The sequence below is a fragment of the Vulpes vulpes genome, chromosome 13 (assembly GCF_048418805.1).
Source record: "Vulpes vulpes isolate BD-2025 chromosome 13, VulVul3, whole genome shotgun sequence".
Lineage (NCBI taxonomy): Eukaryota > Metazoa > Chordata > Mammalia > Carnivora > Canidae > Vulpes > Vulpes vulpes.
This window is the reverse complement of record NC_132792.1, coordinates 34524511-34668689: the sequence shown is the minus strand read 5'-3', so window position 1 is coordinate 34668689 and position 144179 is coordinate 34524511. Positions and strand designations below refer to the sequence as shown.

Here is a 144179-nt window from a genome sequence, read left to right as displayed (position 1 = left end):
CCTCTATAGTACCTCCTCCTTAGAGAAGGCTTCCTGACTACCTCAGCTAAAATAATAATCCTCCCTTTTCCCTCCTGGCATTCTATTCTCTCACTCCTATCTCTTCTATCCCCTAACCCAGTTGTATTTCAGGATTTCTTTGCCTTTAGTGCCCACAGTTCTTGGTCATTAAGCTTTGAAGAATGAAGATGTAGACCAGATGAAGAGTGGTGGGCAGCAAAGCAAAGTTTATTGAGTGATAGTACAAAGGTCCCCAAGAGGGAGGGGACCCCTAAGAGTTGCCTTCAGACTTTCTAAGAGACTGTTGGCGGGCTGTTTTCATCTGATTAGCCCTCCACCTGCCTTTTACCCAGGTTCTTTGCCCACATGCTCATCTACCAATCAGGGAGTTGTTCACATGGGAAAGGGAGGAGGGCTCCTTTCAGGGTGCTGTAGAACTGGCTGGGGTCTTTTTCCTTTTAAGGGTAGTTCCTTCTTAGGGACAGGGTGGGTCCCTGTCCTGCTTTCTTTCAACTGCTTTCTTTCAACTACCTTCCATTAGTTGGTTTTGTCTTCATAATATTACCAGTATCTGATGTTAAATAAGAGTTAACTTTCATTAAATAGTTTATGTTCATCTGATATTGGTCTAAGCATTTCATGTAAGTTATCTCTTTTTATCCTAACCTATGATTTGGTATTGAATTTGCTATTATCATTCCCTTTTTATTTTTTTTTTAATTATTTAAAAATTTTTTTTAATTTTTAAATTTTTATTTATTGATGATAGTCACAGAGAGAGAGAGGTAGAGACACAGGCGGAGGGAGAAGCAGGCTCCATGCACCGGGAGCCTGATGTGGGATTCGATCCCGGGTCTCCAGGATCACGCCCTGGGCCAAAGGCAGGCACCAAACTGCTGTGCCACCCAGGGATCCCTCATTCCCTTTTTATACATGAGTAAACTGAGGCAAGAGAGGTCAGGTAACCTGCCCAAAGTGACATAGAGCTAGGATTTAGACTCCAGCCAGCTCAAGACCCCACTCTTAACCACTCTATTGTATGGCTGCTCTCCACATTGTTGTTGATCTATTTTCTTCGATTATCAACTGTCCCTCTTCTGGAATGTAAACTTGAACAGGGCAGATTTTTCTGACCTGCCACTATATCTGCAGGGCCTAGAGCAATGACTTGCATAAGGTAAGCATCCAACAAACACTAGAAGAATGAATGATGATGCTGAGTTTTCTCTCCCTAGTTCCCAAGCACTGAAAGAATTTAAAGAGTTTTTGAATCATCACAAGATTAGAAGGACTTGGGAAGTTGTGGCCAATACCCCCATATTTGATAAAAGTCACACTTTCCAGGAACAGATCTCCATGTTGGCTGCACAGGGCATCACCTGGGAGCTATTAAAATTTGGATGCCTGGGCCTTACATCAGACCAGTTAAACCAGGTCACTGGCCTTTGGTCACTGGCCTCAGTGCTGATAAAGCTCTACCGTTGATTCCCCTGTGCAGCCAAGTTTGAGAACCACATCCATGGTTGAATCTGATCAAGTGGTGAAGTAACCAGGATGGAGATTCTAAGATACTGTCTCATCAAATCTGGGAATACAAAAGGATTCAGAATGAGTAATTTGAGCCTAGGAGATGTGGGGCATTAGGCTCAAGCCCTCCCACAACCTACTGGGAGGGCCAGGATCCTTCTGTGTAAGTTCAACATGCTCGTCCTCATGAAACACACATGCAGTTCTCCCTGGATCTCTGCATCTTCCGAATTCGTGTCCTGACCAATACTGTCTAAGTGATTCGCAGCCTCAGCCCAGTTGGTGAGGAGGTATCCCCTCCCCAGTTCCCTTGGGGTTATAACTGTCTTCTTACTGAGTGTGTGACTTTTTTCTTGCAAAGTCTTAGGCTTAATTTTAGAAAAGATGAGTTTATCATTGTATCAATATTTTGTGTTACATTTAAAAATGGCTTGTGTAGGGATCCCTGGGTGGTGCAGTGGTTTGGCGCCTGCCTTTGGCCAGGGGCGCGATCCTGGAGACCCAGGATGGAATCCCACGTCGGGCTCCCTGCGTGGAGCCTGCTTCTCCCTCTGCCTGTGTCTCTGCCTCTCTCTCTGTGCGTGTGACTATCATGAATAAATAAATAGAATCATTAAAAAAATAAAAATAAAAAAATAAAAATGGCTTGTGTAGTATTTATCAGCTTGTACCCACCATGTTCGCGATGTTTGAAAGGACCTGGCATTGTGGGGTAGCCAACATATTAACCTTGTGGATTCTAATGTAAAATGTGTAATTGAATAATCTATTGTAGTCTTTAGATTTTAAGTTGAAGAGTAGGATGGGGGGCTCCTGGGGGCTCAGTCAGTTAAGCATCTGCTTTCAGCTTGGGTTGTGATCCTAGGGTCCTGCTTAGCAGGACGTCTGCTTCTCCCTCCTCCTCCTCATGTGCGCGCCCTATCTCTCTCTCTTTCTCTTTCTCCTCCTTTCTCGATCTCTCCCTCTCTCTCCCTGTCCCTCTCAAGTCTTAAAAAAAAAAAAAAGTGTGATAGAATTTACCCAAGTTTATTAACAATATTGCAATGCTTAAGATAACTGGTGAATCACTGTCATTACTCATTTATTAGATTTTCTATGGTTGTTTACATGTTAGGGAAAGTTATGTGCATTAGTTCAGCTTGTGAAATGCTTAAAATTGATTACATGAAACGTATATGCGAAGCTTAAGACATTTACAGGAACTGAACTAAGTTGTAGAAGGGGCTGGCATGTACTTTGGAGATAACCTTGATTCTCCTCTCTCTCTCTCTCTCTCACATCCCATTTCTTATCCAGTGACAAAAGCCTGTTGGCACTTCCTTTAAAATATATCCAGGATCCCACTCTTTCTTGCCTTCTCTACTCCTTACACCCTGGTCTGACCCCCTTCCTCTCTCACCTGGATTTTATTTTATTTTATCTTATCTATTTTATTTTATTTATTTTTATTTTTTTATTTTTTTATTTTATTTTTCTATTTATTTTTATTTATTTTATTTTATTTTATTTTATTTTTTATTTTTATTTTATTTTATTTATTTATTTATTTATTTTTATATTTATTTTATTTATTTTTTATTTTATTTTATTCTATTATTTCCTATTATTTTCTATTCTTTTCTTTTCTATTCTTTCTTTTCTATTCTATTCTTTTCTATTTATTTATTCTTTTATTTATTCTATTCTTTTCTATTCTATTCTATTCTATTTTCTATTCTATTTTATTCTTTTCTATTCTATTCTTTTCTATTCTATTCTATTCTATTTTCTATTCTATTTTATTCTATTCTTTTCTATTCTATTCTTTTCTAGTCTTTTCTATTCTATTCTATTCTATTCTATTCTTTTCTATTCTATTCTTTTCTATTCTATTCTATTTTATTCTATTCTTTTCTATTCTATTCTTTTCTATTCTGTTCTATTTTCTATTTTATTCTATTTTATTCTATTCTATTCATCTATTCTATTCATCTATTTTTTATTTTATTATCTTTTATTTTATGAGACACACAGAGAGAGGCAACAGAGACATAGCCAGAGCGAGAAGCAGGTGCCAAGCAGGAAGTCCGATGTGCAACTCGATCCCAGGTCTCCAGGATTACACCCTGGGCTGAAGGTAGAGCTAAACCACTGAGCCACCCAGGGTGCCCCTCACCTGGATTTTAAAAATGGAGACTCCAAACCAGTGTCCCTGCTGTAAGCCAGGTCTGTGGTCCACTCCATGCCTCCTCCACAGCTCCCATTCACTGCTCTCTCCTCTGCGCACTCTGGGCTCCTGGCTGAGCCAAGTACCCTAGTCCAGGCCTCTGTGTTTGCTGTTCCTTCTGCCAGAAAGCCTCTTTTCCCAGATGGCCACCTGGCTCGTCCCTCACATTCTTCTGCTAACATATCACCTTTTCCGAGATGCCTTCCCTGACCCTCCTGTGCAGAAGCCTCCATGCCCTCCTCCCACCCTTACCTTCCCTGTCCTACTTGCCCTGCTTCATTTTTCTTCATAGCGCTTAACACCATCTGACAGTTTAGATCTGAAGATACACTGAATACATTTTTAAAAATTTGGGGCGCAAAAAGTACCTTCAAAGGCAGTTAAAAAAAAACCCTCACACTGACTTGTAAGAGGGAGATTATGTACATTTAGAATGGTTTCAGCTGTTGATTATTTACATTTTTTTTAACATTGATTACTCCTAATAAATAGGGAGCAGCACTCAGAAACCACAAATACTGAGTGCTTACTCCCCGCTGGGCAGCATTCTGAGCAATTTAACCATTTAATCCTTATCCTGCATGTTGATTGCCACAACTGCCTATATTTTTCAGATAAGAAAGTTTTCAGCACAAAAAAAAGGCTGTGTCTTCCCAAAGATTTTACAACCCAAGTTTACAAGTAGGGATTCCAGGTCAGGCCACCTGGCTCCAAGGCCCGTGCTCTTAACCACTTTGCTAGACTATTTTATTGAAGCCTCTTTCCTTGAGAGGTGCAGAAAGACGAAAGGCTCGAGCCTTTGTCTCTGCCACCAGTTGACAGTGATCTTGAACCAACAGTTTACCCTCCATCGTATCTGCACAGAAGCTCCTGTCCTTCTCTCAGGACATTAGATAACAGAATTTTCTGCCTTTGAGGTGTATTGCTCCAGAGAACTGATTAGGAGGAAACTGGTTTAGAAGACATGTTAAGATCTGCCTCTTGGGCCCACTTAGAATGAAACCCTCTATTCAGATAAATAAACCTACACATACAATTTTGTAGACCATTTTAGGTGGCTCATGAATTCTCCAAAGTCCCAGATCCCAGGGTAAGCTCCCCTGGTATAAACCAGAAATCTGACTATTCTGAAGGAACGTGAGTCCTCTTTATTTTTATTTTTTTTATTTTTAAGATTTGATTTAAATCAATTTGTCAACATATAGTATAACAGCCAGTGCTCATCTTATCACATGCCTTCCTCAGTGCCCGTCACCCAGTCACCCCATCCCCCCCACCTCCCCTTCTGCAACCCTCAATTTGTTTCCCAGAGTTAGGAGTCTCTCATGGTTTGTCTTCCCCTCTAATTTTCCCCACTCAGTTTCACTCCTTTCCCTTATAATCCCTTTCACTATTTGTTAATAGTCCCCATATGAGTGAGACAATATGATTGTCCTTCTCTGACTTACTTCACTCAGCATAATATCCTCCAGTTCCATCCACATTGAAGCAAATGGTAGATATTCATCTTTTCTGATGGCTGAGTAATATTCCATTGTATATACAGACCACATCTTCTATATCCATTCATCTCTTGAAGGACATTGAGGCTCCTTCCACAGTTTGGCTCTTGTGGACATTGCTGCTATGAACATTGGGATGCAGGTGTCCTGGCATTTCACTGTATCTGTATCTTTGGGGTAAATACCCAGTAGAGCAATTGCTGGGTCATAAGATAGCTCTATTTTTAACTTCTTGAGGAACTTCCACGCTGTTTTCCAGAGTGATCCCTCTTTCTTTTAAAAATAAAGTTGGGGGCAGCCTGAGTGGCTCAGTGGTTTAGTGCTGCCTTTGGTTCAGGCTGTGATCCTGGAGGCCTAGGATTGAGTTCTACTTCGGGCTCCCTGCATGGAGCCTGACACTCCCTCTGCTTGTGTCTCTGCCTCTCTCTCTCTCTGTCTGTGTCTCTCATGAATAAATAAAATCTTTAAAAAAATAAAATAAGGTTGGGCTTTAGAAATTTGAAATGGTCCAGATGTGGTTCAATTGAAAGAAAGGATGAGAATCCTCAGTGCTTCACCAACTTCCTCACTGGTCACCTCAAGGGAGTTCTCAACTTGGTCTCTATTAACATTTTCAAGGGGATAATTCTCTGTTATGGAGCTGCCCTGTACATTGTAGGATGTTTAGTAGCATCCCTGGACTCTTTCCAGTTGATGCCAGAAGCACCCTTTCTCCAGATGTGACAACAAAAACTGTCTCCTCACATTGCCAAATTTCCCCTAGGGGGCAAAATCACCCCTGTTTGAGAACCACTGATCTGGTTCAGTTTAAACTTAAGTCTTGTCCATATAAACACTTGAACATGCACAGCATTATTCATAATAGCCTAACATTGGAAACAACCCAAACATCCATCAATTGATGAATTGATAAATAAAATGTGGACTATCCAGACAATTGAATATTTGGCCATAAAAACAAATAGAACATTGACACATATACTCCAATATAAATAAACCCTACAGACTCTATACTAAGTGAAAGAAAACAGTCACAAAAATGCAAATTAGTATTCCAGTTTTATTTTTTATTTAAAAATTTGGAGGGGGGGGACCCCTGGGTGGCTCAATGGTTTGGCGCCTGCCTGACCCAGGGCCCGATCCTGGAGTCCCGGGATCGAGTCCCGCGACAGGCTCCTGGCATGGAGCCTGCTTCTCCCTCCTCCTGTGTCTCTGCCTCTCTCTCTCTCTCTCTATCATAAATAAATAAATAAATAAATAAATAAATAAATAAATAAATAAAAAATCTTTAAAAGACAATTTTTTAAACATTTTATTTGAAGGAGAAAGAGAAGGAGAACACAAGCAGTGGGGAGGGAGAGCTAGGATGAAGGAAAAGCTGATTCCCCACTAAGCAGGGAGCCTGACTCAAATCCAGGACCCTGGGATCACAACCTGAGCCAAAGACAGATGCTTAACTGACTGAGCCACCCAGGTGGCTATGACTCCATTTTTATAAAATGTCCAGGATACGTAAATCCGTAGACACAGAAAGTAGATTAGTGGTTGACTAGGGCTGGTTGATTAGATTGGGGAGTAATGGGCACAGGATTTTTTGAGGGGAGCGATGAAAAATATTCTAAAATTAATCATGTGTATGGTTGCATAACTATGAATATACTAAAAACTATTGGATTGTATACTTTAAATGGGTGAACTATATCTTGATAAAGCTATTAACAAAAAGAAAAACAGTCTTTACCACTCCTTTTCCCTCACCTCCTACCCTAGACCTATTGATTGAATGAGGTTCTCCACGGGGAAGAGAATTGGGTGTGTCAGATTCTCCCCAGGTGATCCTAGTGCAACTGCCTAGCTGGCCAGTGTTTGAGAATCTCCACCAACCTTATGGTTCTCTCCAAACCTCAGGCTGAGTGACTTTTTTTTTTTCTTTTAAATTAATATATTTTTTATTGAGCTACAGTTGGCATATGATGTTTTATATTAGTTTCAGTTGTACAACCTAAGGATTCCATATTTGTGTATGTTGTGAAACGATCACCACCCTAAGTCTAGTTAATATCTATTATGATACATAATTATAATTTTTTTCCTATAAAAGAAATTTTAGGATCTACTCTCTTAGCAGCTTTGAAATATACAATACAGTATTATTAACTATAGTCACCATGCTGTACGCTACATCCCCAGGACTTATTTTATAGTTGGAAGTTTGTACTTTTTAACCGTCTTCACTCATTTTGCCCAACCCCACAAATCCACATTTTTGGCAACCACCAGTCTGTTCTCTGTACCTATAGGCTCAGCTTTTTTGTTTTATTTTGTTTTTTTAGATTCTACAAAATCTAAGTTGTGATTGCTCACTATGAATCTGTGACTGGGAACCTCACTCAGGTTTTGATCTGCATTTCCCTGATGATTAGGGGTGTTGAACACTTTTTCATGTATCTATTGTCTTCTTTGGAAAAATGTCTATACAGATCCTCTGCATACATATTTTTAAATTCAAAGTGTTTGGGGTTTCTCCCATTCAGTTGTAGAAATTCTTTATATGTTTTGAGTATTAACCCCTTATCATATGTGATTTCAAGTATTTTCTCCCATTTGGTAGATTGCCTTTTTATTTTGTTGTTGATTTCCTTTGTTGTACAGAAAATTTTTAGTTTGATGGAGTCCCACTTGTTTTTGCTTCTGTTGCCTTTGACTTAAAAAAAAAAAAAAAAAAACCTCTTGCATTCTAGTCAGAGGGGGAATATTAATTCATAAAGACCAGAAAAGATCCCCAGTAAGAGAATAACAGAGTTGTCATTTGTGTGTAGAAATTGTTTGTCTTCAAATGTCTAGTAATGGAAGAGGAAACATCACAATTTATGGATTAGCATGCAGTCACCCCTGGGGACTATTGCAACAAAAAGTCTTAATGTTTACATTGCTTTTCTATCTTTTAACCAAATAACTTCATTCTTTCCTATCTGCATCATTTTATTGTCAGTTCACTTGTTTTAGAACATTAGACAAAGCACACCTTAGGCCTTGGAAAGTATAAGAAGAAAGAACACACCTTAAGAGTTGGTATTTATGGAATTGGTGGAAGTTCAGGAGCAAACTTCCTCAAGGTGAGCAAGATCTGATCACCCATTTTTCTTTTGAGTGGCCACCATGAAAGCATCCAGCTCTGTCACTAGTTCATCCTCCCTTCATGGACCATTTTGAGGTGGTGGTAACATGCTGGTCATGATGGGGAGAAAAGGGAATCCCTATACACTCTTGATGGGAATGTAAATTGGTACAGCCATTATGGAAAATAACATGGATGTTCCTCAAAAAATTAAAAATAGAACTATATTAGAACCAGTAACCCCATTCCTGGTTATACATCCAAAGGAAATGAAATCCGTTGCTGAAACAATATAATGTGGTCAAGTTACCACAGCATCCTTAACTGCTCTCTGGGTGACAGAAGAATCTCAGTACTCCTCCTTTTGCTGCCTCCTCCTTAGTAGATGGATTGTGGCTCTAAGTGCTTCCTCACCACTCAGATAGGCCTGGGCTCTAATTCTGGCTTGCCCAGGCCTCCTGGCTTGCGCTTTTCCTGCATTTATCATAATAATCAGAACAGTCCTATGAGAGAGGTACCGTTCTCATTAGGGTCTTCAGATGAGGAGATAGAGCACCCAGAGCTTAGGTCAATTGTCTGAGCATGAAGACCATTTGACCATAGTGCCTGGCAATGTAACTAGATCATATTACCATTTGCCTTATTCTCCCAAGTCCTATTCTGTCTGTAATCAATTTAACCCCTCCTTGATAAATGTTCACATCTTCTAAGGACTTACTGTGCTCTTTCAAGTAACAAACACACTTGTGTTTTAACAGGACCCATCTAGCAATCAACCCATAAACACCAAACATTAATCCCTAATGCAGGGATTTCCAGTGCTCTGGCTGATGGGTAAGGGGATAATTTGGGGCAGGGGCTCTTTCCAGGTGGCTCTGGGAATATAATAACATTAACTCCAATTTGCTAAAAGAAAGACTTCCTGCTTTGCACTTCATATATTTTATCTGTTTTACTTCTCATAACCTGCAAGGGTGTTATAAGCCCTATTAACAGCAGAGGAGACTACTTAAGCCTCAGTGTCAGTGAGCAGAAGAGCCAAAATTCACAGCCAGGTCTTTCTGGCTCTTTGTGGCATGCTGCCCTTTCCCTCATACAGCTTCAGAAGTTAGCTACCTGAGAGGAATTCTGAGCACTTTCTATCTTGTTACTTAGGTATATGTAAAAACCCCTAGTAAAGCATACTGCCAACCTCTCAGGGGGTACATAGTAGGTGTGCAGCACATCTGTCCTCTGGAAGAATGAGTCCAGCTGCAGTAGGCTGGACAGAGGCCACCTGGGCAGGCTTGGGAATGCCAGTTTTGAAGGCCGTGCGGTGGTTCAGGACAGAGATGGTTCCAGCCAGGATTAGGGTGATAGGAAAGATGGATGGGAAAGAAAGCCAGAGGGTAAAACTGGCCGGTCTCAACAGCTTAGGTATGGCAGATAGAGGGGAGATTGGTGTCGAGGATGACCTCTAACTTCCTAGCTCACTCAACATTGCCCGAAGGAGTGCGGGGTGCAAGATGAAGACTGGCCCAGTTGTATCATAATCTCAGCCCTAAAGAGGATCAAGCACTGTGGCTTGTGAAATCCACTATTCACCTGGAGTGGGGGAGAAAGTTCCTGAAGAAGGATACTGATACCAGGAAAAGCAGAATGGGAAAACTGACCTACAGACCCCAGCCGTGGCCACCACGGCCCACTGCAGAGACTCCGTGGAGAGGCCAGTCTCTGGCCTCCAGGAGATACTGGCAATAAGTGGCATGCTTGCAGTCACCATTAATCACCAGTGTGCCACCATCAAGCCAGATACCAAGATACCTGGGGCTTTAGGAGGACCCTGAGTGAGCATTCCACAGTCAAGTTCACTGTCCCGGCACACACCTGGAGGGGGCACTGTTACTCTTCCCACTTACTTCCCTGGTCCCTGAGCTGGCCAACCAGGTGTTCTTTTGGCCCCAGCTTAAATCAGAGGTCAGGAAAGCAGAGAAACTAGTTCCAACACTTCCAGCCAGACGGGGGAGTGGCAAAGGAGCTAAAGTGTGCTACACCAGAACACAGAGTCCTTGTTTTGCATAAATACACTTACTCACGTGCACCAGGATGTTCCATAAATCTTTTCTTATCATGTCATGGAAACATGAATCTTCAGAAGAAAATAATGCTCTTTATATTCGGTATTTCTCTCCGTGGTACCTGGAAGCTGCTGGCTAATGTGTTAGAATTATAAACCAAGATGATAAACCAGCAAGGAGATTAAAAATAACAAGAACTGGTCTTCAAGATCCCCTAAAGTATCCCACAAAACTGGTCATTTTAATGACAAAGTGGAAAAAGCCAAATTGCCCAGGATGTTTGTCTAAGAAAAATGATAGTGTGGCTTTTTGTGTATCCAACAACAGATGTAGATCTGCCAACGTTAGCTAAGTCCTTGTGAAGGGTCAGTGGTGGCTGCAGGCTTTATTGTAGAAAGGTTGTGTGCAAAGCCAGACCCTGTATCTAGTATGGAGGGGTTTTTTTTTTTTTTTCAGTATTATTAAAAAACCTGTTGGAAGTAGTTCAAGTAGTCAAGAGGGGAAAACCAAACTCAAGGAAAAAGATGCTGTATCATAAAACAACAAACAGGAGAATCCTGGGTACTTGTCACAAAGTGACAAGGTGTATTACCTTGTATGGGTATTACATGGTAAAGGGAGATGGCTGAAATCTTTTCTAAATAGATGGGAATGCTGAGCTTGAAAGTAGGAAGCAACTTCCAAGCTGGTGGTTTCTGTCTTTCCCGTGAGGCAGAACTCTGGGCCCAAGCCCCCCACCAGGGTTGGTGGCTGTCTCCAAGGAGGCTATTATCTTTGCTCATGGCAGTAATGATGACTACCATTTGTGGAAGCTCCACAGGTGCTCCAGGAGCTTCGCATGGCTTATTTCCTTCACAACAACCTATGAGGTAGTCCTGTTCTCGTCCCCATTTTAACAGCAGGATATTGAGGCCTGGGAGGAGACATAAAGCCCTACAGCTGGGAAGTGATGGTGCTGGGGGTCTGTTTCTAGAGTTGGCCAGCTGAGCCACTGTATGGCACAAAGTATGTGCCTTCCATACTTTCTGCCTTACCTTGTTGCTCCTTGAATTCTGGCCCTCATTACAGTCTGGGGCTAGGCAGAAGGTGTGATGGGTGGGCATGATGGTAATGGAGTCTCTCTGAAAGGCAGATTTTACCTTTGTGCTTCAATACTGGGTTGACCGTGGTGACTCCTTGCTGCCTACATCTGGGTGATTGGTAGCTATGCCCAGTGTGGCTGCTCTGCCAACAACTTTCCAGTACACTAAGAGGACAGAGAAGGATGACCAAGCAAGGCCAAAGGGGATCCCATAACCTACCCTCTATCCATCATGCCCTTTCATCCTTAGAAACAGAACCCCAATTCGACTCCAAGTGGCAATGAGCCCAATTGGAAGATTAGATTTCCCTGTTTCCTTTGCATACAGCCACATGACTAAATTCTAAGGAGGGAAGTGTTGGTAGAATTGTTGAGTCTTCTGGGATTAAAGGACGCTGACTCAACAGGGAGATACTCCTTTTATCTCCTTCCTGATGCCTTAGATGCAAACGTGTGATGGCTGGTGCTACAACAGCTGGTATGGACATTAAGGCTATTTAGTCTGTAGGTGGGCAATACTTCTCAAACTTTAATGTGCATGTGAATCATCTGGGAATTTTGTTTAAAATTCAGACTCTAATTCAGTAGGTCTTGTGCATATACTCCTTAGCACTTTTCGTTGAGAGAACTTGAGTTCAATGACCCTCTTAATATATACGAGCATATCTGACACCCAGATACTGGCTTATAAATACTATTTTCCACTAAGAGAAAACTTTTTGGAGATAAGGCTGATTGTAAGGGCTGGGGAAAGAAAAATATAAGAAAAGCCTAGAACATCTTGGACCCAAAACCAAGAAAGGGCTAAAAAAAATAACGGAAACATGTCAAAAGAACATAGAAGCCAGCCTGAAGGGATTGCCGCTACTCACATGGACAATGTGAGCACTGGCAACTCATAATGGTGGCAACAGATTATAACCCTTTGAATAAAGTAAAAAACTGTGAATTCATACAGATCTAAAATAATCAATAAATGAAATGTTTGGGGAGGAACCTGGATATTTACATACAGGCATACCTTGGAGATATCATGGCCCTGGAATAAAGTAAATAGTGTAATAAAGTAAGTCGAAGGAATTTTTTCCCAGTGCATATAAGATGCATGTTTATACTGTAGTCTATGAAGTATGTAATAGCTTGTATCTAAAAGATAATATGCATACTTTAAAAATACTTTATTGCTAAAAAATGCTAATCATCATCTGAGCTTTCAATGAGTTGTAATTCTACAACTTACAATTTTTGCTGGTGAAGGGTCTTGCCTTGATGTTGATGACTGCTGACTGACTGGGGTGGTGGTTGCAGAAGATTGGGGTTATGGCAGTTTCTTAAAATAAGACAGCAGTGCAATTTGTCACATTGTTTAACTCTTCCTTTCACAAACAATTTCTCTATAACATGTAATGCTGTTTGATAGCATTTTACCCATAGAAGAACTTCTTTCAAAATTGGAGTCAGTCTTGTTGAACTGTGCTGCTGCATTACCAACTAAGTTTATATAATATTCTAAGTCCTTTGTTCTCATTTCAGTAATCTTCACAGCATCATCATGAGGAGTAGATTCCATCTTCAGAAACCACTTTCTTTGTTCATCTATGAAGAGCAGCTCGTCATCTGTTCAGGTTCATCATGACATTGCCGCAATCCAGTACCATCTTCTGGCTCCAGTTCTTATTCTAGTTCTCTTGCTGTTTCTGCTACATCTGCAGTTACTTCCTTCAGTAACATCTTCAACTCCTCAAAGTCCTCTCTGAGAAGGTTGGAATCAACTTCTAACCTCCTGCTGATGTTGATATTTTGACCTTTTCCCAAGAATCATGAAGGTTCTTAATGGCATCTAAAATGGTGAGTCCTTTCTGAAAGGTTTTCAGTTTACCCAGATCCATCAGAGGAATCACTTACATATGGCACCTATAGCCTTATGAATGTGTTTCTTAAATAATTAAAGTTGAAATTACTCTTCGATCCATGGGATGCAGGATGTATGTTGTATTAACTGAAAATACCATTAATCTTGTTGAGCATCACCATCAGAACTCTTGGGTGACAGTGTATTGTCATTGAGCAGTAATATTTTGAAAGAAAATTTTTTTCTGAGCAGGAAGTCTCAACAGTGGGCTTGAAATATTCAGTAAGCTATGTTGTCAGCAGGTGTGCTGTCATCCATGCTTTGTTGTTGCATTTATAGAGCACAGGCAGAGTAGATTTAGCATAATTCTTAAGGACCCTAGGATTTTCAGTAATGGTAAACGACATTGGCTTCAACTTAAAGTCACCAGCAGCATTAGCCCCTAACATGAGTGTCAGCCTGTCCTTTGAAGCTTTGAAGCCAGACATTGACTTCTCCTCTCCAGCTTTGAAAGTTCTAGATGGCATCATATTCCAATAGAAAGCTGGGTTTTTTTCTACATTGAAAATCTTTTGTTTAGTGTAGCCACGATTATTATTTATCTTCATCTTCTAGAGAATTTGCTGTAATTTCTACATCAGCACTTGCTGCTTCACCTTGCACTTTTATTCTGTGGAGATGGCTTCTTTCCTTAAAATTCATGAATCAACCTCTGCTAGCTTCAAACTTTTCTTCAGCTACGTCACCTCTGTCAGCTTTCATAGAATTGAGAGTTAGGGCCTTGCTTGGATTAGGCTTAAACTAATTTCACTTGACATAATGCACTCAAGGTCCATCCATGTTGGCAAAAGTGGCAGGATATCATTTTTTATGACTGAATATTATAGTGTATACGTGTGTGTGTGTGTGTGAGAGAGAGATCACATTCCTTTATCCCTTCATCCACTGATAAACATCTAGGTTGTTTCCATATCTTGGCTATTGTAAATAATGCCGCAAAAACATGGAGGTGCAAATATCTCTGAGATATTTCATTACCTTATCCCCAGAAATAGTTGTGCTGGATTACATGGTAGGTCTATTTTTAGTTTGTTTTTTGTTTTGTTTTGTTTTTGAATTTTTATTTCTTCATGAGAGACAGAGAGAGGCAGAGGCACAGGCAAGAGGGAGAGAAGCAGGCTCCATGCAGGGAGCCCGACGTGGGACTCAAACCCAGGTCTCCAGGATCACGCCCTGGGCGGAAGACGGTGCTAAACCGCTGAACCACCCGGGCTGCCCTATTTTTAGTTTTTTGAGGAAACTCCAAGCTGTTTTCCATAGTGGTTACACCAATTTAAACCCCAACCAACAGTGTACAAAGGTTCCATTTTCTCTGCATTCTCACCACCGTTTGCTTGTTTTTCTTTTAATAATAGCCATTCAAACAGTTGTTAGGTGAAAATCTCACTGGTTTTGATTTGCATTTCCCTGATAGTTATTGGTGTTGAGCATCTTTTCGTGTACCTGTTGGCCATCAGTATGCCTTCTTCAGGAAAATGGCTATTCAGATTCTCTGCCCATTTTTGAATTTGATTAGTTGGGGGTGGGGGAGGCACTTGTTTTTTGCTTTGCCATTGAGTTCTTTATATATTTTAGATATTAACCCCTTGTCAGATATGTGGTTTGCAAATATTTTCTCCCATTTCATAGGTTGCCTTTTCATTCCATTGATGGTTTCCTTTGCTGAAAGCTTTTTAATTTGATGTAGTCCCAGTTGTTCATTTTCACTTTTGTTGCCTTTGGTGGTGGTGTCAAATCCAAAAAATAATTGCCAAGACTGATGTCCAGACGCTTACTGCCTATGTTTTCTTCTAAGAGTTTTATGGTTTCAGGTCTTGCATTAAAATCTTTAATCTATTTTGAATTTATTTTAGTTTATGATGTAAGCCAGGGGTGCACTTTCATTCTTTTGCATCTGGCTGTCCAGTTACCACACCACTCCTTAAAGAGACTATCCTTTTTCCACTATATATTCTTAATTCCTTTGTCATTAATTGATTGACCATGTTTGCCTGGGTTTATTTCTGTTCTGATTCATTTATCTAGGAGTCATTTTTATGACAAAACCATACTATTTTTATTCTAGAGCTTTGTAATATACAGCTGACTTTTAAACCACATAGGATTGAACTGCATGGGTCCACTTAAATGTAGATTTTTAAAAATAAATACAGAAGACTATTATAAAAATATTTTCTTTATGATTTTCTTAAGATTTTCTTTTCCCTAGCTTTATTGTAAGAATAGAGTTTATAATACACATAACATAAAAATATGTGTTAATCAAATGTTTATGTTAATAGATTTCCAGTCAATAGTTAGCTATTAGTAATTATGTTTTGGGGGAGTCACAGTTATATACAGATTTTTACAGCAAGGGTGGCTCCAAGTCCCTGTCCTCCATGCTGTTCAGGATCAACTGAGGTTTGAAATCAGAGTGTGATGCCTCTGGCTTTGTTCTTTCTCAAGACTGCCTTGGTCATTTGGGGTTACTTATGGTTCCATACAAATTTTAGGAATATTTATTCTATTGCTGTGAAAACTGCCACTGGAATTGTGATATAGGGATTGGTTTAAATTTATAGATGGCTTGGAGTAGTATAAATATTTTAATGACCTAGATTCTCCCAATACATGAGTACAGAATATCTTTCCATTTATTTGTTTCTTCATTTTCTTTCATCAGTATCTTATAGTTTTTAGTGTACATATCTTTAACCTCCTTGGTAAAATTTACTCCTAGGTATTTTCTTCTCTTTTTATTATGTTTTTTTTTTTTAATTCCAGTATAGTTTACATACAATATTATATTGGTTTCAGATGTATATTAGTGTTTCAACAATTCTATACATTACTCTGTGCTCATCATGATAAATATACTCTTTACTTCCCATCACAAATTTCACTCATCCTCCCACCCACCTCCCCTCTGGTAGCCATCAGTTTGTTCTCTATAGTTATGAGTCTGTTTCTTGGTTTGTCTCTTTTTTTTTTCCTTGCTAGTTTGCTTTCTTTCTTAAGTTCCTCATATGAGTGAAATCATATGGTATTTGCCTTTCTCTGACTGACTTACTTTGCTTAGCATTATACTTTCTAGCTCCAGACATATTGTTGCAAATGGCAGGATTTCATTCTTTTTTGTGGCTGAATAATATTCCATATCATATATACTACATCTTCTTTATCCATTCATCTATCAGTGAATGTTGGGGCTGCTTCCATAGTTTGGCTATTATTGATAATGCTGTATTGAACACAGAGGTACATGCATCCCCTCGAATTAGTGTTTTTGTATTTTGGGGTAAATACCCAATAGTGCAATTATTAGATTTTAGAGTAGTTCCATTTTAACTTTTTGAGTAACCTCCATACTGTTTCCTAGAGTGGCTGCACCAGTTTGTATTCCCACCACCAGGGAAAGTGGGTTACCAATTCCCCACATCCTCTCAAAACTTCTTGTTTGTTGTTGATTTTAGCCATTCTGACAGGTGTGAGGTGTTATCCCATTGTCTTTTTGATTTGCATTTCCCTGATGATCAGTATGATGTTGAACATCTTTTCATGTGTCTGTTGGCCATCTGACTGTCTTTGAAGAAATGTCTGTTTCTGTCTTCTGCCCATTTCTAAGTTGGATTATTTGTTTTTTAGGTATTATATCAATTCTTTATATATTTTGGATAGTGACCCTTTATTGGATATGTCATTTGCAAATATATTCTCCCATTCTGTAGGTTACCTTTTAGTTTTGTTGACTGTTTGCTTTGACAAGCAGAAACTTTTTATTTTGATGTAGTCCCAATAGTTTATTTTTTCCCCCTTGCTTCAAGAAACCTATCTAGAAAAATTTGCTACAGCTGATGTCAGAGAAATTACTGCCTGTGCTTTCTTCTAGGATTTTTATGGCTTCAGGTCTCACATTTAGATCTTTAATCCATTTTGAGTTTACCTGTGTATATGATGTAAGAAAGGGATCTGGTTTCATTCTTTTGCATGTAGCCATCTAGTTCTCACAATACTATTTTTTGGGAAAGCTATCTTTTTCCCATTGCATGGTCTTTCCTCCTTTGTCAAGGATTAGTTGTCCATATAAACATGGCTTTATTTCTGGGATTTCCATTCTATTTCATTGATATATATGCTTATTTTTGTGCCAAAACCATACTGTTTTCATTACTACGTTTTTCATTACTGCGTTTTTGTTTTTTTGTTTTTTTTTTAAGCCCTGAATCGGTATAGGTGGAATAGGTTTAGTCTTAAATAAATCATTGCACGTAACACACTGATGAGACGATGGGGGGTGGGGGCTGGAACTGCTGGATAGTACATATGCACCCCTGTCTGTGTAGGCATGCTCAACCCAAATCCAGAAACACCTGAGAGCCCCACCTCGTGCTGACTTAAGAATCTGGACCCAGCTCCATTTACTGGTCTCTCCAGCTGCACAGAGAAAGGACTGCTCTCTGAGGAGTGAAGATGGAGATGAGATTCCCCTAGTCATTCCCGTAAACCCCAGCTGCCACCACAGCCCCCTCCCACTCTTTCAGGGATGCAGCTGTGATGGAGAGGTTGGCTATTTAAATTAAAAGGAAAAAGACAGCAGGCACTGAGAAGAGAAAGCCCTCAACCCAGGGGGTGGGGGGGTGGTGGTGGTAGAGAATTGCTGTTCCTGCCCCATCCCCTGACTCTTCCCCATGGACCCAGCAACCTAGAGTGTCCCATCAGGCCATCTGTCCATTGTCCCTGAGCAGGGGCCTGAGATGGAGGTCAGCTTGCTGGCTCCATGCAGTGCCAAGCCACCTGCCACTGCCCACAGTGGCCCAAGGTAGAAGCCAAGAGTGTGGCATTCTGGAGGCAGAAGGAGCAAAAAGTTCTCTTTTCGAAAACTCCTCTCCTCCCCCCCTCCCCCACCTCTTCCATGTGGAGACATCAGACACCCACAGCTTGAAAAGCCCCCTGACCCAACGGGGCTGGGTGTTTCCCATGCAGATCAGCAGTCAGGTGGGGGAGACCTGTGCCCCGCCGTTTCCTGGGAGAGGCGCCGTGGCTGCAGTAGCCATTGGGTGCAAGGGGTACAGACCACTCCCCTGGGCTATGCGTTGGTCTCTGTTGGTTTGGCCTCTGTGTCGCTGTCACTCAGATAGTTATGGGAGTATCGCAGCCTGGAGGTGTTGTCCAGAGGGTCGTGCTCATCATCTGACCGGTCAGGGGCAAGGGACTTCCAGTAGCTGGTAGGGCTGGAACTCTTCAAGCTGCCATCATCGGAAGCTGCCTTGGAAGGCCCCTTGTTTTTTGACAACCATGACTTGACTCCGTCGACGCGGTCCTCCAGCTCTGAGTCCACATCCGAGTCCCCCTCGGGTTTATTCTTTCTTTTCTGATACTTTGTCACCATGTCCTGCAAACTGGTGATGAGGTCCTCATTCTCATCGCTCTCCATTTCATCCTCGATGGCAGCCTGCAGGTCCCCAATGCGCTTGAATGCCAGTTTTAGATCGGCCTGTAGGCTCTGGTTAGCAGCCTCCAGGCTTTCCAGATCCATCTCCAGTTCATGCTTCTTGCGGCTTGCCTCAGCCTCCTTCCTGGCAAGCTCGCCCATCTCCTCCTTGGTGTCCCGAAGCTGCCGCTGTAGCCTCTTGTTCTGCTCCTTCTCCCGGTTCTCAGCTGCAGTGCGCTGATCCCGCTCCTCCGTCAGCTTCTCCATGTTTTCCTTGAGCCGGCTGGCCAGGCTCTCCAGCCTCTTCACTTGGGTCCTTTCGAACTCCAGGCGGGTCTCCAGCTCCCGGATCTTAGCTTCCTGCCTGCTCACCAGGGACTTGTCCACCATGGACTGCTCCAGGAACTCCACTTGGCTCTGGAGGGCTTGGAGCTTCTCCTGCAGCTCTTGCTTCTCCTTATTGGCTTCTAGCTGAGCCTGGAGATCATTCATCTGCGCTAAGTCCCGCGAGGCCTGAGCCACAGCTGCCTTGTGCTTCTTCATCAGCTCATTCATGTCCTCCTGATCCTCTTCCAGCCGGCTTTGGATCTCATTCTTCTCACGCTGAAGACGGCTCAGCTGCTCCTCCAGCGCTGTCTTGGCTTTGGCAATGTCATCAATCTGCAGGTGCAGGTCTTCCATCTCCACCTCCATTGCTTTCCGTGCTTTCACGGCTGCTGCACAGGTGAACTCTGACTCCTCCAGCTGGTTCTTCAGCTGGGCGATCTCCCTCTTGCTGGGTGCATTGTTCTTCAGGTGATCCAGCATGATCTGGGCGTCTGCCAGCAGGGCCTTGGTACGCTTCAGGTCTTTCCGGAGCCGCTTCTCAGACTCCAGGTCCCGCTGGCTCACCTGTTCACTCAGCGTGGTGAGTTTGCTTTCCAGTTCCCGCTTCTCTCGCAGCACCTTCTGCTTATCCTCGTACTCCTCCTCAAGCTGCACTTCCATTTGTTTCAACTTCTTCTGACATGACTGCCGAGCCTCCTCCACCTCCTCATCCCGACTTTCCACCTCCTTGGAATGGGTCTGCCTCATCCTCTCCATCTCCATCTTTCATTACTACAGCTTTGTAGTATAACTTGAAGTCTAGAATTGTGATACTTCTAGGGTTTTTTTTTCTTTTTAAATATTGCTTTGGCTATCTGGTGTCTTCTGTGTTCCATACAGATTTTACGACTGTTTGTTCTAGTTCTATGAAAAATGTCACTGGTATTTTGATAGGGATTGTGTTAAATCTATAGATTGTTTCAGATAGTATGAGTATTTTAACAGTATTTGTTCTTCCAATCCATAAGCATAGACTATCCTTCCACTTGTTTATGTCATCTTCAATATCTTTCATCAGTGCTTTGTACTTTTCAGAGTACAGGTCTTTCATCCTTGGTTAAGTTTATTCCTAGGTATTTTATTATTTTTGGTAAATTGTAAATAGAATTGCTTTCTTAATTTCTCTTTCTGTTGCTTCATTTTAGTATATAAAACTGCAACATATTTCTGTATGTTGATTTTTGTATCCTGTAACCCTATCAAATTCATTTATCAGTTCTAGTAGATTTCTGGTGGAGTCTTTAGGATTTACTATACATAGTATCATGTTATCTGTAAATAGCGAAAGTTTTACTTCTTTACCAAAGTGGATACCTTTTATTCCTTCCTCTTGCCTGATTGCTGAGGCTAGGACTTCTGGTACTATATTAAATAATAGCAGTAAGAGTGGACACCCTGACTTAGCAGATAAGGTTCCTGACCTTAGCAGATAATGCTCTCAGTTTTTCACCTTTGAGTATGGTATGAGCTTTTCATATAAGGCCCTTATTATGTGGAAGTATGTTTACTCTAATCCTAGTTTGTTGAGGGTTTTTATCATGAATGGATGTTATACTTTGCCAAATACTTCTTCTGCATCTATTACACTGATCATATGGTTCCTAGACTTTCTCTAATTGTTGTGATCTATCACATTGGTTTAATATTCACAAGTCAATCATTCTTGCATCCCAGGGGTAAATCCCACTTGATCATGGTTAGTGATCTTTTTAACGTATCTTTGAATTTGGTTTGCTAATATTTTATTGAGGATTTTTGCATCTATGTTTCCCAAAGGTATTGGCCTGTAGTTTTGTTTTTTGTTTTTGTTTTTGTTTTGTAGTGACTTTATCTAATTTTGGCATCCGGGTAATGCTACCTTCATAGAATGAATCAGGAAGTTTTCCTTCCTCTTTTTTTTATAGGTTGGGAGGAATGGGTATTAACTCTCCTTTAAATGGTAGAATTCACTTGTGAAGCCATATGGCTCTGAATTTTTGTTTCCTGAAAGTTTTTTTTGTTTTGTTTTTTACTGATTACCAGCAATGAAGTCGAATCAGTCTGTTCAAATTTTCTATTTCTTCCTAGTTCAGTTTGGGAGATTCTATGTTTCCAGGAATTTATATATTTTTTAGGTTACAATTTGTTGGCATATAATTTTTCTTAATTCTTTTTCATATTCTCTTACAATCTTTTGTAGCTCTGATATTAGTTGTTATTTCTCCCCTTTTGTTTCTGATTTTATTTTTATTTTATTTTTTTATTTTATTCTCTCTTTCTGTTCTTTAGTGAGTCTGGATAAAAGTATATTGACTTGTTGATCTTTTCAGAGAACAAGCTCTTGGTTTCATTGATCTATTATTTTTTTAGTTTCTATTTTGTTTATTTCTGCCCTAATCTTTGACTTCCTTCCTTCTACTGGTTTTGGGTTTTATTGTTCTTTTGCTAGTTCCTTAGATTTAAGGTTAGGTTGTTTATTTGAAATTTTTCTTCTTGAGTTAGGCCTCTATTGCTATAAATGTCCCACACAAAATAGCTTTGCTATATCCCAAAGATTTTGGACAGTTGTGGTTTCATTTTCATTTGTCTACCTGTATCTTTTTATTTCATCTTGATTTCTTAGTTGACCCATTCACTGTTTAGTAGCATGTCCTTTAACCTTCATGTGTTTGTGTGCTTTTCAGGTTTTTTCTTTTGGTTGATTTCTAGTTTCATGGCATTCTGGTCAGGAAAAGTGCATGGTATAACCTCAATCTTTTTTTTAATTTTTTGAGATTTGTTTTGTGGTCTATAATATGATCTATGGTAGAGAATTTCCATGTGCACTTGAAAACAATGTGTATTCTGCTATCTTAGGATGGAATGTTCTGAATATATCTGTTGGATTCATCTGTTCCAATGTGTCATTCAAAGCCTCTGTTTCCTTATTGATTTTCTGTTTGGATGATCTATCCACTGATATAAGTGGGATGTTAAAGCCTCCTACTATTATTGTATTACATTAGGTTATTCCCTTTATGTTTGTTATGCTCTATGTATTTGTGTACTACCATGTTGGGTACATAACTATTTATAATTGTTATATCTTCTTTATAGTGTCCTTCCTTGTCCCTTGTTGTAACCTTTGGGTTTTTTAAATTCTTTTTTTATTACAGATTTTATTTATTTATTTGAGAGAGAGCAAGAGCATGCACGCACAACCAGGGGGAGCAGCAGGCAGGAGGAAAAGGAGAAGCAGTCACCCCATTGAACAAGAATACTGATGCAGGGCTTGATCCCAGGACCCTGGAGTCATGACTTGAGCTGAAGGTAGATGTTTAACTGACTGAGCCACCTAGGCACCTTTCTCCATCTTCTCTTTCCGGGATCCCTATTATGCAAATATTGTTATGCTTGATGGTGTCACTGAGTTTTCTAAGTCTATTCTCATTATATATTATTTTCTTCCACCAGCTCAGCTTGATTGCTTTCCATTTATCTATCATCCAGGTCACTGATACATTCCTCTGCTTTCTGTAGCCATCTATTTATTCCATCTATTGTATTTTAAATTTCATTTATTGAGTTTTTCATCTCTGATATGTTATTTTTTATCTCTTAAGGGTCTCACTGAGGTCCTCCCCTCTTTTCTCAAGTTCAGTGAGTATCTTTATGGTCACTACTTTAAATTCTCTATCAGGCATATTACTTATCTCTATTTCATTTAGATCTTTCACAGTATGACTAGGTTCTTCAGTCTGCTGTCTCTTGTTGTGCCCTTGGATGATAGTCTGTTAAGAACACGTTCTCCATTATTCACAGTCTTGTAGGACCCAGGAACATAAGCCTTGCCAGCCAACAAAGCCAGGCAATCTGAAGGTGTCCCCTGATAGCAGCCACAAAAATCAGAGCATTAAGAAAGGTATAACTTTTTTTTTTTTTTTCTGGAGACACCAGCAAACTGAAGCAAGGCAGAGGGAGAATGCAAAGATAGCATTCATCAGCCCCCATCCCTGAAGAGTACCCCAGCAAGATCCCAGATATGTGTTAAATTAGATCCTACTTCTTAGGCCAATGCTTTAAGGTAAGCAGATAAGCCTCATTTACAGGATATCTGGATACTTCTCACCTGCTGCATCCCTGGGACAGATAAGTCCTGTGTGAGCACTTTAGGAATCCTTTCTCACTTTGCTACGGACACAAACCCTGTTGGTTTTCACAGCTAGATGTTTTGGGGGGCTTATCTCTCAGGTACAGGTCTTGAAAGTTGGGATGCTAGATGTGAGGTTCAAATTTCACTCCTCAGAGAGAAACTCTGAATTTAAGTTCCCTCCTGATTCAGGGTCTTTGCAGCAGGGGTGGGGTTTGTGGTAATATTGTGTTTCAGCATCCTAACCTGTTTTGATGTAGGTTACTTTCTTCATTTACTGATGTGTAGGACTCACTCAGACAGTTTTGTGGGGTTTTTTCCAGAGGAAAATGATCCATATGTAGCTGTAGATTTGGTATGTCATGGGAGGAGAAGAGTTTAGGATCTTCCTATGTCACCATCTTGAACTGGAACCCCATGAGTTTCTCTTTTGTAGATTCCACATATAAGTTATTATCATCTAGTATTTGTCTTTCCCTGTCTGACTTTTCTCACTTAATGTCCTCAAGGTTCATATATGTTGTCACATATGGCAAAATGTCCTTGCTCAAAGCTAAATAATATTCCAGTTTGTGTGTGTGTACATAAACATATACACACACACAGAGCACCTTTATCCATTTATCTGTTGATGGGTATTTAGGTTGTTTCCATATCTTGGCTATTGTGAATAATACTGCAATAAACATGAACTGCATATATCTTTTTGATACCAAATTTTCACTTCCTTTGGGTATATACCCAGAAGTGGAAATGCTGAACCAGATAGATCTATTTTTAATTTTTTGAGGAAACTCCATTTTGTTTTCCATAGTAGCTGAAGTAATTTCATTCCCACCACCAGTGCACAATCGTTCCCTTTTCTCCATCTCCTCACCAACATTTATTATATCCTGTCTTCTTGAAAACAGTATAAAGTGTGAGGTGATGATCTCATTGTGGTTTGTATTTGCATTTCCCTGATAATTAGTAATGTTGAGCAACTTTTCGTGGACCTGTTGGCCATCTAGATATCTTCTTTGGGAAAATATGTTTAGTTCCTCTGCTCATTTTTAATTGGATTGCTTGTTTTGTTGTTATGAATTCCTTATGTAGTTTGGATATTAACCCCTTATCTAACATGTGGTTTGCAAATACTTTCTCCCATTTTGTAGGTTGGCTTTTCATTTTGATTGTGTCTTTTGCTGTGCAGAAGATTTTAAGATTCATGTAGTCCTGTTTGTTGATTTTTGCTATTGATCCTATCAAAAAATCATTGCCAAAAACAGTGTTGAAGAGTTCTTCCTTGTTTTCTTCTAAGAAGTTTGTTATTAAGACTAATGTTTGGGATGCCTGGGTGGCTCGGCAGTTGAGCCTCTGCCTTTGGCTCAGGGCATGATCCTTAAATCTGGGATCGAGTTCCCAGATCAGGCTCTTTGCAGGGAGCCTGCTTCTCCCTCTGCCTGTATCTCTAACTCTGTGTGTGTGTGTCTCTCATGAATAAATAAAATCTTTAAAAAAATAGACATGTTTAATTTGAACCATTTCAAGTTAATTTTTGTGAGTGGTGTAAGATAGGTCCAGTTTCATTTTTCTGCATGTATTATCCAGTTTTCCCAGCACCATTTATTGAAGAGACTGTCCTTTCTCTATTGAGTGTTCAATAACCCACTTGGCTCCCTTATCAAATATCATTTGACTGTATATGCAGGGGTTAATTCTAGGCTCACTATTTTGTTCCATGGTCTAATTTTATACTGATACTATTTGATTATGATAGGTTTGTGGTATAGTTCAAAATCAGGAAATGTTCACTCCAGATTTCTTCTTCTCGAGGCTACTTTGGCTATTTAGGGTTTTTTGCAGTTTTATACAAATTTTAGCATTGTTCTATTTCAGTGAAAAATGCCTTTGGAATTTTGATAGGGTTTGAATTGAATCTATAGATAGCTTTGGGTAATATGGACGTTTTAGCAATATTAATTCTTTTGATCCATAAACACAGGATGTGTATTTGTGTCTTTTTCTTTTAGGAAGTCTTGTAATTATACAAATCTTTCATTCCTGGATTAAATTTATTACTAGATATTTTATTGGTTTTTATTCTATTGTTAATGGGACAGTTTTCTTTTTCAAATATTTCATTGTTAGCATATAGAAATGCAATTTATTTCTGTAGGTTGACTTTGTATCTGCAATTTTACTGAATTCATCAATTACTTCCACCTATTTTTTGGTTGAGTTTTTTGGATTTTTCTTCTTTAAAAAAAAAAAAAAAAAAGATTATTCATGAGAGACCGAGAGACAGAGAGAGAGAGAGAGAGAGACATAGGCGATGGGAGAAGCAGTTTCCATTCAGGGAGCCCAATGTGGGACTCAATCCCAGGACCCTGGAATCACAATGTGAGCCAAAGTCAGACGCTCAACCACTGAGCCACCCAGGTGCCCCAAGTCTTTTGGATTTTCTATATATAATTATGTTATCTGAAAATAATGACCATTTTACTTCTTCCTTTCCTTTTTAAAACAAATTTATTTAAGTAATCTCTGCACCCAACATGGAGTTCAAACCCATGACCCTATATGATCAAGTGTTGCATGTTCTTTGAATGAGCCAGCCAGGTACTACTTACCTTCTTTCTAATCTGGAGGACTTTGTTTTTTTTGTTTTTTTTTTTTTAATTTTTATTTATTTATGATAGTCACAGAGAGATAGAGAGAGAGGCAGAGACACAGGCAGAGGGAGAAGCAGGCTCCATGCACCGGGAGCCCGACGTGGGATTCGATCCCGGGTCTCCAGGATCGTGCCCTGGGCCAAAGGCAGGCGCCAAACCGCTGCGCCACCCAGAGATCCCTGGAGGACTTTGTTTTGCCTAATTGCTCCAGCTAGGACTTCAGAATTATATTGAATAAGTGTGGGGAGAGTGGGCATATTTGTATTATTTCTGATCTTAGAGAAGTTCTCAATTTTTCACTGTTGAATATAATGTTAGCTGTGGGCTTTTCATTTATGGCCTTATTATGTTGAGGTATGTTCCTTCTATACTTAACCTATTGAGAGTTTTTATCATGGGGATATTGTATTTTGTCCAGTGCTTTCTCTGCATCTGTTTTCATAACCACATAATTTTCATCTTTCATTATATTAATGTAATGCAGTCTTTTATTGATTTCCATATGTTGACCCATCTTTTCATCTCCAAGATTAATCCCACTTGTTCATGTTTTATTTAAATTTTAGCATAATTGTTATATTAGTTTTAGTGTGCAACAGTTATTTAACAATTCTACACATTTCTCAGTGCTTATGAAAATAAGTATACTCTTAATCTCCTTTATCTATTTTACCTATGCCCCCACCTATCTCCTCTCTAGTAACAACCAGTTTGTTCTCTATATTTAAGAGTCTGGAGCAGGTTTTTGGTTGTTTTGTTTTGTCTTTTTTCTTTGTTCATTTGTTTCTAAAATTCCACATGTGAGTAAAGTCATATGGTGTTTGTCTTTCTCTGATTTATTCCATTTAACATACCCTCTAGGTTCCTCCATTTGTTGCAAATGGCAAGATTTCATTCTTTTTTATGGGTTATTGATATTCCATTACACAAACACACACACACACACACACACACACATACACACACACACACACAAACACACCCCAACCTTCTTTATCCATTCATCTATAGTGAACACGTGGGTTGCTTGCATATCATGGCTATTGTAAATAATGCTGTAATAAACACAGGGGTGCACATATTTTTCAAAATTGTGTTTTTATTTTATTGGTAAATACCCAGTAATGGAGTTACTAGGTCATATGATAATTGTATTTTTAATTTTTTGTGGAACTTCCGTATTCTTTTCCTTCTATTAACTTTGGGCTTAATATGTTCTTTTTCTAGTTGCTTAAGGCTTAAAGTTAGGCTGCTTATTGGAGATCTAATTTCTTTAAATATTCATTGCTTTAAACTTCTCTAAGCACCATTCCATAGAATTTGATATGTTGTGTTTCCGTTTTCATTTGTTTTAAAGTAATGTACTTCTTCTGATTTTTTTTTTTTAATTAAAGGTTTTATTTGACAGAATGAGAAAGTACAAGTAGGGGGAGCAGCTGAGGCAGAGGAAGAAGCAGGTTCCCCACCACGCAGGAAACCCAATGAGGGGCTCTATCCCAGAATCCTGGGATCGTGACCTGAACTGAAGGCAAATGCTTAGCCAACTGAATCACCTAAAATCTTCTCTTTCAATTTTATGTCTTTTGATATAAAAGCTTTATCTTTTGATCTTTATCTCTCTTGATTTTATCTTTGACCCACTTGTTGTTCAGAAGTGTCTTGTTGGGTTTCCATGTTTGATTTTCTAGCTTTGTTCCTGTTTATCTCTCATTCCATACTATTATGGTCCCAAAAGATAGTTGGTATGATTTGCACCTTCTTAAATTTGCTAAGACTTGTTTTGTGTCCTATCATATGATCCCTCCTGGAGAATGTACCATGCATACTTGAGAAGAATGTATATTCTGCTGCTGTTGGATGGAAAGTTCCATATATCTGTTAAGTCAATTTGGTCTAAAGTATGGTCAAATTCCAACATTTCCCTGTTAATTTCTTTTTGTCTGGATGACCTACCAATGGCTGATAGTCCCCATCTATTGAAGTACCCCATTATTATGGTATTATCTATTTCTCCCTTCAGATCTGCTAATATTTGCTTAATACATTTAGGTGCTCAAATGTTGAGTGCATATATACTTATAATTGTTTTATCTTCTTGATGAAGAAGACCCCTTCTTGACCCCTTTATCATTACATAATGATTTTGTCTCATTACCATTTTTTGGCTTACAGTTTAGCTGTCTGAAATAAATATGGCTATCTGCTTTCTTTTGGTTTCCACTTGCCTAGAATATCTTTTTCCATCCCTTCAGTTTGAACCTGTGTCTCTTTAGGATTGAGATGCCCTCCTTTAGGCAGCATATTTTTGAGGCTTGTTTTATCTATCCAAGCATTGTGCCTCTTGATTTGTTTCTTTTTCCTTTTGGTTCTGTTTCTCTGTGAATTGCTGGTTTTCCATAGTGGAAAGAGGAGGCTCGTTTCCTCCTCCTTCTTTTTTTTTTTTTTTTTTTTTTTTTTGTTTGTTTGTTTCATAAATCTACTCTCAACTTTTGCTTTGTGGTTACCACAAGGCTTACATACAACATATCATAGATAAAACAGTTCATTTTATGCTGATAGCAACTTACCTTCATCTGCCTGTAAGGCTCCACACTTTTACTCCTCCCCTTTTATATTTTTGGTGTCACAATGTACTCCTTTTTGTGCTGTGTATTCATTAGCAAATCATATTAGTTTTACTTTATACTTTTTTCCTTTAACTTGTATTCTGTAGTTAGGTGGTTAACACACCATTCTAATGTAGAGTTACAGTTTTTGAATTCTATTTTTCCCCTCTACCAGAATGCTATGTATTTTCATATGTTTTCATGTCCCTGATTAGCATATTTTCATTTCAGCTTAAAGAATTCAGTTCCAGCGTTTATTAAAAGGCAGTTGTAGGGATCCCTGGGTGGCACAGCGGTTTGGCGCCTGCCTTTGGCCCAGGGCGCGATCCTGGAGACCCGGGATCTAATCCCACATCAGGCTCCCGGTGCATGGAGCCTGCTTCTCCCTCTGCCTGTGTCTCTGCCTCTCTCTCTCTTTCTCTATGACTATCATAAATTAAAAAAAAAAAAAAAAAATTTAAAAGGCAGTTGTAGTGGTGGTGAAATCTTTCAACCTTTGGGCGAGAAAGCCTTTATTTCTCCTTTGTATCTGAAGAATAATTTTGCCTGATAAAGTATTCTTGGCTGGCATTTCTTGTCTTTAAACACTTGGAATATGTCCTTCTACTCTGCCCTGGCTTGTAGAGTTTCTGTTAAGAAATATGCTGATAGCCTATGTGGTTGCTTTGTAGGTTACTTTTTTTCCCTGGCTGCCTTTAATATTCTTTATCATTGATTTTTGAGTTTCACTATCTGTCTTGGGGAAGATCTTTTTGCACTGAAATGATAGGGTGGTGGTGGCTTTGCATACGTGTATGTCCAAGCCCTTTCCTGGGTTTGGAAAATTCTCAGCTGTTTTTTCCTTAAATAATCTCTGCCTTCTTTTCCCTCTCTTCTCCTTCTGGTACACCAGTTTTTCTGACATTTGCCCTCCTGATTGAATCCAATAGCTCTTGTAGCATTTCTTCACTCCTTTTAGATCCTAGTTCTCTCTCCTCTTGAATTATTTCTATGTTCCTGTTCAAGTCATTTACTCTTTCTTCCATCTGGTCTGCCTCATCTGGTCTGATGCTCCCTTAGTGCACTCTTCCATTCATTCATTAAATTCTTGAGCTCTAGAATTTATTGGTTTTTTTAAAAAATAATTTTCATCTCTTTGGTAAAGAACTCGTTCTGTTCATTGATTTGATTACTGAGTTCATGGAGGTTTTTTGTAGCTTGTTGAATTTCCTCATAAAAACTATTGTGAATTCTTTATCAATTAGGTTATACTATTCTGTTCCTTTGTATTTGCTGGTGGAGAAATATCATTTTCTTATTGTGATACTGTATTTCCTTGATAGTGTTTGTAGGTATGCATTTCTGCCTTCACTTTTGAAGTAGCAAGCGCCTTAACTAATTATTATCTCCTCTTTGATTCTTACATTTCAACAGGCTGGCTATTAGAAAACTTTCTTCTTCCAGACTGTGGAAGCTCAATTTTGTGGTTTCTCCCTTGCCCACTGAGCTTGGCGTAGTATCTGGGCATCCTTTGGATCTGCTGGAGCTGGCTCTTGTGATGCACTTGGGAGTGCACACAAGGCGCCAACAGCAGAGTTGGGTGAGGTATGGGTTTGGTAGAGTACTGAAGGTGCCTACAGCCTGGGTGGAAGAGGACCCTGGAGAGGGGTATTCCCAGAGGTTTGTGGGGAGACTTCCTGCTGAAGTCCTGACAAACATACCAGATAATGTTAATGCCCTTTGATATCCTTATCTGGCTCCTTCCCTTTCTCCCTCCTCTCAAGTCATAGAGGGCCTTCCTCAGAAACCTGGGTGCCTTCTGGGAGAGACACAGGATTGTATTGCAGAACTGTGGTAGCTAGGCATTCTCACTCACTATTTTTACTTTCTATCTCCTCAAAGTCCAGTCCACTGCAGTGTCACCCTGCAGTGGTGGGGCTGCCCTGGCTGAGTTCCTCCCTCTCCTCTGCATCTAAACCTGTCTCTACCCATCCCTGCTCCATTCAGATGGCAGGCTGGCCTTCCACAAATTCTGTTTGTATCTCCCAGTGATACACCCAGGCTCTTTATCCCCCATCACAGAGGATGGAACAGGTTCACCAAATTTCTTGGATCTGTAGCCCATACTAAGGGTCTATATATTTTTGGGCGCACAGATGCATTGGTGTGTCCCTTGGGGTAACCTGCAGAGGCACTTTTGCCCAGTTATGGATTATCTAGCTGTCATAAAAGGGGAGAGGAAAGAGGAATGACTTACATTACCATGATTCTGATATCACCGTGAGACTGTAGTCTCTGAGATAAGACAAAGGCTAAGTTGAAATGGCAAGAGAAAAAAAATTCTTTTAAAAAGTTATTATTCATATTAGTAAAGGAAAAACACAATTCCTATCTGTTGAATTTTTTTCAGCATAAAGGATTAACAAGAGAAATAAAAGCTAATTTAAAGTAAAAGCTAATAATAGCACAAACTCAAAGCCTAGAGTTCTAGATTTCGCTTTGCCACTTACTAGCAGTATGTGTTACTTAAAACCTACCTAATTTGTTGGAAATTTCTTCTTTAGCATCATTTGGCATTATATCAAACACATTTCTTAGAAACTGTTGCAAAAATGTTGATGCCTTCCTAATTGGCACAGAAATGCAATACAGGGTTCAGAAGGTTAATTTCACAGGTTTTATAAAAACCCGTGATAATTAAAAGGTTTTGATTAAATCCATTTACCAATTCCAAGAGAACCTAGAATGGAAATATGAACAAGCTCATAAAAACCATCAAAGGATTGCTAGAATACGTTTGACACTTCCAGGCAGTCCAAGATTCTTAGAAGGAAAATATTCTGATTTGGAATTTTAAGCTCAGCCTCAAGACTTTTTCTTGTAAATAATGACTCTTAGGTTTTTTTAGCTGCCCAAAGTGTATCAAAAGCACCTTTATGTTTTGGCTTACTACCACGTGCTTTGATACACCTGTCATGCCACCTCTCGCTCCCCAGCCTGAAGGTAAGCCCAAATACCTGTTTTGGAACTTCACTTTTTTGGGGGGGGGACTTTATAGGCAGTTTACACAGAGCCTTGGCATGAACTGTAGAGCCAGTAAGTGTGAATTCAAATTCCAGCTTCACCATCACTTACTATATACTTTTGGGCAAATCACTAAGCTTCTCAAAGCTTGTTTTCTCTACTGTAAGATAGAAATATATACCCAATCTCACAAGAGTGCTTTTAAGAATAGTAGTGCATGAGACGCCAGAGTGGCTCAGCGATTGAGCATCTGCCTTCGGCTCAGGGTGTGATCCTGGTCCCGGGATAGAGTTCCACATCGGGCTCCCCACAGGGAGCCTGCTTCTCCCTCTGCCTGTCTCTTTCAATCTGTCTCTCATGAATAAATAAAATCTTTACACGCACTACATGCACTATTACTTGTTTTTTTTTTTTAAGAATTCACTTGGTAAACATGCTGTACATGCTCATATTAGCAGCTAGCTACACTTATTGGCTCAAAAGCAGGTGTCTTTATTAAAAAAGATTCCATGATCTTTCATGCCCCTGCCTGAGGGACTTACCTTTTTTTTTTTTTTTAAATGTTTGATTTTATTTTATTCATGACAGAGAGAGGCAGAGACCTAAGGCAGAGAGAGAAGCAGGGAGCCTGACGTATGAGACTCAATCCCGGGACCCCAGGATCACGCCCTGAGCCAAAGGCAGACACACTTAACCGCTGAGCCACCCAAGTATCCTGGGACTCACTCTTCTATACAGTGCCCAGCACGGCTCCCTCTCAGTACACGAGCTCCATTCCTCATTAGTTCAGTTTTCACTGTCTGCCATAATTACAGCACCACCAGATTACCAATTCATCACACTCAATATTGTAAATTAAGTCACCAACATTACTCACAAAAAATAAAATCTACTCAAATTTAAAAATTGAAAGGATAGGGAAGCCTAGGTGACTCAGTAGTTGAGCCTCTGACTTCAGCTCAGGTTGTGATCCTGGGGTTCCTGGGATGGAGTCCTGCACCCAGCTCCCTGCAGGGAGCCTGCTTCTCCCTCTATGTCTCTGCCTGTGTCTGTCATGAATAAAATAAAATCTTAAAAAAATGGAAAGGACATGCATTTAGCATACAATTTAACATCAACTCATTCTATATTATCTATGTATGTTTTTACTGGGGCGGGGGGGGGTGGTTTGGGGGAAAAAAAACATCATCAACCATAAATTTATCTGCTCACATATACCTTACCAAATTATGATTTGTAGGACCGTTCCCCCAAAATACAAATACTCTTGATATCTAATGCGAAAGGTTTTCTCTACAGAGGGAATGTTAGGCTAATAAATATCCCATGTTGTTTCAAGTTTTCTGGGAATAATGTCAGTAACGAAGTAAATTGTATGCTTTCCTACCTTTTGTGGATAAGACCATTTTACTCCCCCTCAAATTTGCCATGATTGTGATGGATTAGGTAAAAAAATTAGGATAACACCCAGAATTTGAAATTGGATTACCCTCTCATTCTGCCATACATGCGTAACATTTACAATTAGGTGGCTGAAAAGACTCGGCAACATTTAAAAGTTATCAAAGTGGTAACTAAGAACCCTTAAATCTGACCAACTGGATTATCTCACTGAAGATTAATATTTACAGAAGAGTCAGTATGAAGCCTATACAGAGGGCAACAGAAATTCAGTGTAGCTTTGGCATCCAAAGATGTGGCTGTCCTGACCAGGAGACTCAGATGTCCTCATGACCATTTGGTCTCCTAGGAGATTGGTGTGCACTAGACCATTACAGCTTAATGATATTTGCTAGTGTACTGACCCAACTCCACCCATTTTGCTTCGTACTTCAACCAAACTTCTGATTCATTTTATTCCTAGAACTGTTCTACTGGGAGAATGTACTCCTTAAACTCAAGTATCCAGGTCTTCCTCCCAGTCATTTACTCACTGTAATCTGGCACCATGGTTTTACCTCAAAATATTAAGAAAATTTTAAAGTACCCTCCATGATGTCACTCATTTAGGATCCATTAGTTTGAAGGGAAGAAGTATAATCAAAGATGGCATACTGTAAAACAAGATACTTTAGCTTATTTTACCCACGCAAGTCTTCTTGTGCATGTTGAAATGAAGTTAGATTCTAGGCTAAGAAATTTTCAGTTAGCCTAGATTATACACCTAGTATCCACAGAAAAAAATCGCCTATCAATTTGTCTGAAAACTTCCAAAGCAGCCACAAGAGGCTTTAGAAAGTTGTACAGCATGTTAACCATCTTATTCTGCTTCACTTCAAATCCCACATGGAAGTAGGTGCTCTAAAATACTCTATTGTAGATTATGAGCTATATATACCTTTATGAGCTACAACTAGCCTTCATTAATTGTGAGTGTTATGTTCTATGAAAAGTCTTGCTAACAATGTATTAGCAAATATTGAATCATTGTTCCTAGGAGGAATAGGTACCTATAAGTCAGCTACATTTTCATCCATATATCCTTGCTTTATTTGTTCCTGTTTAAACATACATTAACCTTGAACTCATAGTCAATAGCTTGTAGCTTAGGCCTAAATGAAGCTTATCTACCTTCCTGAATTTAGGGATACCAGACTACAAGCACCTAAGCACTATGCTTCGTCACCCACAAGCACAAAAATGTCAAGAATATGGCAGAAGACAGACTTCAAAAAGGATACCTGTTTGTGGTATGAAAGTTGAAAAAATGGTTAGCTTATTCGACTTCAACTGGGAATTTCAGAGAACTCAAATTTTAAGCGCCATGTCGGCAAAATGACTGTCAAAGTACATGAATAGATTTTTGGGTTAGAAGTAACTTTTTTAAGTAGATGAATTTACAAATAGATAATCAGATACTGACCAACTATGTATTTTTTCCCCCTAATTCCTACAAGCAGATCACAAGGTCTACTTTACACTTCTGTTGGTTCCTCTAAACAGTCATGAAAGTTTGCTACATCTAATAAAGACCTTTCAAGAACAGATGGGGGTAATAAATCTTCACACAAGAAATCCCAACTATGCAGTGTATACAGAAAACTGCAAATCCTGTTACTTTAGATTTTGGAATTTTATAGATACAAGTTCTAAGGTGTCTCAAACATCTCTAACATCTCAAAGCTTAAACCATTTTGTATTCAAGTTTAACAAAAATGGTATATACTTTTCATCTACGTGTACTGTCAGCCTCTGTGGTCAGACAAAATATATATAATGCTACTATGGTTAAATAATTATAAATTACGAAATATAATACCTGTTGGGTATATGTATTCAAGCCATGGGAGTTATGTGGGGGTTAACGTGTACATCTTGAAGGTCAAGAAAAGCTGAGGTGAAAAGCACTCAAAGCTTCATCAGGAAGAGAAGGGGGACACTGTCCTAGCCATGGTTTTATTTGGATTCATTTATTTGCTCCTAAAGAGCTGGTGCTGAAATAATTTTAGCATGATCTTAGATAATCAGATGTGTAACTCAAGAAGCTATCTTTGGCAATGTGAAGAATGGTCTAGTTTTAATTTCTATTCCATTCTCAAAAGCGTATTCAAACTGCTAAGGATATTTTTTATGTACATGACTGGGCCCTGGCCCCCCATCTTCTAAATCTATTCTTGATAGAACCCCCAAATACTGATTTTTCACAACTACTTTAAGTGATGAGGTATTGAGGATTGGGACTTCATCTCTTATCAAATTAAAAGATTTCTTTTAAGAATAAGGCTTAGGGGGCACCTGGGTGGCTCAGTTGGTTAAGGGCCTGCCTTCGACTCAGGTCATGATCCCAGGGTCCTGGGATCAAGCCCTGAGGCAGGCTCCCTCTGCCCCTCTCCCTGCTCATATGCTCACTCCTTTACACACTCAAATCTTTAAAAAAAAAAAAAAAAGGCGGCTTAAACTAATCCCAACTTTAGGAGTCACTGCTGTTATGGTTTCACACCATAAAAAATGAGGACTTAAGCTAATTACCTTCCAGCTTGGAAACCTTACTATAGGCAAACTGGCATTCATCTCAAAGAATGTTAAAAGAATTCACATGGAAATCTAAATTCATCAAACACAATGGATAAATTCTTGTGCCTCTTTTCCATAAAAAGATGACACCCTTGAACTTAACAGCACTTTCCTCATGAAAGAGGTTCTTTTGCCAATTCCAGCTTATCCCCTATCTGTACAAAACCAATTGCAAAGAGAAATAAAATAACATCACCGTGCACTGTTTAAGGAATTTTTATTAAAGCAAGAATTTTATAATCCAAATTACGTTTCCTTGCTCAGTTATCAATTCTGTTATTTAAAACAGAAGTGACATTCTGAGCTATTCCACAGTAAAGAATTACAAAATTAAAGAAAGGAATGCTTTAAATTTTTGTACTTTGCTGAAAATTCTTTTTCCCAGGGTCTATAAAACATTAATTTGTTTTTATATTTTACTATTTTTTTGTAGTTTTTTTGTTGTTTTTAAATCAGTAAGTAATCTAGGACTAGCATTGTTTGCTAGACCTGGCATTTGCTCGGTACATAAGGTTCAAAGTTTCCTTTCCTTTTTTTATTTATTTTATATTTTGCAATGTTTTTTTTCCATAATGTTTAAGTTTTTCGATGTTTAGATATTTTTCTTCGGTGAAGCACGAGTTTCTTTTCGTGGTCCCTGATCAATCTGTGAATGTGGGGAGAAAAAAACGTAATCATCAAACTTGCTAAGAGGCTAGAGTTTAATGATTCTAACTGCTAAAAGTAATTACATAGAGCTATTAGTTATTGCAACGCTGGCAATCATTACAATATAAAATGTATCAAGGTGCATAGCATTCAAGTGGCAAGTACCTAACAAAATAAGATGATCAATACTAGCACTGGTCAGTAGCAAATTTAAAGCCCATGGCCAAATTCAGTCTGCAGCCTATTGCTATCAAGTTTTGCTGGCACACAGACACCCCTATTAGTTTACATAATATGCCTATGAGCTCTTTCACACTGAAACTGTAGTAATTACACAAACATGGCCCACAAATCCTAAAATATTTCATATCTGGTCCTTTACAGAAAAAGCCTTGCCAATCTCTAGTTTGGGCCCCACAGTCTATGGTACCCCATTTCTTGAAAGTAATGCAGGGCAAGAAGAGTACAGACTCTGGGCAACTGTCAGTGCTGCAACCCAATGAAAGGTTTAATCTATCAAAGTCCTCTGAAAGGAAGTACACAAAAAGCCAAGCCCATTTAACACAAATCAGTATACAAATGAAGGTGCTTGGATTTAAAAATTCAAGTCAATACCAGGCTAACAGGTAAACTTTCCTTTGTTTCTATTTCTACTTCTCTTTGAATAATTAGCAATACATTTGGATTAATGGTAAGACGAATGTCTTCAATGTTCCAAAATATGCTCAAATTGATAAAAACAAGCTTAAAACCCAGGGAAGAATGCTCACTTTAAACAGTTGGAACACCAGTGGCACTGTTAACTGCTTTCTGGGCAGCCTCTTTAGCTTGGTGGGCTTGTAGTACAGCTACAGCTTCATCAACCTAAAAAAAGAAACAAACTGACTCTGAAAAGGAGTAACTAGAAGAATTTCAAATTCATGACATGTTAAGTGTTCAAAGAAACCAAACTCCTCTCCTCTGACGCAAGTGGAAGGAACGGATTCCAAAAAATTTCAACTGTATCCATATCCTTTTGGGTTCCATTCCACCACTATTCTAGAATTATGAACCCTCTTGCACTTACTTCTTTACTCTCTCACCAACCCACCCACCCCCCACCCAAAGTTGAGAAATAATGGCAAACATCTTTCTTCACTAAAGCAGCAGCACAGCTAAGAGGGCATGGATACAGCTAAGAGTGGCTACAGTTAAACTGACTGGATGTGAAACCAAGCTCTGCCCTTGACTGTGAACACAGGCAAATTTCCAACCTCTACTGCTTGTTTCCCCATGTATATTATAAAATGGAAATAATGGCATCATAGGTGGTAGATGTTAGAATTTATAATTAAGACTTATAAAACTTAGAACTGCACGATTTATATAAAGCACTTATTATTAATATTCCAGTTTCTACAAAAAGCCCCAAAATACATAGTATAAGAAGCTGTTAGATAAATGACAAATTTAAATTACTTTAGAACGGAGAGACTCTGGAGACTCAAGCATATGAAGAAGTTCTGAATTATCAATCTCCAACAACATGCCAGTGATTTTACCAGCAAGAGTAGGGTGCATGGCTTGAATTAGAGGAAAGAGCCGTTCACCTAGGGGAAGAAAAAAATTCCTTCAATTTGAAGAATTTTAAAGGACTCCACCATAATTAAAACTGGGTTTAAGAACCTGACTTTTGTATACAGCAAACAGACGCTAACCCAAAACCCACCATCTTGATAGTTATAAAACAGATGAACTTCATTGCCTTGCGGTAGATCTTAATTCTGTGTGCAGTTCCTTTTTCATATACTTCAAACTCCCTCCTCCAAAACTGTAGTAGGATCTGTGGTGCATAATGCCCTATTATTCTATTCACCAGAAGCAAAGTATTTCATTAATGGTATTAAAAAGTTTAGCAGACCTGCCAATTCAGACCGATCCTGCAACCTTAGCTATCGTTTTTAGGTGCAAAGCAGGTCTAAGCATCTCCCTGTTTTCTAGTCAGTCTCTGACTAGGTGGAATAAAGGCACTTACCCAACATTTGCTTTTGCTCTTGAGGTGGGGCAGATGCCAACATGGAAGCAGTCAAAGGCTCCTGACCTTGTACATGAACAGCAGGCTATAAAAAAAAAAAAAAAAAAAAAAAAAAAGAGAGGAATTTTCCTAAGTTTAAAATACAGAAGCAGGGATGGCCTGGGTGGCTCAGGTTAGGCATCCAACTCTGATTTTGGCTCAGGACACGATCTCAGGGCCGTGACACTGAGCCCAGCATCAGCTTCCATGCTCAAGATGGAGTCTATTTGGGATTCGCTCTTTCCCTCTGCCCCTCCCCACTCAAATAAAAGTTGAAGTACAGAAGTATTGAAACCTACTCACTAGAAAAATTACTAAATGATGAAGATTGCACTCTAAACATGAATAGGGGAAGCTGAGTCCATCAGAAATACAGCCCAAGATACAACACCTATACGCTTGAGTATTATAACCATAAAGAATATTTCATTTTCTTTTCTACCTGGAGTATTTAGTGCTTTATTTCTATTATGTTCATGACAATTTTGGTCTTAGGTTAAAAAAAACCCAGGATGGGCTAAATCTCAAAACTATCTATCACTCTTTCTTCCTTACAAATATGCTTAGCAAAGCTCTCAAAGCACAAATAATTCAGGATAAGGAATGCTGAGGTGTTGGGGTAGTCAGTTAAGCATCTGCCTTTGGCTCAGGTCACAATCCCAGGGTTGGAGATTGAGTCCCTGTACTGGGTTCCCTTGCTCTGTCAGAAGTGTGCTTCTCCCACTCCCTGTCAAATAAATTTAAGAAGAAGAAGAAGAAAAAAAAAAAAAAAAAGGAATGCTGAATGCTTGCCTAATCCCCATAAGACATTTTTATAGACTATTAATGGGACATCAAATAAAATGTTCTAGATAAGACAGCTTAAGTTCTCATAACCTAGTTGTCTTTAGTGTCTGTAACTGCAACCAAGGCCTCACACATTGTTCTAAAGGAATCAAAGTCCTACCTGCTGCATGGTGACTTGTGGCTGTGCATTAAGATGCTGTTGAGGATTGCGAACTCCTGCAGCGTACTTATACTGTGGAACGGTGCGAACGGCAGGAGTGGCTGCGGCAGCAGCAGCTGCGGGACGTGGACCCATTGTCTGTGTTGATGTGTTAGCTAAAAAATAAATACGTGGTTTTGTACTTTTTACCTTGTTCTTTCAAATTGGAAATCAAATTTTACAGAAAGCATTAAGACCTACCAACACGCTGTGTTGACATGACTCGTGGAACCTGTGAAGAAGCTGGTCTCATAGTACTAAATGGTGGTCTAGGAGCGGCTGGGCGGATAGCACCGGGCATATTTTGGAATGCTACATTTAAAGATATGAACACACATTAACTGGAAAAAAACTCACTGGAAGTGTTCAATGCTGTTGAGCTGAGGTTTGAACAAAAGGATGAAAGTGACTAAATATAAGTACCATGGTTTTTTTGTTTTTATTTTTATTTTTTTCTTAGTACCGTGTTTTAAAGCTTAGTTTCTCACCTGTCATTTCCCCAGACTTCCCAGCTCAGAGAATGAATACATTAAACCATTCATTAAGAACAAGTACTTGTTAGTATCTGAACATGCTACACAAACCTGGCTCCAAGTGCTCCTGCAATATAGCACTGGGCCACAGGGCAAGGCTAAAAATACCAGGGCTCTGGTCCTTAACCACAGAACTAGATTTTTAGAAATTACTGCCTAACTAAATATGAAGAGTTGGATCCATTCCCAAACTTGTCATAAAGGAAAAATTAAGCCAGCATGGAAATTATTGGTCTCGAGACTGCATTATAGGATTCTTAAAAAAAAAAATAAAAAATAAAAAAAATCCCCAAAACGAATACCCGTAACCCTATATTATAAAAAAAAAAGAAACAAAAGAAAATATATTGCTGAAATATAACAGCTAATTTGTCTCACATAGATTTTTAGTACAAATAATTCATAACCTTAATTAAAAACAAAAGGCTTACGATGAGGTCTGGCACCCTGAGCAGTCCAGCGAGGACTTGGTCTTAGTTGAGCAATTTGGCTAGGAGGATAGTATGCAGCACGGTTCTGAGTCTGTAGAAAGCAAGCAAACATCAGGTAAGAAAAACAAATAATGCAGCTAGCTATATAAGTCTCAAAACATTCCACAAGTCTTTACATTCTTATCATTTTTTCAAACTTAATCACAATTCATGTTTCAATCTTAGGCCTTTATTTAGGGCACAAACACTAAAAGCGACCAAATATGAAAACCTGCATAAGGTTTTTATTTCTCTTCTGAAACATACCTGTGGGATAGCTGCCATGAAGTAACCTGAAGGAGGTGCTGGCTGGTAGGGGTTGATTACAGGATTGGGCACAGCTCTTACACTTGCCATTCTCTGCATATACTGGTTAGTGAGGTGAGCCTGGCGCTCTTCTTTGCGCTGAGCTAAAGCTACATACAATGGTTTGGTGGCCACAATTCTACCATTCATTTCTGTAACTGCTTTTGTGGCTTCTTCCGGGGAGGAGAAACATACAAAACCAAAGCCTTTGCTGCGACCACCCTCCATCATAACCTATTAAAAAAAAAAGTTCACTTAGAATGAGGCTGAGAGGAAAGCATTACTATTACAATTATAGCTACTGACTCAAGTAAACACTGTTAATGCTTTCATCTTTCCTACAATTTTTCCTTAATACCTAAATATTAAGGGTAAGCTACATACATGCAACATCTGAACCAAGAAAAGAGGTGGAGGTTAAGACAGCAAATGTGCTAAGATTTCAGACTGTCAACAGATAGAATATGAAAGTTTAAATATCTGAATGATACATTCAAGGCCTACAAAATTTGACTCTTTAGTACCATTAAATTTGACTTAGCAATTCAAGTTGACAAGATGCTTTACTATTCTTTTTTTGCAGGGCATGGGGGAGATAGGAGCAGCTGAATCTTAGAATATCCACATTTTAAAATAAAAATTTCACATTCAAGACCAGAAGGGCCATAAATATTTGCCAGGAAGAATCTTCCAAACACTGAGATCTTTTAAAGGAGCCAAGAGGAAATGCAAAGAACTCTTCACTAGCCCTGCAATGTACAATCTACAACGACATTCAACAGTATGTGGTGGCAAAGGAACAGGACCATCCTAAGGATCTCACTTACACGTGGCACCAAAACAAAACACCAAAAACCAACCAAACAACAAAAACAAAACTGAGCTCATGGTTGCTGGGAATGGGTAGGGGAAAGAATGAAGAGGTTTTAAAAAGCACAGTCTTAGCTGTAAATTAAGTCTTAGGGATGTGACTGATGTACAGTAAGGCGACTACACTACTGTATTACAAATGTGAAAGTTCCTGAGAGTAGATCTTAGAAGTTTTCATCACAAGAAAAAAATTTTTTTAACTGTGTATAGTGGTAGGTTATTAACTAGATTAGCATTACACAGCATATGCAACACAAACATCAAATCAGGTGTTGTACACCTGAATATGTCAACTATACCTAAAACAAGACCTAAAACATTTAATGTGCTAAAGTTAACATTTTAAAATAACGAAGAAAAAATGGACTTTACATTATTAAGTACATGGTACATTGAGACAATTGAGAAAAATTAAGTCTCTTATTCACATCACACTGAAAAATCAAATTGCCAAACAGATCTCAACCTGAACATAAAATACAAAAATATGGGGAAAGTAAGATGACAAAAAAAACCCAAGTCCTAAGTTAAAGACTGGAGAGAATATTTACAATGTAAAACAAAATTCTAATCAATAAAAAGACAACCAATCCGATATAAAAATATGCAAATTGGCGCAACTAGTCAGCATAAGACATGTCCACCACTGGAAAAGATGTATATTACTTTCCACTAAATTGGCAAGACTGCAGGAACTTGTCTAGGAACTTGGGACAATTTGGGACTATCAATTTTAAATATACCCACTAACCAGCAATTTTAACTCTAGAACTTTGGAAATCCTGGCATTTTTTGCAGATATGTAAGAATGTTTATTAGAATGGTGGGTCTAAAAATGGAAAGACAGATGTTTACCAGTATAGGTATAATAAAGTTATGATACGCCTACCTATACAATGAATATTCAACCTTCGGCAAAAAAAGTAAAATGAAAAAGCACCAAGCCTGAAATGAATATACAAATATGTATCTAGACCTTATGTTAAGTAAAATAAAACCACAAGTCACAGATTCTGTACAGTATGATCCTGATCTTCTAGAAAAAAAAAAAATTTTTTTTAAATTTTAAAGACCTTATGTACTCATGAGAGACACAGAGAGGCAGAGACAGAGGGAGATGCAGGCACCCCACACAAGAGCCCAATGTGGGACTCGATCCTAGGACCCCGGAATCATGCCCCAAGCAGAAGGCAAATGTTCAACCGCTGAGCCACTCAGGCGTCCCTTCTAAAAACTTTTTATACAAATACATAAAGTGTTTGGACAAACAGAAAATTATCCACCCAAATGGGGGACAGGGGGAAAATCACCTTTCATTCTTTACCTTTCTGCTTTGAAAAGTATTTTTTTCCAGCTAGCATTAACACATGACCTTCTCCTCCAGAATACACTCGCCAAATTTTCACATCCTTGCCACCAAAGAGTGATATTATGATCCATAAAGAACTTTAAAAACTTTATATACAGATGAATTCTTGGACCATGGACATCAGAAAAAAACATCTAGAGCAGAGGTTCTTATATCAAAATCCCAGAATTCAGGCTAGAATCATAATACCATAATTCTTCATTCCTGATTTCAAGTGAAAGAAAAAAAATCTATCTCTACGGCTATACGGTTTAGAGTTTGACTCCCCAGAATGAACTGCATAAGTGAATACAAATTTGCCTAATAACAATAATAGTTCCCTAATAAACTGCCACCTTTAACCAGGAAAGTAATTAAGTAAAGTAGAACAATGCATGTTACGTGAGGATCAATCACTAACTATGGTCAACAAATGCAGCCTTCCCCTCAGGAAGAATTCAGAACTCATCACCTGCAAAAAACAAATCAATAAGGCTACAGCATCTACTTCAAATTTAAAGGTTTGTCAAACAATGAAGCAAAAACTAACTGGATTTCCGGGGGGGGGGGGGGGAAAGGTTTTTGGAAGAAGGAAAAAAAAACAAAAAAACAAAAACCCTGTGTGACTATTCATTTACAAGATAAGAAAAACACTCCACGCATTACTGTGAAATTTATACAGGAATATCCATGTGCATGGATTTTCCCCAATCTTAAAGTATCACATGTTACCTTTGCACTAGTGATTGTACCAAAAGGAGAAAACTCTTTCCGGAGGCGTTCGTCATCAATACCATCATCAAGATTTTTCACATAAAGGTTAACACCCTAAAAAAAGAAAAGAAACTGTAGAAAAAGGAGAAAGAAAACTACAGTGGTACTTAAAGACGCTTCCTAGTATTTTATCCCATGTTTCTTCTCCTTTCCCCCTCACAAACCCTCCAGTTACCTGGCAGTAACTGAAATGAACGCAAAATAGGTTTCCTCATCCCTGTCTTATTTTGCTTGTCAATTAAAAATGAACCTGGTATCTGGTGATCCTATCTTGCTTCATCTGTTCAAATTTGCGCTTAAGTTCCGTCTGCCGTTCCACTTTTTTCTGAGCTCGACCAACGTAAATTTGTTTTCCATTGAGCTCCTTTCCATTCATCTCATCCACAGCCTTATAGAAATCACAGAAATTTTAATTACTAACTTGCAACAGAGAAGTTCCTTTCTCTAACAAGAAAATTTGTTAGGTTATGAATGCTAAAGATGGACCCATCAGAAAAACTTAGCTTCGATGTTTTGGGAAAATACAGGTTCCCGATTTATACCCTCAAAACTAATACATAAAATGCAAGTAATTCAAAACAATATATGTAAGATAGCCAATGTACATTTCAGTATGAGAGCAAAGAAACCTTCTATCATCTCCCTTCTCATTATAAACACAGGAAATCCATACTGTCTGTAGTTAGTATATTTGAGTCTTACTTTCTGTGCATCTTCATGCCTTTCGAAGCTTACAAATCCAAAACCTTTGGATTTTCCACTTTCATCAGTCATTACTTTCACACTTAAGGCAGGTCCTAAAAAAATTTTTTTAAATGATTCAAACGTATTCCACACAACATTTAGTTTATACATTTCAAATTTCAACACACAAGAACAATGCCATGAAAAAAATAGAAATTAAAAGTCTCTTCAAAGACCTTATATTTCTACTAAGAAGCTAAATACTTTATTTCCTTAAACACTCCTTCCATTTAAGGAGGCATGTTTTATACAATTGTTAAAGATGAAATTTTATTCTTTGTTTAAAAGAGATTTACTTTTTTTAGCCAACAATTTTATTTCTTGATAAGAGAATTAAGAAATAAGATTCTCTTAACCTTGGTCCACTTGACTTCCAATTTAGAGTGGAGGGAATATGGGGTTTGACCCTTGGAAAGACAGTGTCACTTGGAGGAGGCAGCACATATTTGAAGACACATGGCCCCAGTCCTCCCAAATGAAAAAGACACTTGACTGAGGTGGGTGTTATCTGAGGTAGGCGGGGCCAGAAAATATTAAAAATCACATTTGATTACAAAAAATATGAAAGATGTATGGGCACAGGTAAACTGTTTCTTTTCAGTGTACCTCTGGTCCTAATGCTGTACTTCCAATCTCTAGGAGAAACAGCCAAGAAAATACTTGACAAATTTACATATTGGTGGTCACTTCACATAGCATTATTCATTTGGGATAAATGGTTATCAATATCCAACTTTAGAAATAGCTTCTAATTAAAAGACAGAGGAAATATACAAAACCAGTCACTAAAGAGAATTTGGGAGGAAGATGCGAGACACAATTTATCTTTGTGCAAAAGGACAGGTTTTTTTGCTCAAAGGAGCAGAGTTCCATGTCGCATGCTAAATCGCAATAAAAAAGTGTTAATTTCCTATTTCTGTATCATTTGAGGTGCTCAAAAACAAAAGCGCCACCTATTTAATAAGTTCAACAAATGACAAGGAACAAGCAAATCACCTGCAAAAGCGTTCAATTTAAAGTTCATCTTCTGACCAGTTATTGCTATCTAAAGTGAGGCTGGTTACACTTCACAGATTTAAAATTTAATGAAGTTAATTTGAAATCCAAGGAACAAATTAAGATCCCATGGACTCAGAAGGCCATCCCAAGGAGATATCACGGGAAAAATCAGGATCTCTGGCTTTGTCTTTGAATGTCATGATTTCAAATTGCTCAAACATGAGGCTCTTAAGACTGGCCAAATATCCTAAAGCTGCCCTGCTTTCCTGTCCCATAACTAAAGACTACATTCCAACCTAAGTAGGCTGTGTCATGTGCATGCCTCTGATGAGTTGGGATCTGTAAGTGCATAAATCCAGCACAATTTCTTATTGTAGCATAACCTTTTAAAATATGTTCCAATTAGGCAGTCACACCTCACTGTGCTAAGACAACACTATTAAACCTTTATATACTACCTAGTAGTATAATGGATTATCAGTTTAATCCAGATAAATGACAGTTATTTCTAAGTATCATGTTAAGTTTCATTTCATTCACTTTAGTATAAAGTATTAGCCAAAACTAATGTTGAGCAATTACTCAGAACTTTGAGTGTAAAAATTTAATTCAGACACATTACCAAACTTGCCAAAGAGATCCTTAAGGCGCTCATCATCCATATCTTCTCCAAAATTCTTGATGTAAACATTGGTGAACTCTTTTGCCCTAGCTCCGAGTTCTGCTTCTCGTTCTTTACGAGACTTAAATCGTCCAACAAATCTAATAAAATATGTAAGGACTATAAAATTAGGTTCTATTTTATTAAGTCAGATTAATTAAGCCTGATGGTTGATTTTGCAATTGTTACTGATAATTTCAGAATCTTGAATTAAGAGCACACTATAAAACAAGTGCCTTACGTGAAAAAAAAATGGAAGCATAAAATATGAACAAACCTCCTAACTACAAGAAAAAAGGAAGCATTTTTCTTAACACACATTCCCCCCCTTCTTTCTAGCTAACCCAGGGTTAAAGAGATCATGCCTATCAATGCAAATGAGTGGGAGTTAACACTCCAACCACGCCAAGGAAAAGACATAAAAGCTTTCATCATTGCTATTTCAAAGTGGCCCTTGCACATTGTAATCTGCTAAAAATATGAATTTAAACTTCTGAATTCTGTACTCCAACACATAACAGCTTGGCAAATTTTCTTTGCAGTATTATCAACTAAATGTTTTAAAATTTTAGTTTTTCCCTAATATAAAAGGAATACGTGTCATTTGAAAATATAATAGACGCCAAAGTAAAAAACCATCTTTCACGATACCATCCCAATCATGACTGACTTTCCTTAGGTCTTTCTGTTTTACTGGAGATTTTTTATTCTTTAACCTTCCCCACCCCACCCAAACTGCAGTGCTTCTCCATGCTCTCAGTTTTACAAATGTTCTCAAGATGAACATAATATTCCATTGTGGATATCACAACTTTCTGCTTTTGTTAATAATGCTGGAATTCATTAACGAGCCCTTCTGTTATATGTTCTTAGGATAGAGCTGCAGAAACGGTAGTTCAAAAGGCATTTAAGTGACCTTAAGTTTATATATAGATGTCAAGCTGTTTTCCAAAAGGGTTACATCATGTTTTACTCAAAACAGCAATAAACTGTCTTTATTTAACCTAGACCTCCACCAATAACGGACATTCTTCCCTCGCTCCCAAGCGTGCTGACAGGTAAACTATAAGATATTTTCATCTCCTAATACCCATGATGCTAAATATTTCTCTCATTTAAGGATATACTATTTCAAAAAAAATAAGGATGTACCACTTCTAACAATTAGTCTTTGTAAACATTGTTCATATTGAAGAACTGCTGGTTTCTTAGATTATAAGGGCTCTTTACACATTACAAAACCTTTCCTTAATCATGCAGTGACACAAAATTCAAACAGGCAACACTGTGTGCATAATGATCCCTTCAGGTACAGACTGACCACAGCACTTGATCGAAGTTGATTTTTAAGAACCACTTAAAAGTGATGCAGTGGAGTTGTTAGAACTAAGCCCAATCTGTATGTCCTCACAGCAGTTTACACAGCAACATGAACTCAGATCATTTATAAGATGACCTTACAACTGAATTTGCCCAGATAATTAAGCGAAATCCACTGGCACTAGGGATACAAAATTTAAAATGTTATTTCTTTGGGCTCATAAAACCTGTAATTTTATAACCTGCAGCAAATATAGTCTCCCTGCCATTATATAAAAAGCCTACCACTTTTTTAGAAACAAGTTTATCTCAGAAAGATTAATTATGAAGATTTCTGGTTTAATTCTACTGTAAGTGGATGAAAGGAGGTGAAAAGTTAAAACAACAAAATGTCTTTAAACTCCATCAATAAGTTGTAGTAGTATGGCCAAGTAAAGATCCAACTTAGACTCTGAATTCAGACCACTGGGTTTGTATCCCAGCTCACCTGTTGAACCAGCATATAAATACAAGCAAATTATTTTAGCCTCAGTTTCCTCAAAATGTAAAATGGGTCAATGACTACCTCAGGAATTATGATTAAGTTTCTGTCTGGATTCCTACTTTTTCAACCATGAACTTATTTTCAAAAAACTTTATCTAAGTATACCTATCTTCTTTTTCTTGTTGACCTGAATGTTGGCCAATTACATTAATTCACTATCCTTCGTATGTTACAATAAACAAGGAGAAAATGATAAAATCTACCAGGATGTGGCTTATTAATTTTCACTCCAGCTGAATCTCTTTAAGAGAACATATTAACTTGTAAAATGAATGGATTTGGACTATTAAAAACAGATCTGAAACACAATTAACTATATATACTTACACTTTGCGATCATTTAGAAGCATCCCATTCATTTTTTCAATAGCTCTTTCAGCTGCTTCCTGTGTCTCAAAATGTACAAATCCATAACCTTTGGAACCATTTTCATCACAAACCACCTAGGGAAAATCAGATACCAATTGTTCATTACTTGCTATTGATTTAGCATCTTTTCCAGTGTTCAAAGATAACTTGTCAGTCTCCTAGCCCGAGTTTTTGGAAAATAAAGATACCCATTAAGATAGCATGGTTGCTCTTTTAAGGAATAAACTCCAAGAAGCTAAAACACTGTTAAGCGTTTACCTGTCACACTTTTGCTTACCTTACATGAAAGGATGTTACCAAAAGCAGAAAATGTATCATACAGTGCTTTATTATCAATGGATTTGTCCAAATTTTTAATGAATATGTTGCCCACTCCACTTTTGCGAAGTGATGGATCACGCTGAGACCACATGATGCGTACTGGCTTGCCCTTTATTACATCAAAATTCATGGTGTCCAAAGCACGCTCCGCTGCAAGAAAGACATGTTCAGGGTATTACTTCAAAACATGTACAGGCCACTAAAAATTATATAAATTAACATGGGGGAAGTGGTTGGACACACTTTAAACTTAAGACTGCTGGACCTTACCCCACTAGACTAGACTAGATTTAAATTGTATAATGCAAAAAAAGAACACGATTATCAAAAAACCCCAAATTCCCCATGTTAAGAGATGATCTATCACCAATGTACTTCTGAAACAATCTTTTCCTTTAACTGCCGTAAATTTAAAATCCTCTTTTGGTTCCTACTCAACGTAAAACCAAGATACCCCTTCACATAAAATCGACTTAATGAGAAATATAAAAGATATTAGGTAATTCTAAATTATCCAGACTTAATAGTTTTTAGATTTTTCAAGCATTTTAACTCCCCTTATTACTTGTCAGAATCAATCTTACTGCTTACCACAGCACTATACAAATATTAGCCCATTTAAGCCAAAAAAAAAACAAAAAAAAAACAAGAAGTCCCTGGATTATGGGGTCAGGGGGATTTCAGTGACTCCTGGCACAACTTCCTATTATTATGTTAGAAAAATAAAAAAAGAAAGAAAGGTTATATCCATTCAGGTCAAGATCTGAATCAGGCCCTCAAAAACTAAAGTGAGGTTGGGCATACTTAACTGTATAATGAATACAGAATTTTTGCAACAGCAGATCTATAATACTCACTATTCACTCATTAGAGCTTTCTTGACATATAAAACCAATTTTATCTTCAGTCATTGATTTACTAAGTAACTGATCATTTAATCAATTATTTCTGAATAGTGCTACAAAATTTCAAAATCTACCCTATGGATTCCAAGGTCTATGAAGGACTGAATTATGTGTCCCTCTATCATGAAGCACTTATTAAATAAATTGAGACTTTCCACAAAAAATATACTAAGTAAAAAACAATAGTCCAAAAGAGGGAAAAAATAGTCCACTTTAAGCCCCGAAACACTAATTTCCACGAATTTCATGTCAGTATAACTCTAAAGTTATTGAGAGGACAAATTTTCCGGCCACTTCTTTTTATAAATAAAAGCTCCAGTTTCTAGAAGATAGTGACAATCAGCTGTCAGCTCATTATCAACTGACCACACCTACTCAGCTCCCCTAGTTTTTTAGCTGACTTTGCTTGAGTGTCTTTTGAATGAGTCACCTCTTCCTGCTAAATTGGAAAATGGTCACTTTCAGAAGCTATTCTACAAGTCCATGAATGTTGCAGTAAATAGGAAAACAGAAAACCACTGAAAAAACTACTTGGAAAGACGGTACATATAGAAATCAAACAAATGGAGGATGAAAAAATGCTATCTTTTTTTGAGCAGTTACAGAACTGGTCTACTGGTATAGACTGAGAAAACATTACAGTGTACTGTAACCATGGTAACCTGAAGTTCAACTTTTCAAAATCACAAGAAATTTTAAAAAATGGGTTTTTTGGTTTTAACATTAAGCTTGGAATGAACAGCCACTTCCAAAAGTTACATTTTATGGTCTTTACGATTTGTTCAAGTTTTCTCTGTCAACTCTCGACTGGGATTACAAGCCCCAAAATTATCTTATCTTTTAGCTTTCATTTAGTGGTAAATCTTGTCCAGAGTTGGGAAAAATTGTTAAGGAGTGACATTTGGAGCCACTGCTTACAGAGCAAAAGGGCAGGAAACCTGCAGTGCAGCTTTACAACTTCTGGCTCTGTGTCACTGAATAGTATGCCTACCCAAAATCTTGATATTATACTTTACCTAGTGAAAGAAAAACTGATCATTACGTAACTTCAGTTTTACTGAACTTAATAAAAATTTTTAAAGTAAACTCCCTGTACTCTCTATTTGACATGTATTCAAGCATGAATTCAAGCGGGAAGCAAAATTGGGCCATAAAATCAAGGGAAGCTGACTTTTGGAAGTCAACTGATCCAAATATAAAAGAAAACCCTGGCAACACATCATGCCACATATCTATCTGCCAAATTTTGTTTTTGTGAACTATTTGTCTTCAAAATAAAAAGAGAAGGTTGGCCACATTTTTTTCTCCATAAATTTCAATCTTACTCTTATTTTGTTCAATTCTCCATGATGTACAGATATTCTGGACCACTTTAAAAAAAACAAACCTTTACGACTTGAGTGCCATTGAATACAATGGTCCAGTCCACACTACACTCAAAGTTTATAACAAAACTGGTGAATACATTTTTTTAAGGAAAAACCTCTCAAAAGGACATAACTACTTCAGAAGGGAAAATATTCTAAACCAATTACCATTGGGTAAAAAATTAAAATGATCTACACTGCCGGAAAGGAAACAGTGAATTCCAAAAGGGTCATCCTCCACATCCTCTGCTCCCACTACCCTGCTGTTTACAATATGAGAGTGAGAAATGCCTGAACTCGGGGAAAACCTCAAATGCGCGTCTCGTTGGCAATTTACATTTCTAGGGCCACGGGTTACTGACAAGTTCTCAAGAATGGAATCGGAAACCCGAGGACCACAACATCACCAAATTAACTTTATTCTAAGGCCCTGTGGCTCCCCCAGGCGATTGGGCCGGCAGCAGAAGCAGGCCTCGGGCCTGTGAGGTTACAGGGTTCAACACGTGGTGTTTTTCGAGCACCGAGACGCACTTCCTCTGGGTCCTGGGGCGCCGGCGAGAGCCCCGGGTGGTGGGGCGAGCCTCCGCCTAAGCCCGGAGAAGGGCGCTCGGCTCCCGACGCCCCAGAACCCCGCGTCTACTGGCGGGAGCGCGGTGGGAGAAGCCAACCTCACCCACCCTCCCGGCGCGTCATCACCCTAAAGTTTGAGAGCGGCAGAGGCCGAGAAAATGGTCGCAGAGGAGGAAGTAGCCAGGCGCGCGGCTACCGGCGGCGCGGGTCCCCGCGGGCACCGGGAGCCGGGGTCCCGGCGCCCGCGCCTCTCCCCGCCGGCCCTCGGGGGTGACATGCCCTCCCGCCCCCTCCCCCGGGCCCGCCGGCCTAGCCCGCCCGCCGCCGCCTGCGCCTCATGGCCGCCCGCCCGCCCGCCCGCCCGCCGGGCCCGGCTCTCACCGTCCGCCGGCTGCTGGAAGTTCACATACGCGTAGCCCAAGGAGCGGCGGGTGATCATGTCCCTGCAGACCCGGATGGAGAGGATGGGCCCGGCCGGGCTGAACTTCTCGTAGAGCATCGCCTCGGTCACGTCGGGGTGTAGGTCCCCCACGTAGAGCGAGGCCATGGGGTAGCTGGGGGCGCTGGGGTTCATCTCGGCACGGCTGCCCGCAGGGCCACAGGCCGCGACCTTTCCGTGAGAGGAGGAGAGCGAGTGCTGGGGCCGGGGGCCGGAGCCGGGGGGAGGGGAGCGGGGGCAAGCGCAGAGGGACAAAAATCAACCGGAATCGAAAACTACTCAACGGCCGCAGAACGGGGTCGATCGGCTGCCGCTGGCGGCTGGCTGCGGGCTGCTGGCTGCCGGCTGGGAAGCGAGGGTGGCGGTGTCGGGTCCGGGAAGCGGGAAGGCCTCGGTCTCTTGGTTCCTTCTTGGAGCTGCTGCGGGGCCGCGGGCGGGCGGGCGGGTCGGTCTCGGCTGCTTCACCGGGTTATTTTATAAAAGAGGAAGAAAAAAAAATAAAAGTCTCCGGCGGAGGAGACGCGGATTTTTTGTAAATTTTTTTTGGGTTTTTTAAAAGGTTTTTTTAGATTTTTTTTGGATTTTTTTAATAATAAATGTGTGTTCCGAGCCCGGAGCACACACTCCGCACTCTCAGCACTAACCGCCGGGGAGAAGGGGAAGCACCGCCTCCTGCACCCTCTACTTATACCCCCCGCCGCACTCGCCCCGCCCCCGCGCGTCTGACGCCAGGGCCCTACGCGAGCGTCAGCGCCGGAGGAGGAGGGGAAAGGAGGCGAGGGGGAGGAGGGAAGAGAGAACAGGAGGAGGAAGAGCAGAGAGGAAGGGAGCGGTGGCGGCGGCGGCGGCGGCGGCGACTGCCGTGCGTGTGCGTGTGCGTGCGGGGGTGGGGCGGGGCGGAGCTCCTGCGCACGCGCCGCGGCCGGGGGCGGGGCCTGCGGCGCGTAGAGCCCGTGGGGGAGGGGAGGGCCGGCTCGCGGGGCTCTCGGAGGAGCCGGGTGGGCCGGCCTCTCCTGCCACACACCCGCCCCCACCCCCACCCCGAAGAAGCGTTAACCCGTCACCGCGGCGGTGGGCGGTGCGCGGCGCTTCCGGGTTCCTCGGCGCTAACCACCCCCCACGTGCGCGGCTGTCCGGGCCTCTTCCCGCCCCGGCCCGCCCTGCTCCAGCTCGGCCCGGCCCCGGAGGGACGCCGGGCACAGGGGGGCCGGCGTGGCCCCTTCCGGGCCCAGTGTCCCAAACGCGCGTGAAAAGGAGCCGGGGCCGGCTCCCCTTTCTCCTACCCGGACCGCACTACGAGTCCCAGCGGGCAGCGCCGCCGCGCGCGTCGGCCGCAGGAGCGGTGCCTGCCGGGAGCTGGAGTCCCCAACGGCCGCGGCGCTCGCTGACCCCAACCGGCCGCGGGCCCCGGCCGCCGCCCGCTCGGGGACCCGCAACCGTCCGGGCGCCGGGGCCGGGCCGCCCGTGGGCTTCCAGCGGGGGGAGGGGTCCCCGGTGTCCGCCGCACGCTGTGCTTTGCTCAGAGCGGCTTTAGCTTGGGAAAGCGGCTTCGGGGTCTTTGTCCGCCTCCCTTTTAAGTATCGTGATCGCTGTGAACTTGAGCCGCGAGGTGGGAATCTTTGATTCTGCTATTTCTGCTTTGAGATTTCCTTGAGGCAGCACACAGGACTCAAGGAAAATTGATGTTTTTCCCCAGAGTATGAGTCTCAGTCGGAATAGCACCGCAGACCTGCAGGCAGGCAAGGTCAGCAACAGTTTCAGTGTCGTATGACAAGTGTGTAGCACAGGGCCATGCACTTCGTTGCGGACTTCCATAGAAACGACGAATTTAATAAATTGATGGCCACTAAAAAAACGCCATTATGTAATCCCATTATACTGTCGTTACAGGAATGACATTAAGTCAACATAGAAACTCCCACTTTAAAGTTTTTTACTTTACAGTTTTTAGACCACTTGCATAAACATCATTTGTTCCCTACAGCAGTCTTGTGTGGGTGGTGGGGCACTTAGTAGTAATTTTATTTTACTGTTAAGAGAACAGTCTCAAACCAAACGATTGCCCAATTCATTCTTTAATTCAATAAACTTTAATGCATGCCAGATACTTTACCAGGTGTGGACTGGGTGCTTTATTGTCATTTAATTAAAATTTAAACCAGCAGAATCCCACATAAGTGCTATTTTGCCCCCACCTTGGTAGGAAGATAATATTTTTTAAAAACATACTGCCTCATGTGCAAAAGAGCAAAACTTTGGATGGTGTAGTAGGAAGACATGTCTATTAGGAAATGTTAAATCACCGTTCACTCTATTAGAACTCTGGTTAAAAATCAGTCCATCAATATATTTATGGAATGCCTGCCAGGTGGAGAGTACTGTGTAAGTAAGAAAGACAAGAGACGGAAACAAAACCCTGTCCTCACGAAGCTTATGATGAGCTCTCTGGTATAAGTATCAGCATAAAAATTAATATAGTCAACATGCAATCCCAGCATTTTATCTGGCTGTGACAATTTTCTGTTAGATTCTGTATTTTCTTTAAAAAACAAAGGGTGGGGATCCCTGGGTGGCTCAGCAGTTTAGCGCCTGCCTTTGGCCCAGGGCGTGATCCTGGAGTCCTGGGATCGAGTTCCACATCCGGCTCCCGGCAGGGAGCCTGCTTCTCCCTCTGCTTGTGTCTCTCCTCTCTCTCTCTCTTTCTGCATCTCTCATGAATAAATAAATAAAATCTTTAAAAATAAATTAAAAAATAAAAAACAAAGGGTGGAAATTCCATTATTGTACTTTGGAAGAAACCATGACTTCGTTTTAATATTTTTATTAAGTGACCAAAACAGGTTAATATGAGAAAACAGGTCAAAGAAGAAGTGTACTCAAGAAAGAAAGGTAAAGGGAGATCACCTCCAATAACGTGAACATTAGACTACAGCAAGGATTAAAACTATCCAAACCCATACATAATTACTAAGATTATCCAGAGGCTCTTACATATATTTCTGGTAGAGGAAGATGAGAGTACAGTGTGGTAGACCTCATGAAAACGTAATTGTAAATAACAAAGATGAGAAAAATGGTCTCCTTGGAGTCTAAAAAATTTTGTCAGAGAGCAAGAGTTCAACAAGAGCGGAGTTTGTCTAGGTTAGGTTTGAGTACCTCGCTCATTAGAAAGGGCTCACTCTCCGGTTTCACTAGAGTCTGGATTAAATAACTCTCCAAAGACTTGTTATAAAGCCATTTTGAACAAGCAACTTCCTAATTTACAGTTGAGCCTCCGGGGCACAGGAAATGGATGCCCTAGATGGTTGACAGAAGTATTCTAGTCACTGGAAAAATATATCAATTCTTTGTGGATTAATAAATACTTTGGGAAGGAAGCTGGTCAATCAGGACTTCTGTGCAGCTGTGGTTCTTGACATCCAGTGAATGCCATTGTCTTCTTTTAGGGAGGTAGAATTGAGAGTAAGCTAGGGAGACTAGAAGCAAAGCCCATCCCTTAAGGGAGGGAACTAGTAGAATCAGGAGAGGGTATCAGATCCTATCTCAGGAGGAACCAGGAATGGGATGTGGAACTGGAACCAAGAACCTGTTCCCTCGATCCATTGATCACCTCTTTATTTCCAACCAGCTCCTTTCTCTCAGATTAGAAACCTGTTTTTCTGATCAAAAAACAAACTTTCCCTTAATCACCTATGCCTCTAATTTGCTCTTTTCACAGCCAAATTTACTATTCCCACTTCTTGTCTCTCCTTAATTCCTCAACCTCCACCTCTACTCAAACTGCCCTGACAGTGAGCCCTCCTCTATTTTTTTTTTAATTTTTTATTTATTTATGATAGTCAGAGAGAGAGAGAGAGGCAGAGACACAGGCAGAGGGAGAAGCAGGCTCCATGCACCGGGAGCCCGATGTGGGACTCGATTCCGGGTCTCCAGGATCGCGCCCTGGGCCAAAGGCAGGCGCCAAACCGCTGCGCCACCCAGGGATCCCGAGCCCTCCTCTATTTGACAAATCCAGTGGATTCTCTTCAAGTCCATTTTGCTCAACATCTGCAAAATCTGACCCTGTTTACCTCCCCCTCTTTTTTGAAGCACACTCTCTTGTCTTCTGGACTACAAGTCTCCTGATTCTGCCAAGCTCTCAGACTATCTCTTATCTCATCATCACTCCTCCCTGACCACCAGACTGGGTTGGGTGCTCTTCCTTTGGGCTTTAGCCTGACTACCCCTCTGCCACATTTACCACGTTCCATTAAAAGTTTTTTTTTTAATGAGCTATCTTCACAAATAAGTTGTAAACTCCAAAATAAGTTGTAAACTCCAAAAGAGAGCCTATGTCCTATTTGTCTGTATTCCTATCAGGGAGCATGAAGCCAGGCACACTGGAGGTGCTTTTTTGTTTTGGGGGCGGGGAGGATTGTATCCCAAACTCAGGGAGATGGCCAGACAGGCTTGTGGACAGAGCACATAGAAGGGAAGTTTAATAGGGAGATCTCAACCTGAAGTTCACATGGCATGAGTATGTAGAGCTGTGTTCAAGTCCAGATCACTTGTCTCACTGCAGTGTGCCACTTTCCAACTCCATAGGCTCCTAGAAGGAATATTTCCTAACATACTGGCTGGGCACTCATTTCCAGGGCTGAGCTTGAAGATAGTGGAATTTCAGTACCCAGAGTCAGGCAAGCAGGGACAAACAATGACTGCTGGATGAAAGAACTTTCTGGACCTCCAAAGCTGAGAACATTATACAGCATGACTGACTTTTAACAGTCTGACTGCTTCTGACAGAGGAAATTAAGTCTATGAGTGAAAGGCAGAAGATAGAATATTTGTCAATTCCCTTTGACTTTTTGATTCACTACTCTCATTTTTCTCTCCCATCATTTCTTTTTGGTCTCAAAAAAATGTGCTATGTTTATCTGGCTTGCCTGTGTATATCTAATTTTAGATTGCAAGCTGTGGGACAGAATAATGTCTTTATATGTGCAGCATCTCACTGTGGATGCCTGAGAATGTCCAATGACATCAACATCATTCAATTAACCTGTACAAAGTAAAAAAAAAAAAAAAAAAAGAAAGAAAAAAAAAAAAGAAATGTAAAGTACTCTGTAGAACTTGCTCACTTGAACTTCACCAGAGATTCATAAGTAATTTTCACCTATGTCCAGGATACATTCAGAATATATCTAGAATAATTTATAGTATTCCATGTAATATATGACAAATTAAAGTTGACCAGCCTTATAAGGTCTTTAGATACTATTCAGAGATGTAGTTGAGATGAATAATAAGGAGGTATAGCAGTGTTCTTCCAACTGAAGGGATAAACTTTCTGTAGATCCTTGAAATAGAAAAATATTTTAAAAATGTCTATGATAAGACCCAAACTATATAATGTTTAAGAAGATTAGCCATCTGCTTCTTTGGTTTGCTGGGTTGGTGAGGAGCATGACACCTATTCAGATTTGTAAATTGTTACGCCCATGATCAGAAGGATTTTCTATGGTAAGAGTCTTGTTCAGATTTTATGTTTTATTCCACATGCATTACATATTTTCCTCATGCCAATCAAGAACAAAGAAATGATTTATAAAAGAGTTTGAGATTGGTTCTGACATTGTGTGTCAGATGAGGCACATGAAGTTAATTGTGAGGAAATGGCTGCCACATAAGTAGATCCAGAAGCAGAGACCCACTTAGAGTCATAAACACAGGCTCAGAAACACAGAAACAATATTGGGAGAAAAAAGGCAATCGCTTTGTTATAGGAAAGAATAAGAAACTCAGAGAAATCTAGAATATTTAGGTTTCCTTACAAAGTGCTCTTCTAATGGCATAGCCGTCTGTGTTAAGCCAACACGAACAGCAGGGATGCTACTACAACAGAAATACCACTACCTACCTAATAGGATTATGGTGAGACCTGAATAAGATATTAATTGTAAGTCCATACTACATAATGTACAGTACTACCATTTATTGAGCAACTCCTATTTCTATAAATATAACTATTAGAAAGAGACAGACACATGTAAACAGACATACATAAGTTACAACTGTCACTGTCCTAAACTAATGTGGTGAACAGAAAAATACAACGGCTACATGGAAACAATAAGTATTAGATGAGCAACCAAAAATATTATCTACTTCCTATCCAGGTTGTGGATTATGTGGGGAGGGTCAATGTGAGAACTTTGAAATGGATTATATTCTAGGACCTGAGGCACAAATAACGTAAGTACATAAGTTCAGGTATGAAGTATGAGAAAAGTACACTTTAGGAAAATAGAAGAAATTATGTTAATTTAATTTAACTTATGTTAATACTAAGCACTATTATTTATTGACCACTTATATCCCTCCTTACAATAACCCTATAGGGTATAAAGCTACAGAATTGCCAATGAAGAAACTAAAGCTTAAAGAACAACTTTGATTCAAACACAGGCAGTGCAAGTTCAAAGGGCAAGATCTCTGATCGGGGAATTAATGGTGCCAGTACTTGGAATAATGACAGGAAGGGGCATTGCCAGGTGGAGGAAATAACATCAGGAATGCCATGAGGCAGAATAAGCAAGAGGTGTTGAGGATATGACAACATCAAATGGCTGAAACATGGCCGATAGGGGAGGGTAAAGGCAAGTGAGAGTGTGAGAGAGGGGAGCAGATACAAGGAAAAAGGGATTGGGGCTTAAATGGAAAGGGAGCATAGGATCCAATCTTATCAGAAGGCAATTCTGGTGGGGGAGTAAAGATATTAATTTTTTTTTTAAAGATTTCATTTATTTATTTGACACAGAGAGAACACAAACAGAAGAGCAGCAGAGAGAGGGAGAAGCAGGCTCCCAGCTGAGCAGGGAGCCTGACGGGGACTGGATCCCAGGACCCTGGCATCAGGACCCTCAAAGGCAGATGTTTAACTGACTGAGCCACCCAGGCTCCCCAAGATGTTAAGTTTGAAAGAAGACAGACAGAGGATATTCTTCGAAGGGTCCTGCTTTAATCTTCCCTGAAGGAAGTAAAAGAAAACACCTTCTTACTGTCTAACGAAAACGCCACACCAATTTATTCAGGAAGACAAACTTCCTCCCTGTAGTCAATCTTAGAAAATAATTCATTGTATAGCTCTTTATTTAAAAGACATCAAATTATAGAATTCACTCATTCATTCACTACAAGCCATGTACTCATTCAGGCCTATAGCATGCCCTGCCCAAGGCACTGCATGTAAAATATTAAAACCAGTAAAGTCTCTGGCTTCATGAAACTTACTTTCTAGAAAACAGGGCAACTGTTTTAGTGATTTTACAAAAACTGCAGGAATAATTTTCATGTGGATGTTTTTCCTTTGTTGACTCTTAATATAGCTAATTATAATCTGGCAGCGGTATTTCTGTTGAGAGCTAAATTTGACATTAAGTTTACCAAATCTATAGAAACTGAGGGTGGGATAGCCTTTAGGCAACATATCTCAAATATAAGAACCTTGAAACACTGCAGGTATAGAAGTGGGCAAGAGAATCTCTACCTTAAAGAATATGTAATGACATTAACACCATTGACTTCACTTCTGTGTATGGATGCATTTTTAATCTTAGTGAATGGATTGCAAGGTTCTCTAGAAAACTTGACCATTTGAACTTTCTTAGAGATTTTATAAATAATTTCAACATTCTGCTCTCCAGGATATACCTAGAATAACTTATATCTTGTTATGATAGATAAATTAGAGTTGACTGGTTTCATGAGGTTTTTAAGTCTAAAGTTAAGAGGCCTATTTGATGTCAATCACGAGAGACTAAAGCAATCCCCAATTGAAGACTTATTCTTTCTGGAGATGTACATCTACATCTGAGAGTCTAACTACAGAAAAGTCTATCTGAAAAATGTAGATAGACTAATGGGGTGACAGACATGATGGCCAAAAATTACAATGCAACACAATACTTGGTATACTAGCAGAGTGAGCACAGGGTATTCCAGTTACACAAGGCAGGTGAATTGAACTCAGCTTTGGATGCTTGAGGTGAATTGAACTCAGCTTTGGATGCTTGAGGCTGGATGCTTGAGAGGAGCAATCAGGCTGAGTTTCCCTAATTTAATAACAGCCACCATGTAGCAAGCCTACTAACTCAACATGCAGCTCAAAGGAAGAGAAACGTGAGGCCCAGGGCCCACAGTTAAACCCTATAAGCAATGCATTTGGTGATAGTGCCACTTCCTCTGGGTTAGGCCCTGATAGAGCTCTGTGACAACTCTCCTGAGTCATAACTCACCTACCTGTCCAACTAAATGAAGAAATTCAATTCTAGTTTTGTATTGTTAATCATTAGGCAGCTCCTATAACTATGGTTCACTGGTTTATTTTGCTTTTTCTTCAAGGATACCAATCAGGTGTGAACAGCTTCCTTCTAGAAATCTTTCTTCGGGCTCATTCGTGGGCTGAGCAAGAAAATATACTGGTGAATAACTGCTTATGTCTTCACAAGTGGACTCTGAATGATAGTAGTTACAGAATTATGAATGTAGGTACCTGTCCAGTTGTCTCTGACTTGGAAACCTATAGTAGTAAGTCTGCATTTTAATCAGTTAGATTAAAATCTAACTTGTGACTTCAGGTTTACCAAGTGATACCATTTCCTTTCTCTAATAATTTTGGAACATTGTCCATTTCTTTTTATACAAAAACCTATTTTTAAAAGATAACATGAAGATGGCCTACCTGTCATTTAACTATTGATAAGCTAATTTGCATTTCAAAACAAAAATTCTAGCTTCCCAAGAGGAAAAAGTAGGAAACTGGAGGCCACTGTCTCCAAGAACTCAAAAATGTTAGTTGTCTGCTTGCTCATGGACAAAGACACAAGGACCAAACAATACTCATAAGTATTATCCAAGGAAGCAAAATGAAGTCTTGAGTGGCAGAGTAATTGGTCTGGATGCATTCAAAGAGAAAAGCAAGAAAAAAATTGAACATTATAGAGTAGTTTCACTTTTAGTACTAATATTTATATTACTATTCAATCCTTTTATCATCAGATAAATGAAATGTGTGATTATGTTAACTTTGCCAAGAATCCAACAGTTTTATTTAAAGTGATAATTGAATGTTTCATTGAATTGTAAAAAAGAGAAATATAATTTATTTGAAGAATTTTTAAAAATTGAAATGGACATATGCTAATGTGAGAACTAAGGTGGAAATATTAATAAAAACTAATAACATATAATAAATTGCGTCTTTTCTAGCTCTGTTCAATGAAATGGCCAAGGAATAATACTACTCCACCACATGAGCCTGATGACATGCACTCCTAATGCCTACATTTTTGGGTCTAGTACTATTTTTCACTTAAAGGAAACGCAATATGCCTTAGAAAAATGGCTGATTCATGTCTGGGTCTGGGAAGATACAGGTAAATCTTGGAATATTTTATTCCGACAGGAAGTAAGAATGCTTAAAAAAATAATGGTGTTGCATAGAAGAACACAGGGACACTCATGGGCTAAATTCTGTCACTCTGAGTATCAAAAGGAAAATGATGACTAAGGTTACTTAAAATGTGTTAATTTGTGAAAAGCTGAGTTCATAATGATAGCGAAGATGACAAAAGTTGACAAGTTGTACTAAAGAAGTTGAATATGATTGAATCTCATTACTCACTCTTATTGTGCTAGTATTATTGACTCATTTACTGAATCAATGCAGAATATCAAATTCAGTAAATATTAACTATGTTAGTTTTATTTAATCGAAGTTTACATATACAAAAACAATTCTTAACTCTTACACAATAACTGCTAGTGCTATACTAGTGTAGACTGATGTTTTGTAATGACAAATTATATACCAGTCTGCCTTAGAAATCTAAAGCTGGGAGTTTTGATTGCACCTCTAAGTGCCTTTCTAGTGAGTCATCTTGGGGAAATTAGCATAGGAATGTATTGGTATTATTGTACTCCTGAGTCTCTTTGTCTTGATCAGCTAAGTTTTAAGAGTTAGTTCATAGCCCTGATGGTATTTTTGCATAAGTGTATAGCAGTCTGTTTGATAGAACTTTCCATGATGTGGAAATGTTCTCTGTTTTGTCCACATGATAACCATTAGTCACGTGTAGCTAATGGCTACTGAGCACTTGAAATGTAGTTAGTGTGACCAAGGTACTGAATTTAAAATTTGATATTGTTTAAATTAAGTTTAAAGTTAAATAGCCATGTGACTTGTAACTACTGTACTGGAGAGCATAAGTCTAGATTTTAAATATTCTTGTGATTATATAGACTAACTTTAGGTTTACCCAGTGATGCAAACTTTCTCACCAATTCTGGAACATTGCCTGTTTTCTGTAAGATAAGTATCTATATGGAAAAAATGTAGGATTTTAATTTTTTTGAATAAGTAATAATACATTCATGTTGGTTAAAACATTTAAAAATATAAAAAAGTGTACAGTAAGAATTCTCCCCCGTTCTATTCCCCAGCTACCAGGGTCCCTTCACCATAGGCAAGTCAGTTTCTTATATATCCCAGAGATACTTTATATATACACAAATAATGATAGCACCCTTTTGTTGTATACAAGGCTTTTTCCTTTTAACATATTTTAGGGGTCACTCTGTATAGGTATATCAACAGTCTCCTTTATCCTTATGGCATAGTCTTAACAATGTATTTTAAAAGATCCCAGAAGGTGGCCTGTCTGCTATCTTGACAACTGATCAGATAGCTAGCAGTTAGAATGTGAAGAATCTTAATTTCATAAGACAGGTGAGGATAACAGCAGGTAGAACCTATGGCAGCCCCTACTCAGTGCACCCCACCCATATAGAGAAGGTCCAAATTTGAAAATGCATAGTCCTTCTTTTTAAATTTATATTTTGAGCCAAATCATGCTAAACTTTGTGAGATGACCAAAGATGTTATATTATGATGACATGGCCTATGATTTTTTTTTAAAAGTAGTACAATTACAATTTTAATAACATGTGAGTTTCTTTAGTGGCTTTCCAATGCACATAGAAAAAATCCAAACTTCACATCAAGGCCTGCCAAGCGTTGTGTGATCTGACTCCAGACTTCTCCATCACTAGGCTCCAACCACACAGGCCTCTGAATAGAGCTAGCCCTTTCCTGCCTCAGGGCCTTTGCATTCACACTTCTCTCAGTCTAACATGCTCTTTTCTGGGCTCTTTCTGTGGCTTTCTACTTCATTCTCCAACCTCAGCTTAAATGTCACTGTCTTCTTGATGTCTTTTCTCAAAAAGCCATCTATAGCAGTCTTTCACTCCCAACCCACATTACTTTCTTCATAGCACTTACTATAATCTATAGTTATTTTATTTGCATATTTAAATCTCTACCATTGGAATGTTAAGATCCCTGAGAACAGGAACTTGAACTCTCTTCATGGATATATCTCCAGGACCTAGAATAGTGTGTGGCATACTATTAGTATACAATTAATATCTGCTAAAACAAAATATGTTGAGTGAGCAAATACTGAATACACTTCAAACATAGTGTCCAGAACTTGAGAGCATTTGGACAAATGACATGTCTTTCAAATAGTCCCTTATAATTGAATAAACATAGTAAATTACTCTAAAAGAAATACTATTTTTATATGTTTTTGATTCCATTAACATCTATCTGTAGTCCTATTTACTTCTTTTGTAAGTCAGAGATGTTTACTATGTTTGACTCACTAAAGCTACTTGCATCGCTATGATATGTCATCTATGAAGTGTTGCTACTTAGGCCATAATGGTATGTGCTCCTCATCTTACAATCTTTACAAGTCACTACATCAACATGTATTGGTTATTATATCAACATTTATTAATGTTACCTTGTCATTACTGAAAAATATACCTCTGTACAATGCTTTAAAATATGTAAAAAGTTTTTTATTGATGTCACTTTATTTTTCTTAAAGACTTATTTATTTATTCATGAGAGACACAGAGAGAGAGGCAGAGACACAGGCAAAGGGAGAAGCAGGCTCCTCGCAGGGAGCCAATGCAGGACTCGATCCCGGATCCCAGGATAACCACTGGAGCCAAAGGCAGGTGCTCAACTGTTGAGCCACCCAGGCGTCCCATCTTTTTTTTAAGTTTTTATTTATTTATTTATTTATTTATTTATTTATTTATTTATTCATGAGAGACACAGAAAGAGAGAGAGAGAGAGAGAGAGAGAGAGTGAGGCAGAGATCCCGGCAGAGGGAGAAGCAGGCTCCATGCAAGAAGCCCGATGTGGGACTCGATCTCAGATCCTGGGATCATGTCCCAAGCCGAAGGCAGATACTCAACCGCTGAGTCAACCAGGCATCCCGATGTCACTTTATTTGATCTTTACAACTACCTCTACCCTGTAAGATATCCTATGGCCATTTTACTGGTGAGGTTACTGGAACTCAGTAAAGATTAAGTTTTGCTTAAAATAACACAAGTGGTAAAACATAGAGCTAGTAAGTGAGCTCAACTCTTCCAAGTTCGAATCCTTGGCTTTTTCAGCCACACCACAGCTACTCTAACACTATATTTGATAAAACTTGATAGTTTACAAAGTACTTCCACATAAGCTCATTTAATCCTCTGTGGTTGACAAGGCTAGTAAAATTCCTTCCCTGAAGAACTTATATAGTCTCTTTAAGAGAATTATATGCCTGCAAAACTGAAGACATTGTTATGGAATAATATAAAGACATGGAAATTATTATGGAAATGCATACAGATGTCAAGGATATTGTAAATTGTATATAGGTGAGTGGTAACAGGATTTGGAGGGAAAGGAAGAAATCAGATTCATAGTGTGAGAAAACAATAGGGGTTTGTGCCTCCCATACCGAGGCAATGAGCTATGTATGCAAAGATGTGCATGTAGACATGGTGCTGTGTGGGCAACGTGGAAAGCAAATTAGCTTGATGAAAATAAAAAAAAGAAAGAAAAAAAAAGAAAAAATAAGAAACCGTGAAAGCTGAGGACGCTAAGAGGAGCAGTATTCCTAGTGGTTAAAAGACGTTAGATGTCAAGGAGAACTTGGATTTTATTTGGCAGATATTAAGAAGCTGGCAAATGCTTCTACAAATAAAATATTAGAGGTGAAAACAAAGCTTGATGGCTCTTCTGGCAGCTCTGTGTAGAATGAATTGCAGCAGAGGAAACTGACCCAAGGCCCCACAGTGATCCTGGCGTGGGGTGACAGAGTCAGAGACTGCAGTGGTGACTGAGGAAATGGAAGAAAAGTGGACTTTGTGGAGAAAGGCTCATCAGGACTGAACGATGGATTAGAGAAGCGGAGAAGGAGAGGAAAGAGTGAGCACCACTATGCGGTTTCCAGCCTGCTGAACTGGGCTGATGGTGGTGCAATAAACACGTTATTTCTGAAGGGAAGCCTTTTGGCAGAGGCCAAGAGTAGGCAAGGGAGGATAAAGAATGGGTGAGCTAACTTTGTAAAACGCAAAGTTGAAGGTGGTGCAAAGATGTTTAACTGAAGGTCTGTTGGCAGCCCGAGAAACAAGTCTGGAAAGAAGGTGAGAAGTCAGGATTATGTTGTGTCATTTTTGCTAACCCCTGGCCCTTTCCCAAACTGCACACTGGCTGCCTACTCATATAGCCTCAAGGGCTCTTTTCTTGGCAACTCACTATTGAGAAGAGTTCACATTTATAGACTGGAATATTTATTTGTGAACTTTCTCCATGGTATCAAAAGGAAAGGAAAGGACTTTAAAAATGAATTAAGACTTTTTACCCTGAGATGATTATTTAGAAGTTACTTTGGTTTTTAAAATTTAATATTCATTACTTTCAAATTCAAAATTTGGGCTTAAGCCTTTACATTAAACATATCCATTTATTATTCAATTTATAAAGCCAGTAAATTGATGTCTGCTTCACTTGGTTAAACATTTTCAACTGCATTTATTAATTTAATAAGTTGAATATTTTTTCCAAACACATCAATTTTCAGATAAACAAAGCCTCCCAAATTCTTAGGTAATTCTCATAAAACTAATAAACACAAAGCGGTAAGTGGTAAGTCTTCTTAAAAGTTCCAGTACAGTGTATAAACTTTAAAAGGGTTTTTGACTTAAAATCAAAAGTCTTAATAATTAGTCAGTTACACACTTTAAATCAGCATTGCAAAGTTAATTTTCAGACACTTTATTAAACATTAAAAAGTATTTCTGTTAAATACTATTAAATATGAAGAGTATTTAAAACATGAAACATTAGGGGCATTTGAAATACCAAATATGTAGATTCTTTAAATACAAAAATATGGGACGCCTGGGTGGCTCAATGGTTGAGCATCTGCCTTCGGCTCGGGGCATCATCGGGGTCCTGGGATTGAGTCCACATTGGGCTTCTGGCGGGGAGCCTGCTTCTCCCTCTGCTGATGTCTCTGCCTCTCACCCTGTGTCTCTCACGGGTAGATAAATAAAATCTTAAAAAAAAAAAAAAAAGGCAAAACAAAAGTATAACACCATGATGTTTGATTTCCTTCATTCTATCTCTATTTAATTCTAAATCTTCCCAGGACTGAGAGATATGTATTCACTAAGAAAACAATTATGTCATCCCAAGCAAATCTAGGAACACCTTCCCAAGAAATGTCTGGGTTTGCCTTCTTAGCTAGGGGGTTTCTGTATGATCAGAGTGTCTCTTGGCATCTGGGTCTTCAATTCTTGCCTTTTCTCTAGTGGTGCTCAAAAGGCAGGGTTCGACTTTGTCTCTGGGATGGTAGCCAGCCAGATTTCCAGTTCTATGCTTTCTTCTTGCCACCTGCCTAAAAGCTGGTGCCTTCCCTCTCTCAAGATTCCTGTGTACTCAGGGAGCCTCTGGAGGCCCTAATCTCCTGCCTATAGGCCTGGACCAGGCCGGGTCTCCTTGATAGCCCACTGCAGTCCGAACCTCTTTGATCCTTCATCATCCTGCAGTGGGAAGAAAAAAATACATAGTTAAGATTAAAAGCAGTCAACAAAACATCTTCTAGGAGGAAAAAAAAAAAAAAAAAAACATGTCTAGCTAAAGAACTAGACCTAGCACAGCACTTTCTCAGGCCGCTTTGTTTGTCAAAAGGTAGTCCCGAGGGGATGGCCAGAATGAGTTGGGAGTCAAATGGCTTGACGTGGCTGACGAAGAATAAACTTTTGAGTTCCAGAGAGCAGCCTGAGAGGGAAGAGGAGGAAAATCAGAGCAAATGGGGAGAGAGGAGCTGAGCTCAAGGGTAAGGACAAGGTGGGTGGGTGGACCCTGCGCGGAGGGGCCGGGAAAACCTCCTGTTGTTGGGAGTGGCGCCTGGATCAGCGGAGCGGGAGACGGGATGTTCGGGGGAGTTGGTCCTGCAGTGCTCCCCTCTCTCAGCACCATCGTGCCGTCCTAGGAAAATGGACCCGAGCTGTGGTTTAGGTCCTGCCTGAGGTGGGAGGGACTGAGGGAGGGAAGAGTTGGGCGCCAGGCACAACTGCCCAGGAATTGAGCCGTTCAAAGCGAGTGAGGTGTTGACTGGAACCGAGAGGAGGCAACAGGTTCAAGAGGGACTCGGGCATCAGGGCCTGTCGGAGTGCGAGCCCAGTCCAGGGAGGGGGAGACCTGCACGGGAGGAGCGAGGTCAGACAGCTGGGGAGGCGCTGGGCAGGAGGGAGTGAGGGGGTGCAGAGAATGAGATGCTGGAGCTTCCTTCAGGGTGAGTACCACAGCCCGAGGTGGAGGTGCGGGTGGGGGTGGGGGTGGGGGTGGGGGTGGGGGCGGGGGCGGGGGTGGGGGCGGGGGTGGGGGTGGGGGTGGAGGTGGGGGTGGAGGTGGGGGCGGGGGTGGGGGCGGGGGTGGGGCTGGGGGTGGAGGTGGGGGTGGAGGTGGGGGCGGGGGTGGGGGTGGGGGCGGCAGTGGGCGAGGGCGAGGCGGCGGGAACGCTTCTGACGGCCTAGCCTCCAGGGGAGAGAGCAGACTGTCCCACAGGACTTCGCTCGCAGAAGAGCGGGACTGCGAGGGAGAAGGAACCTCTGGGGAGAACGGAGAGGATTGCTTGGAAGGGAGAGGAGATCTTGGCCGTTGCTAGACCGCAGAGACCTGAGAAGAAATGAAGTGGTCCTGGCGCACCCGCTCCGCGTATGCAGTTCAGGTCAGCCCACCGCCCGTAGCAAGCATCCTTGGTGTGCTAGACCCGCAGCACACGGGCCGCCCGGGCTGTCCCAGGCATAAAGCTACTTCCTAGTGTTTGGGAATCCATCCGGGAACGAGCAGATGGGGTGGGGAGTGGCTGCTGGCGAGAGGGCCGCAGGGCCATATTCTCAGATTCTGAGGGCTTGTCCCGCCCCTTGAATTTGATTTAGCAGGTCAGGGCCGGGCCTGAGAATCCCCATTTCTGAGGAGCTCCAGGAGCTGTTGATGCTGCTGGTTCCGGGCCTGCAGCGAGAACTGCCTGAGGCGATGCTGTGGGGCCGGAGTGTGAGACCACGGGAGAGCCCGGGCTCCGCTCCGCCTTCCTGCTCCGTGAGTCTCCAGGTCTGACCGTGGGGCTTCGTCAGTTGCTCTCCGGTCTTCTGACCATAACGTTAACCACCCCTTGCAGCTTCTGACTCTTAAGGCAGGGTCTGAAAGGCTGCTGCTTCTGAAGGGAGGTAGAGGAGGGGAGCCCTCTTCCACCTGTTCCCAGTCTCCCTGTCCCCTCAGCCTGCCTCCTGTGCCAGGCCCTGGGTCCCTGCTTCTCATAATAACAGAAAAAGGTTCCTAGTTTCTACTTGGCTGCTACAGAGAGGCCTCCCTCAAGTACCTGGAGATAGGGTCGAGTTCTGAAACTCTGAAATCCACCCTTAAAGGATCAACTCGGAAGCTGAAAGGGTGGCCTTTGCTAACAGGCCTCTTCAGTAACTTCATTAAAAGATTAATGAGAGAGAGAACACCCAGACCTGGAGGCAGTGGGGTTTGGTCAGTCAGAAAAGTCAAAAGGGAGTTACAGGAGCTAGCTGGGACAGAGAGTATCCCGGCTTTGGCCAGGGGCACATTAAGGAGCAGACTTCTAAAAGTATGGTTTCATTGGCAAGCCCATTCCTGATGTGTTGGTAGAGGCATCACATTTTTTTAGCCCAATTTTATAAGTTGCTTGATTCATCTACCTGTCGTTGTTCTGACTCTCATTTACCTCCTGGGGTAGTCTCTGCAGGGAAAGAAGACACTGGGTCTCTCACACTCTGGGAAAACAGTCCTTAGGAAAGTTCTAGTTCTTACTGTAGGTAATCTGTGGATATTTTGACTTTATACGTTTTTCAGGAAGTTCATTTGAGTCAGCCGCTAAGAGATGGCTCTGTTCTCAACATGCTGATGAAATCAGGTTTCTGAATCTGCCGGGTTGAATAATCCTACCAGAACCCAGACTGGGACATTTACTCAGGAGACTGTCTAGTCTTCCCTACTATTCCCCAGGACATGCGGTAACAGGGTATGATGATAGGGAGCTGCAACCCACCTGAGGGTCTAGAGGAGGGTACTCGGAGATGAGAACATATGAGTTACATCTTAAAAGGCTGAGTAAAGGTTTGTAGATAAACAGAGATGGGCAAAGCATTCCCAGTGTGATCCAGGGAACAGAGAAGAGAATTAGCGATGGTGAGTTGCGGGAATAACAAATTTAAGTTGAAGAATGGGTGGAGAAATAGGTAGGGGTTAAATCAAGGAGAGTCTTGAATCTCACAGGTAAAAAAAAGGGGGGGTCATTTGAGTTCTTTAAGCAAGAGAATGACAGGGCAAATTTGGTTTTACAACTCCACCTCTAGGGTTCAGTATGATTTCAAGAAGGAGTGAATTCAGAGGCTGTTAGGAGGTTATAGTCCAAAAGAAAAGATAGCTATAAATTATTATAGTGCAGAAGAAACATTTCAGAAGCAAATACCAGCAGGATTTCATGTTTGAACACATAGTATCAAAGGAAGCTTCGATTAGGGAGATTGAAGGTGAGGAGGGACACCCAGATTCTGGTTTGGGTGTCCAAGTAGATGGCAGTGCCATGAATTCACATATGAAACTGAGGGGAGAGCATCCCGGGGTTTGTTTTATAGACTCTAAGGGATATGGAATTAAGTAGAATGAAAGTAATAACGCTAGTTTTGAAAGTGCTAATTTTGAGGTATGTGTGAGATTTCCCAGTGGAGATGTTCAGCATTTGGTTTTATATAGTTTCTAGGTTCTCAAGAGGAAAAGTCAGTGCTAGACTTAAAGATTTGTAAGTTCTCCACGTAGATGTGGTAAAGTCTGAGACTGAATGAGCTTGCCCAGGCAAGACAGAGGACAGTGGTCCAAGGAAAAATTTCTAGGCAGCAACTTTTAGTGGGTAGGTAGGCAAAACCCATGAGGTGGACCTAAAGTCCCACCATCAGAAAAGAGAAGCGGAATGGAAGGGCTTCAAGAGCCAAGGGAGCAGTTTCAAGGAGGGGGGCAACTCCCAAAAGAGATCCAGGAAATAAGGACTTGAAAATATCCATTGGATTCTGCACAAAGGTAGTCTTTGGCAGCCCTGGGAATGATGGTCCATGGGGTGTGGCAGGAGTGAATAAATGGGGAAGAAGAGAAGACAGAGTCGATTATTCTTTCACATGGCTTGCAGAGCTTCTCCATCCTGAGATGCTGGTGGGGGCCACTTTTTCTTTCTGCCTCCCCTCTTGCCTGGGAGTCACATGATTGAAAGCAAAAACCCTAAAGTAGACAGGAGAACCCCCAAAACTGATACGGGTAGGGAATTCAGGGGTGTTCCTTTCCCCAATGTCACTCCACTTGCCCTACTGCTAACCCTTTGCATCTTTTTGCTTCCCTCCACTTGTGGATGATAGATTCCAGTCTCTCATTTCAGCAGAGATCCCTTCCCATGGCGGAAGCAACAACCCAGGGGGCGCCACAGAAATGATGATAGCTTTCATTGATGCAACCTAGCTGGGGAACAGGAGTGAGACCATGTGTCAACCCTCTGAATCTGTGTGCTTTCCTGAGCCCCTTCCCTTTTAGTTAGTGGCCCTGTTCTGATTTCCTCATACTTGGTCTAGCCCCCCAATATTATTAAATATGAGATTCCTCAATACTCCCAGGGGCCCAGGCTTGTTCCTGCTGCACCCCCACTGGACAATGGGGGGCTTTCTGGAAGACAGACTGAGGATGTGACTTCAGACTTCTCTCAAGTACAGTCCTTTGACTTCAGAGTGAAGGGAAGCCCCGAGATGTCCTTCCCTCCTCAATCAAATTTGAACTCAATTAAAATATGTCCAATTCTTCTAAAGGAAGGCTCGTCTTTCATCCAGAATCTCCCTGGGCTCTTAAAAGCAGGGAAGAATGAATAAGAAGTGGGCCCCTTCCCTTCATAGCTCCCTACCCTGCACCAGGTCTCAGCCGGGATCCAGAGTCTTCCCCATTTACCACCACCCCAGAAGGAAAAGGGAGTTCTACTTAGCCTCTAGCCTTGAGCAGATTCTGCAAGTTCTGTCCCAGCCCACAGGGTGTGACCTCTTACCCAGGCTCTTTAAGCTAGTTAGAAGAGAAGGCAAAAGAGCAGGAGGTGGTAGAGAACACTAGATTTACTGGTGGACCTTTTGTTTGTTGTATGAAAGATTTGAACAAACCCGAAAGCAAAGGGCCAATGGACTAGAGAGACTCAAGACACAGGGGAGAAAAAGTTAATGACAGAAGTAGGTCCTGGAGGAGAGAAGGGATGGGATCACTCACAGAGGGGCTGGCTCCAAACAGGAAGAGTAGACTCATTCTTGGAGAAACCAGCAATGCTGATGTAACAGAGAATCTGATGGGCCCAAGCACATCTGAATTTTAAATGGATCCTCAGTTCTTTAAGAAACTAGGGAATGCCTGCATGGTGAGAGCCACTCATACGTACTACATTTAACCCTTACAACAACCCTATGAGGTAGATATTGTTCTGATTTTACATTGGAGGAAGGAGCCTCAGAGAAGTTAAGCAGCATGTCCTAGGACACACAGTTTACAAGCAGACCTGGGCTCTGAATCCAGGCCTGTTTTAGCACATGCTTTTTATATGAATGAACTTATGTTGCCCCCTGGTGCCTTAGAGAAAAGTAGAAGGAGTTGTGTCTATTGGAGAAAGCCCATTTGGGTGGTATTAGGGTACAGTGAATTTTAAAATTTCTGAAATCACCACAGGGGTGTTATCTGCCTAGGTATAAGCTTGTTCTGGAATCTAGTTCTGGATTCTAATTTGTCTAGAAATTTGTCCAACTGCAGCAAATAGCATAGGCCCACGTAGGGCCTCAAAGAGTCAGGGAAGAGCCTGGTTAGAATTTGAATTAAAAATCCACAAACAGGGGTACCTGGGTGGCTCAGTTGGCTAAGTGTCTGCCTTCTGCTCAGGTCATGATCCTGGGGTCCTGAGATAAAGCCCTGCATCAGCCCTGCTCAGCAAAGAGTCTGTTTTTCTCTGTCTTTCTCCCCTTCTCCACTGCTTGTGCTCTCTCACTTTCTCTCAAATAAATAAATAAAATATTTTTTTAAAAGTTGGCAAACAATCTCCAGATTTCGTACCTTACATTCATTACAGAGAGTCTTTGTGGTGGTCAAAAATATGGGAAGGGTAAAGAAAATATTTGCAGTCCTGGAAGTTCTTTTTATTTTATTTTATTTTATTTTATTTTATTTTATTTATTCATGAGAGACAGAGAGAAAGAGAGAGGCAGAGACACAAGCAGGCTCCATGCAGGGAGCTCGACATTGGACTCGATCCCAGGACTCCAGGATCACGCCCTGGGCCAAAGGCAGGCGCTAAACCACTGAGCCACTGAGGGATCCCCTATAGTCCTGGAGATTCTTAACCAGTAACCATAACTAAATCCCATGAATTAAATGATCATCTCTCAAACTGGTAATAGTGGCTGCATCTAGGAAAAAGGACCTAGGGGATCATCCAGGGGATATTGGTTTATGTACATATTGCATCAAATACATTTAACATTGTATGTCTGCATGATGGCAGACTTAGTTATTAAATGCAAAGTCCTCAGGTAACACCACCAAAAGGCAGGACTTTCATCTGCCACAGTTCTCCTTACACACAGTTTCTAGAAGAGCAGTCAGACACCAACAACCCTAAGTGCAACGATCTTTGCGCTGCCGTTCAGAGATGCCCACCTCAGCATTGCTCTGTGGAACAGCAAGGAAAGAAAGATGCTTCAGGGAAGAAATCTCAGTTTTCTTTTGGAACCATGAGTGTTCCAGGACTGAATGTGGGAAAGGGAAGCAGGTTTATGGGCTCACATGGCTGTTATATAGGCTTGCTGCTGAAGTTAGACCAGAGATCAAGAGATCAAAGGGTCAATGATGCGATTGCAGGAATTTAGTGATAAGTAAAAGAGAGAGTAAGGACACTCCAGGGAAAGGTTTTAAAGAAAGTGTCTGGACATATTGGAAAAGATGGCTAAAAGGGTATGTTGGAGCCACTTTGTGGGAATTATGTACCTCCTCATATATTCTACCTTTTCCACAAAGCCACTTAGAATTGTCCCAGAAGAAAGAATTTTGCTTTCCTTTGCCTTGATGAGCCTAGACTTGGAATTCCATTAGATACCCCTCCCCACCTCTTAATTTATTCTAAAATATTGCACACCTCCTGTGTGTTGAGCTTTGTTCTAGGTTCTTAGGAATATAGGGGTGAATAAGAAGGATAAGACCATTCTTTGCTTTCTGATGCAAGCAGTTAGAAAATAGAAAATATTAGGTATTACAAAAGATGAAATCAAAACCAGAGTGTTGAGTTAGAATGTGCAGGCTACTTTAGATTAGGGTGGTTAGCAAAGGCCTCTCTGAGGAGGTATGTTTAAGCAGAGACCTAATTGAGGAGAAGGAAACAGCATTTGAAGGTCTGGGGATGAGCATTCTAAGGCAAAGGGAACAGCAAATGCAAGCTCTTCCTAAGCTAAGAAACAAGGACAATGGCTTGAGTGAAGTGAGCAAGGGGAGGGAGGCATGGAGGGAAAAGGCTGGAGAGATGGGCTCTGACGAGGGTGAGGAGCCTGATTTTACTGTAAGGGCAATGAAGAGCCTCTGAAGGTTCTAGACAGAAGACAGACATGATGCTATTTATGGGTCAATAATTCTCTGGCTATGATGTGGAGAAGAGATTATAGAGGGCAGAGAATGAAATCAGACATCAAGAGGTTATTGCAGTACAATTTAGGGGCTAGGCTTGAGTTAGGTGGAGCTAGAAGTAGAAGGGGAGAAATGGTGAGATTCAGGATATGTTTTGGAGACACAGTTAACACAGCTTGCTGATAAATTAGGCACAAGACGTAAAAGAGAAAGGAATCAGGGATCATTTTGAGGTTTAGAACTGGGCAACACGAAATTTCTTTATTTGCTGCTGCTATTATATACCTTAAGAAAACTTAAAAATTTATTTTTTTATTTTTTAAAATATTTATTTATTTATTTATTTATTTATTTATTTATTTATTTATGAATGAGAGAGAAAGAGAGAGAGAGGCAGAGACACAGGCAGAGGGAGAAGCAGGCTCCATGCCGGGCGCCCGACGTGGGACTCAATCCCAGGACTCCAGGATTGCGACCTGAGCCAAAGACAGGCCCTAATCCACTGAGCCACCCAGGGATCCCCCAAAACTTAAAAATTTAAATTATAAAAGCAATATGTATTCATATAGAACACCTAGAATACAAAAAGTAAAATTGAGAAATATAAAATATTTGTGACCCCATAATTCACAATTACTACTAATTTTTTGGTACATTCATTTATTTCTAATCTTTGTATTTTGGAGGAAAACATTTTCCCATGTAATAAAATAATACATATTAATTAGGAAAAATACAGAAAAAATACACATGAAAATTAAAATCACTCAAGTATAATCAGAATTAATATTTTTGTGAATGATAGATACATATGTAGTCAACTTACTTTGAACACTCTTAATATATTGGTTTGTTTTGGAGTTTCTTAAAATTTTTATTTGCTATGAACTTTATCTTGTTATCACTACAATTATTTTTAAAATATTATTTTATTGGTGTGTAGGCACTTATTCTTGATCTTTGTGATATTGTCACATGAGCCACACTTTGCTAAAGGTCCCCAGGTTGCTGAATTTTAGGAAGTTTGCCTTCACATTAACCTTCTTCCCCTCCCACTCCTCTTTAGAAATAATTGACTTGAATCTTACACTTGCCCAGAGAAACCTAAGCATTATATGGGGTCTTCTCATCCAAGCCCCCCTGTGCCACCACTCTACCATCACCACCACCCCCATGAAGGAGCAGGGGCCAGCCTGGCACAGCCCTTGGTGGTGACCTGCCTGACATCATTATTTGCAATGCAAAAGAAGACATACGTGGATATGTTGCAGATGAATCATTGCATGAGCTCTCAAGTATAACCTTTTTTCCAGGAATGAGTTCCATCCAAGTGACTAGTTTTAAAGCACATGCCCTCCCAATATTCCTGGAACCATCTGCTAACAGCACAGGCAGGGTCTTGGCCACTCACCATGGAAAGCCACTTGGAAGACCCCACCTCATAGCCCAGGCCCCTCCTGGAAAGGGACGTGGGGGTTTTCCTCCAGTCTCCAGCGTGGTTCTGAACTGCCCTCCCATCAACCCCACTCCTGACCTCATCTTCCTCCATCAGTCTCCCCACCTTCAAACAGACATGAGATAAGGCTGATTGATATTACTTGCTCATTTCAGGGAGGTAGATAAGAAAGCCCAGCGCTACCTGGAGAGAGATACTTGGTGCCTGCTTCATGATTAATCGACTGATTGATTGATGAAAGATACGTTCTTTTCATTTACATCATTATAATTACGTTCTTACCATAGGTGAAGAGTGCTGTGGTTGTTAGCCAGAAGAGAATTTGATTTATTTTTAAACTACAGATGAATCTGAGTTTTTATAATCCTCAGAGCCTGAGCAACTGCCACAGCAAACATGCTTCAGCTGCATGAGTCTGAACTGCTGCAGAGTAGAAAGCTGACGGATAATAATACTTTATATTTGCACCATATGATATGTTTCCATGCACTCTCTCTCCCAAATTATCACATTTGCTCATGACAACAACTTGTTAAGACAGGCAGAGATGATATTTTTATTTCCAATTTATGGGCTTAGTTCATCAAACATTTATTGATCCCTTTTTATATACCGGGTCCAATGCAGGGCACTGATGCTATTGAGGGAAGGATTATATAGTTTCTACCCTCAAATTGCTCACAGTCTAGTGGGAGCCACAGAGATAGCAGCTAACTAAAGTATGATGTGGGGAGGAGTGTGCAAATGGCATGAAGCAAAATGTTATTGGCACCCAGAGGGAAGAGTAGGGAGGGCAAGGAGAAATAAATGTCACTTAGTACCACTAAGGGCCAGGTCCTGGGCTAGGGTTTTGATAGTCAGGTGTAGTCCATAGACTACTCACACTTAGGTTACCTGGGAGTTTGGTAGAAATAGAGAATCTCAGGCCCCACCTTAGACCCACCGGTTCAGAATCTGCATTTTCACAAGACATTTGAGACATCTCTATGCCCATTAAAGGTTGAGGTGGGGCCTGAGATTCTGTAGGCTAGGTGATTTACAGATTTTATTTCATTCACCACCCAGCAAAATAGATATTATTAGCTCCATATTATAGATAGGAGATGGAGTTACATAATTCTGTCCATGTTGCACAGCTATGTCATGGAGCTGGAATTTGAACTCAGGCCTCAAGGACTCCAGGCTGCATTCACTACTCTGTACTGTTTGTTACTCTCTAGGAGTCTCAGAGAGGCTCCACAGAGGAGGTGATGTCTGTGCTAAACTTAGGAGGACCTCTTCAGGAGGAGAGAGGCATTCCAGTCAAAATACCACTTAAACGAATGCTTGGTATAATGTCAGAACAGGGCCTGTTGCCAAGTAAGGTGAGCAAAGATGATTGGAATCAAATTCTAAAGGGCCTTGAATGCTACCCTAAGGAACCTGAATGCATCCTGTGAGCAGATTTGGCGGCCTGCTGTGAATTGTGATTATGGGCAGGTTGCCTGTGTCAGGAGCACAGCTCTACCACTTGCCAGCAGGTTGCAGGCTGAGTTCTCTGGAAGCAGACACCTAGACAGAATCTGGAACACAAGATGGAATCAATGTCTATGAGGGGAAGAGGGAAGAAGCAGAGCTGGCCAGAGGAAGAAGTCAAAATCTCAGGGAAGCTCTGAGTGAGGATGGCCTCTCCCAGCTGTCCTGTTTTGGGCTGAAAAGGGCAGGCCTTTATCCCACCTTGCCTGGCCACCAGCTGCCCAGGCAGGACATGACCTTGGATGATGTGGGGTCTCTGCAGCCAGGCAGACCCCGAGAGAGGAAGCTGTCTGTTGATGGTGGAGTGGCAAGTCCTTGTCTCTGTCTGCCATAGGCAGTTCCCTTATTTCTGCATTTCTGTTCCTTTGCTGGCAAAATGGAAATATTAGTTGTAGACCCCTCATGGGGTAACTGGGGGATTATATGCCTGGCATATAACTCAGGATGCTAGTTATTATTATCTGCCCTGATGAGATATTCGCTGTATGCTTTCTGCTTTGGGAGGACTCAGATTTTTAAAATCTGAGGAATATAAGAGGGTCACACCCAATTCCCAGCTTGCCACTGAGAATTCTTACTCTTTCCCCCAGTGTTCCAGGTCTTATCATTTCTCAGGACATCCTGGTTGAGTTAAGTTGTGTGAGGCAAAAGGAAAGATTTGGGTAATTTAAAGCAGGGGAGCACCATGTCAGACTTGAAGTTTAAAAAGATCTTGTGAGTTGAATCATGGAGGATGGACTAGAGGGTATATTACCTGGGTATACACTATGTTTCTGTGATACAGAACTCAAAATAAGACAAACAAACAAGAGAGTTTCTTTCTGAAAGTGAGTGGTCCATGTGAAAAAGTGAGTGGTCAAGGGCCACAGAGGTGGCACTACTCTATGAGGCCACTCAGGAATCCAGGTTCCTTTTAATCTTATTAACCTTTTAATCCCTTAGGACAGTGGTTCTCAAAGTGCAGTCCTTGTACCAGCAGTATCAGTATCACAGGGGAATTCGCTAAAAATGAATGTGGATGGGCTTCAGCAACCTGTGTTTTAATAAGCACATTGGGTGATTCTGATGAGCACTCAAGCTTGAGAAACACTCACCTAGGATTGTGGCCCCATCAACCAGGTCAAACCTGTGCGACCAGCCTACAGGAAGGTGGAAAGAAAGCCAGAAGAGGGCAAACCATTCCCTTTTCAAAGAAAATGCCTAGGAGCTTAACGCATCATTTTGCTGACCTCCTATTGGCTAGAACATAGTCATGACCACATGGCTTACCCAGCTGTAGGGAACCTTGGGAAATGTAGTCACTAACTGGGCAGTTTATATCCAGTGAAAACTGGGAGGTTCTCTACCAAAGAAAAATCAAGGAATGGATTCTGGTGAAGAATTAATAGCCTTTGTCACTATCACATTAGGACAGGCAAAAAAAGTGAGGGTAGGACTAAAGCAGTGGGTATATTTGCGAGAGAAAGGAATATAGGATTTGAGAAATAGATTCTCTTTTGATGACTGTTTTGATCTTATGGTGAGAGAGGAGGGAGATGCAGATAGCTCCTAGGTTTCTCTGTAAGTAGACACCATTAATGTGATGTTAATGGGACAGAGATTCTAGGGGAAGCGAAAGGAGAGGATAATACAGCCTTGTACTAAACATAATGAATTTGAGATGACTGGAGACTATCCAGGTACATATCCAACTCTGTAGGCAGTTGGAAATACTTGTCCAAGGACCCTGGGAAAGATTGGTGCTGGAGGCAGGGAGTTGGCAAGTTCCATGGTAGTCAGAGCTTGGATGTGAAGAGGACTGCCCCAAGCGTGACATGAAAAGAGGGATTGGTGCTGGGGAACACTGGCACTCAAGAGGCAATCCCTGAAAGAGACATGAATAAAGAGTGGTCAGAGTGATAGGAGGGCCAGAGATCAGGAGATTAGAGAGGTCAAGGAAGAGAGAAGGGAGCTGTAGGGCCAAGGCAGGTGCTAGTGCTAAATGCTGCAGCAGTAACACATAGGACCAATGCTTGGAAGTGATCTTCAGTGACAACTCAGAAAACAGAGACTCAGCTTAAGGGATATGCCAGGGTTCCATAGCTGGTGGCAGAGCCAGGACTAGCCATGTGTTCTGGTTCTTCCTATTAGGAGGGACCCCGGCAGCCACTGTTGCTCTCTTCCTAAGACTATGCCCACACAGAAAGCCTCAGCATTCTTCCTGACACCGGGCTGGGCTCTAAAACTTGTTCTCTGGATTGTGACCTTCTGTTCATCTGTAGGACTGGTTTTCAAAATTATCAAGGTTCTTTCTGCCTCCTGTTTGCTTGTGCTGACCCACCCTGAATCAATACACCAGGTTGGTTTATGGGCTTTTTTTTCTTCTCAAGCATTCCACGGTCATGGCGCCTTTTGTCCTTGTGACGTACCTTGCCCTGCATCTCAGCTTCAGAGCAATGTAAAATAGTTGTCACGCCCTTCTACCTACCATGTTCTGTCAGCCCACTGCTAGAAAGATGAGCCTGATGATTAGAAAGCCTGACTCAAGTGCAAATCCATGGCACTGCTGATCCTACCTGCCACAGATTTTTAAAGTGCAGGCAGCTTGCTTTGCTAAAGGCGTCGGACACCTGGGTCAAGGACAAAGCCCACCAATGTGACTTTGTGCTCTAGGCTGCCTGTTGGTCCTGAGGTTGCTCTTGGAGTTGGCACCATACAAAGTTGTTTTTTTTTTTTTTTTAAATTTATGATAGTCACACACACAGAGAGAGAGAGAGAGAGAGAGGCAGAGACACAGGCAGAGGGAGAAGCAGGCTCCATGCACCGGGAGCCCAATGTGGGATTCGATCCCGGGTCTCCAGGATCGCGCCCTGGGCCAAAGGCAGGCGCCAAACCGCTGCGCCACCCAGGGATCCCAATACAAAGTTGTTCATCTCCGAAGTGCTCAATTTGATTTTTATTATTTTATATTCCTAAATTTTTGACAATTGTGCATCAGGGGGCTTTCAAGTTAGCTGAATTCTATGGCAGCTTCCAGCATCCTGCTCCTGGCGAACATTTTTGCCTGTTGAAAGGATCCTGCAGCTACAGGCAGACTCTAACCATCTACCAACAGGCTCACTGTCAATCCTGAGCTATGTGATGACTGTAAAGTGGCCTGAATTTTTATATATCTTGTGAGACCTCTATGGGAACACAGTCATAACGATACAGCAGTTCCCATCTTGAGTACTGTTGATAGTACTGTTGACTGATTTTATTTCCTATTAATATGAACTAGACTCTTGATGACCCAAAACAAACATATTCACATGTTCCTCGTTTCATGTAAAAGCAAAACTTCAAAACGTAGATCAAATAAACCAAGATCTGTTATGCTTCTGTGCACTCTTGTAACAGGTGAAACAGACAGGACTCTGTCAACTTTGACATGTTGGATGACCGTGAGAATTCAGTGATTTCCTATGTCCTAGAACAAAGGTTAGTGGTTGTCAGCAGAAACAAGGCATATATACCACTGCTAAATACTACTGCTAGTTCTAAAATATATATTGAATTGGCTCACACTTCATTTTTTGCTGCTACCACCAAAGTCCAAGCCATCATGACACTATCACTGACATGGACTATTAACTAGTCTCTTTGCTTTCATTCTAACCCCCTCCACCCATTTTCTACACTAAAGCTGGAGTTGTCTCATAAGTGAATTGGACCATGTCATTCATCTGCTTAAAACTTATCTGTATTTCTTCTCATCTCAGAGAAAAATCCAAGCTCATCACCATGGACTATGAGGCCATATGTGATCTGGCCACTGTCTGACTGTCCCATCTCATGTTATACTGCTCCCTTATAATAATCTGTCTACGCTAGCTCTCTTCCACCTTATAATGATCTATCCATACCGACTTTTCTGTTTCTTGAACACAGGGCCACCATGTGCAGACATGCAGGTTGTGCACTGTGTAACTCCAGGAGGGGCATTCAGTAGGCTGCAGGGTGAATGATGCCCCTGGAAATATACAGCATGGCAGCCCAGCTTATACATGCTGTGCTCTTCCCCACTGCAAGGTCTTGGTACTTGCTGGTGCTGCTTGGCAATCCATCTGCATGACTGGCTCTTTCTTGTCATCCACTGAACAAATATTCCACAGAGCACTACTTATAGCAAGCAGAACTGGCTACATAATTTGCAGAACCCAGTGCAAAATGAAAATAAGCTCAGTCTCAGCTTAAATGTCACTTTTCCAGAGGGGTCCTTCCTACCCAGCTAAGCCAAAGGAACCTTGATCAGTGTGTGAAGGCAAGCTAAGGACTCCCTCTCCTTTCCAGGTTAAAACATAGCAGTTTAAATTGCAGTTGAAACAAGGATCCTTGGTTCCACTTGCACTGTGATTTTAGGCTGAACATTCAATCAACATAAAAGGTTTTGTGTTTCTCTTTAATGAGGTTTTGGGCAGGTTCTCATATTTCTATAAATTGGCCTTCAAGGCAATGACAGGCCTCATAAGCCAGGGAGAACTTCGATATACAGAGATCAAAAAGGCCCCATTACAACATTGTAAATTGAAAAATGATACTACGGTTGGATTTTTTCTAATAAAAAACAACAATGCACATTTTATGGAGATAAAAATTTCATATATAGTAATGTATTCAATTGTATTTCAAAGTTTAGTAGAAATTACACAGTTACCAACTGGCTAGCACATATTTTCCTCTGCCTTTGGAAGTTCAAGTTTTTGCTTTTATGAATTAAAACAAAATTATTTAAGTATAATTTTATCCTTGAAAAGTCAACATTTTGTTGCTTGTAACACTGTGAACTCACTTATTTAAAATACAGTTAGTTCAATATATATTTATTGCCTTCATTCTCTAAGACATTTATTCATGTTGGATGACAAATTTCCAAGTATGATATTTGACTCAGAAAAAAAGGATGCAGAGAATAGCTTCTTTAAATATGAGATTTTCTCACCTTGTTTTTTTTTTTTTCTTCTTCTCACCTTGTTATGAGTTTCTCTCCTACTCCCAGGAATTGAATACACTCTGCCTGAATAACAGAAGAAGTAAAAACTTTAAGGATCTGTGACAGCAAGATAAGGCAAGCACATGTAATTTTCAGAGAGCCTACCATTCCCACCATCATCCTCTGACGAAGCAACACCATATGGGGCCTCAGATACGGTTTTCTGAAGTGAATTAGCCTTGGGTTACTGCCAGAAGCAAACTAGTAAAAATGCGATTCCTAAAAGCACTCGTAACCAAGGGAGAAACAGTTTCTGCCCCAAATTTTTGCTAATTTTGTAAAAGCAGACATTTAAAAAAGAGAGAGAGAGAGAGAGAGAAAAGAAACAGCCCTAAGAATGAAAGAAGTTTATACTTGTGTGATGTAAAGAAAGAAAGAAAAAGCTAAACCTGCATACGGTGCCTCACTCAAGACATCTTGTCTTAGGCTATTATGAAGGAGGCAAACCCCGACTTCCTGCCTTTTTGCCCCACTTGCTTCCCAAAGGGTGTCCGATAAACTCATCTATACTAAAGTATAAATGACTAATAATGATTCATGGATTACCTTCTATAGGAGTATTTGCTTTAAATAGGGAAATAGATCTTTTCCAAATAGCTGAAAGTTGAAAGTTTTTGTGGTAGAATTTCCTCAGAGCCTAGCAGTTAACCACAAACTAGTCAGTCTTGAGAGAGATATCTGTTTGCTAGTCCTTCTCATCACTCAGTTGTAAAGACAAGACAGAGAGCTCCTCCAAATCTCTCACCCAGTTACTCCTAATATCAACATTTTATATTATTATGGTACTTTGTCGAAACCAAGAAACTAACATAGGTCCATTACTATTTTTTGGCACTCTGGACTTTAATAGGGCTTCACCAGCTTTTCCATGTTTCTGTTTGATCCCACTGTCTTTTACACCCAGTCTCAATCAAGCTCTCATGCTCAGAATTCCACAAAAACAGCTCCTGTCAAGGTTATCGGTGACCATCTTTTAGTCAAAGAAGCTGCATGGCAGCCAGCAAGATGCCAAAGTCTTTCCTCGGTACTCATTTCAGCAGCTTCGTTGAATGCAGCAGTTCACTCTCTCCTGCGAACCTGGGTCATTTGACTGTTCCCCTAGCCTCTTCACACCTCACTTCCCAGTTATTCTCGATTTTCCTTGCTCACTCTTATTCTTCCATCCTGCTAAGCAGTGGAAGGAACCAAGGCTCAGCCCGTGGTCTTCTCTTCTTTTCTCAATCAACACATTTCTCAGGTGTTCTCATCCAGTCACATGCTGGTGAAAGTCACCTATTTGTGATGACTCTGGTTCTTTGTCTCTAACCCTGATCCCTCTGAGGAACCAGGGACTGACCTACCTAAAGCTGCCACTCAACACTTTCCTTGTGTTCTAATAGGAGTCTCAAACTTACACTTCCCACACTGAACTCTTGTGCCCTTGAACCTGCTCCTCCCCTGGTCTTCTCCACACAGCAGCTCCATTCCGTCACTGGCTCAGGCCACAAATCTTAGAATCATTTGACTCCTCTTTTTTTTTTTTTCTACCCTACATCAAATCCATCAGCCAATCCAGTTCTGCCTTTGAAACTATCCTGATTCTAACTACTTTTCACTATATTTACTGCCATCCTCCTGGTCCAAGTCACCATCTTTCAACCCGGATAATTGCGATAGCCTCCAAACTGTTCATCTTGCATCTGTCCTTATCTTGCCCCTGCCTTCCCATCACCCCAATTTATTATCAACATATGGATACTTTTAAAGTATAAGTCTGATCATATTAGTGCTTTACTCAAAACTTCCAATGGCTTCTCTTCTTAGTCAAAGTAGAATCCAAAGCCATTACTGAGACTACAAGGTACTGCATGACCTGCCTCTTCCCCTCACTCTCTGATTAATTTCCTACTATGCTCTCTCCCATTTACCCCACTCCAGCCACACGCACCTCCTTGCTTTTTTTTTTTTTTTTTTTCAATTTACCAAGCATGTTTTGCCTCAAGTCCTTGTACTTGCTATTGCCTCTGCTTGGAATGCTCTACCCCTAGATATCTGCCTGACTTGCAATGGAAGGAGATAAGGTAGCAAGGTAGGGGGACCAGCTCCTCCAGGTTTTTCAGGGACTGTACTGATTTTAAAATGAAAAGCCTTTTATCTTAGGAACTCCTTCAGTTCCCAGTAAATAGGGACAATTGATCACCTAACAAGGGTAGGTGTGTGTAGGGGGTTGCAAGCATTTAATATGTTGGTCACAGAAGGTCTCATGGACAAGGAGACATTTGGGCAAAAGATTGACAGAGGCGAGAGATTGGGTTTGCTATTCCTTAGTGTTGTATGATTCCTGGGGGTCTGTCTACAGAATCTGTTGAGCACAGATAAAGGAAAACATAGTGGTTATCAAAAATCCATCTTAAAATGTTGTTTTTAATGATTGAACTTTCAGATTTTATGAGATCTACAAAGAATAGTGGCCAATGAGGGTTTTGAGCCCAGTAAACTTGGAATCTTGGCTCTACCGCATGACCTTGAGCAAGCTATTTAATTTTTCAAAGGCTGATTTTTTTCATTTGTAGGATGAGGATTATAAAAACCTCAAGGATTATTGTAAAGATCAGAAGTTATTATATATAAAATATTTTGAACCATTCTAGCACATAGCAAACCCTCAATTATAATCCATTATTTTTTTTCTTACCATGTTTTTTGGGGGATATTGCTATTATTCAATCTAAGTGCTATCATATGCAGGACACAGGGATAATCAAGACCTATGGATAGGGAGTTATGGAGAAAGAAGGCTACAAAAGGGGGAGTATGAAAAATTAGAGTTAATTTAGATACTTATTTTTATTTTATTTGTTTGTTTGTTTGTTTTTAATTAGGCTCCACATTGGGTGTGGAGCCCAATGTAGGGCTCAAATTCATGACCCTGAGATCAAGACCTGAGCTGAGATTAAGAGTTGGAAGCTCAACCGACCAAGCCACCCAGGTGCCTCTAGGTAATTATTTTTAAATTATTTTTGAGATGACTGTACATTTATATTCAATTATAAGAAATAATAGAAATCCCATATATCTTCTACTCAGTTTCCCTCAATGGTAACTTCTTGCATTACTATGGTACAATGTCCCAAACAGGAAATTAATATTGATACAGTTCATAGTAGGTACTTATTTTGTTACTAAAACTAAGACTGTCATTGTCATGGGATTGAATGAGCAGTGCTTCCACCATGGGGGTGGGGAGGCTGTGGGCCAAAGATCAAGAGTCCCTTCAGTGGTGGACTACTTCAGTTGGGGCCTCATCTTACTCTCTTTGCTCCAATCCACTTCATCAGACAGTGCTTCTGATAGGGTCACTTCTTAGCAATGTTCTCTTTTGTCTAGAGTATAATCAAAAGTTCCACTTACTCAATGTCTACTATGACCACAGGCTCTGTGCTAAATACTTTTCATGCATTATCTCAATCTTCACAAAAGCCCTATGAGGTAGATGATGGTACTGTCTCCATTTTATAGATGATGAAACAGAAATCTAGTAAGGTGAAGCAACTTGCCCAGGTCATATGTCTAGAAAGTAGGAGAGTGGGGATTCAAACGCAGGACAGCCCGATTCCAAGGCTGTTCTAACCCCCTCTCCCCACAGACCCCTCCCACACTCATGACAGAATATAGTAGAAAGAGACTGGCCTATAACAAGTATTGTCTTTCCTTCCTCCATGAATTCACAGTTGAGTTGGGGAGGCAGACTATGAAAACCTACACGACCATACAAGGCAGCACATGGAAAGCACCAATCCAAGGTGCTCCAGGAACCCAGGAGGCAGAGCAGTTGGGAGAGGCTTTCTGTGGGAAGCAGATGGGGGAAGTGGACTGGGCCTTGAAGGTGGGTCCACATTTACACACGCGAAAGCCCATGTGCGGCCAAGCTCACATTCTGATGACACTCATGTTTGATTTCACCCTACCTTCCCACGTCTCCCTCCTCCCCTTTAACCACGCAGCTATGGGTAGACTTTCTTCAGAGTGCATAATAATCCTAAGAGCTAACACATGTAGAGTGCTCATAATGTGCTACTCACTCTTCCAAGTGTTTTACTTATTGTAACTGATTCAATCTTCACAACAACCTGTAACACAAGTACTGCTATTAGCCCCATTTTGCAGATGAGGATATTGAGGCATAGAGAGGTTAAGTAACTTGCCCAAGGTCACCCAGTTAGTAAGTGAGAGCCAGGATCTTTTTTTTTTTTTTTTTTTTAAATTTTTTATTTATTTATGATAGGAACACAGTGAGAGAGAGAGGCAGAGACACAGGCAGAGGGAGAAGCAGGCTCCATGCACCGGGAGCCTGACGTGGGATTCGATCCCGGATCTCCAGGATCGCGCCCTGGGCCAAAGGCAGGCGCCAAACCGCTGCGCCACCCAGGGATCCCGAGAGCCAGGATCTGAACCCACACTTTGAGTCTGGACACCATGCTTCTCATCTCAGTGTTAGAAGTCCAGTATAATTTTTGCTTTCTTGCGTGTGAACCTTTACGGAGGTCCTATCCTCTACTTTGCAAGTCCTTTTTACCCATCTCTATTTAGAAAACCTCGCCTAGTCAAAACTCAAGTTAAATAGCACAACAGCAATCACCATAAGGGGTGTGAGCACTTTCTGAGCAACAAACTTCTGTGATTGGCCAGAGCCCAGTGATCCATATTTCATTTTCACAATGATCCTGTGAGGTGTTTATAAATGAGGAAGCTAAGCCTCAAAGATATTGAATAACTTACTCGAAGGCTGAGGTTCCCATCCAAAACCTAAGTCTGCCTCTCTGTGGCTCATATTTCAAATCCCTCCCCTCACTGAAGCCCTCTTCCTGCCCTACCCAACAGTTATGCTTTGCACTGACCACATGAATCCTGCACCTATTTAGAAATCTGCACACATGCCCTTGATGAGCTTCTCAGTCACATGCCTCTGCAGCTAAGGGTGGCTCCAAATGGCTGGGGCCACAGGGCACACTTCATAGGACTTATAAACTCTATAAAGATTTTGAAGCTGGAAAGCACCCAGAGATAATCAGACCCACTACCCATCCCAGGCTGAGTCTCATACAGTGACCCCTGGTCATTTATTCATTCAGCAAGGAATGCCTGCTATGTGCTAGCATGTCCTAAATAATGGGGATATAGCAATAAAGACAACAGGCCAAACCCCTCATCTCCAAAAGGTTCCATTCTGGTTGGGGAAGATTGACAATAAACAAGTTAAAAAAAAAAAAAGGGACGCCTGGGCGGCTCAGCGGTTGAGCTCAGGGCATGATCCCATGGTCCTGGGATTGAGACCCATGTCGGGCTCCCTGCAAGGAGCCTGCTTCTCCCTCTGCCTATGTGTCTGCCTCTCACTCTGTGTCCCTCATGAATAAATAAAATTTTTAAATCTTTTAAAAAAGTAACAAATATATAGGATATTAAGCATTAGCTATATGCTAAGGAGAAAAAATAAAGGGCAGAAGGGGAAACAAAGAATGGTGTGTGTGTGTGTGTGTGTGTGTGACTGAGAGACAGACAGACAGAGAGGTCTTAGGTTGGCCAGTGATAGCCTCTGAAAAGGATTTCTCCCTTAAAGTCTATCATCCACCGTTTGCTTGTATGTATCTAGCTACAGAAAGGTTGTTCCCTTAAAAGGCATTCATTCCATTTTTAGCAAGCTCTGATTGTTCTGAAGTTTATTGAATCTTCTCCCATGACTTACACCCTTTGCCCTCAGTTCTGCTTTCAGTTACTATACCCAGCAAGCCTAATCCATCTCCTAGGACAGATAGCCCCTCCCCTGCTCTAGGACAGCTGTGTTTCCTTCCAGTAGTTTCCCCCAAACCCTCATAGCCTCAGTTCCTTCAGCTGCTTGCTGAATGACACAGTTTCAATACCTACCTCCCAGGCGGCGGCCCTCCTTTCAATGCACCGCCCTTTATCTAAGAAAGGAACATGGGTTGATCAGTGCAGAATATTCCAGAGTATTGCTCTCTGAATATGGACTCAGTACTACATAAAAACAAAACAAAACATGTTTTTAAGCTCTATCCTACTTAGAGCTCCATCCTCACTGGGGAGAGCCAGTCTACCATCTTCAGAAGCTGGAAGCTAGGGGGAGATGTCCTGGAACAGTGGAGGGGTAAGCCTTTTCTTCCTCAATGGACTTACATTCAGTGGAGGCTCCTACAAGGAGGCAAGAGAGGGAGTCCAAGCATAATTACTGAAATTTATTGATTCTTAGATACATATCTTTTTCACATTTAACATCTCTGAAATTAAGGAGAGCAGCAAGGTGAGGAAGAACCTGCACTAGTTGGTGGGCAGAGGTCCTGGCAAGTAGGTATAACACATTGTTGGAGGAAGGGAGCACATTGTTTGAGGAAGGCAGCAGAAGCCAAATAGCTTGTTGTAGTTTTTACTTATCTACTTAATTTCTTTTCTTATGAATGATTTTAAGCATCTTTTTATGTATATAAGAGCAATTTATATTTCTTTCATTTTTTTTAAGATTTTATTTATTTATCCATGAGACAGTGAGAGCGAGAGAGAGAGAATGAGAGAGAGGCAGAGACACAAGCAGAGGGAGAAGCAGGCTCCATGAAGGGAGCCCAACATGGGACTCGATCCCGGGACTCCAGGATCACACCCTGGGCTGAAGGCAGGCGCTAAACCACTGAGCCATCAGGGCTGCCCCTATATTTCTTTTAAATATCCTTTGTCAAACTTCCAATTAGCTTAAGGATGTTTTCCTTGTTGGTTTCTAAAACTTTATATATTAAGGAAATTAACCTCTTGTGTCATATGGTACAACTGCTTTCTTCCCGTTAGTCATTTGGCTGACTACTTTATGATATTTTTTTCTATGTAGAAAGTTTTGTGTTTTGAGTGGTCAAACATATCCATCTTTTCATTTTGGGCTTTTTTTCTTCTCCTTCTCCTCCTTCTTCATAAATGTCATATTTAGGAAAGGCTTCTCCATTCTGACATTATAAAAACAATCACCAATATCATCTTCAACCATTTTTGTCATTTCACTTTTTACATTTAAATCTTTGATCCATCTGAATGGATGGTGTGCCATTCATTCTGGTACACCATTTATTGTTCATTCACTGTACGCCAGGCATAGTGTTCAGCATTTATATACATTATCATATTTAATAGTAATAATTATTACACCAATGGAGTATTATGCCAACAGGGATGTTGAAGCTTAGCAAGGTGAGCTTGGACAAGATCATCTAGTAAGTGTCAGAATAGAACCCAACTCAGCCTGAGTTTGATACTTATGCTCTTCACTATAATATTTATAAGAGAGGCATCCTATTGTCTGAAAATCCCCAACTTCATCACCACACATATTAGGAAAGATTGTTTTCAAGTATGTGATGACTACTGCCCATTCTATGAAGTGTAAGACACCCTGAGGTGGACTACTGATTGTCAGCCAAAGTCACTCTCCAGCTGTATAACTCATGCTCCTGCCTGGAAAGCTGAAGATTCACATTCTTCTCGTAGCAAAATTATTAGATTAAGTTACACCAGACAGAACTGTGACTATTAAATCCTTGAATGTAAGAGTCCCTTGAACTTCCCCTGTCATAGGATAGTATAGATCCCAAAGTTTGAATGGGGTCCAACCTGCAAACTGAGCATAATTATTGAAATTTATTGATTCTTAGATACATATTTTTTCACATTTAACATCTCTGAAATTAAGATGCATTTTCTGATCAATGGTATCTTATAATTGCTGCTGGCCAGGCAACAGACAAGATGCAGCAGTGGCTGCCTGCACATATATCAACCTGCTTTAGATTTCTAAGGGCACATATGGACAACAGCAACTCATCAACTTTTCACTCAACAAACTATTTAAGCACCATTTCAGGAGGTAAAAAAATCCTGGTTGTTTTCTGAAATCTTCTGTTGACACGTTCTAAAAAGATTAAGGAGGACCTGTATTAAGATTTGGGGTAGAAAGTGCAGTCATTGGCTTGGAAGAAAATCCTTGGAAGAACTGTTGAAATAAATCCTGCCTTAGGGGCACCCGGGCAGCTCAGTCAGTTAAGCATCTGACTTTGGCTCAGGTCATGATCTCAGGGTCCCCAGATTAAGCCCCATATCAGGCTCTCCTCTCAGCAGGGAGTCTGCTTATCCCTCTCTCCCTCTCTCTCTGACCCTCCCCCTGCTCATGCATTCTCTCTCTCAAATAAATAGATAAAATCATAAAAGATTAAAAAAAAATAAGTCCTGCATAACTGACACTCCTGTGGCAAAGAGGACAGTTGTGCTTGGAAAAACAAGACATATGTACCCAACCTTGAAGTGAAATGTATTTCAGAAGATTGGACTCCAAATGAGACCTATTTATTTCTCTTGTATTTTCCTTCAGTAGTATGCACAATTGATGTGATAGAGTCTGTAAACTTTTTTTTAGTAACTCATAATCAATTAATTTTTAAAAACTAATCTAATCATAACCAATAGTGACTCCATCCTGCATTCCTGGCTTGATACTGATGGAAGTAATTGCTGAACAATCTTGGAAGAAATGGCCAAATCCATGATTGCTTGTGGAGTCTCATATAGAAATAATCCCAAGTCCTGGAACCTTCAACATGAAAAGTTTTTCTCATAAGGATTCTAAGAGTCTTGGTGGAAGACTAAGTCCTTTGACTTTGAAGTTCTTTTCCTGTGTGCCTCCAGTCAAGTCTGCTGACATGTTCTTCAGGGGTTTTCCCTTGTGACTGGTTAGTGTGACTCAGATTTGGTGAATCCCCCTTTCTGGCTCCATGGGTGTTTTTCTGGCATCCTTAAAAACCTCCTTAAAAGCCTATTCCTGGGCAAGAGATAGTAGCAGTAAGTCAGCAGCTGCTACTATGCCACTATGTCTTCCTCAAAGAGCTATTAGAGTTCAAAAAGTTCTTTCAATTATTATAAAATAAAAATGCTAAGTGATATGAAAGCATTGTGTCCTAGTTCTGTTGATGGCATTCCTTCCCTCTTTGTCAGTGGTACTAAGCCCTGGTGCATCTTGTAATTAGTGGCATCTCAGATTGGATGAAATAGGGGAGCTTCAGCTTTGGAGAGGTACAGGTAAAGGAGCCAGTTAGAGAAGTACATGAGCTCATTTGGCTGTTGTTTCATAATTCTCATTTTGAATTCAATCTGTAGGAGACTAACTATATCAATGGATCTAATGAATTTCCTATGTTTCTACATTTTGTATTATGTTGTTAAGCAGGGTGTTCCTGTACTTAACTTGTGTAACCAGGATAATAGGATTTTACCATGGTCCTTATTAAATTTCATCTTGCTGGCTCTGGCCTGTTATTCCCATCTGTCAAGATCATTCTAGATTATGATTCTCTCATTTACAGTATTAGCTATCCCCTCCTCTAGCTTTCTGCCATCCATAAATTTGATAAGCCCAATTTCTGTAGTTTATCCAGCTTGCTAATAAAAATGTTAAGCTAGTCTGGTGCAATTTTGTAGACTCATGGCTGGCATCAGTGATTCCTTCGGGTTGGCATGAATCTACAGATGAAGTCTTTCTGTAGAGGCATTTTACCCAGTTGTGAGTCCATCCTTCTGTAATATAGTCCAATTTTTAGGCACCCAAGCTTTGATCTCAGAGTAGACCCCTCAAGCCCTGGCTATATGACACTGGGCAAATTACCTGACAAATCTCTGCTGTTTCTTCATCTGTAAAATGGGACATTTTTTTTTACTTTATAGGGATGGGTTGATATTAAATGAATACTCACAAAATGCTTCACATGGTTCCTGACATATAATAGGCTCTCAATAAATAATAATAGTTCTATCAGTTTTTTCAGATTTCTCCATCTTGCCCAATGCATATCATGAGACACATTGTCAAATGCTTAGGAAAAACAATATAAACTAACTTCATCATTCCACTGTTCTAGCAGACTGACCAAAAAAAAAAAAAAAGGGAAATGAGGCAAGTTTAATATGTGTATTCTTTTGTGTGTGTGTGTGTGTGTGTGTGTGTATTCTTTTATAATTTATAAATTGACTATTTTCAACAATGGGTTAATACAGCTAAAAAAAAAAAAAGAAAGGAACATAAAGATTTATTTGTAGTGACTCCAAGTTGACTCTTAATGATCAACACTGCATTTTTAAGTGCTTATAAAGACTTTGTTGACTCTTTCCAAAGTTTTGCTGAGAATCCATATAAAACCAACAATTTTATATTTTCTTAAATCCCCCTTTTTGCCATGTAATAGCAACCAATATTTTCCTATCTCCAGGTTTCCAGTGATTGCACCATTCTCCAGGACTGCTTACAGATTGACATTGGTGTTTGTATGATCACATCTGCAAATTATTTTATTAACCTATATGTATTTCACAGGATTTGCATAATTAAACTCATTTGAGGCAGCTGGTACTCTCTTATCATCTCCTCATTTATTTTGGACTTCATTTCCTTATAACTGCTGTTGTTCTGTCCTTAAGAGTAGTGGTTAAAATCTTTAGGAGCACCTGGGTGACTCAATAGTTAAGCGTCTGCCTTTGGCTCAGGTAGTGATCCCAGGCTCCTGGGATCAAGTCCCGCATCAGGCTTCCCTCAGGGAGCCTGCTTCTCTCTCTGCCTGTGACTCTGCCTCTCATGAATAAATAAATAAAATATCTTTAAAAATAAAAACAAAAATAATTCTCTGTGAATGAATAAAGGAGATGTGGTGTGTGTGTGTGTGTGTGTGTGTAATGGAATATTACTTAGCTGTAAAAATGAATGAGATGTTGTCATTTGTGACAATATGGATGGACCTATAGGGTATTGTGTCAAGTGCCAGAGAAAGACAACTCCCATATGATTTTATCTATCTGTGGAATCTAAAAAGCAAAGCAAAACAAACAAACAAAAAGACCCTTAAATACAGAGAAGAGGGGTGCCTGGGTGGCTCAGTCAGTTGAATGCCCAACTCTTGGTTGTGGCTTAGGTCGTGATGGAGGGGTCATGAGTTTGAATGCTGTGTTGGGCTCCACACTCAGCACAGAATCTGCTTAGGATTCCTTGCCCTTCCTCTCCCTCCCCTCTACTCCTCCCCCTGCTCGCATGTGTTCTTTCTCTCAAATAAATGTATAAAATCTTTAAAAAATACAGAGAACAAACTGGTGGTTGTCAGAGGGGAGTTGAGAAGGAGGATGGGCAGAGTAAATAAAGGGGGTTGGGAGGTATAAACTTCCAGTTATAAATAACTCATGAAGGTAAAAAGTACAGCATAGGGAATATAGTCAGTACTATTGTAATAACATTGTATGGTGACAGATAGTGACTACACTTACTGTGGTGAGCACTGAGTAATTTATAAAATCATTGAATCCAACATATTATGCACCTGAAACTAGTAAAACTATATGTTAATTATACTTCAATAAAAACTTAAAAATAATAAAGTTAATTGTTCTTGGCTATGGGCCATTCCTATCATTGTTAGCATGTGTACTTTAACCAGCTTGAGCTCATCGAGGTGCCCTGTACAGAGTTCTATCTTGATTCCTCCAGATGCCCATAGGTTAGTAGTCTATACCCTGGTGGCATTCAACCAGTCTTCACTGATAATGAGATGAAGGCTGTGGATGACAGAGAGAAGAGCAATATGGCTACTTATTAGAATGCTTATAGGAAACCTGACTAGATAGTGGCAATATACTGGTGCTCTGCCATTTGGAAGTGGCTGAGGTGAGAAGGGATGGATCTGGACCAAAACTGAGGCCATCCAGGCTTCTGAAATTGCTGACATCTGACTTCCTTTAGACTTCTCCCCTCATGCCCCCATCACACTTCTTCTCTCTCCCCTGGATCTTGTGTACACTTTCATTATTGCATATTTCACATGGTATTTTGGTTGTTTGTTCACATGTCTGCCATTCATTATATTTTTGCAAAGTCAGAAACCATGTCTCCTTTATTGAAAACAAAAAATGCAAAACAAATAAAGAAAGAAAGAACCTGCACTTTACATTCAATGAATATTTGTCAAACTAAGCCAAGGATAACAAATATTTGACAGGCATGCCATACTCCCGGTCCTAGTGTTGGGGCAGACATTGCTAATGGATCTTAGAGCTCTTCCTTCCTGAGCTAGAAGCAATTTCAGGGTAGCCCAGGTGGCTCAGTGGTTTAGCGCCGCCTTCTGCCCAGGGTGTGATCCTGGAGACCCGGGATCAAGTCCCACAGGCTACCTGCATGGAACCTGCTTCTCCCTCTGCCTGTGTCTCTGCCTCTCTCTCTCTGTCTCAAATAAATAAATAAATAAATAAACAAATAAATAAATAAATAAAATCTAAGAAAAAAAAGAAGCAATTTCAATATTCTTCAAAACATGGTTTTCCCTTAAATCGAACAGAAGTAGCTTGTAAAGTGAAACCTATTCGCCAATTTTAAACAAAATGTAAGTTCCTTTCTCTTGTAGTTCAGTTGTTAACTCCCTTTGTGGAATAAAAGAAGAAAATTCACAAATATAAATTAAGCACTTAGAAATTCAAGATGGTATGATGAATACTAAGGGGAAATACAGAGAAGAACATTGGAAGGAAATGAGTAGCCAGCATCTCACAAAAAGCAGGTTTCTGGGTTTTCCAGCTTCTGAGACTCTAGAATTATACCAATGATATAATAATGAGAATGATACTAAACTTAGGCTCTCATGTCATGGGATTAGCAAAGTTTGAACCCTTTTAAGTAATGGTTCTAACAGACCACTGAAACAGGGATTTTAGTTGGATCCAAAATCAATGTGTAAGTTGAGAGCCCTGCCTTCAACATCAGGAGGCAAGGGCAGTATTATTTGTGCTAAAAGAGAGATAAACAAAAGCAAGACCATCTGAGAATTTTCTTCCTTTGACTCTCTTCACTTCCCCTTCCTTCTATAAGTATCTTTTCTTTTTTTTTTTAATTTTGATTTATGATAGTCACAGAGAGAGAGAGGGGCAGAGACACAGGCAGAGAGAGAAGCAGGCTCCATGCACCGGGAGCCTGATGTGGGATTCGATCCTGGGTCTCCAGGATCGCGCCCTGGGCCGAAGGCAGGCGCCAAACCGCTGCGCCACCCAGGGATACCTATAAGTATCTTTTGAACCCTAATTATTATCTATCACTTATCAATCATGAAATTTCTATTTTGTTCTGATAAAGTTCTCTTTTGTGTATCTACATTAACCTGTCAAAAGTGGGGCTGCTCTGAAGTAGAGCCAGACCCTCTCTATCTCTTTCTCTCAAACATGGCCACTATACTTATTTTCTCTTTTAAGTTCTTATTTTAGAACTCAGTGATACTGAGAAAAATACCCCTTCTCTTAACTCCTAGATTGAGGGCTGAAGGACACAAAGGTACATTTAGGGTATTTGTAAGCTCTGATTTTTCTGGAGTCTGTCTGAGAGGGAAGTTAGATTTTAATAGGCTGTAATATGGAAATGCTTATTTATTAGACACTGTTAGTGTCTCAAAAACAAAAAATGTTTTACCGTAAAGGTTATTTTTAACTGTAATTCCTTATAAGTATAGAAAATGTATTAAAGAGTCACATCCCTCTCTGCTTTCAGAAACAGCTTCACTGGTTTGATGCTGTCACGGGATTAGCACCAAGAGTGTAGATGTTTTTTCACAAAGCTGTGAAGAAGTGCGAAGAGCATTCCATGAGCTGCTATTGTATGTTGGACTAAATGTCTCCATTGTACTTCTTCTTGAGCTTGTGGACATATCTTGATAGTCCTGTCTACTTTCCACTCATGGAGCTGTCAGATGCCATTCGTGGCTTTCATAAAGAGCCCAGTTTTCAAAATGCATGTTTTCTTTCAAGTAATTACTTCTAAGGGTTTACTGGATAGAAAATCAGAGAATGAGGTTTCTTTGAATTGTGTATGAAATAAGAGTTAATCAATACTGAATGAGGCCTTGAGGACTTTCTGTTAAATGAGGTACAGTAAACTGGAACACCTGGGTGGCTCAGTTGGCTAAGCATCTGCCTTTGGCATGGGTCATGATCCCAGGGTCTGGGGATCAAGCACCACATCGGGCTCCCTGTTCAGTGGGGAGTCTGCTTTTCCCTCTCTCCTTGCCCCCTCGCTCAAGCTTTCTCTCTCTTGTTCTCTATCTCAAATAAATAAATAAAATATATTTTTTAAAGTACGATAAATAAAGTGATGAACTTTCTGCCATATAACAGGATTATGTAGTCATTTTACATTTACTCTTGGATTCTAGGGTGGTTGAGTTTGCTGGAAAAGTAGTTTCTGGATAAAGTGTTGCGATTTTAAAATAATTTAGTAGTTGTTAGAAAATTTAATTTTTTTGAAAACATTTCTTAGAAAATTTTAAATATGTCCCTAAAGAGTTTTATCTAGTTCAGTTTTTACAGTCTATTTAAGGGAATGTTGCAAAGATTCTTTTCCTGAAGTATAGAAGAATTAAAAAAAAAAAAACATATGGCTGCTTTTCCATATGCTAACTGTCTTAGAGCAGGTCATGTTGTTTTTTTAGTTTCTAAGCGTACAGTTCAACCAAGCCTAGGAGGATCAGGGAAGGACTTCAGTTGCAGGAATAAGACAGGATAGGGATCAAACCAACCTCCTACTAGAAACAACCAAAACTACCCACTAAAACAAAACAAAAAAGTATTTTTTAAACTTTTTTTTTTTTTTTAATTTTATGATAGACAGAGAGAGAGAGAGAGAGAGAGAGAGGCAGAGACACAGGCAGAGGGAGAAGCAGGCTCCATGCACTGGGAGCCCGACGTGGGATTCGATCCACGGTCTCCAGGATCGCGCCCCGGGCCAAGCGCCCCGGGCCAAAGGCAGGCGCCAAACCGCTGCGCCACCCAGGGATCCCATTTTTTTAAACTTCTTAAAAGCATCAAAGATCTAGGAAATTAGTTAAAAACTCTAAAACCAAAGGGAAACACAATCTCTGAAACTTAAGTGGCACCTGAAAGCTATTTTTGAACTAAGAACATTTGCCAATTTAGGCAAACTTGAACTTAGGTTCTGAGAGCTTCTCCAGGGAGACAGAATCAAAGCTTAGGGCCTGCCCTTCCCCTCACTAGTATGGGTCAAACCCTCAGGGCTAGGGTGAAATGAAAAGTAAATGTACCTCCCCTCTCAGGCACAGGAGATTACAGGATAAGTTGCCCTTATGATGAGCAAAGCAGGACAATTGATAATGGTAGGAACCTGCTCTGACAAATTGTAACTGCAAGTTGGTGCTTTCATAGCTTCTAAGTCCGTATCACTTTGGCGATCAATAAATAAGTAAAAACAAAACAGAATCATTAAAGCATCTCAAGTTGTAAATTTAGTGTAAAGTAATTTAGTTTAAAGTGCCCCTGTGTGCCTAGCAGAGCAAATGAAAGTTTTTTCTGGAGAAAATTTGTGTCATCCTAGGATTCAAAGAATCCCCCTGAAATAAATTTTCAAAGACAATAAGCAGTATATAGTCAAAAATGTCTAAGCCTACAAGGACAAACCATAAAGAATGAGAACTGGATAAAAAGAGACCTCCAAAGACTTCAGATTTTGAAAATACTAGACACAATCTATAAAACCAACTATGCTTACTAAGTTAAAAAAATATAAGGAGAAGAGGTAGCCCTAGTGGTGCAGCGGTTTAAGAGCCGCCTGCAGCCCAGGGTATGATCCTGGAGACCTGGGATCAAGTCCCACGTCAGGCTCCCTTGCATGGTGCCTGCTTCTCCCTCTGCCTGTGTCTCTGCCTCTCTCTCTCTCTCTCTCTCTGTCACTCATGAATAAATAAATAAAATCTTAAAAAAAAAAAATATATATATATAAGGAGAAGAAAGAAAGAAAGAAAATATATGTACAGAAATGGAAACAATATAAAGTGACCTAACAGATTTGAAAAAGAAATAAACAGAACTCAAAATATAAAATATAATAACCCAAACTAAAAGCTCAGTAGACATAAAGAGTTTAGACACAACTAAAGATAGAATTAGAAAACTAAAATGTGGATTAGAAAAATTAGTAATAGTTCAGAGACACACAAAGCAAATAAAAAAGAAAGGTTAGAGGCACAGAGAACAGAATGAAAAGATGTAGTATTCATTTAATCAGACCTCTAAAAGAGAAGAAAGAAGAGCTTAGATAAAGGTAACATTTAAAGAGATAATGGCTCAGGGTTTTTCAGAATTGATCAATCAAAAATATCAACCTGTGGATGCAAAAATGGTGAGCATGAAAAATAAAATGATATCCACACCAAGACTCATTATGAAACTTAAACAGACCAAAGACAAACAAGATCCTAAAATCAACCAAAGAAAAAGATGATCTTCAAGGTAGTGGTAACTAGAAAATAATTGAATTCTAAATAGTGACAAAAGAAGTAACAAAGGAAGCCATTAATGTATGAGTGTAATGAGACCATTAATGTATGTAAATAACTGCCAATCCATAGAACTCTACACCCAGCAAAAGTATCTCAGAAATAAGGTTAAAATAAAGTCATTTTTAGGCAGATCAAAGCTGAGAGAGTTTGCCACAAGTGCATTTGAATTTACGACCTTTCCTTTAAGTAGAATGAAGGTCATCTCACAGGGAAGCCTCAAATAAAAGAAAAAGAGCAAAGAAAAGGGTAAGCATATGGGTATATCTAAGTAAACATCAACTTTATAAGACACCAATAATAATGTATAGAAGGACAAAATAAACAATAAAAACAAGATAGAATTTTTAAAAAAGATTTTATTTATTTATTCATGAGAGACAAAGAGAGAGAGAGGCAGAGACACAGGCAGAGGGAGAAGGAGGCTCCCTGCAGGGAGCCTGACACGGGACTCCATCCCTGACTCGAGGATCACACCCTGAGCCAAAGGCTGGCACTAAACACTGAGCCACCCAGGGATCCCCAAAAAACAAGATGGAATTAAAATATCTGACAATAACATGTCAGGGAGGGTAACGTAAATGGAATTAAAATGTTTTTTGGCTTTTAGATTATACGGAGAAGGGTAAAGGTATTATTAGACTTTAAGGATGTATATTAATTTCTTGGATAATTGCTAAAAAATAGAGAGTATATAACTTTCATACTAGTAGAAGGAAAAGGATAGAATAATTTTTACGGTTTGTTTTGTTTTGTTTTACCAATCCAATAACACAAAAAAGAAAGAAAAGGCAACACATAATAGATGGGACAAATATAAATGAATGGCAGTTTTAAATCCTAATATATAAATAACTACATTAAATATAATTGGATCACTGAGCAAAAGAATATATACCATATGAGTCCACACATATAAAGTTAAAAAAAAAAAAGAACTAAAGGAAATTACTAAAAGGGGTTGTTTGTGATAAGCTGGATAATGGCCCCCAAAGATGTCCAGATCCTAATCCCATGTTAACTTACGTGGCAGAAGGAACTTTGCAAATGTGTCTAAGTTAAGAATCATAAGATAGGGAGATTATTCTGAATTATCCAGTTGAGCCCAATCAAAGGGGTCCTCTTTAAGAGGGAAGTAGGAGAGTTAGAGTCATACAGAGGACAGAACAGAAGCAGAGGGCAGAGAGGACAGAAGATGCCATGCGGCTAACTTCAAAGATGGAGGAACCATCTTTGAAGTTACAAGACAAGGGAGTGGAGGCAACCTTTATAAAAGCTGGAAAAGGCAAGATAACAGATTCCTCCCCAGAGCCTCTAGAAGGAACACAGCCCTGCAGAGTCCTAGACTTCTGACCCCGTTCTAGGATAATTTTAAGCTACTAAATTTATGGTAATTTGTCATAACAGCAATAGGAAAGTATGGAAAGATATACTATATATCTATATCTAATGTATATCTCTATTTGTCTATGTAACAAAGCAACAAATAAAAGCAAGAAAATGATGATTATCACACAAGTCAGTATGGTGTTTCCTCCGGTGCTCAGGAAGAGAGATAAGAGGGGCCAGGCTCAAAGGCACTGGCAATTCTACTTCTTGACATGGGTAGAAGTTACACATGTAGTAATTAGTCTGAAACTATACACGTTTTACGTAGTCTTTCTGTAATAGCAAATATTTCATAATAATAAAAAAATGTAAAAAATAAATATAAAGACCAGGAAGCCTGGAATTAAATATTTACAGAACATTTAATTAGTAATGTGTTTCTAATAATTGAGAAACAAAATAATAATAATAATAATTGAGAAACAGATTATCCAACCTGTATAACATCACTACTCCTTATAGTGCTTCTTAAGGCCTCTTGACATTTGATCCCTTCTTTGCTCCTTAATACCCCCACGTAGTTGAGAATGGAAGGAATCTGGAGGACAAAAGCCATGTGTGGGCCATATCATTTATTAACTATTCGGACTTGGCAAGTTACTGAAATTCTTGGTTTCTTAATCTATAAGATGGAGGTAATAGTAGTATCTAGATTTCTCTATGGAGTTGTTAAAGGAAAGAAATGAGGTAAAGCACCTAGGACAATACCTATCTAAAAATGCCATTTCTTTTTTATTTCATTTATCCATCCCCCACTTCCCAAATAATGTTTATGGAGCACATGCCTAAAACCAGGCCCTTTTGCTAGGTTTTAGGGATGCAAAGCCAAATAAACCATGGCCCAATCTTCAAAAGGTTCTTAGTTTAGTAGAGGAAGCAGATGAAAAGTACCTAATTGTAATGCAAAGAATTAGCAGTACAATTAAGGTATGAACAATGTGCTGAGGCCTCATAGGGGGAGGAGTCATTAACAGGGCAGGTGGTGAAGTAGGGGCACTAGGTAGGCGGAGAAGCCTGCCCAGAGGTAACAGTTGAACAAGGTCATGAGGGATGAATAGGAATTTGCCAGGCAGAGAAGATGAGGAAGGAATATTTCCATAAAGGGATCAGTATAGGCAAGCTAGGAAGGAGATACTGTACAGGGAAATGATGAATTGGTGGGCGTTAGAGATTTGAGAAGGGAGATGAAGTTTGGAGTAGTCAGCTGTGGTCAGAAGTCAAAAGGCCACACTGACCATGTGAAAGTTTGGATGGTCTCCTCCAGGCAGTGGACAGCTGTTGTGAGCAGGGCCATCTTACGACAAGATGGTCGGAGCCATACGTGAGAACTGCCACTCTGCCTCTGTGCACATATGTGGGAAAGATTCTGAGGACTACTACCTGCAGTAGTCTGGATAAGAGGACTTGAATTAGACCATAGCCTTCAAATGAATAAAGGGGACAAAGATTCCAGAGACATCTAGAAGATAGATTTGAGTGGACTGGTAGCCTATTAACTCAGGGTGAAGGTAATTACCAGAGTTCTAGCTTGTGCTAATAATGACAATGAATAACAATAACATTAGCCAAGTTTGAGGAGAGCAGGTTGTGGGTGAGGATAATAGGAATTTTATTTTTGATTTACTGAGTTTGAGGTGCCTATGGAACATCCAGGTGGGATTTCTAGCAGGGAGTTGGAAATGTGGTTCTACAACTTAGGAGAAATGTGGACATGAAGATTTGGAAGCCATAAACATATAAATGGAGGTGGAAGCCAGAAGAGTGTGTGGGATGGAGCATGTGCTCAATATGTTTGTTGAATCTGATTGGGAAGAATGAATAGTATGCTCACCTATGTGCCTCTTTCCTTAGCATGTATTTCCGGCCTACATTAAGAATATTTCCATTAAATATCTTCCTTCCACCCAACATCATACTGGTCTCTCCTCATATAACTACTAATGACTTGAGTCCATGTTTAAAGCTTCAATTTAGATTGTTGGGTTTTACCAAAACCATTTAAGAATGTGAGAGGTGTGGAAAATTCTGTTAGAGTATTCTGACAGGCAAATCTTGCCCCTGAATACTAATTAAGTAAAAGAGTTTGCACAAAATATTTAATGTGATAGCAAGAGTTCTGAGGATGTCAAGATTTGTACTCTTCTCAGATGGATATTTGATAAGCAACTTACTAAAAATTTTCAGCATAAATAAAAACTTTCTGATGTTTAAGAATGTTTCCATCTACAATTGTGATTTCAAGAACGTAGTTTGGCAGTTTCAGGCTTTTTGAAGATGGAGTCATGGCATTTTTAGCCCTGGAAGGGACTTTAGAGGTCATTTAATCTAATCCTTTAAGATTTCCCTCACCTGGGGTAACCGGCCAGGTCTCTTCATCCCTAGATCATTCTTTCCTCTTCACACCATCCTTCTCCTCAATGGGATCCAATCTTGCTAAATCTTTCATGATAAAAATGAACTAAACCTCAGCTGTCCAAATGAAATATTTTAATTTATTTATGAATTTAATGCAGATCTGTGACGCTTGGAGCTAGATAAGAACAAAAAGCCAAGTGTGATTAAGATTCTTCCTTTGCCTCATTCTGTCTCAGGCTTCTTGGCAGAAGGGATTATCGGAGTTCCGCAAGGACAGACCTAGCGGATAGGACAATGACAAAAGTCTGATCTTGAGTAGGGTTGTCAGATTTAGCAAATATAAATAAGAGGATGCCTAGCTAAATTTGAATTTCAAATAAATAAGGAATAATTTGTTAGCATAGTATGGCCCACACAGTATCTGGGACATACTTACACTAAAAAAGGATTCACTGGGCAGCCCCGGTGGCGCAGCAGTTTAACACCACCTGCAGCCTGGGGTATGGTCCTGGAGACCCGGGATCGAGTCCTGCGTCAGGTTCCCTGCATGGGGCCTGCTTGTGTCTCTCTCTGCCTGTTTCTCTGCCTCTCTCTCTCTCTCTCTCTCTCTCTCTCTGTCTCTATGAGTAAAAAAATAAAATCTTTAAAATAAAATAAAAAAGGATTCACTGCTTATCTGCGATTGGAATTTAACTGGGAGTTGTGTATTTTATCTGGCAACTCTAATCTTGAGGTCAAGGACACAGGCTTTCAAGAGATGATTGAGGAAGATTGAGTTAGCCAACTAAAGGTAGCATATGTTTTATGAAAGTACATTTCAAATAATTCTGGAATCTACTACTCCTTGTATAAAAGTGAAGGAGGTGTCATGCTGTGCCCCTGCCATCCCATTCCCCCCAGACTGTAGTACAATGTGAGGCTGATCTTTCATGAGATTAACGGGAAGGGCGGAGGGGTGGGAGGCACGAACGTAGAGTCTCTATATCTGTGTGTTCTAAAGCAGCTATATTCTCTTGTGTCTTTAACAGCGCAGATGAATTTTGCAGGCACGGAATCAGAATTCATTATATAATCAGTGATTACAAAACCAAAGCTAAAATGTGGAACAATACAATTTTCCACCACAGAAAACCATAAAACAGAACTATTCTGCAAGACAGTGCCTCACCCTGGCGTCCAAGGCCAGGACCCCGCACGTAAGCCTCATTTAACAAAAGGCTGAGGGTTAAAGTCTCATCAGGCAGTGGGGAACCTCGCCAGAAAACAGGGCTGAGTGATAAGAGCAATGAAATGTCAGCCTGTGTTCACCTATTAGCGGAGTTTGGCCACCCGCTCAGCCGCAGTGAGATGTCATGACAGTAAGGGTGATTTTCAAGTTGGCCACACAAGCAATGCCAAACCTAGGCTGAGAGTCCAGGTATGAAGCTATCTCTCCCAGGGGGCTTGTGTGTCCTTGGTTGGAAGTGGTGGCAGCGGCAATGGCAGTAGAGGTGAGGCGAGGGTTGGAAGTGGTTGGGCAAATCTGAGAAGGGACATGATTTAACTAATCAATAGAATTGCAGAATAGCTGCAAACATATTGGTAAAGTTGTACCAATAGCCATGGCTGCCACATGTACTCACAGCGGCATTGTGAATCAATCACACAGTCAACTTAGTTTTACCTTTTACTGGTGACAGAAATGTTCTTAAAGGACATTCAAACCTGCTATTAAAAAAAAATTCAAAAAGTAGTGAAAGGGAATAAAGGGGAAAGGAGAGAAAATGAGTGGGAAATATCAGTGAGGGTGACAGGACATAAGAGACTCCTAACTCTGGGAAATGAACAAGGGGTAGTGGAAAGGGAGGTGGGTAGGTGGTTGGGGTGACTGGGTGACGGGCACTGAGGGGGGCACTTGACTGAGCACTGGGGGCACTTGACTGAGCACTGGGTGTTATGTTATATGTTGGCATATCAAACTCCAATAAAAAATATATATACAAAAAAAATCCTCATGCAGTCTTTTTTTTTAATTGGTGTTCAATTTGCCAACATACAGAATAACACCCAGTGCTCATCCTGACAAGTGCCCCCCTCAGTGCCCGCCACCCAGTCACCCCCACCCCCCGCCCTCCTCCCCTTCCACCACCCCTAGTTCGTTTCCCAGAGTTAGGAGGCTTTATGCTCTGTCTCCCTTTCTGATATTTCCCACACATTTCTTCTCCCTTCCCCTCTATTCCCTTTCACTATTATTTATATTCCCCAAATGAATGAGACCATATAATGTTTGTCCTTCTCCGATTGACTTATTTCACTCAGCATAATACCCTCCAGTTCCATCAATGTCGAAGCAAATGGTGGGTACCTGTCATTTCTAATGGCTGAGTAACATCCCATTGTATACATAGACCACATCTTCTTTATCCATTCATCTTTCGATGGACACCGAGGCTCCTTCCACAGTTTGGCTATTGTGGACATTGCTGCTAGAAACATCAGGGTGCAGGTGTCCCAGCGTTTCATTGCATTTGTATCTTTGGGGTAAACCCCCAGCAGTGTCCTCATGCAGTCTTAATGCAGTCTTAATGTTGCCTAGAGTAAAAAATAAATATTGAAAACCAGGTCATAGTGGAATTAAGAATATGATTAATTATAAAAATCATATATGGCTGCTATAGTAAAAAATCACCTTGAGGGGTGCGTAGGTGGCACAGTCAGTTGAGTGTCTGACTTGATTTTGGCTCAGGTGGTGATCTTAGGGTCATGAGATGGAGCCCCACGTGGGGCTCTGCACTTAGCGGAGAGTCTGCTTAAGATTCTCTCTCCTTCTCCCGCTGCCCCTCCCCCAAATCATTTGCTCTCTCCCTAAAATAAATAAATAAAATTTTTTAAAAAATCACTTTAAACAACTATGTAATAGTTCTATTTTTTGAAACTTCAGTGAGGGAGGAAGTGAATGGTATGTGAGTGTCTGCTATGGGCCAGGTTTTTCTGGGAGCTTTTTATCATCTCAGCTAATTCTTTTAATCAAAAAAATATATTTTTTATTGTGTGAGATGTAGGTAATATAAAAATTACCACTGTAACCATTTCTCAGTGTGCAATCAGTCTCAGTAAATACACTCATTATGTTGTACCACCCTCACAGCTATTCCTCTCTAGAACTTCACCATCCCAAGAGAAACTCTGTATCCACTAAGCAAGGAGTCCTCATTTCTCTCTTCCCTCAGGCCCTGGTAATAACCTCTATTCTATCACAATAAATTTGCCTCCTTTAGGTACCTCATATAAGTGGAATCATACAATACTTATCCTTTTGCATCTGGTTTATTGCAGTTCATATAATATTTTCAAGATCCACCTATGTCTAACACAGAGTATCTCATCTAATTCTTACAACCTGCGAAACAGGTTTCTTATTACTCTAAGGAAATGACCGTCCCCAAGCATGCAGGCTCTGTCTGTGGAATTAAGGTTGAATGGTCTATTCTGGTGGGATTGCCCTATTGACAGCATAACGTATGGCCACACCTGGAGGGTCAGGAGCCCAAGCCCTGAGAGCCATCCTAGAAGAGGGTGTGGTGATGCAGTAGCAGGGGTTTCTAGGTTCTTCTAGTCTACAAGGAAGGAAGAAATGGGCTTGGGTGAGGAACAGAACTGCCTGGTGAATTTCCAGGGACAAAGTCAATTTGCCCAGAGCAGCACTTCTAGGCCCTGAGCCCAGAAATGAACCTTGTGCCTCATCTTTCCTCCCTCATCCCCAATATGGAATTCACAATATAAATAATACCAAACCAGGGGCACTTGGGTGGCTCAGTGGTTAAGTGTCTGCCTTTGGCTCAGGTCATGATCCTGCATCCTGGGATCGAGCAGGGAGCCTGCTTCTCCCTCTGCCTGTGTCTCTGCCTCTTTCTCTGTGTCTCTCATGAATAAATAAATAAAATCTTAAAAAGAAAAGAAAAGAAATAATACCAAACTATTCAATAATACAAGGAGGCCCTACAACAGACCCATTACTTTATGCTTAAAAAAAACCTTTTGACATAATTTTTTCATAATTTTACACTTAGAGAAAAAGTTGCACAAATAATACAAAGCACTCCTCTGCTTGCTTCCGTTGGCTTCCCCAAATGCTAACATCTAGCAATAACCAATGTACAATGATCAAAATTCAGAAATTAAAAAAGCACAATATTATTAACTAAACTACTGATTTTGTTCAGATTTCATCAGTTTTTCCACAAGTGTCCTTTTCCTGTTCCATTACCCTATCCAGATAATACCATGCTGCATTTAATCACCAGGTGTGGTTGGAGCCAATCTGTGATATCCCTCTCTCTGACTTTCGTTACCTATTATGACCTTGACAGTTTCGAAGCACTAATCGGTTGTTTTGTTGACTGTCCCTTAATGTGAGCTGGTTCAATGTCTCATGGTTGAGCTGAAATTATGCATTTTGGGCAAGCATACCTTTCTCAGTGCAAAATAATCAGGGGTCCATGTGTCGAAGTGTCTTTATACTTTTATAAATTACTTGGATAGGGTGGTATCTGCTGGGTTTCCCCACTGTGAAGTTACTCTTTTTCTCTTTGTAATTAATAATTATGATGAGAAAACTATTTTGAAACTATGCAAATATCCTGTTTCTCCTCAAACTTGTGCCTGCTAATTTTAGCCTCCATCAATGAATTGCCTGCAGCAATTATTACCATGGTATTCTAATGGTGATTTTCTGTTTTTTTTTTCTTTCTTTCTGTATTAAGTGGTATTCTTTTATAAGGAAGACCTGTCCTTTCTCCTACATGTATCTATTTTTTCCAACATTTATTTGTACCATTATGGACTCTTGGATATTTATTTTACACTTTGATGCTTGAAGAAATTAATCAAATGTCAAATTATTTCTAAAAAATTCCCTTTTCTCTCTTATGTTCATTTTCCATCCCTTCTCTTGTCAGAGGCTTGTTTGGTCACACCTTTGGTCTATCTGTTGAGCCATCTTGCTCTCACATGACAGGAGTGATTTCAGGGAGAGGTGCCATTCAAAGGATGGTTTGGGAAGCCTCTTCATGCTGGGGTAGGGGACAGGCTGTGAAAGTGTGTTCTCAATTCTGCTGTGACTCACCTGGAATGAGCTGAGCCTCTGAGGTCCATAGGAGGGTGGGAGAGGGGAAGATCCTCACCTCCAATCAAAATGGGTAGAAAATGGAAAGCAATTGTGCTTAGGAAAGCCACGAGGTTGAAAATGTCTCACACCTGACATTTCTCAAGTCCCATGGCTCAGGTCTGAAGAAAATGTGATTATATAAGTCAAAGTCTCTAACTATAGAAAACCAGGCATTGGTTATGGATAGTCTCAAGGCCACCCTCTGTAATGAATATGTTTACTTTTTGTGTGCTGATTCGGGCATATGAGGACAAGGTGATAATCTGGGTAAATGGTCCTCCTTCATGAAAAGATTCACTTTGACAGGAAAAAAAAAAAAACTTTCTCCCAAGTACACCTTAAAATTATTCCTTTATAAGGTTTAGAGTCAAACTGGGACTTAGTAATCTAGCCAAAACCTGGATTCAGGGTGTGAATGAGCTTTATTGACTATCTGTGTGTCTGCAAATCAACCTTGTAATCCCCAACCTGATGTGGTGCATTCCTGTCGTATTGAATCAGAGGTCCCCAACAGAGGCCCGGGTGACTGACTATCTTGTTGGCAGAGAATCCAGGCTCAGTGCCCTCTGCTGTGGGCTTACAGCTCTTCAAGAACTGAAAACCCTTCTGCTTGGTCCTCTTTGCCTTACTTTCACAGAAGGGATAAGGCTTTAACCTTTCCTCAGGGGCACGCTGGCCAATTTAGGGCAGACAGGACTGTATTTGGTAGTCACTCTGGTTTGCTCTGTCACTCAGTCTACATGGGGGTGCAGGTGTCTGCCCACCTATCATTTGTTGAGTGTCTTCTATGTGCCAAGCTCCACACAGAGTGCTTTACCACTGTGATGAAATCTTCAAGTATGTGCTGTTTGCCCATTTTACATGTGAGGAAACTGAGACCCAGCAATTCCCACCACTAAGGAGGCCAGGGCTAGGACTGAAGTCTCCTCGGCTCCAAAGTTGAGCTTCCATCTATCAGGTCGCACCACCTTTGGGAGGCAGTATGTCCAATTTCAGACCTTCTTTCACTCCCTCTTATAATTGTTGGATCTTGTGCACTTGGAACTTTTTTCCTTTGGCTTTAGGCTTTTGGTCTCAGCTCCACAGCACCAACCAGGACATGGTACATAAGCTTCCCACTAGAGAGGTACTTTCCTCACCAAGTGTGGGTTCCTCATGACAGGGCCAATGAAGGGGAGTTTGGTTTGATATTTCCCTTGACATTTCCCTGAATTCCAGAGTGCCAAGAACAAGAGCAGAATCACCCCTTCTTTGTGTGTGTTTTAATAATACAGTCTACTTTGTATTTACAAAGTGCCAGGCAATGTGACAAGCAACCTCACACACATTATCTCCCTTGGCACTTCTGACAGCCCCAAAGGAACAGGTCCCCAGTCTCTTGTCCAGATTCCATCCAGAGCCCCAGCATGCTTCAGAATTCAGAATTCTTCAGATTTCTGAGAGGCAAATCCATATATACCACATTTTTTATAATACCTCCTCCTAAGGTCTAGGGCAACATCCATCATCAAAAAATTAATATTTCTGCAGCAGACATACAGATCATCATGTTTAATGGGATAAACAAAACTATATAAGGTGTTACATCAGTTCAGGTTTTGCCATCAAGTGAATTTATTGTAAGTTTTTTTTAAAAAATGTTTTTCAGAAGTTTTGGGTTTCAGAATTGCTGATACAGGATTATGGGTCTGGATTATTACAATTCCCACTATACAGATGAGAAGAGTGAAGTTTGATATATTAAGCACCTATCCAAAGTCACATCGTAAGTGGTATAGGACCAGGATTTGGACCTCATACCATTGCCCATTTTAACCTCTGCTTTAATTTCAAACGTCCACATGGCAAGAGATACAAGTACTCAGATCCGACCTCCTTCCCTTCCACATGAGAAACCACTTATTGCTGACCTTCAAAAACATTTTTGGTGGGAACGATGAATAGATTTTCTTATGAATGTACAGACTCTAGAGTGTTTCCATATTGGGACACCTTCTCAAAGAGCTTAACAAAGCAAAACACCAGTCATGCTGGGGAGGGGAGGAGGAGGGTGTGTGGCTCTTCCATTCTCACTAAAAAAATACGCTGTCCTTTCCCATTCTTTCCAACATCATGTGCTTTCTTCTTTGGGTCTACTCTGCTCTGACTTGTGGGCTGACAGCCTCAGTTCTCTGTTTGCACAGGCTGCAAAGCTGCTGGCATCTCCCATCCCTGGCTGCTACTGCCACTGCTATTCCTCGTTGGGTCTTCCCCTGTCCTTGGGTCAGATCTCTCTTTACCATGTCATGAGCCCCGTTGATCAAGGGTCAAGCCCCAGTGACCAACCTGCCATTCCTTGTGAGCCCAGCCACAATAGCCACTTGCTAACTAACTAGCAGCAAACTAGGATAATTTCACACAAACATCCTCAGCCTCATTCTAGAACTTAAAGCTTTGTCATTCCAACTGAAGTAAACAAGTCTGTTTCAGCGAATTGGAGAGGACCGAAATGAGTGTGTGCATTTGTTACTGCTGCGCTGCCAAAGCTTCAGCCTTCTCCAAGTCACCAAGAATGTGAATACCTGCCCAGCCACTCAGCAAGACATCAGACTCCAGGGAGCAGAAGAGAAAGCAGGGAGAGATTTACTTCTTGGCACTTGAATCTCTGCATTTCAGCGAGTCTGTGCCTTGACTAACTCATTATCCGTGGGTACCTGCTCTGGATAATGAGGTCTGAGATGGTGATGAATTGACACACACTTGGTTGATTCTATCTTTTTATATATTATATATATACATATATTTTTCAATTAAGTATATTGTCCTTTGGATGTGTTTGAAGCATATCCACATTTTGGTGAGGCAGACAACTGCTGGCATTTGTAGGTTTTTTTGGTCAAGAGTCTGAGCACAAGCAAAGAAAAACTGAACAGAAATGGATCTGTCCCTTTTTCAATTTTGTTTTTCCACAGTGATTTCTCTTCTTGTGAAATTCTGTTTATTCTTGATGATCTTATGAAAGATATTCCTTTGTTCTTTAGAGTTGTGAGAAAACAAACCATGGAAAGTTAAGAGGAACATCACTGATTTTCATTAAGGGCTGATGAATACTTGGGTCAAATCTCTTCATTAGAGAGATCAAAGGAGAATAATACATTTTAACTCAAAGTTCTTTTTTTTTTCTTCAAAAAGAAAGAGAATAAAGAAAAAAGAAAAAGAAAGAAAGAAACCTCAGTGAAAACAAGGATTTCCTAACCCAATTAAGGAAATCTGCAACAGTCTGCTCTACCAGCTAATTTACTTAGAGTTGTGTGTTTGTTTAAATTACACATGGCGTGGTGGGTTTTGCCCTCTCTGTATTTTTTACAGCTCAAGCCAGTGACATACCAGCAAGGATTTTCATGAGCATGATTTCTTCCAACAACGAAGCAGCCTCTCCTTTATTCCTTGTTTGTGTTTTGACCTAACTATGTATTCCCAGAACCACAGTGCCCTCAGAGCCTCACGAGCCTTTGTCTCCAGCTCATGTTTTCTGCCCTCGACATTGCAGTTGGGGACTTATGGTTTCATCCTCAGCGTCTCTATTTTCTTACTCTATGCCCTGTCCCTTCATGATTATCCATTGCTTGGACTTGATGGCTTACACGGGAGCTGGGGACTCCGATGTGTATCCAGCTCCGTTGAGCTCCAGAGCTAAGAATTTAACTGCCTCTATTTGAACTTCTCTATTGGGATATTCCACAGGCACCTCAAACTCAACGTGTCCCCAAATATATTTGTTATCCACAGCTGCCCTTTTCTCACCATCACCACCAACCCTTCTTCCTCTTCCTCAAACCTATTTTCTCTTAGACTTCAAGCTTAATTGTTGGTCCCAACATTTGCCCACATCCTAAGTCAGAATCATCCTTGGGTTATCCTCCATGGCTCCTTCATTCCTCAGACCTGTCAGGCATGCTGTTCTGGCAATTCTGCTTCCTAACCAGCTTCAGAAGCCATTCCTTTTCTCCATCCCACTGCCATTGCCTTAGTGTAGATCTTCCTCCTCCCTCACTTACACCGTAAGACCACCTAGCACTAACTCCTACAGTCCTGGGTTAACCTCCCTCTCAACCACCTCACCCTCACGCCAAACTAGCCTTCATATTGTACTCAAACTTTCTCAAACAAAATCTCATTCCTTTCACTTTCTTAAAACTCTCCAGTGTTCCCCTTTATTTACAGATAAGTCCTGCCTCCTTAGCACAATGTTCAAGGCCCTCCATGTTCTGGCCCCATTATTTTCTTCTTCTCTTGCCACATCTTGCCTTGCATGTTTAAATAATCTGATCTTTCTCACTGATCTTGAATATAACATGTGGCTTCAAATTTTGGGTAAATGAAATTCCACCTACATAGAATGTTCTTTTCCTTTGTCTACCTAGAAAACACTTACATAGTCATTCATATCAACAAACAGTTTTCAAGCAAGGGTCTACTGTGTGCCTTAGGATGGTGCTAGGCATTGGAGACAAAAACTCAAAGGTGTGTTATTTTCTCCTAAACATCCCTTTGAAATATCACTTCTTGAAGTTTCCCTCAAATATTCCCCCACCAATATCATTGCACTTACATGATGTGATTTTTGTTTGTAAGAAACAGAAAATATGAGCTGACCAACTGCCACAATGAAATTGAATGAATAATCAGAAAACGCCCCCCCCCCCCACCACCAAAAAAGTCCAGGATTTCACAGGTGGATTCTATCAAACACTTAAAGAAGAGTTAATATCTATTCTTCTCAAACTATTCCAAAAAACAAGAGGAAAGAAAACTTCCAAATTCATTCTGAGTCCAGTATCTCCCTGATACCAAAACCAGATAAAGACACTACCACACAAAAAAAGAGAATTACAGGCCAATATCTCTCATTATATGATGTCAAAATTCTCAACAAAATATTAGCAAACCAAATCCAACAATACATTTAAAAATTCATACACCACAATCAAGTGGGATTCATTCCCAGGATGTAGGGTGGTTCAGAAAAATCAACATGATACATCACATCAATAAAAGATAAAAACCGTATGATCATTTCAATAGATGCAGAAAAAGCATTTGACAAAGTACAACATTCATGATAAAAATGCTCTGCAAAGTAGGTCTAGAGGAAATATAACTCAACATAAGAAAGACTTTATATAGGAAACCCACAACCATCATACTCATACTCAATAATGAAAAACAGAGCTTTTCCCCTAAGGTCAGGAAGAAGACAAGGATGTCCACTCTCACCACTTTTATTCAGCATAGTACTGGAAGTCCTAGCCACAGCAATTGGACAACAAAAAGAAATAAACGGTATCCAAATAGGTAAGGAAGAAGTAAAACTCTCACTATTTGCAGACAAGGTGATAGTATACAGAAAACCTTAAAGACTCCACCAAAAAATGATTAGAGCTGATCAATGAACTCAGTAAAGTTGCAGGATACAAAATCAGTATACAGAAATCTGCTGCATTTCTATACTCTAATAATGAAGTAGAAAGTGAAATTAAGAAAACAATCCTATTTACAATTGCAACAAAAACAATAAAATATCTAGGAATAAACTTAACTAAAGAGGTGAAAGATCTGGACTCTGAAAATGATGAAACACTGATGAAAGAAATTCAAGATGACTCCAAGAAATGGAAAGACATTCCATGCTTATGGGTTGGAAGGACAAATATTGTTAAAATGTCTACACTACACAAAGCAACCTACAGATTTAACACAACATCAACATTTTTTCACAGAACTAAAACAAACAATCCCAAAATTTGCGTGGAACCACAAAGACCTCAAATAGCCAAAGCAATATTGAAAAAGAAAAACAAAACTAGAGGTATTGGAATTCCAGTCTTCAAGTTATAATACAAAGCACGAGTAATTAAAATGGTATGGTACTGGCATAAAAACTAGACACATAGGTCAGTGGAATGGAATAGAAAGCCCAGAAATAAACTCACAATTATATGGTCAATTGATCTTCAACAGAGAAAAAATGAATATCTAATGGGAAAAAGTCTCTTCATCAAATGGTGTTGGGAAAACTGGATAGCTACATGCAAGAGAATGAAACAGGACCATTTTCTTTCACCCATACACACATCAAAAAAACCTCAAAATGGATTAAAGACCTAACTGTGAGACCTGAAACCATAAAAATTGTTGAAGAGAGCAAAGGCAATAATTTCTCTGGCATTGGCCATAGCAACTTTTTTCTAGATATGTCTCCTGAGGCAAGGGAAACAAAAGCAAAAATAGGTTATTAAGACTACATCAAAATAAAAACCTTCTGCACAGCAAAGGAATCAATCAACAAAACTAAAAGGCAACCCACTGAATAGGAGAAGATATTTGCAAATGACATATCTGATAAAGGGTTGGTATCCAAAATATATAAAAAATTGATAAAACTCAACACCCAAAACCCAAATAATCTAACTTTAAAAATGGACAGAAGACAGGAACAGACATTTCTCCAAAGAAGACATTTAGATGGCCAACAGATGCATGAGAACATCACTCATCATCAGGGAAATGCAAATCAAACTATAGTGAGATATCACCTCATACCTGTCAGAGTGGCTAAAATCAACAACACAAGAAACAACAGGTAGTTGGTGAGGATGCAGAGAAAGGGGAACCCTTGTGCACTAATGGTGGGAATGCAAATGGGTGCAGCTGCTGTGGAAGACAGTATGGAGGTTCCTCAAAAAAATGAAAATAGATCTACCCTACTCGGGTAGAGTAATACCCGAGTATTAATAATTGCACTACTCGGTATTTACCCCACAAAATACAAAAATACTAACTCAAAGGGATACCTACACCTCTGTGTCTATAGCAGCATTATCTATAATAGCCAAATTATGGAAGCAGCCCAAGTATCCTTTGATAGATGAATGGATAAAGAAGATGTGCTATCTATATATAATGGAATATTATTTGGCCATTCAAAGTAATGAAATTCTGCCATTTGCAACAACACAGGTAAAGCCAGAGAGTATAATGTTAAGTGAAATACATACCATATGATATCAGCCAAATGTGGAATTTAAGAAACAAAACCAATGAGCAAAGAGGGGAAAAAAGAGAGAGAGAGAGAGAGAGAGAGACAAACCAAGGAAAAGACTCTTAATTATAGAGAACAAAATGATGGTTCCCAGAGGGGAGGTGGGGGGGGGTGGAGGAACAGGTGACATAGGTGATGGGATTAGAGTACACTTACCATGATGAAAAAAAAGTAATAAAATAAAATATTTTTTAAAGATTGGCTTCGAGTTAATTGAAAGATAGATTATCCTGAGAGGGTCTGACCTAATCAGGCAAACACTTCAAAAGCAAATCCAGGCCTTCTCTGGAAAGAGAGATTTGAAGCAGCATAGATGCTCTCCTGTTGGCCCCAAAGAAGTAACATGCTGTGTTGTGAAGGGGATCCCAAGGCAGGAAGTGGTGGTCAGCCCCTAGGAACTGCGGGCCTCAGTTCTACAACCAGAATGCACTGAACTCTGCCAACCAGGGAGCCTGGAAGAGGGGCCAAGGCCTCACCTGAGATTGCAGTCCTGGCTGACATCTTGATCTGAACCTCCTGAAACCCTGGGCAGAGAACACAGCGAAACTGTGCCTAAGCTTCTGACCTACAGAAACTGTGAGGTAATAGATAGGTATTGTTTTAAGCCACTATGTTTGTGGTAATTTATTTGGTAGCCAAGTCTAAACTAAAGAAATCTGATAGGCTCATGTTGAATTCTTGCTTTCTTGTCACTATTCATATTAAATTGGACTAGGGGGTATAGCTCGGGGGTAGAGCATTTGGCCGCATATTAAATTGGACTTAACCTCTCTGAACCTCAGTTTTCCCACCTGCAAAATGGGGATTGCAATGCCTATCTTATAGATTATCTCAGTTCCTTGAAAGCAGGGACCATGTCTTTCCCTAGTATCTTTGATGCCTAGCACTGTGTCTACACATAGAAGGGGCTCAATACATTTTAGGTGGATGAATAAACGGTGCTCAGAATGTCTTTAAATCAAATATGAGCACTGGGTGTTATACTGTATGTTGGCAAATTTAATTTAAATAAAAAAAATTTTTTTTTAATTTAAATAAAATTTTAGGGCAGCCCGGGTGGCTCAGTGGTTTAGCGCCACCTTCAGCCCAGGGCGTGATCCTGGAGACCTGGGATCTGAGTCCCACGTCAGGCTCCCTGCATGGAGCCTGCTTCTCCCTCTTCCTGTGTCTCTGCCTCTCTCTCTCTCCCATGAATAAATAAATAAAATCTTAAATAAATAAATAAATAAATAATAAAATTTTAAAAAACAAGTATAAACCCAAGCCTTTTCTTCTCGAATTTATTTCTAATTTAGTGCTGATGTAACCCTAGCTCACGCATATGTCAATTTAGGAACCATCTAGATGATCCCTCAGGTGTCATCTAGCTGCAAATTCTGTGATGTTGATGGATCTTGAAATAAGGTCCTAGGATAACAATCTTAAAGTTGCAGAAATGTTAGTATTCTTAGTGAGGACTTCAAAGGAGTATTTGTTAGTAAAATGCTCTCTTTTTCTGAGTCTCTCTCCTGAGCCGGCCACTCTCTCCTACCACAATCAATTATTAATATCCAGATGCCTCTGTCGAGTGTTTGTAGTATTAGTGCAATGTTTTGCCAGGTGTAAATGCAAAGTATTTTTAAACAAATGATAAAGATAAATTTTGGTTCCTTATTTTGGATACTAATATATAGTTTAATCAACCACCTTTAAATTCCTAGTAATAGGAGAAATGTTATCACCCAAAAGTAGAAATAAAGAAGTACTTAGACTTAACAGGTGATGTAATTTTGTTTTATTTGCATTTTATTCTGCAGTGGTATAGGAGATTCAGTCACCCACCAACACTGACAGAGGGAGGCAATAAAGAATCCTCCTATAATTGTTGTGGCTGGGGTTTGCACAAATGAAACACACACACATTTAATTATAAACATGATCATAAATATTGACTCACCATTGAGATATTTGGCAACTGTCTTTGGATTAAGATCCCAGAGGGATGGTTGATTACTATCTAATAGATCTAATAGAATCCAATAGGGATCTAATACAATGTTTATCCTCAGAGCTATTTTTCAACGTTAAGGGATGTCCCTGGCTGATCCTACTGCTTCACAAGAGGAGATAGGAAAATGCTTTCTTAAAAGAGCAAGACTTGTGGGGAAGGGACATGAAGAGTTCTGTATTGTACACAGCACAGTATCTATCCTGAGCCATAAGTCATATGTTAAACTTCTCAGTTCAGAGTCAAAGGCCATGTTGTCCAAGAAGTGCCTGATGATCATAATATCTGAACAACAGTTCGTGCAGAATGAAGTCCAGGGGGATGACTGTGTGTGTGTGTGTGTGTGTGTGTGTGTGTGTGTGTGGTGAGGAGGAATGTAGTTTAAGGGATTAACCAATTCTCACTAATCCACCACTGCTCCCAGCAGACCCTTGGCTGTCCCAGGGTAGAAGAGGTACAACAGAGGATCTTACCATGAGTAGTAGGGTCCTGAGGGAGGAAAAGGCCCTCTGTCACTCAAAATGGCACCACCTTGCCCTCTAAGGGAGGAGAGGAACTGGTAGCCCTGTGCAGGAAGCAGAGAGAGAAGTGTGCATGGTCATCCAGAGAGAGCAAGGAGAGGTTAAATGTGCTTATGTCTCTAAAGATGTAGAGACCTCAAATAGGCTGCCAACCCCACTCCTCCAAAGGGATGACTGTAGGCAGAAGAGCCCAGGATGGTATAACTCTTCCATTGCCTACCATTTCAACTGTTACATTCAGGAATCAGACCTAGACAGCATACCAGCTCCTGGGGTAACCTTGATTTATGAAGGGCACCTCCTTACCCTTCATGAAGGGGTGTAGTGTGGCATAACAAAGGCCCATGTCCTGGGCTCTGAGACCTGAGTCACTTGCTGGGTGTGTCAGTTACAGAGTACCTTCTTCCTAAGCCTGGTCTCACTGAGTTAGCACAATAGCCTCAAGACATATTAATTTTTTATTCTTACTGTGATTATTGTGCTATAGAGGAGGCTACTGAGTCTCAGTGAGATTAAAGGGTTTTCCCAGGATGATAGTCAGCAAATGGTAAAGACCATTTTGGTCTCCAGGTCTCCAGAGCTTGACCCTGTAATCCTGTGCTCTGTCTTTCTGACATTTCAGGCTAGGAAAGAGAAGCAAGGATCATGTCCATCCCCAGGCAGGGACCTCAAGCCCCTCCTCATTGCCATACTTGCCTGGACCATATTAAAAGTCAGTTTTGGCAGCAGCCCTTGAGCCTGTCCTCAGCCTGATTTGCTAGTCTAGGTGGTTCTGTGGGGTCCTGGCTGGAGTCTGGGGGCAGCTTGCCTGGTGAGAGAAGGCATGTGGGGGAGGTAAGAGCAGGAGCATGGAAATGGATGCAAGGTACTTAGTGGGAACATCGCAGGGAGGCTGCTAACCCCAGGTAGGTGTGGGAAAGATGCCCCTCCCATCCTCCTGTCTGGAAGGTCTAGACATGAACTGTGCAGCCTGACAGACCTGGGCTGTACCCCACCTTGAGAAGTACTAGTTCTGTGACCTTGAGCATGGTTTTCTAAGTCTCTGATTCCTCAAAAGTAAAAGTAGGAAAAATAATTGTACCTACCTGACATTGTTAAGAGGATTACATGAGATAAGGAATGTGAAGCACTTAGCATAATGCCAGACCTAGTGAAATAATTCCGTATTGAGATATAAAGCATGCCGTGGAAGACTCATTCATTCATTTATTTGACAAGAATTTATTAAATGCCCAGTCTATGTCTAGCAGTATGCTAAAAACTCAATACTGGGGCTTTACCGACACCGATGTCTTTAGCATAAAATCACACAAAGGTCCTTTATCCATAAATATTATAGTCTGAGTTGGTTTTATAAACATGGAAAATGGCTTTTGATGCCTACATTATTCCTTTATTTATAGCATGAGGATATAGCTGGGTGCACATGGGATGTGGAGTGAGTGATAATGTACACTTAGTACATTCTGTACTGGGCCAGTTGCCTCCTTACTCCAAGTCTTGACTTCTCACCTGCAAAATGAGGAGAACCATGCCTTCTCTATGGGACTGTTGAAAGGAGTAAATGGAAAATGGGTCAGGTACAGCCATCTGACTTAGGGCAGGTGCTCAATACATATTAGTTGTCTTTACATTGCAAAATATTTGGATGGAATTCTGTAAGCATGTAAGAAGCTAAGAAGTCACTGCTTTATCCTAGTAACCAGGAAAAAGCTGAACAAACTGAAAAATTGGCAACTCTTTTTATATCCATAAGAGAAGTGAGGTCAAAGGGCAAACCACTGCCCCCCAAGTTGGAGAGAGTGGCAGGCAAATACAGAGAATTACAATTGACTGCAACAGAAATGTCTATGGGGGGATGCCTGGGTGGCTCAGTGGTTGAGCATCTGCCTTTGCCTCAGGGCATGATCCTGGAGTCCCGGATGAGTCCCAGGAGTCCCACGTCGGGCTTCCTGCATGGAGCCTGCTTCTGCCTCTGCCTGTGTCTCTACCTCTCTCTCTCTCTCTCTCTCTCTCTCTCTCTCTGTCTCTCATGAATAAATAACTAAAATCTTTTTTTAAAAAAAAGGAAGAAGAAATGTCTATGGGAATCATGGGAACCAGTGACAAGGGAGAGAAACTGGAGCCATAATTGAGAAATTGCTGTAAGCTCTGTCTGTACAACTCTGAGAGTTAAAAACTCAAGGGGAGCCAGTGACCAGGGACTCCCACACTTTTGTGATTTTACTTCCTGGAGCTCTACCAGATTCTTACAGTGAAAATTAGAGGGAAAAAATCCCTCAGGCTCTAGCAGGGGAAGAGGAAAAGGAACCTTTTTGAAATACTGCAGAGCATTCTGTTCTTCTGAACAAAAAACAGACTATTTAATCAGAACATCACTTGCTGGGGTATCAGACCCTGACTGACAGAGAGAAAGAAATACACACTTCAAGGGCCCTCCAGCTGTCTTGTCCCATCTAAAGTGGAGGGAGCCTTGAGAAGCACTTCTGAAGTTCACAGTTTCCAGGCACAGCCTCACTAAAAGACCAAAACTTAGTCACAGGACTACAGAATGCTCCCCCTCCCCATACACCCACCATATCCCTAATGCCTATTTGCAGCAGTTCCTTTTAGCTAGTGTATCATGCATGTCTGGCTACCAAGAAAAATATACAGGGTATGGTAAAAGACAAAAAGAAAAAAGTTTGAAGAGACAGATCAAACATTAGAACCAGACTTGGTTATGGCAGGGATGTTGGAATTATCAGCCTGGGAATTTAGAGCAACTATCATTAATATGCTGAGGGCTTTAATGGATAAAGTAGTCAGCATTACAAGAATAAATTGGCAATGTAAGCAGAGAGATGGAGACTCTAAGAAAGATTTTTTTTTTAAGTGCTGAAGATCTAGAACAGGCAACAAAATAAAACAAAAACACTTAACAGAAATGAAGAACACCTTTGATGTGTTTATTAGATTGGACATGCCTGAGGAAAGACTATCTCAGCTTGAGGAGATATAGAAACCTCCCAAATTCAAAGGCAAACAGAAAAAAGACTAGAAAAAAAAAAAAAAAGACTCAGAACAGAATATCTGAGAACTCTGAGACAATTACAAGATAAGACTAGAAAAAAAAAAAAGACTCAGAACAGAATATCTGAGAACTCTGAGACAATTACAAGATAAACTAGAATGGAAAAAATGGAAATACTAGAAAGGAGAAGAAAAAGAGGAACAGAAGAAATATTTAAAACAATAATAGCTGAGAATTTCCCCCAAATTAATGTTAGATATCAAACCATAGATCCAAAAAGCTCAGAGATCACCAAGAAGAATAAACAGCAAAAGAAAAACCAAAATAAATAAATAAATAAATAAATAAATAAATAAATCTGGGCATATAATTTTCCAACTAGAGAAAATCTTTAAAAAATTTTAAAGCTAGAGGGGAAAAAAATCTATAGAGGAGCAAAGATAAGAAGTATATCTAACATCTCCCCAGCAACCATGTAAAAAGGGAATAAAGTAAAATAGTTAAAGTGTTGAAAGAAAAAAAAAAAGTGTTGAAAGAAACACCCCCCCCCATTCTGTACTTTGTGAAATTATCCCCCGAGAGTGAAGAAGAAATGCTTTCTCAGACAAACAAAAATGGAGGGAATTTGTTGCCAGTAGAACTGCCTCACAAGAAATGTAAAAAAAAAAGTTTTTTAGAGAAGGAAAACAACATAGGTCAGAAACTTGGATCTACATAAAACAAGAGCGTAGGAAAAGGAAAAAGTGAAGGTAAAAATGAAACCTTTCCTTTTTCTGATTCTTAACTGATGTAAGAGCTAACAAGAGCCATATGACCTCACTCCACTGTCTGGAAAGTTCACTTGGGATTCATCAGGGACTTGGGAATTCCTGCACATCATCACAGTGTAGTTCCTGGGTGACTCTGAGCCTCCAGTGCCCCTGTTATTTCAGGGAGGCACCGACTGACTTGGGAAATCTAGCCTTGGCCTTCCAGGGTGTCAGACCACAGAATCATTCCCTATGCAGGTAGCTCAATATCCATTTCCCACAAGGTTCGAGATTCTTGGCAGGGGAGGCAGCCGTGCAGGGAGGCCCAAATAAGAGACAATAGAGAGAAGAGGAATCACCACTCTGCAGGGACTCTCCCCACTGCCTTCCTTCTACTCACCTGCCACACTCCTACCTCAACATCCTTCACCAGGCTACTCCACAGTGTATTTCTGAAAATTAAAATGCTTTTCTTCATTCGTTCACTGAATATCAGTTGAACAACTACTCTCTACCAGGCACCTAAAATAATAAAATCAATCACCTATACCAACAAGAACAATAAGGGCACAGGTTTGAGAGCAGTGGGGAGAGAAAGGGAACATATTCCCATGTGTCTCTTATGCTTACATCGATAATTAAATCTTTTCTGGGGAAGTGTCTTCCATCCCTTAATCCTGCTTTCCAGATGAAAGTAGAATAGAAATCTCACCATCTGGGATGCCTGGGTGGCTCAGCGGTTGAGCATCTGCTTTTGGCTCAGGGCATGATCCTGGAGTCTGGGATCTAGTCTCACATGGGGCTCCTTGCGTGGAGCCTACTTCTCCCTCTGCATGTGTCTCTGCTTCTCTCTGTGTGTCTCTCATGAATAAAAAAAAAATCTTTAAAAATAAAAACAGCAACACCTCACCATCGTACTTGAATAAAGCTAAGCATCTGGCTATCCCATACATCAGTAAGTCCACCATATGTCTACCTACCTGTCCTGTGACAACTGACAAGATCACAGGCCACATTTGGGTGTTATCCCTCAGCCAGCTCTCATTGGTTGGTAGGAAAGCCAGAGTCTGCCAATATTTTTGCTCCTATGTTTCCCCAATAGTTGTGTGATTCCCTGGCCCATCCTTCAGAATATGCCACAGTCCCCATGCACAGGGGCCTTCCATTTTAGTCTGTGACAGCTAAAGGCTAAGGAACCCCTGTTCACCTTTTCTGCTGGCCACTAGATTTAAGACACACAGACACAGCCATCCTAGAACTGACTTACTAGGTCATGACTTAGGCTACATTTTTATTTTTACTTTCTGTATTTTATTTTTAATCATTTATTTAAAGATTTTATTTTTAAGTAATCTCTTCCCCCAATGTGGGGCTCAAACCCACAACTCCGAGATCAAGAGTCACATGAGCCACTGACTGAGCCAGCTGACTTTTTGTATTTTTAAAGGTATATTCTGAGTTGTCAAGAAAGTGCCTGCATGAGCACACACACATGTGCATACATGTGGCCATTCCCCTTCAGTATAAATTATATTTTGGGCCAGCCTCTTAGATCACCAAGAACACGCCCTAATTTACAGCTGCCACAGGCAGGTCACACTGAGAAGCAGGCACCAGGATGGAGAGTCTTGGCTAGAAGGGCACACATGGGCTATATGGTCCTCGGGAAGGCTGAGTCTCAGCTCTCTTGAATGCACGTCCTACCAAAGAATTCTGACAAGCTCTTCCCTGGATCAGTCAATGCTCCATTTATTGTCATAAAAAGGTGTATGACCTTGTGATCCTATTCCAGACCCTACTTATAGCAACACCATACCTAATAGCTGAGGGATAATTATACTCCCTTGCTATTTTGAAGAATCTTTCGTCAAAGATTTCAGGGAATTTGACCAATCAAATGATCTCAGCCCCTGCTTCTCCCATTGGACAGGTGGAGAAACTGAGGCATAGTGAAGCCAGAAGAGCATAGTCAAAAGGTGAGTCAGAAATGAAGCAGGGCCATACCTAGTTATACCTGCTTCCTCACCTGTGGCTTAACCCCGGACTTCCTGGAAAGGTGTCGCTTCTGTATGGCTTATCTGTTGAATAAGCGTTGCAATGAGCTTTCCGATGTTTCCCAAGTTCTGAGATGGTTGTGTCTCGGAAAAGGAAGTAAGCTCTGTGTGATTAAAAGGGCCTCTTGGTCAACACAGGTTTCCTGTGCAGTCTTACTTGCTGTCCTTAGAATTAAGCCTCTTTCCATTGTGATCCCTTTCAGCAGTTCATCAGTGAGATCCCTGCTTAGGAAGCCCTGCAAAGTCACATCCCTTTCCGCATCCTTCTCCTATCCTAGCTTGTAGCAGCAACACTTTTTGGGATGGTGGGATCATCTGTTTCACTTTCATTTCCGCGAAGATAAGTGTTAGTAAACCTTCCCCTCCCCTACCCCCACCCCCCACCAGCTCTATGCCTGGATTCTCTTTCCCTGGGCAGCTCCTTGTTCTGCCCTTGTCTGAAGGGAGAACTGGGAGCATTGACACTTTTCCCTCCATCGAGAATGAGACATACTTGTCAAGATCACACAGAATTCAGGGTCTTATAGAGTTAGGAGCAAAGGAAAAATGCTCCCAAGGATAAGAAAACAGAGGAACCTCTGATTCCATCAAAACAACCATTACAGCAAACTCCAAAACAACGGCTTCTATTGCCAGCTGGCCATCATGCCTTTCCATTTTCATAGTAAGCAACTGTATGAATATATTTTTAAAAGGTAGGTGTGAGTGAGAACAGGTTTGGTTGCCATTTTTTCCTTTAGTAGATAATAAACTATGAATGCTTGCTTTAAGAATATTTGTAAATGTGCCCAGAGGTTAGTGAAAAATGAGAACATTTGATACAGCAAATAATACCAGCTTTGTGTATTCTCTCAGAATTTTCCTAAGCTTGAATCCTAAACTGGAATAATTTTCTCCTATATCCTCAAAGACTACATAAAACGAAGAGCAGAGAACCTCGGTATAACCTAGGAAGTAATGTTTACAAGCAAATAAAGGCACTCATCAGTTATCTGTAGATAAGTAGACTTTAAGAAAAAAATCATATTAAAAAAAATATCTCTGAGTAGCTCAATAGTTGACAAAACCCAAGCATTTAAGCAAGTCCTAATACAGAGGACCCTGATTGTTTTTTGTGACTTGGTGACTTTTAGTTTGTACACTTTTTTTTTAAAGATTTTATTTATTTATTTATTCATGAGAGAGAGAGAGAGAGAGGGGCAGAGACACAGGCAGAGGGAGAAGCAGGCTCCCTGCAGGGAGCCCAATGTGGGATTCGATCCTGGGACCCCAGGATGAGGCCCTGGACTGAAGGCGGCGCTAAACCGCTGAGCCACCCGGGGTGCCGGTTTGTACACATTTCTACAGGACAGAGCTATCTGACTTTTCAGATCTCAGCCAATAGAAAATAGAACTTTTGAAAAAGGGAGATTAGAGCAAACAAGACCAGGTAACAGAAGTGACAGTGAGGAGTGACAGCCAGAGGAGAAACAATAAACAAAACCAAAACCATAAGTGTGATTCATTAAGAAAAAAGTTAGACCATGTTCATCATCCTTCACAGGTAAATCCCTTTTTAGAAAGGTGGTTAGGAGGGTGAGCTGCAAGCAGGTGAAATATTCCCTAAGGTGGAATGTGGCATGTGACTTTGTCATCAAGGAAGGATTCTGAGGCTTACTTAACACCCTTCCACTGTCATGCTAATAGGTGGGTGAGGCGCTGGCTTCCTGCCTGATTCACAGTTTTACGGCAGCTGCTGGCTTCTTAGGCTGCTTCCCCTCCAGTAAAAAAGGGGAAGAAGCTCACAGTACTTGGTAGGGAGCCTGGGAGACCTTTGATGGCAGGTTCCAAAGCGAGGCCCGCCTTTATAATAGGGCAATTATGCTTTAGGCTGATTGGTGCAGAGACGCCATAAAGGCACCTTTTTGGAATAAAGACAAAATATCACGAGGGTGTTTATGTTTGGGGGTACTGAGACAACACCTAGAGGCACAGGAAGCCCGCAGGAACCCTGGGGGTGGGCCTTGCACACCTTGCACACCCAGAACGCTGCATTAGTCCTAGCTGAGGGGGGAGCATCCAGGAGGAGGTGCAGCTCCCGGTTGACCCCTTGTTAGCTTCTGTGTCCATCTACATCCCCTCTGGGGGACCTGCTCACTCAGGCAGTCTGCCAGACTCCCTGGTAATGTGGGGCAAGCAGTCAAAGGACAGGGACGGTCAGGGCCAAGTCCCCAGAGGCCCCACCCCTGCCGCTCATCCCCTGCCCACTTTCCTCCTGCCTCCCACTGCCATGCCGTCTTCCAGACTGTGTGTTAGCTTCTGGAGATACCAACGTGAGGGTGGGAGGCAACTTTTTAAAAATGCCAGTGGAGGTTCCCCCTCCCCAGTCTTCTTGATCCCATCCGTGCTAATAGGAAGCACAGTTGAGCACCTGCCATGTACCTCCTCCCAACTGATGTGCTGGGACCATAGTTCTTTCTCCAGTCACCCACTGAAGGACATTTTGATTGCAAGTTTTGGTTATGGTGAATAAAATCATTGTAAACATCGTGTGCAGGTTTTTGTGTGGAAATACGTTTTCAGCTTATCAATTATTTCTTTCTAGAGTGTGCCTTTGGTGTTGGACCTAAAAAGTCAACACGAAACCCAAGCTCATGTAGGTTCTCTCCTATGTTCTCTTCTAGGAGTTTTATAGGTTTGCATTCTACATTTAGGTGTGTGATTCATTTTGAGTTAATTTTTGTGAAGGGTATAATCTCTGTTATCTAAATTCATATTTTCACCTGTGCATGTCCAGTTATCCCAGCACCATTTGTTGAAGAGGACCATTTTTTTTAAATTGGTTTCATTGAGTTGCAAATTTATTTCACTTATTTATATTTTTCAACTTGTGCCTTTGAGTTAATTTCTCCTTGGAGATTTTTACTAACATGCCAACCCAGGAAATCTACCCTTTAAGCTTTAGCCAACATTTAGGTTTTCTTGCTATAATTAAAGTTAAAAATGTGTTGTCTAATCTGCCTTGAGAAGAAACAGGAACCCCTCTGGAATTCTTAAAACGTTTTGTAATAATCTAGTTAGCTTGATATTAGAATTTTCCTTTGTGTTTACAATTTAGATTTTTCCCCTTAACTTTATTTCATTATGTCTGATTATATCTGTTCTACAGCATTACTTAATTTCTCAGTCTTGCTTTGTATTTTGAACTAATACATGTTTAACCACTGTATAATTATTCGGCATCACTCCAACTACATTAGACAGCCCCTGCTTTTCTAGATCTCCTACTTCAGAGCCAGCAGGGGTGTCTGTGGGCTAAGCTCTGGTCTCTCATATAAAGTAACAGGCCTTCAAGGCTTCCTTAGTGGGAAGTGGAGCCTGTCCCCCACCAGCGTGCCCACTGTGAGCATGTCCCCAAGCACAGAAGGAGGTTAAAATGGTTACTGGTCTCCACCTGCCAAAGTTTGACTATCCCCTATGGTTAGAAAAGCCTTGAAGAGACATATAACTTAACATCTTTATGACAAGAAAATGAGGGGCAGATATGTGATCTGTGGTCCTTCTTTTCCACCTCCACTTGCCACTTCTAGGAAAATAGAAAATGTACTATGAGCAGCATGTACCTAATTGTTTTACAGAGAAGACCTGGAAACCGTACACATAACTTCTGCTCATAGGCTCATGGGAAGAACCTAGTCACATGACCACTTAGCTGCAATGAAAACATCATCTTCAGAAGGCTGTGTACTCAGTTAAAGCCTGTCACTGTGGAAAGAAGGGGAGAATGAACAGAAGGACAATCAGGTGTCAGCCATAGGTATGAAGACCTGTTCCCGAGTAGAACTAAAACCCCAAAGTCCAGGCATCAAGAACCCAAAGAGTCAGACAAATTCTCTGAATAGCTGCTGGTTTCTTCACCTGGCTTCATGTCCTCTTAAACACATTGGATGGCCTCTGACACTGTGGCTACTGGAGCGTTATTTCTAAGAGCCCACAACAGCCAATGGATGTATTCCCCACCAAGATTTGTTGAGGATTTCATTCTTTGACATTTCTTAGGCTTTCTGACACACTTGATGAATTTTAGCTGGTCTCCCTCTGTCTATGGTGACCTTATTTTTAGGAAAACAAAGCACATGTGCACTGACACATGGTTTGACAATGGAATAAGACAGAGGACTTTTCCAGGACTTTGAACAGTCCTGGAAAAACTGGCACATATGGTCACCCTGCCCATGCTCATATATTCTGTTACTCCTGTAACACCTCATTGAAGGGCCTTTGGAAATCATTTCTTTCCCAATAGAGTTGTTATCCACATAACTCCACACTCCTTCTTGGCAAGCCACGCTGATGCAAAAACACATGGCATGAAAGCATGAAAGAAATAATAGTTGCCTAAAATAGATTGCTTTTCCAACTAAAATGTTTAAAAGTCAATATAGAATGCATCTTTTCTAATACAAAGAGAAAAGGAGAGATTTTGCAACCACAATAGTCATTTAAACAATATTGTCCTAGAATAAGACAGAGTCAGAAATGTTCAGTAACATTTGTCCAGTAACATTTGTAAGGGAGGGCAGAGAAGAGACTCAGGCAATTAACTGAAGATAAAGTCTTATTGCTGGACTAGTTACAGTAAGATTTTCAAAGGTGGTAAAAATATTGACCAAACCTTCATTGTTCCTTAACCTTCCTCAGCTAAGAAATCCTTAGCCTGGCACTCAAAGGCCTTCAAACTTAAGGTCCTAGTCTCATTTATGAGCACAGATGCAAAAATACAACTTAAATATCTTTAAGATAATGTATTATGACCAAGTAAGTTCAATTTTAGGGATGCAAAATGGTTCAGCAGCAGCAACTCCATTCCTCTAATTCCTCTAATTCCTCTAATGTTAAGAGATTGAAGAAGGAAAGCCATTTGAGTATCACAGTAGATACTGAAAAGCTTTTGATTAAAACCAATCCCTATTGCCATTAAAAACTGGAAACTTAGCTACTGGGAACACACAGCAAACATGATGCTTAGTAGTGTGAAGTAATATTTCCACAAAGACAGGGAAAAAGTGGTTTATCTTCTACCTGTGGTACTATTCACTGGAGTCTACTAAAAGTCTTACTAAATCAATAAAACTGTACAAGAAAAGTAGTATAAGGAAAAGGATCCAATTGTCACTGTTTGTAAACAATATCATTGTCGAGATACAAAATGCAAGATAATCATGCAAGATAATCAAATGAGAAATTATTAGGCTGTTAAGAAAGATACAAAGTTCCCACATTATTAATCTATAAATTCAATTCAGTTCTAGTTAAAATGTTAATTGAATTTTTTGATAGCGCTTGATGAACTTATTTTAAAGTTCATATATATGGACTATTTCTAGAAGGGCAGATAAGAAACTGATAACATTAGCTGCCTCTTGAGGGAGAATTGAATGATAAAAGATAGAGAAGGAAGACTTATTTACTTACTATTAACTCTCCTGCCTTTTTTATATAGTACCATGTATTTTTATTCCCTAGACAACAAACCAAATAAAACTAAAATGTAGAGAGAAATCTATTTTTTTAAAAAAACACTAAGATGTTTTGAAAAAAAAAAGCATAATGACATCAAATAGGAAAATATGCAATAAACAAAGCCAAAATAAAAGGCTTTGAAAAGACAACAACAACAACAACAAAAAATAAAATAAAAGGCTTTGGTATCGAGACATAAATAGTTGAACACATCAATGGAGAATAATAAAGAGTTAAAAACAGAGCCATGTACATATGGCAGCTCACTTTGTGATAAGAGAAGCATTTTAAATCAATGGGTAAAAGAATGGACTATTACATAAATATTGAACTTTTCAGTTCCCTCTCTGTAAATGGGGACAGTGCCTTCAAGACCTTCCTGGGCAGATTAATTGAGATGATATATAAAGTACGAGGCAAGGTGCCCAACTCAACAAATGCTACTAGTAGTAGTAGTCATAGTAATACCATGATGAGAACTAGTAATAAAAGATAGGACAGTGTAAAAGCCAAACCATGTGATATATATTATATACATTTATACTTGTAGGCTACTAGGAAGCTGCAACAAGCCCCAAATATTTAATATGGTCTTGCATTTCTACAGTGATTTTTGCTTTTTTGGAGTCAAGTCTTCTCACATCATCTCATTTAATCCTCTTGACACCAGATCAACAGTGTTTTGGTTTTCTGGGTTTTTTTAACCTGTCCAAGTACCATAAACAGGGCATAGATAGCAAATGCTCACGGTTAGCAGAGCATAGACTTAAGGATGGTATCTAGTGCAGTACTGTGAACTCCTTCCTCATTTTTGCCTAAAGATTTCCCCAGGGAGTCTCTGAAGTTGCCTTTCCAAAGGCGGAGGTGGGGTGGAGAGGGGGCTTCAGTGGTTGTCATCTTGAGCAGCGTTTAAGCTGTGTCTGCAACGGATGGTGTGGGTGTTGATGTCTGGATGAGTGAGCAGCAGGCCAGGCCAGCACCTCTCAGCAAGGTTGTGATGGGTCCGTTAGCATGTGGCACAGGGAAAGAAGACGAAGCGGGTGTTTCTCATGACTGCCCTTTCTGTGACATTCCTTTGTAATATCACCTTCCGCCTTTACTTGGTTTTTCCTCTGGACACTGTGTTCCTTTGTTAGGATTTCTAGCAATGAATGAAGAGTCAAAAGCAGGCATCTTCACAGAGGTCTTGACCTTTCCCCCAGTGTAAGACTGAGTCCATTTCATATTTCTAACTTCTTTCTCTATGCTAAGTGTCCACTTCTCCGTAACCTACCTCCCACCTGCTAAGCTTTCTCACCCATGGCCAACCCATCTCAGACCCTGACATCCCCTGCTGTCACTCATCATAGTAGGGTATGAACTCACAAAGGCTCCTCTGGCCATATGTATCCCAGGGCCCAAGGAACTCTGTGGCCTGCAGGATTTCCAGAGTGCTTCAGTGCTCTGGGAATCTGAAAGCCATCAGCTCTCTTCAATTTACAGAGGGGTAGGAGGGGTCACAAAATGACTTAAAAAATAATTGCTCTGGCATCTTTTTCTTCACTAAATGACATTCTCAGCTCTCAGCTGGGAGTTGAACTAAACCCAAAGTAGGAAACTGATATTTTAATTTGAATTGAAACCAAACTCAAATAACAATGTTGTTCTCTCTTTGAAGTTTGAACTGGATCTGACCTGGACAAAATCCAGAAAATTTCTTACCCTATTCCTTCTCTCCAAAAACAACCCACAAGATGAGCCTAGATCATTCTGAATCCTAAACCTGCTTCATGTTTTGTTATATTTTTCCAACTGAGTAGAATAATATGTTAAATAATTTTTTAAAAACTGTTTTATTACCCTGATGAAAATATGACTTTTTATTTTTTTTTATTTTTTATTTTTTAATTTTTATTTATTTATGATAGTCACAGAGAGATAGAGAGGCAGAGACACAGGCAGAGGGAGAAGCAGGCTCCATGCACCGGGAGCCCGACGTGGGATTCGATCCTGGGTCTCCAGGATCGCGCCCTGGGCCAAAGGCAGGCGCCAAACCGCTGCGCCACCCAGGGATCCCAAAATATGACTTTTTAAATACAGATTCTATCTTTGCTGCTGAAAGAATAATAAAAGGAGTGGATAAGCTTCAAAAGTTCCCTTTGGTAATCAGAAAATTGTTAAACACCGATAGAGAATTTGAAGTTCTATACTGTTTTCCCAATTTTTGTGTTTCTTTTTCCAAGTGATGAGTTCAGGAGCTACACAGAAAATCTTTCTAACTTGGTGAATACTATATCAACATATTTTTGCTAGGTCTTTAAGGAATTTCAGTATGAGAGGGTAAGTGGTAGTAAATGTAGATTTTTTGAGTCAGTGGTAATATCCCCTCAAGAGCTGACACAAATCTACAACATGGCAGGAGCTCAGCACCTATTTGTTGAATGAATGAGTTGAGAGAAATGTTCCTCAGCCTTTTTCTATTCAACAGTGCCCATGAGACTCTGTAGACCTTTGGTCTTGATTTCAGATTTTTTTTTGGTTCAGTCTTTTAGTCTTCAAGGCTTGTCTGTGGGTCTCTCAGCACTGTAACCACCTCCCTCATTCCCTGTGAATATCTCTGTTATTCATTTCCTTCCTGACTTGTTAATTTTTCACAAGAATTTGTATTATGTGTGTGTGGTTTTTCTGAATATTTGATCTCTAATATGCTGTTATCTTTTTTGAATAGCTCTTTATTAGAAGTTTCAATGTTGTTTTCTTATACAGAGTTGTGGTTGGTTGGTTTGTTTAATGCACAAACATAAAGGGACTCTCTATGATTGAAGAAATGTCTTTTTTTTCTTTAGACACCTGACATAGGCTAGCTCTTACACTGTGCTCAGTTTGACTTCACACTTTTAAAAGTTTATTTCTTCCATATTTATCTTTTATCTATGGTTAGCACTAGTGCCTTCCCTTGGACATAGCTAACGGGCATTTCCCCAAATTGTACATGGAAACTCTGAAAAACAGTGGACAGGAAGAGAAGTAACCTTCCCCCCTCTCCTCCAAACATACCTTCTGCCTTCAAGTTGCTCTTCTTGGCATAGCCTCTCTTTTCTTCCCACAGACAGTACTTTCTTTCTGTTTCTAATATTTCCAATCTCAATTCTAACAGCCAGTGCTGCTATAAGATTCACTCCAGTGAGAGGCGACAGGGAAAGCCGAGGTGAGTAAATACACAAGTGTACATCTCTTGCACAGCAGCTATGTCTCTCATCTATTTTCCACTGAGACAGTGCTCCCAACCACTGGGTGCAAGCCCAGGACTGTCCCTCAAGGTGCCCCCTACCCAACTAAAGGTGAACACATGATCTGAAGTGAGCAAATGAGAATCTTGCCCCATAGAAATTAGATCTCACACCATGTGACACAAGGATCCAAAATGGCAAAACAGGTTCATCTCAAAGGGCAGAGCTGCTCATTACTTCTCATTCCCTGGATCTCTGGATCTGCCCTACTTCCTGTCTCTGCTGAGGCCTTTTCCTGTGATTCTCTGGGCTGCCGAAAGTCTTTCAATACATCTCATTTTGTCTCAGTGATCCAAAGCTCCTCTCTGTTGTTCGCAACCTAAGAACCACGAGTAATACAAGTGTTTGCAATTCTTTGGGAGTTTCCTCTGTTTCTTCTTTCTTGTGTTTCCTCCAAGACTCTGCTGCTGCCACACAGATCAGTGTGGATCCTTAACCCTCGGCCACCAGATTGCTGATTGCTTAAGTCCACTTTCACTGGCTCCTTTCCAGATGCCTGAGCACCCACCTTTGCTTCTCTTGATCACCACTTTTTTTTTTTTTAGAAAATGTGGAACTATCCTGTTTATATTAAAATCAGCTGTCACTTGGGGATGACAGGGTACATTTCACTGCCATTTGGAGACCAGTTGGAACTCTAGCCCTGTTTATTTACTTAAAGAAAAACCAGCTAAACCAGAATGAAATCCCTCTGCTAGAATTCCTCCCGCTTCACTTTCCACCTGGGCTCTCTCTGACAACAGGTGACCTTTGGGTGAAGTTGATACAAAACAGTGAGAGACGGGATTCCCAGTTGGATGACATTTTTAGCACAGAACAAGCCTTTGTAAGGCAGCACTGTGGAGAGCTTTCACAGGGAATGTCAGGCATCTCATCTGGGACCCACACTGCCTGCCTCCCCCTCCCTCTTGCCTCTTCCCCTCTCCCAGCCTCTATTTCTGCTTCTCTGTACCTCTGGCCAACTGAGGTCCCCTCTGCAGGGCAATGCCTCTGGGAAAGGCTCTAGGACTCCTCAAAGGCCTCAGATCGGAGTCAACGCAGCCCTTCTGCTTAGCTGTTAGCAGGGCCTAGCTGATCGGCTTGGTGGCCCTCAGCAACAATAGTGGTGGTTTTTGTTTCGAGTAGTCAGCATCCACCCTGGCAGTCTTGAATCTTCCAGAGCAAAATGCTCTATATAGCTTGGTGTGAGCTTCTGGAGGGCAGGGTCTGGGTCTGGCTCCTCTCTCTCCTGACTGATGGATTAAACAATTGACTACAGTATAGCAGAGCACAGATACTATTTAATTTTAACCCCTGATCAGCACAGAGACACAAGAGTCACCTAAGCAAAGTGGAGAGAAGGAACATTCCACGGCCTTCCAGAGGAGGAAGGGTTTCATAGTGAGGGGTTAAGAGTATGACATTGCACTCAAACAGATCTGTGTATAAGGCCTGGCTCTGCTATTTAGTTGTTAATTTAAGTAAATTACTTATATTTTCTGAGCCTTGTCTCTAACTTGGGGATAACATTAGTACTATTAGTACTAATACTATTAGTATTATCTCCTAGATTTTTTTTTTAAGATTTTATTTATTTATTCACGAGAGACACAGAGAGAGAGTCAGAGACACACGCAGAGGGAGAAGCAGGCTCCCTGCAGGGAGCCCCATGTGGGACTCGATCCCAGGACCCTGGGATCATGCCCCGGGCGGAAGGAAGGCAGACGCTTAACCACTGAGCCATCCAGGTGTCCCTCTCCTAGATTTTTTGGTGACAATTAAATGAGATAAAGCCAGTATGGAGACTGGTGCATAGTAAGAGTGCAAAAATATCAGCTATTGTTATTACAGGTAGTAAAATCATCAGTAACTAGCTTTTAGGGGAGGAGCAATCCTTGTGTGTTTGGCCAACACTGGGGCCTTTCTGGAAGCAAAGTCCTTCCCAGAGACATGGGACTACAGACCACAGAGAAGGTACCCCCTTCCCCTCTCCCACCCTGCACGTCACAACGGAGACCAGCATAGGACACATCAAACCAACAAGAGTTTGCCCTCCACCACCAACATCACGCTATTGCACAAGCCTTGAGGTTTAGAACTAATCCCAGGGAGAAGGAAGAGGAGAGGGTGAATCCTGTAGTTGCAGAAGTTTGTGAATAGACAGTCCTACTTGCTACACCTGCAAAGGTCTGTCCTGGCAGAACTGAAACCATTGTCGAACTATTTGGCTTGTGAATGCAACAGTCCCCCCTCCCACAACCTCCTCACTGCCATCTTTGCTGTCTCTCCTCAAGTCTGCTCAGAGGAACAGCGGGACTCTGCTGCAAGGGTTCACTGGCATTCAGATAGAAAAGTCTGGACCAAGGGCACCTGGGTGGCTCAGTCAGTAAACTGTCTGACTCTTGGTTTCAGCTCAGGTCATGATCTCAGGGTCATGAGATCAAGCCCCACATTGGGGTCCACACTCAGTGCAGAGTCTGCTTGATATTCTCTCTTCCTCTCTTTCTAGCCCGCCCCACTTTCTTTCTCTCTCTCTCTAAAATAAATAAATAAAATCTTAAAAAAAAAAAAAAAGGCCTGGTGTTGATTCTATACATAAAGGATTGCTGATGGGGGATGGACAGGAAGACATGGACTCTGCAGACGCTCCTGAGTGAGAACTGTAGGGGACGTTCGGAGGGAAGAAGGTAGAGAGAAATGGGGTTTTGAGCCCAGATGGCTGACAGGATGATGATGCCAGAAATTGAGACATCAGGAGGGACTACCTTGAAGGTGAGTGGGACTGAGGAAGATGTTCTCAGGCAAGACGAGTTAAGGTGCTGATAGGATGTCCAAATATAAATATCGAGCACACTATTGAAAAAGTGAGTATAAGTCCAGAGGAGTGGCTCTCAAACTTTTGGTCTCAGATGTCTTTCACACTCTTAAAAATATTGAGGACCAGAAGAGCTTTTGAGTAAGTGGGTTTTATCTATCAATGTTTATTGTATTAGAACTGAGAGATGCCTGGGTGGCTCAGAGGTTGAGCATCTGCCTTTGGCTCAGGGCATGATCCCAGGGTCCTGGACTCAAGTCCCGCATTGGGCTCCTAGCAGGGAGCATGCATCTCCCTCTGCCTGTGCCTCTGCCTCTCTCCCTCTGTCTCTCATGAATAAATAAATAAAATCTTAAAAAAATAATAAATTAGAACTGAGACATAGAAAATATTTAGTAAAAAAATAAAAAAGAAAAAAGAAAAGAAAGAAAATATTTAGTGATTTGTTTACAAGTAACAATAACCCATTACACATTAATATAAATAATGTTACCATATTTTCCTAACCAAGAAAAGGATGAAATTAGTGATTGTTTTATATTTTTGCAAATCTCTCTAATGTCCAGCATAATAGAAGACCTCTGGCTTCTCAGATCTGCTTCTACATTTAATTGAGACAAATTGTGTTAGCTGCAGTATAGGATGAAAATCCAGATTCATGCAGATATTTAGTTGTAAAAAGGGAGGATCTTCTCTCTCCCCCCAGGGATCCCAGAATGGTACTTTGAGAACTGTTGGTCTAGAGAGAGGTCAGGGCTTTAAATGCTCGTTTTGAAGTTCTCTGTGCAGAGATGAGGGCTGCTGGTGTGGTGGCAGGAGAGCTATTGCCGGGAGAAGAGAGGAGAAGCATGCAGGGAGCCAGGCTCCGAGCTGTGGATCTGTTTGTGTGGTTGGTCCTCAGTACTCACCAATTCTGCACCTGCAGATTTGCCTACTTACTATTTGTGACTCCAGATCAATACCTGTGGCACCGCGGGGTCATCCCCAAACACGGTGCAGATAAGAGAACTGTTGAGTCATCTGACATCTGTGCTCCCTGGTTGAGGTCACCCCAGGCAATCGCCTGCTTTTTTGTTGCTGTTCTCATGTTGTCAACAAGCACCCTTTCTGTAGTCTATTTGGTGCCACTTTTTCCACATTTTTGTGCTTTTTGTTAGTGGTTTTGCTGCTTCAGTGGTGCTCAAATACAGTGCTGAAGTAGTGTCTAGTGATACCAAGCACAGGAAGATTGCCATGGGCCTTTGGAGAAACCACTTATGTTAGATAAGCTTCATTCAGGCACGAGGTAAAGTGCTGTTGGCCCTGAGTTCAATGCTAACCAATAAATTAAATATAATACGAATTAGTGTATAAAATAATAGGTTATATATAAATCAGTATCTTAAATAAGATGTGTTTATTTTTTTAGGGTTTTATTTATTTGGGACACCTGGGTGGCTCAGCAGTTGAGTGTCTGCCTTTGGCTCAGGGCCTGGTCCCAGGATCCCGGGATCAAGTCCTACTTTGGGCTCCCTGCATGGAGCCTGCTTCTCCCTCGGCCTGTGTCTCTGCCTCTCTCTCTCTCTCTCTCTCTCTCTCTCTTTCTGTGTGTGTGTGTGTGTCTCTCATTAATTAATAAATAAAATCTTTTAAAAATATTTTTTATTTATTTGACAGAGAGAGAGCACAAGTAGGGGGAGCAGCAGGCAGAGGCAGAGAGAGAAGCAGGCTCCCCACGGAACAGGGAGCCCGATGTGGGGTTGGATCCCAGGACCCTGGGATCATGACCTGAGCCAAAGGCAGATGCTTAACTGACTGAGCCACCCAGGTGCCCCAATAAAGTATTTTTAAACATAAATATACATAAAACAAGGCTATTTATCAGCGAGATGATGAAAATTCTGTGACCAGACGCTGGAAGAAACCTACACTTGTCTTTCCCCAGTGCAATGGTTCTAGGTTTGTGGCTGCGTATGGAGCATAACTCCCAGGGATAATGAGAATCTCCTGTACTTGGAGGCGAAGGGAAATCAGTCGGGATGTGGAGAACCACGTACAGTCATTCCAGTAAGAAAAAGTTTCCAAAAGGAAGTTCTGGTCAACTTGTCAGCTAGAGCAGTGGAAGCCAAGGGGAAATGTCAGGGCTGTCCTGCCCCCAGCACCACCCTGGGGGCACCCAGGGCTCCTGCCTGGACAGGTTGCTCCCAGTCTCTTGCCTGTGCCTACAAATAAGTAAAGCCTTCAAGCTTACCACAAGCAGAGAAGATGCATTCCTTCCTCAGAATGTAATGAGAGGGTAAGGCCTCCCTTAAAAAAGAGGAGGAGAGGAAAATATAAATTGGCTGAAGACGAAAATGAGCTGATTAAAAAAGGAGAGTTCTGGGGTTTTGACCAAGTGCCGGAACCCTTCACTTTCCCAGAGGTGGACAGAAGATGACATTTTTCAGCAAGAGTGCCTTGGGTTACAACACAGACTTTTTTTTTTTTTTAATTAATTTATTTATTTATGATAGTCACACAGAGAGAGAGAGAGAGAGAGAGGCAGAGACACAGGCAGAGGGAGAGGGAGAAGCAGGCTCCATGCACCGGGAGCCCGACGTGGGATTCGATCCTCGGTCTCCAGGATCGCGCCCTGGGCCAAAGGCAGGCGCCAAACCGCTGCGCCACCCAGGGATCCCCAACACAGACTTTTTTAGCAAAGAACTGTCAGAAAGGCAAAAGATCTTTTGGTAAACTTCAGCTTGGAAATGGCTGAGAGGAAAGGAAGTCCCAGCTCTCCCTGGTTTTAAGGTGATTTGATACAGGTGAGCTCAGCTTCTCCCAAGGACTTTTTAGACTCCATGGTCATGGCACGCTTCCACCACCTGGTGACCACACACTTAAATTGCAAGGCCTGCTTTTAGAAGCCAGGGAAACATCTGGCTGAATGAGAAAACCGCTGAAATGAGCTTATAGCAAACAGCTGCTAATTCTCTTTTACCCAGAAATAGTACTTGATAATTCTAGCCCACCTTATGGTTATCCCTTTCTTCTCTGGATTAGTATACATTTTTTGGTGTGTGTGTGTGTGTGTGTTTTTCCTTTACCAATATCAGTAGACACTGAACCGTTCTTGACTTGACAATGGACATTGAATAAAAGTCAGCTGACAGCTCAACCGCAGGAAAGACCTAATAACATCTTCTCCTCCTGGGTCCCTGAAGACTTTTAAATTGAAACCCCAAAAGAATCTGGCACCTCAGCTAGCTTCCTCCAAAGACAGAGTTTAGTTTTGCTCCCCTACTGTGATCTGAAAAGCCAAGGTGCCAAGAGCCCTAAAATCTCTGTATTACTAACTAATTCTATTTCCTTTCTGAGTATTCTCTTTGAAAATGTAGACATCCATTGTGCGGGCTATTAAGTCATTAACACTTTAGTGTGAATAACTGTCTTAGCCATGCTGTTAGAGGGTCCTAGGAGGAGGGAATGGGCCTAAAGTGGGGAGGTAAGACCTTCAAATAAGGTCTCTCTGATTATCCTGGGGCCAACAGGGGCAAGGAAGACCCCTGGCCTGACAAGAACCTGCTTCACTCCAGCCTTCAGGAATGGTGACAAAACCTGAGTGGCCAGCTTACCACAGGAAGCAGTGTGTGGTCTGACAGGCAAGGACACAGGGGAAAATGCTAAGGAAGGCCGAGGGCCATAGGATCCCACAGAGGGAGTTGAATATTCTAACTGGGGCACACTTTTGTTTCCCTAAAGTGGAGTGTGCAAGGCTTGTGGGCCACTCCTCTTCACTGATAGGATTTGTTTAATCTTCAGTATTTAAAATTGGGGGGTTTCACACGAAAGTCTTGTTTTCCAGCTTTTCCTGAAACATGGATAAGAATGAGGATAAGGGGGAGGAGACTGGCATTTTGCTATGACAGGAATTTGATGGAACTGCATAGAGGCTGCTCCACCAGGAAGGATGTGCATACTCCATTTTGCCACAGTCTCCCTGTGGCCCAATTGCCTCATGTACCTTCCTGGGCTGCGCCTCCTGAAAACCATTTGGGGTGGCAACTCTGCTTTCAAATACTGATACTAATTAAAACAATGATAACAATAATGAAAATATCAGTAATGACCAGTTATTTAAAAAAAAAAAATGACCAGTTATTTAATGCTACTACAAGCCAGGCATTTCGCTAGTAATATTACCCACAAATCATCTCTAATTCTCACAGAAACAATGGTGTTTATATTCCCATATTAGAGGGAAGGAAACCAAGGGACAAGGAAGAGTTTTATACTCACATGTTCCTTTTCATATATGTATTAGACTACTGCCACTGGCTATTACATATTTTGTATTTATTTGTCTTTATTCTTATTAGAGACTCAGCTAAAAATGAATAGTGCTATATTCCCTTTCAACCCAAGCAACAATCTGACACTGTAGCACCAAAATTGCAACCCAACCGCACTTCCGTTTCCCCTCACCTCTGCTACAATTCAAGATTCTGAACTAGAGCCTTTCAGCCTTCCCATTCGGCTCAGGAGAAAATGGAATTTCTGTTTAGCTGCCAAAACTTGTTTTCTAAACTACAAATATTCAAGGCTTTCCATTGTTTTGCTGATTCATTAACACTATGCTGTATTTCAAATGATCAAGTGCATTTGTGTCAATGGGGGGGGGGGGGAGGTGTTTCCATGCATGCCCACTTATAAAGAGTGGAAATCCATTTCAGCTGCTGTTTCTCTGACTGTGAGGGGTGATCCCTAAGGAGGCTCAGAGAGAGCCTCAGAGGGCAGCAGATAAGGCTTTCCTTTGAATATGAAAATAATCCTACTCAGTTATTTGGAGCCCCTACCCCTTCTCATAGTAGAGATAGATCTCTACGGGCTCCTCTGTACACCATCCTGATGCTCCAGGTAACCAAAGGCATGCATTTCCTCTATCTATATGCTTTTCTTTCCACGGAAAAAGCAATGTAGGAGAAAATGAGTCTATTTTCTCATTTCATTAAACAAGTTTGGCCAGGGGCACCAGGCTGGCTCAGTCAGAGAAGCATGGGACACTTGATCTCAGGGTCGTGGATTCAAGCCCCATGTTGGGTGTAGAGATTCCTTAGAAATAAAATCATAAATAAATAAATAAATTGGCCAGAAAGTTAGTTTGATATGTATTGTGAGTTTAATTAAAATAACAATCTTTTGATATTCTACAAACTTTATAACTTCCTTTCCTTCCTTCTCTTTTTGTTTCAACCCCAGTGATTTTCTTTTTAGCAGTTTTAATTCCCATCAAAGTTATCTATGATGGTAAAGAGTCAGATACAAGGCTTGTTGTTACAGAAAAATAGCAGATCCCTCTCACTCCATTTCCTGATCTCCTTTTCAAAACTCTGAATAATAGTCTTGTACTTGCTCTGATTTTTTTCAGTTTTAGATCTTATTTATTCACTTCCTACTATGGAATATAAGGACTTAGCTCTTTTCTCTCTGTCTCTTAGACACACACACACACACACGCACTTTCCAACTCCCGCTTCTTGCAAAATAATTGCATTAATTTTGGTTAGATAAATATTCAGTGCTGAATTCATCAAGGTCCAGGAGACAGAAACCGTACTGTAATTTGTAGAGAGAAAGTATAATATAAGAATTACTAATACAACACAAGGTTATCTTATAGGAGAAAGAACTTTAAAGGAAACCCTAGAGATGAACAAGGGTATTCAAGGAAGGAACATCCCTCCCTGAGGCTGGGATGGCAGAGAAGTGCACTGAGTTGCTCCAGGCCAGAGCTGGTCAATAGACGCTGGACAAGCAGAAGCTACTGTTCCAAGGTGCAAGTGGGCAGAAAACCATGACCAGAACTGACAAGCAGGAGACACCTCTCTGGAGGGCTGGCAGACCAAGGCTGAGAAGCCAACCACTAGTGTGCTAGCATGATTCCCTGGGAATCCACTCACGGGAGAGCTATGGAAATTCAGTGAGAGGCTATCCATGAGAGGCTGCTGAAACTCACTGGAGGCCAATGCCACCGGATAGCCCACTCAACCCACCCACTGCTGGCAACCAAACAGTAGGAGCAAGAAGAAGAACAGAAGACACAAGAACAGGGAAAAGAAGCTCCTCCCTCCTGCACTGTCCCTCCAGTGATCTCCCACTGACAAAGCTTTAATATCATGCCAACTGCAAAGGAGAAATAGCTAAAGGACCCAGAGCCATTTTCACAGATCAGGCAATGAAGTTCGAATTTGGAGCCAAAAGGTAATAAATTGCCAAACGGCACAAGTGTTTATCTCTTATGATTGTAAAAACCACATTGACAGCTGAGCCATATAGTATACTGTAATCACTCCCTACTTGACTTTCTGGTTTCTCTTGAATTAATAATTGACTTTGTTGCTTTTTGTCTGTTTAATTATCACTAATCCCCAAGTTCTCCTCCTTGTAATTTAAATCTCCCCACCCACTGGGAGCAATAGTCTCAATCCTAATTCTGGCAACCATTGGTGCCAGGACCATGGCAGCAAAGACAACTATTATTATTTGAGGAAGTTCATGCATCTTCAGCAGGATTCCCCACAATGGTCTTGGGGCCAGTTCACAGAAATCACATTGAATTTTTTCTATTGTCTCCTTTCTTCTCCCCAAAGGTAATCTCACAAATATTGTCCCCTCTTCTTCATCGACCCACTGCTCTCCTGGCTTCTTGGCATCACATTTATTAATCAAACACAGCCATAAATATGGCTGATAAACATGAACAGTGGGGCAACACATTGTCTTAGAAACAAGGGGAGGAACGAATATGACGTGATTCAAATCCATATCATCCACCTCTAGCTTCTTAAAAAGGTCCCCAAACCTTTCTGGAATTTCTGCAATAGGCCTTACCTTCATACTACACTTTCAGCTTCTTTAAGAACTATCATTTTAGATAAGTAAACCTTGTCTTATTCAGCTATATTGCTTTTCTCTTTTAACCACTAGTATCATACCTGAAAGATATTTCTCACAACAAATATACACAATTTCAGCTACCTCTCATAAAAAAAAAAACACATATAATTTTAGCCAAACTAAAAAACCCTATAGCTAGACTGGCTCTCATCACTACTTAGAATCTTATTTTTATAGTGACATGATTCCTGAGTTTTGAACAACTGTTTTAAAAATAGATCTTTCAAATTCAAGACATTTGTGGATTGGAAATGCTCATTTTCAAGGTTTGATCATGAAATAGTAAAATTGCTTTTACATTATTAATTAAAATGTATCATGTAATAACACCTCCTATATCCAACACGTAAATTTACGTGTTAACAAATTTGTACTATGTTTAAAATAATTTGCATCACAAATATTTGTTTTGTTGCCATGCACGCTTTTAGTCCTTTGTAACACAGGGCAAAGGCACATAGTAGGGCATATGAAAGACTTTGGATTAGATGCAAATTTCAATCCAGTTGAATACTTAATCATTAAGATCATTTTATGCTTGTACATGTTATTATTACATATTGTGTTGTTGTTCCATAATAATTATTAATGTGTAATATGCCAGTATTACATGTAGCCATTAATCACTGAGTCTGGCTCATCTAAACTCAACCTCTAAAACTCACCCTTCTGCAGGTAGAAGCTTTGTTTCAATCCTTCACTCTCAGGCACAGACATTTCATACTCGCCTTATGAGTGGTTCAGACAGATGAAACCCAAGTGTTTTAATTTTTTAAAAATTTTTAAAGATTTTATTTATTTATTCATGAGAGACACACAGAGAGAGGCAGAGACATAGACAGAGGGAGAGGGAGAGGCAGGCTCCCTGCAGGGAGCCCAACGTGGGACTTGATCCTGGGACTCCGGGATCACAACCTGAGCCAAAGGCAGATGCTCAACCACTGAGCCACCCAGGTGCCCCGAAGCCTAAGTGTTTTAAAGTCCAAATATCTAAATAGGTTTCTTCCACAGATAGGTTTTTTTCCATTGGATTCGAAGATCAAATAACTTTGGGATTCCAAGGAATGTAGAAGCCGTAAGTACACACTCAGAGGAGCTGAGCATAAATTACTACACATGGAATGCTGTTCAAGCATGAAATATTAAGGAACCTCATTGTTTCCTTAAAAAAAAAAAATGGCTTTAGTTGTTGGTCTTTTACTGAATGGATTTTCCAGAGACGCAAAAAATAGTTTTCTACAACTAGCACAGAAAGGGGAGGAAGAACACAAGTTTTAACAGGCCAATATTTGGGATGACAAATCCAGACTCCAGTCTCTGGTTAAAGGTTTATGTGCTTAGAGACTATTTTGAAGCTGTATTTAAAAGATAAAATGTTAACCAAAGTACTTTAAATGGGCAGAGTACTTTAAGAGTCAGACCTTACCCCAAATTAGATTCCAGAATGATCAAAATTTGAATGTAAAATAAGGCAAACCTATAAAAGTTTAAGAAGAAATGAATGTAATATGTTAATGAATCTCTGGTGAGAGAGGTCTTGCTGAGCTAAACATCACTGAAGCCAAAAAGCATCAAGAATATGATGGATAGCTCTGACCACATGAAAATCCAAGATCTTTCTGCTATGGACTGAATGTTTATATCCCCACAAAAGTCATGTGGGCCTAATTCTCAGTGTGATTGTATCTGGAGATGGGGCCTTGGTGAGGTAGTTAGGGTCAGATGAGGTCATGAGGGTGGATCCTCATGATGGAATTAGTTACTGATAGAAAGAAACACCAGAGGGCTTGCTCTCTCCCAGCCATGCTAGGTCACAGCAAGAGAGTGGCTGTCTGCAAGCCAGGAAGAAAGCTGTCACAGGAAACTGACCCTGCTGGCACTCGATTCTTGGACTTCTGACCTCCAAAACTATAAGAAAATAAATTTCTATTTTTTAAGAAGATTTTATTTATTTATTTGACACACAGAGAAAAAGAGAGCACTAGTAAGGGGGAGCAGCAAGCAGAGAGAGAGGGAGAAGCAGATTCTCCACTAAGTGAGGAGCCTGATGCGGGGCTCAGTCTCAGGATTCTGGATCATGACCTGAGCCAAAGGCAGATGCTTAACTGGCTGAGCCACCCAGGTGCCCTAGATTTCTATTTTTTAAGGCTTCCAATCTATGTCTTCCATTATGGCAACCTGAGCAGACTAATACACAGCCTAAGGAAAGTTTAAAAACCAGAAATGTAGAAAAAAAATATTGCAACATATGTCATAGGAAACATGTTTATACTCTAAAATATGTAATTTTTTTTCAAATCAGCTAGAATAACACAAATATCTTAATAGCAAAATAAGCAAATGACACAGAGACGATTTATGAAAGAACTATAAATTGTGTATAAACAAAAGCTCTATATCATTACTGTGATAGTTAGAACAATGGCTCCCAAGAAGATGTCATGTCCTAATCCCCAGAACCTGTGACTATGTTACTTTAAATAGCAAAAGAGATTTTGCAGAAGTATTTACAAAATGGACTTTGAGTTGGGGAGGTTATTCTGGGTTATTGGGGTGGGCCCAAACTAATTGCCAAGGGTCCTTGTAGGAGGGTCAGAGTCAGGGAAAGAGATGTGAGGATCGAAGGGTGTGGGCATGATTGTTTTGAAGATGGAGGAAGGGGCCACGAGCCAAGGAAGGCAGGTGGCTTCTAGAAGCTGGAGAAAGCAAAGAAATAGATTCTCCACTGGAGCTCCTAGAAAGGAATACAACCCTGCGGCATGTTGATTTTAGCCCAGTGAGACCCGTGTTGAACTTCTGAGTTCCAGACTGGTAAGATAATAAATCTGTATTCTTTTAAGTCAACAAGTTTGTGGTAATCTGTTACAGCAGCAATAAGAAACGAATGCAACTGCTAATCAAAGAAATATAAATTAAAATAGTGATATTGGGATCCCTGGGTGGCACAGCGGTTTGGCGCCTGCCTTTGGCCCGGGGCGCGATCCTGGAGACCCGGGATCGAGTCCCACGTCGGGCTCCCGGTGCATGGAGCCTGCTTCTCCCTCTGCCTGTGTCTCTGCTTCTCTCTCTCTCACTGTGTGCCTATCATAAATAAATAAAATAAAAAAATAAAATAAAAAAATAAAATAGTGATATTTTTGGATTT

At 40.6% G+C, this 144179-nt stretch overlaps 1 protein-coding gene, 1 long non-coding RNA gene and 1 pseudogene across 2 annotated transcripts; 1 reads left to right on the top strand and 2 right to left on the bottom strand.

The window, feature by feature from the left end:
- Positions 1 to 17605: 17605 nt before the first annotated feature.
- LOC112916967 (unconventional myosin-XVIIIa pseudogene) lies at positions 17606 to 19901 on the bottom strand (annotated as a pseudogene).
- Positions 19902 to 35767: 15866 nt separating this feature from the next.
- Positions 35768 to 52691, bottom strand: PABPC1 (poly(A) binding protein cytoplasmic 1). Its single transcript, XM_072734158.1, has 15 exons — positions 51736 to 52691; positions 48469 to 48662; positions 48150 to 48265; positions 45920 to 46059; positions 44257 to 44351; positions 43805 to 43942; positions 43513 to 43608; positions 40524 to 40796; positions 40218 to 40308; positions 39455 to 39565; positions 39215 to 39369; positions 38230 to 38314; positions 37674 to 37804; positions 36986 to 37079; positions 35768 to 36213 (listed from the first exon to the last, which is right to left on the bottom strand). The coding sequence occupies exons 1-14, from the start codon at positions 51926 to 51928 to the stop codon at positions 36987 to 36989; spliced, it is 1911 nt and encodes a 636-aa protein (XP_072590259.1). The 5' UTR covers positions 51929 to 52691; the 3' UTR covers positions 35768 to 36213; position 36986.
- Positions 52692 to 67670: 14979 nt separating this feature from the next.
- LOC140595158 (uncharacterized) lies at positions 67671 to 143878 on the top strand. The gene is made up of 3 exons (XR_011996555.1): positions 67671 to 67920; positions 84736 to 84852; positions 139758 to 143878. It is a non-coding gene; the product is annotated as an uncharacterized lncRNA (long non-coding RNA).
- The last annotated feature ends 301 nt before the right edge of the window (positions 143879 to 144179 follow it).

Bases quoted from the DNA above. Each gene is read 5' to 3' on its own strand.
- PABPC1 (XM_072734158.1), bottom strand. From the start codon at position 51,928: ATGAACCCCAGCGCCCCCAGCTACCCCATGGCCTCGCTCTACGTGGGG. The intron at 40,797-43,512 runs GTAACATGTGAT...TTTTTTTAATAG, and splicing joins GTACAATCACTAGTGCAAAG to GTTATGATGGAGGGTGGTCG. The intron at 39,370-39,454 runs GTAGGTCTTAAT...TTTATTTTTTAG, and splicing joins CATGTCAACACAGCGTGTTG to CTAACACATCAACACAGACA.